Here is a 144,179-nt window from a genome sequence, read left to right on the forward strand (position 1 = left end):
CTTGTACAAAGTTAAAGTACTATCTTAGACCCTTTGATGTTTTGGTATTTTGTCGAAGTAATGTTATTAAGTACATGTGGTGTAAACCTGTGTTACATTCTTGAATTGGCAAATGGGCACTTGCGTTAACTGAATATTCACTAATTTTCGTACCTTTGAAATCCACCAAGGGACAAGTAATTGCGGATTTTCTCGTGGACCATTCGAAAATAACTGAAGAAATCAATTACTTAACAACCAAACCTTGGGAATTATTTTTGATGCCTCGAAACATGAGTTAGGAACGGGGATAGGGTTGTTAATCATTTCCCCTGAAGGAATTTCGACCAAATTATCATTAAAAATAAACAAAGGGTACTCGAATAATGAAACTGAGTATCAAGCGCTCATTACTGGACTCGAGATTCTTAAAGAGTTAGGTGCTAAGAGTGTAGTAGTTCGAGGGCACTTGCAACTCGTCATTAAACAATTAACTCAGGAGTATAAATGCTCAAATGGAAAACTGGTCGAATGCAAGAGTTGAGCCATTAAGTTACTAAACACGTTCGATGAAGTTGAGTTAGAACATATTTCTCGAAATGCAAACACAATTGCGAATGAACTGGCTCAAATCGCATCAGGGTATAAAATGAGTAAAGGATGTCTCGAATCTTTGATTAATATAGAGACTGAACTAATATGTAATCTGAGAGTCTAAGTGTTAGTACATCGAGCCATCAAGACTGGAGGAAAGAATTGATCGAGTATCTTCAAATTCCAAACTTGAAAGTCGAAAGAAAGATCAGATATTCCAAGCCCTTAATTATGTCATGTTAAATAACAAATTATACAAGAGGGGTTTCGATGGGATTCTATTTAAATGCCTCGGGAATCATGAAAGTTATATAGCTATGGTAGAGGTACATGAAGGTATTTGTGGTGCACATCAAGTAGGTGAAAAAATGAAGTGGACCTTGTCGAGGAAAGGGTACTATTGGCCAACCATGATTAAGGATTGTATCGAATTCGCGAGAAGCTGCGAGGATGTCAAAAACATGGACCAATACAAAGGATACCAGCAAGTGAACTACATTCGATTATTAAACCTTGGCCATTTCGAGATTGGGCAATTGACATAATAGGGCAAATTCATCCACCCTCCTCGAAAAATCACAAGTATATATTAGTTGCCATAGATTATTTTACAAAATGGGTTGAGGCAATTCCTTTGAAAGAAGTCGATCAAAAAGACATAATTAATTTTGCTGAAGATCATATCATAACCAGGTTTGGAATTCCCCAAACAATTACTACTGATCAAGGCACAATTTTTACAGGTCAAAAAGTTACTCAATATGCTCAATCAGAGGAGTTAAGTTAGTAACTTCGACACCGTATTATGCACAAGCAAATGGACAAGTCGAGGCCGCAAATAAACTAATTATTAATCTGATTAAGAAACACATTTCGAGCAAGCCTCGCAGTTGGCATGAAACACTTGTCCAAGTTTTGTGGACTTATAGAAATTCGCCAAGAGATGCCACAAGAACTACACCATACAAATTGGTGTATGGGCATGAAGCCATTCTTCCTATAGATATTAATTTACAATCAATTCACATACAAAGACAAAACGATTTGCCTATTGAGGATTATTGGAATCTAATGTATTATATGTTGGTGTCTTTAGAGGAAGAGAGGTTGATAGAGTTGCAAAATCTCGTCCAGCAAAAAGAAAGAATAGAGAAAACATACAATAAAAGGGTTAAAACGCGTAGTTTTCAAGTTGGAGATCTTGTGTTAAAAACAATTCTTCCTATAGATCAAAAATATCGATATTTGGGCAAATGGTCCTATAACTGGGAAGGCCCATTTATAGTCAATCAAGTGTATTCAAAAAACGCGTACGTGATTAAAGAAGTAAAGTCGAATGCAGCAAGTAAAGTGATTAATGGCAAATACTTAAAATACTTCCATGAAAGGTCAGAGTATTGAAACAAATATCCAAAATAACATAAAAGAAATTAAAATTGATGTTCAAAAATTCAATTAATATTATAGAATTTAGACTTCAAATTCCTAAAGGCCTGATAAGCCTCATCCAAACTCTGCCTTCGAGAAGCGCACTGAGCTTCTAGACATTTCTTCTGCTCCAAAGTCTTCGCGAGTCTCGACGATATAACCTTTCTTTCATCCTTGGAACTTTTCTGACGCTGAATAATCTCTTGACTTTGAGCTTTTAAAGCAACCTGTTTCGAGCGAAGGTTGTTCAGCTCATGTTGTAAAGCCTCAATAGACTTCTCGACATCTACTTCCTCTTGTTGTAACTTCTTCAAGGCAGGTATCATCTCTTCAGTAGACTTTCTGATCGAGAGCAATTCTTGCCTCAGATGTTCGAGCTTCGCACGATCACCTTCGGTGCCCACTTCAATATGAGCTACCTCTTGGAAGGTGTTGGCCCATTTGGTTCGAAGATCATAAGCAATAGTGAATGGCTTGATGAATTCCTGAAGCTCGAGATGAATTTCTGGAGGAAGATCTGGATATGCGAGTAGGTCATCCACCAATTGCTCGACCTCGGTCTTGAACTCAGGGACAAGAAACGCTTGGTCGAGGTCCTCAACATAAGCTTTGGATTGAAAAGATTCGAGCAAAGGTTGGAAGTTGGCGACAGACTCAAGAGCTTTCTCAGAAATGGAAGTGCCACTTGTCCAATTCTCTAAGACGTCAAAGATGTTGTCGACCTACACGTCGTCATTGAAGAAGCTAATTAGATCTAAATCAGCAGATGGAAGTGAAGGGGTAGGAGGCTTTGATGATTCGACACCACCTTGTTTGGATAGAGAAGGAGTCACAGTTGGAGAATCAGTCGAATCTACAAAGGAAAAGAAGATAAGAAAGGTACATTTCTTTGCATAACAGTTGATAGAGATGAACAAAAGAAGAAATATACCATGATTTGGACTAATGGGAGGCTTAATCTCGAAAGAGGGAGCTTCATCTTGAGAAGATTGGTGCGGAGTTTCAGTCTTCACAACAGGGTCCGACAAAGGAACATCAACCTCATTAGTTTGGGGATTGGAAAGGATGCCCGTTGGGGCTATCTCGATGATATTCGGTTGAGGGGTAACCAACTGCAAAACGATGAAGTTAAAAATAAGGAAGAGGTACAAAGAAACAAAGATCAATGAAATTCGAACCTGTTGTGGTTTCTCAAAAGAAAGAGGAGTATCCTTAGAAACTTCTCGAGAAGAGGAAAGATGAATTACCTCGACATCCTGTGATTAAAGAAAATCTTAGAGAAGTCAAAAATCTAAGGGAATTGGAAGTCGAGTTAGAAGCAAGATACCTGAGGAATAGATTTCATAGCATCCTTAAGGAGTTTCTCGACAGGTGGTTTCTGGGTCTTCTTAGGAAGAGGAATCTGTTGTTTTCCTTTCCCTTTATCCAGCTTTCTTGTGGTCGAAACCTAAAAAAATAAAGAATAAGAAAAGAGAAAATGTGAGAGGGAAAATATGAATTACTCACAGTCTTGGCACTTGTCGAATCTACCTTCTGTTTCTTCGAGGTTTCAAGACTCTGGAAATAGAAAAAAAAAACTTAGAAAGGGTAGTATTAAGTAAATCCGTTTGAAAGTCTAGATCGAAAAGAGTTGTACCTTAGAACGTAGGGAAACCTTGTCATAAGCGGTATTTCTTTTTCAAGTTTTCAACGAAGACCCCTTATCATCATCATCATCACTTTCCCAATTGGGATTTTCTTCAGCATGTTGAGTAACACGCTGAGGGATAGCAGCTGCACAGTATAAAGTAAGGATGAGATAAGTACAAGATGAAATACACAAATATTTTTGTTAAAGACATTTACCAGGAGGGGGTACGATTATCGACCCAACACAATGGCCACCATCTCCTTCGAGGAAAATCGTACATATCTCGCATAAGTAACTCGATCCTTTACAGGAATTTCTTTGGGCTCAAGGTAAAAAGGATCAAGTATCTTCACCCAAGGAGGGTGAGATAAATGTTTAACTAAACCAAAACGAGCATTTGGAAGAGGAGGAATATTTTTTGGGCAAAATTTTTCAAAATCAGTTTTTCCTCGAGGATTAACAATTTTTTTCGAGCGGATGTTCCTTTGTACCATTTTTGATAAAGAGACACATGCATCAAAGATGGTTCGACCAATATTGTCAGGTTGATAGCAAACTTTAAAAAACTGCTCAAATTGATAAATAATAGTACGCTTCTTGTAAGTACCTGATAATTTCGGGCCCTGCGAAGAAAGAGGAGAATTAATCAGCTTCTTCAAAAAATCATCAAAGTTGAGAATTTTATCAACATAGTATTCACACCACCATCGAAGGAAACACTTCGAGACTAAGAAGGAAGGAGAAAAAGTGCAAGGAGAGAGTCTAAGTTGTTTATCAGGACTAAAAATAAAATCCAAGACTTCTTAATAATTTCCTTTATCGACACAGATATCAGCGTCGATACTTTCTTTTCATCGAACAGGAAGGGGCTTCATCTGGCAAAGACCAAATTGTCGAGAAAAAATCTGAGGTTGGTAAGGGTAAATCCTAACATCTTTTTGTCGCATTCCGAATATTATTACATCCCAAGATAGGAACCAAAACCACATCTCAATAGAATCTAGAGACATATTTCCAACTTGGTTATTTTGTGGAAGCCAAGGTGGGCCTATCAAAGTAGTACGTATGAAAGGGGCCAAGTCTTCACTGAATTCGGTGAAACTGAGAATCGCGTCAATATATTTCGCGAATTTGTTGATTGAACGCTTTCAAGGGGTAAGAGTGGTCAAACGGGTTTCTTCAAGCTCACATACTGGAGTAAAAGATGAAGTAAGTGAAAGCTTTTTCTCTAAAATCACATTGAGCCACAGTTGTATTAACCATAGTGGTCTAGAGAGATTACGAGGACCAGATTCGCAGAAAAGGCTCTACGAGGCTTCATCGAGACAGGTATATAGAGAGGCCAACAAAAGTTTGCTCAAACAGATTTTCTTTTTTAAGTGCAGAGCTTGAGCCAAGATATAATAATATTTAGGGACCTGGAGAGAGGGAGTGCAGAAAACACAAGTAGACAACCAATACATCAAAAAAGCAATATGTTCTGAGGTCGAAATGAGAGTATCTGGTTGTCCCATATGAGGATTGATGAAAGCCAAATAAGTATTTTTATCCCAGGATATAGAAGTTTCTTTAATCGAAATCTCCTCCTTGAAAGCATCTAGGTAGAACCTATCCCCAATAGGCGCCAAGCCAGTGATAGCAACAATATCTAGCAAAGTAAGACACACAAAACCACACGAAAACTCGAAAGCTCGAGTTTCTCTGTTCTAGAAAAAGATTGCAGAAAGAAGCATTTGGGGATCGAAAAGGTGCAAGTCAAACTTAGCAAGTTGAATGAATTCAAAAATACCAGTTTCTACCCACATGGAACGCATAGAACCTTCTACGCGTGTTAACCATTGTAAATGCCTATCTTTCATGGGGGAAATGCCCTAAAGATCTTAGTGGTGTCTCCAAACAAGGACAAGTCTATTTTGGCAGAGTGAATAAAAGGGAAGGTAGAAGAGTCATCAGGAAACAAGGTATTACCAAATTGTTTCTTATTTTGACCCATAAACGGACCTAAGAAAGCGTGAATAGTGCCATCTTCAAGGGAGAAAGGGAGAAGTACCTGTGACTGGAAAATCTTGAGACTTGCCTCTTCCATGCCTGGAATAGGGACGAAGGTCTCATCTCCATCTTTCACGGTGCAAACCGTAGCATTAGTGGTCAGTAGAGGAGCGGCTTGGGTGGATGATGCAGAGGCCATTGTAGGAGAAAGAGCGGAGGCGGTTGTAGAGGTTGATGCAGCGGAGGAAGCCATGGTAATGAAAGACAAGAACTTTTGGATGCAAGAGTAGAAGGAAAGAATGCAAGGCTGGAGAAGAAGACCAAGAAGCAACAAGAAACAAAGAAGCAAAGCAAGGAACCAGACAATGCAAAGAAGGAGCAGGAAGAAACTTGTGCACGAAGGAAGTGGTGAAAGTGATTTTTACCTTAGGGTAAAAGAGTTTTAAACAAGATAAATGGGCCTGGGGTAAAACGGGTCCACATATTAATTCAAATCAAATTCAAATCAGCCGCCAAGACATTTTTCACAGATAGAATTTTGGGGAAACATAAGCATGCGCCATCAAAATTCATAAGAGCAATCAATGTCAAATCAAACAGTAATTACATTCAATTGGTGATCAGAAGTAGGTTTTCGTCGAAGGAATACAAGGCACTAGTTGTTATCAAGCGAGAAAATTCGAGAAAGAAATGAGAAAGATTCTCGATAGGAATTCAGTTCTCCTTCACCCCAGTATGTTCATCGAAACTAAATTCCTAGGGGGCATTTGTTAGGGCTACTCGAGAACTATATCACTCAAAAGCTACATTTTTTTAGCTACTCGAAAGAAATACAAACAAATAGGTACCTACCAAGAAAGTATTAGAAGTCTTAAATGTACGAACTCGAGAATTGGTCGAAAAATGTAAGAGGTGAAGGGTTCTCTGAGTAGTTAAGCAGTTACACTAAGGTAGTTACCAAAAATCTTGTTTGAAGATTGATCGAGAACACAAAGAAGGAGTTATGGGCAGTTTTTGAGCAGTTGTACCAAAGTAGGTATTTGGACAAAGGTTTGAAGATTAGAGTTGAAGAACGTGGGTGAACGGTTGAGAAATTACACGTCATTGAGGGTAGTGGATAGCAGTTACTCATCCACGACGTACTTGCAAAGGATTAACCGTCCTCAATTAAATTCTATAAATACTAGAAATAGGTACCTTCACAAGAGGTCGGAAAATTCATACTTGCACTCTACAAGCACTCACTGCCTGCGCATATGGCTTTCGTGCATGGAATTGCTGGGTATGGCAAATTCTTGACCACATTTCTTTTCTTTTTCTAGGATTAGTGTAATTTCTTCTTTTAATTCCGTAGTTGTAGATTGTTTGACTTTAATCATGTAACCTGATCATTATGCTAATTAGACAATGATTTGTATTGCCAATATATTGATTGTCCATTCTGTTCACGTAAGTATCTACATGCATGCAAATTATTGTTTAATCATCATTCATAAAAATTTGGAAACATACATTTATTAATCAGTTATGTCTCATCTATTTTCGTTCTTAAGAAAGTTTAACCACTTTACTATAAAATACCTAAATTAAAACGATTTCGTGCTAGTTCAAATAAAAAGAATTCACAAATAAATTCCACCACAAATAGTGACATATGGATGAAAATATTTTAACATTCTTGTAAAAGTAGCATAAGAATAATAATAATAATAATAAATGATTTGTCGAAGAGAACAAAAATATTCCTATAAATATTATAATAAGTTAAGAATATGTTAGAATAAAGTTCTCAGTTTCAAAGAGGTAGAAATAATTTTTTCCGTAAAATTTTATTTGTAGAAATAAAACATATATTCTTGATCAGAATAATATGTTATTCTTCACAAAAATCAGTATTAATATACTTTATAATTTGTTTTAGAGTGGAGGAGTTATTTCGATGTTACAATTTTCAATTCGATCAAAATCTAATATATTTATATGAGAAATTTTTAACTAGGAAATCTTGAGTCATTATGTTCAGTTCTAAGTTGTTTATTATTCTTAATTAAGAGGAAAGCCAAAGTATTGGAAATTGGGTGCCATTGATTCACTACAGTTTATGGTATTGGACATTATAAAAATTATAATTGTTTGTTTGATTTAAAAAAAAAAAAGTAATCATGGGATAAGACAAAAAAAAATGATAGAATAAAATACTTTTTATTATTCAAGAAAAACTATGGAACAAATTTTTGTTCCAAATACAAAAAGAAAAAAAAAATTATATTATTGTACTAATATCATTTCAATCTTTATTTATTGTAACACTAATTTTTTTATCATCACTTATTCTTATTGTTGTTACAATTTATTATTATCATTTTTTTCACTCACACTGTATTTTTATTATTATCATTGTTATTGTCAATTATTATTATTATTACTATTATTATTAATTTATAGTTATTACAATTCTCACCATCATATTTTTATTAATATAATAATAATAATAATAATAATTTATTATGATAATTAATAATAAAAAAAGTATTATAATAAATTTGATGTTATTTTTTGTGTTATCCATTATTTATCGAATAATATACATAACAAGAAATTATTCGATAATTTAATGGTATTTATCATATATTAATTGTCCTCTTTATTATCTTAATGAATATTAAATGCATCAATTAACTTAATTACTTTCATAGGTTACATTTTTATGAAAGCGATCTATCTTAAGAATATGTTGAACTATTAAATGTTTTTACATTTGGAGTTGAATGAAGATCAGTCAAACTCAACTTATAGAAAAAAAACAAGGCAAAAATATATTTTTCGTCCCTTATATTATTTATTAGATTCAATTTAGTCTCACTTTAATTAATTGAATTAATCAATTCAGTCCCACATCTTTAAAATGTATCTCAATATTTGATTTTCGTCTCCTCTATTTAAATACTTAGGGCATCTCCAATGGAAGTAACTCATTTGAGTTGGTTCATGTATTGAAAAATGAAACAAGTGATCCCTAGTGTGCCATATCAACATTAAACAACTCAAACACAAATTTACTCCAATAATAAGAAACCTTAAGAAATTCAACTTTTAGAATTTTTTTCTAATCATTTATGACCAAATTTAAATTTTTATTAAAAAAGATAATTGCACTACAATGAAAGAAAATAAATTACGAGAAAAAATACACAATAAGTAGATATTAAAAATAAAATAAATCAATAGTAAATATATAAACATTATACGAAATTAATTTGCATCATTATTATTTCTGAAATGTTCCCAAATATGTTTAATAAAATCTGCTTGAAATCTGGTAAGGAACGGTTGCTTGAGGAAGCAATTCTCTCTCTTCTTCAAGCAACTGATCATGTTGCCACGTCAGAGTCCTCTAATGGCAAGAAACCGGGATTTGAGTTGCTTCATGGGACAAACAACTCCCATTAAAGTTGCTCTTAACAGATATAACATGTGGCATGCCACGTGTCATGCTGTCATGCCACATAGCTAGATATCATGACACGTGGCATGATGACATGCCACATGTCATGATGACATGACACGTGGCATGACAACATGACACATGACATGATAGCATGACACGTGTCATTACACGTGTTAAATCCATTAAGTATTTAAATGGAAAAAACAGAAAATCAAACATTGTGATACATTATAAAGATGTGAGACTAAATTGGTTCAATTAATTAAAGTGAAACTAAATTAATACTAATAAATAATATAAGAGACAAAAAAATATATTTTTGCCAAAAAACAATGATTGAACTAAAAAAACTATATAATCATTAATAAAATTACTTAATTATATAATAATTGTTTTTAATGTGATTTGATCTTTTAAATGTATACAAATAAATTATTAGCAATAATAATGATAACGAAGTAATAATAATAATAATAATAATAATAATAATAATAATAATAATAATAATAATAATAATAAATAATAATAATAATAATAATAATAATAATAAAATAATGATAAAAACAGAAGTAATAATGCCCCCAAAGTGACAATGATAAAGTTAAGATTATAATGGTGTCATTAATTAGTAAAGGGGAATGACAACTTTAGTTTTAAGTTTTGTGTTTTAATTTTAGTCATTTATTCTATTAACTATTTTAACCTAAAGCATGAGATAACTATTTTCATTCTAATAGAGGACCCCCACTTAATTTCATTGTATACTTACCATGTATATATATTTCTGCGCCTAATGTCCATAACAAACCGTCAATATTTGTACCCCCTCCGCTTATTTCCACACGTACAAAGCAAGCAACACAAATCCCATCAACCAGCAGAGACTTTGCGCCTGGTTTGGAAGTTCTGTTCTATGAACATTCAATTAATCATTCCAAATCTTTCACTGAAAGATTCATCAAAAAATCAATATTTGGTATGAGCCAAACTAAAAGTTGTGGCTGTTAGAAAACTTCACTTAAAGCAGAAAACCATGGACATTTTCGGATTTTATAGACAACCATACATTATATAAACAGTAACAATAAGATATAAGGATTAAGGACAACAAATTGTTGGCCCTTCCTAAACCATAAAAGCTGCTTAGCGCGTATGAAATGAATAATTGACCTGTCAAAATCATGCAATGTATCTGTAATGGCTACACTGCCTACAACACATGACACATGCCACATGCTAGTGGCTTCTCACATAGAATCAATATATTTCGTGTTGGTTTCAGCTTGTTCTCGGTATAAATAGTCAAACTTATCAGAGCCCTCACCTCAAGCTCAAAAGTTAGAAGCTTTCAGTTACTCATTAATTCACTATATATCCTATATATACATCAAGAAGAAAAAATTAGCATTCAGAGTCGAAGATGCTTAGGTCTTTTGTTGGGAAAATAGAAAAGGGTGTTTCACTCTTTGCACACAGAAGATCCTCATTGCGGTACTTGAATGAAGCCACAAGTGAGGTGCCAGATGATGTAAGGGAAGGATATTTTGCTGTTCTTGCAACCAAGGGTGGAGAATCCAAAAGGTTCATAGTCGGGTTGCATTACTTGAATGATCCTGCTTTCTTGGGATTGTTGGATCAAGCTCGGGAAGAGTTTGGTTTCAGGCAAAAGGGTGCACTTGCAATCCCTTGTCAGCCCCAAGAATTACAGAAGATTCTAGACGGTCGCAGAATGTAAGCAAACAAGCACCAAAGGTGCAGGGATACTTATATGGAGGGTTCTTATGTGTAGATGATTCATTATATTCTTTCGTTAATTTATTATTTAGTTGTTACCTTACTCTGTAGTGAAGTTCAAATATTAGCTTTAACAATTTCTTTGACTTAATGCATACTTGGGAGCAAATTTTTATTGAAAAATAATTGTTTATTTTTCAAAAGTTGTGCAAACGTTGTAAAATAAACGATATTATTTATCTAAAATAGGTTAAACCAGAGACAATATTCATCCCCATGTAGGTTGAACCAAAGGAATTCAATCCAAGCCCTCTGCAGAACCCTCAAGCAGAAATATTACTCTAGGAGGATCTCAGTATCATAAAAGTGATAAAAGTGGAAAAGGGATGCTATGTTCATCAAAAGCAGAAAAAAAAAAATTAAAGCAAAAGAAATTCAGAAAGATGAACGAATAATTTGTGATAACAGTAGGGAGAAATACTTGATAATATACATGCAGTTGGAAAAATGAGGAGTATGTGTGCCACTGGCAAACTGATTTGTTGCATACACCATTACTTTTTTTGCTTCCCTTTACTACACCGATACAAAGATGTTTGGTTCTTTTCTTTCCAAGCAGCTATCACTATATACAGCTATATCAGTTATTATATAAGCTTTTACTGAGCTTGGTGCTGCCCTAATAATTACTTAGAGTTAGAGACTCAGAGTGCATCTCATGAACCTTGTTTGAGGGAAAAGAAATAAAATCTTCGAAAGAAAAAAATAACGGTCAATAATGTGCATGCACCAAAATGCTTTCACCGCTGAAAAATATTAGAAAATTACTGTCGGTGCTGTTGAATGTCCCATTTTGTATTTTGTCATGATAGTTCTAAAAGATGTTCTATCGAGTATGACGCCAAATCTACGGTGAGGATGATTGCGGTGACAATTTTCATTTCTTATTTTTCAATTAAATTTCTAACTCTCCCCGGCTTCCAAGTATCAAATTATTTTTTCATGTTAAAAGAAAATAGTATGCTTGATCATAATGCTTTCATAGAAATAAATGAACCATTTCCCTTCGCAATTGCAATCATAGAATTAGTGTATAAAAATTTATTTTAATAAAATAACGAGTTCTGTAATGGTTTGTCTGAATTATACTGATCGCCATATTTCTTCAATTTGAATAAGAATAGATGTTTAAAATGATCGAATAAATTTCATAATTCGTCAATGATACATATTTACCGTGATCTACACATTTTAGAATGTACATGGGTTCTTCAACACATTGAGAACGGAATATTTCGGACGTGAAATTCACAATATTTGTTTATTTATGGCTGATCTTATAACATTTCGATTGAAAGTGATATCATAAATCTAATAATAATTAGGCAAAAATCCTATTTTGGTCTCTTATATTAATTATTTGTTTCAATTTAGTCTCACTTTTATTTTTTATTTCAATTTGATCTCAAACTAATTAATTGATTTCAATTTAGTCCCACATTAATTAATTGGTTTCAATGTGGGACTTCCGTCCAAATTATTTAAACGGAGTTAACTTTTGGTCACGTGGATGCCACGTAGATGCATACGTGGATGCCACGTAGATGTATACGTGGATGCCACGTGGATCACAATTTTTTTTTGAAACACTTGGACCTAGAACGGCTCGTTCTGAAACCGGCACGGGCCGTTCTGGTTGCATTTTTTGTGCGTTAATTTTGCAACCGGAATGGCCCGTTTCAGGTACAAAATTAACACACCAAAAGTGCAACCAGAACAGGTCGTTCCGGTTTCAGAACGGGCCGTTCCGGTTTCATCCTTTTTTTATATATAAAATATTAATAATTTTATAAAATATATATTATTAATTATATTTTAATTATGTTGTTATATCTAATAAAATAAATATATTAATATTTTATTTTATTATGTTTATCTTATTAATTTTTATCATTTTATTCCTCTAATTTTAAATAAGTTGCAAAAATTTATAAAGTGATACTTAAATATTTCTTCAAACAGAAAGAGAAAAAGAAAAAATTATTACTCTATTTATAAGACAATTGTATTTTATAAAAATAAGTAATTTTAAAATTTTTACCATAAAAAAATATTTTTCAAAATTATTATATTTTTTAATAAAATTAATAAAGAATATTGGTTTAATTGCATTTTTTATCCCTCAAGTATTACAATTGTGCAGTTTTGATTCCCATAATTGGGTAATTTTAGTCCTTAAAGAATTGCAATTGAGCGATTTTGGTCCTTTAATTTTTAATTGAACAATTTTAGTCACTTGAATATCATAATAGTACGATTTTAGTTTCTCCCATTAAAAATTAATAATTTTAATAATGTTTTAAAATTAAACAATTATTTATCTATTCAAATTAACGTATATTATAATTTTAGATATTATATCAATAATATTATTAATATATTTATAGATAAACTAATAATTTGATAAATATAACTTGTTATATATTAATATACTTTTACAAAAATATAATTAAATTAATTAGAAATATATATCTGATCTTATATATTTATATTTTTGTAAAAGTATATTAATATATATTAAGTTATATTTATCAAATTATTAGTTTATTTATAAATATAACAAAAATATTATTGATATTAATTTATCAATAATATTAAAATACTAATAATATATAAATTTTATTTATTTAGTAATAATAAATATATATCATTTGATATATTAAAAACAATTATAATATACGTTAATTTAAATAAGCAAATAATTATATAGTTTTAAAATATTATATATATATATATATATATTAAAATTTTAAAATTATTAAATTTTTAATGAGAGACTAAAATTGCACAATTATGATATTTGAGAGATTAAAATTGTTCAATTAAAAATTGTGAGACTAAAATTACACAACTGTAATCTTTTAAGGACTGAAATTACTCAATTAAAACCTTAGGGATCAAAATTGCATAATTATAATACTTGAGCGATCAAAAACACAATTAAGTCAAGAATATTATATTCTCAGTTTTGGAACGAGCCGTTCTGAATCCAGAACGGCCCATTCTAGTTTCAGAACAGCCCATTCTGATGCATTGGTGGTGTGTTAATTTTTGCATCTGGAACGACCCGTTTCAGTTGCAAAATTAACACACCAAGAGTGCAACCAGAACGGCCCGTTCTGGTTTCAGAACGGGCCGTTCTGGGTCTAGGTGTTTTCAAAAAAAATGTCATTCACGTGGCATCCACGTATGCATCTACGTGGCATCCACGTGGCCAAAAGTTAACTCCGTTTAAATAATTTGGACGGAAGTCCGACATTGAAACCAATTAATTAATATGGGACTAAATTGAAACCAATTAATTAGTTTCGGACCAAATTAAAACCAAAAATAAAAGTGGGACTAAATTAAAACAAACAATTAATATAAGGGACCAAAATAGGGTTTTAGCCTAATAATTAATAACTATTAGCATATTTTGATACCATATTTTAGAATATAAGTTTGAATCTAAATTTAGCCACACAAAATTGATTTATTAGAAAAAAATTATTTCTCACTTGTATAATATATATATCATACAATTAATTAGTGTGGAATCTCTCACACAATAATTATACAAAATATTAGTTAGTTGAAAATTTGTTAGTTAGTTAAGTTGTGAGGATTACTCCTTAGTAGTTAATCACCTCTCTAAATGGTTCTATAAATAGCTCTCAAACTCTTTCTTTTATATCTTTTATAGATCAATTCATAATGCATTTCTATTGTACTCATCTTCTCTATTTTGAGCTTATGGTGTATGGCCAAATTATGTTGGTACTACTTGTATTTTTTTTCTCAAACTATCTCATCTTAAGATTTTGATGTAGTTTCAAAGCACTCTCATGGAGAGAGTTTAATGATCCCCTTGTGGAAGAACACAAGAAAGAAATGGATTTTGAATTTGTAGTTGCTGAAGATCTGTTGCAAGAAAAACAAATGGATGAACTCATTTGTGACAACGATGTAACAAAGGCATTTGTTGTAACGTAACCAAGAAAGAGGGAAGCAATGAAGGTTCTCATCATAGAACGAAGTAGTTTCTCTACTATAGTTCATTTCATCTTCCAAGCATGAGATTCAATAAATTTTGGGTTTGTGCTTGAAAAGCTTAACTTGACAACGTCTTCCATTGAATGCCATTACCAATGTAACATTGCATGTTTGTGCTTTATGCGTGTTTATGTGTTGTATGTTGATCTGTGTTGCTTTGAGATGTTTGAGTTACTCCATTTTTTTGTTTCTTTTATAGAGAACTATTTAAGAAATTTTTAAGAGTTAAGTTGTTTAGAGATGTTGGAACTAAAGTCAAAGTTGACCAAGAAACAAGGGAAGGTATATAAGGTTTTCAGAGAATATGACTTCATAAGTTTATTTTTCTAAATTCTAAAAAAAAATTTAAAGAGATAAACTTTGAAATCAAGGAAGATTGTTTTTTCTTCTAACTTCACTAGGAGCACCTAGAAATTCTCCTAAAGTTGAGATTGAGTTGCTAAAGTTGAGATATTAAGTTGTAAAAGCTGAGATTCAAGTTGTAGAGTTTGAATTTGTAGGGAGAAGTTGAACTATGAGGGTTTTGAGTTCATTCTTTCTCCTTCTTCTTGCTTTTGAAAAGTAGTTGATGTAAGGGAATTGTTGATTGATTCCTCAAGTTGTAATCTTTTATTGTTTAGCCCATTAGTTACTTAAATATTGAGATATAATGATTGTTGTTCATGTTAAGTGTGACATCCTTACTACCCCCAACACATACATCGTAATAATGTAATTAAATTAAGAAAAATAAATTTTCAAAGTTGGTAAAAGGGTTCACATAAAACTTCATAACTATTCTTTCTTCAATATCCAAAATAACTAGAAATAAAACTTGGAAGGTAAAATTTAAGAGTTTACAAATTGTTTTCAAAAGACAAGGTATAACTCAGAATACATATAAAAATTTATATCCTATAATTTTCTACCCCGATGTCACAATATCAGAGCACACTCACAATTCAACTGTTGGCATCCTAGATGCCACTTGAAGCCGGATCTTCCTCACCTAAAACATCCACAAATTGTACGGTGAGAAAAGAAAACATCTATATATATAAAGTACATAAGGAGAAAACGCAACATATCATCTCATTATAACTCTATACTAATAAAATATTCATAAATATTTCAACATATCATAACTTGATCAATCATGCATCATCATCATGTCATAATTCGCAATCACACCAATCATCACAAATCTTACCCTCACTACAAGAAAATTGCGAATTAGAGAGGGAAAGATCCCTCGCAAATCCCTCGCAAATCCCTTGCTAAACAGAATGGTGAGGGACTAGCGAGGGATTTGCGAGGGATCATTCCCTCGCTAAATTCAAGTCGCTAATTAGCGACGGATGCATATCCCTTGCAATTCCCTCGCTACATTCCTTCGTTTTTCCCTCGCAACCAGCTTCGCTAGTCCGTCGCAAATTTGTGCTGCTAATTCTTCGCTATCGCCTCGCAAATGTAGAACCTAAATTCCTTCGCTAATTGTATTTAATATTTCCTCGCTAAAATGTCGCAAAACCTTCGCAAGATATCCTTCGCTACTTTGTCGCTACTCCATCGCAAAATATTGTTTAATTATTTCCTCGCTAATCGTTCGCCACTCCGTCGCAATTATCCCTCGCGATATTGTCGCTAATTCCTCGCAACGCTATAGCAATATATCAATTGAGGTCCTTCGCAAATCCCTCGCTAACCCCTCGCAAATATGTCCCTCGCAAATCCTTCACTAAACCCTCGCAAATCCCTCGCTAAACCCTCGCAAATATGTCCTTCGTAAATCCCTCGCTAATCCCACGCAAATCCATCAAAGCATATGGATTGAGTTCCCTCGCGAATACCACGCTAATCCCTCGTGAAACCTTCACAACATATATTTTGAGTTTCCTCGCGAATCCCTCGCTAATATCTCGCGAAACCTTCCTAATTTATCTATATATACATTATTCTCTCATGAATCCTTGTACATATGCCACTTAATTTGATATTTTAAATAAATATAAATCAACTACATAATTTTTTTTCAATTCGACATGATTTAAAATAAAAGTTGCATGTAACAATATCTCTTACAAAATCAAATTGTTAAATGTCTTACAAAATCCAACTTGTGCATACTATCTTAAAGAAACCCAAACTAATTAATGTCTTACAAAAAGAAAAGCCAAATAACGAGTCATCCTAAATAGTAATCAACCTAAGCTAGTAAAATCATCATCTCGTCCTTGATCCTCCCTATGTTGGTTGGTTGATGGTGTTGTTGATGGTTGAACTGCTTGAATTATTTGCCTCATCATCTCTGGTAATTGTGTTTGCAAAAAAGAGGCCAATGCATTATTTATAACTGTAGTGACCCGTTCTTCTGTCATAGGCGTAAGATTTGTAGAGGAACCTGCAACCTCTGGAGATGAAGCTTGGGTAGAGCTACTAGTTCCAAGATCCAAGCTATGTCCCATGCCATGCACTCTTTTCTTCTTGTTTTCACCTGTAGCTTTTAACCAAAGATCAGAATCAATTACAGGATGAGATGAAGTTTCTTCTCCATATTTTTGTGTCATTGATTCTTCATATGTTTCCTACAAATAATAAACATAAAAAAAAATAAGTGAAATAGTAAGAGGTTAAAAAAGTATATAATCAATCTTAAAATATAAAATAACATACAATAAATTTCTTTGCCCTAGTTGAGACTGTTGAGCTTAGGAGAGCTTGAAGCTTAAAGGAGTTTTGATGATCACAACATGTGTGTACAACAACAACTTGGAAGCACAAAAACAAAGTCAAAGAAAATGTCAAAGAAAATGCTATGTAATAAGAATTAGTGTATAAATTGTTTAGTTTGATGTGTATGTTGTGTGCATGAGCAAAATCTATATCTAAGCTAAGTAGAGAGTATATGATGATGAGTTAAAAAGGTTAGAAAGTTATTTTGAGGCTTAAAACGAAGTTTTAAAAACTAACTCAAAATAATCGATTATCGTTAAATATAATCGATTATTCCAGCAACAGGAAAAATGGGATGCCTTGCTGCAATAATCGATTATTTGCCAAAATAATCGATTATCCCATAAATGACTCTCTGGAATAATCAATTATCCAGCAAAATAATCGATTATATTGTTCTTGGTTGGTTTCCAGAAAACCTGAAGAACAAAATAATCGATTATTCTTTAAAATAATCAATTATCTGGGTCTGAGACTTTTATAAATAGTTTGAACTTTTAGAAACTTCAGACAAGAGAGTTAGAACTGATAATCAAATTGAGAAAAACGTTTTTGTGGAGTCTTTGTGACTATCTTGGAGAGTTTTCTTTGTGAAATCCAAGAGTAAAAACGTTTGTGAAAAACTTTGTTAGAGGATCATCATCATCATCATCATATTCTTGAAAGGGGAAGATTAAGATTTTCTTCTGAATTCCAGGTGAATTCATTCCTTTATTTTGTGTGAATACTTGTAAAATCTTGAGAAGGGTTTCTCAAGTGGTAAGGTTTCTTGTAGTAGGTTTCTACAAGGGGTGCTTTCTTGGGGTCAAGAAAGTGGTTATCTTTTGTGTTGAAGTATATCCATGTGTGTGCTTGTAAACCTTCTTCCTTGAGATAGTGGAACAAAATCTTGATCAGGTGCTGATTGAGGACTGGATGTAGGTCACATGTGGAGTGGCTGAACCAGTATAAAAGACTTGTGCAATCTTCTTCTACCTTATCTTTTACTTTGAGTAATTTCTTGGTTGAACATTAAAGAAGATAATTCTTGATTAACATGTGTGTGTGAATATTGATGGTTTAATTTGAATTAGAGCATTGCATTTCAACCTCATTGTTTTGTAATCAAGAAAGCATATTGCATTCATACTTCCATAACAAGTCTTTAAAGAAGCTTCATTTGAAAATTCAGTCTTAGAAAAGTTTAAGTGAAATAAAGATCCTAAAAACTCTGATAATTTTTTAAAGGGTCATACCCCCCTCTTGGATTGTGCCATTCTTTTCTAACAGAGACAAATTCACCATCATTTCTTTTGTGAACTTTGTTATACACTTCACGATAAGAAACAAGACGATTCTCTTGTGCCTCCTGTAAAAAGATTACAGTACAAATTGTAAGTAATGAAATTTACCAAAGAAACTCATTAATTTTCAAAATCTTCAACTTTCACAACTTGTTAAAGAATTAAAAAAAAGTAAACATCATTAATAACACAATTTTAATTGTAACAAATTCCAAATATTAGAATAGTAATAAAGTAAACATCACTCATTAATTATTGACAAAATTCAATATGATTTGATTACCATAGCTTTTTTGTGTTGCCCGAAGCTTCTTGACCCTCCTGTGTGCACCATTACTTCAGGCTGGGCAGCCTTGTTTTGTCTTCCAGCAACAGATTTCTTTTGTCATATTTCAGCCAAATGTCGATCAACCCATTCCATATTTCAGCTTTCATCCCTCTAGGCTTGTGAGCCCTTAAATCCTCATAATTTCTTGAGTTTGCTACTTTTATTTCTTTATCCCTGTCTTTACACAATTGATCAGATACCTATCCATGCATGTTTTTTCCCAAACTTCTCTCGCCATCACACGATCATATTCTGATGCAAAACGATATTTTTTCCTGCAATAATACAACTAAAGTAAAAAAAAATAGTTGTTGATATAATGATATCATATATAATACTATTAGATTAATCACACCAATCATCACAAATCTTACCCTTCACACTATGCCAAGGTCACGTTACCCATTTAACAATCCAAGGCCGTGCTCACCCCTGATATAACATTGTGCCAAGGTCACATTTTTCCTGTAGCATATCTAGCTTAGGGTCGTGCCCAATTCTGACATGTTATCCAAGGTCACGATACCCGCGTAACAATCCAAGATCGTGCTCACCCCTGATATAACACTGTGCCAAGGTCACGTTTCCCCTGTAGCATATCTAACCTAGGATCGTGCTCACCCCCGACATGTTATCCAAGGTCACGATACTCACGTAACAATCCAAGGCCATGCTCACCCTTGGTCATAAGTGTGAAGGACCACAATCATATCTCATTCATTCAACATCTCATCTCATAGTTCGATCCCATATCACATACACACAACAAATAAGTTCAACAAAATAATGGATCTCATACACCTCAAGCAATTCACATCTAAATCATCAATTTTTATCAATTAATATAATAATCAATGGAATTATACATTTAATATAATCTTAACATAAATAGTAAAACCCCCAATTGTTCCAAAACCTAACTCACGGGCACTTTTCTACAATTTTGTTCTCTCCCAGATCATCATTCTTACAAATTAAATATATATTTCTAATCCTCAACACATACAGAATTTAATGGGATCATTAATTCTTCAAACAGAAATAATCCAATTTTTCCAAAACCTAACTTACAGACACTTTTCTATAATTTCATTCTCTCTCGCAGAGCATCATTTTTACAAATTAATCATATATTCATAGTCCTAAATACATACAGAATCACATAAGACCAATAATTCTCCAAACAGAAATAACTATAAAAATAGTCATAATCCTAAGGGTTCTTCTTCTACCCAATTCCCTCATGTAATTCTACATATAAATAATCTTCTTTCCCCCCGTACCTGGATAAACAATAGTTGAAACTAAAACAGAGATCTCCTTGGTCTCCTCCTCTGAGTGTCCCTTGATCTTCAAAGAGTGTAGAAGGAAAAGAAGAGAATGTAGAAGAAAGAAGTCAGAACTGAAAAGTGTGATTTTGGGAGTGCTAGAGCTCTCTATTTATAGGCATCAGGCGTCGCCGGAACGGCCCGTTTCAAATCCAGAACGGCCCGTTCTGGACTCTGACGGCATGTGTAAAATTTACATCCAGAATAGCCTGTTCTCAAACCAGAACGGCCCATTCTGGGGTTGCACTTAACCCACAACGGCCATATTTGGAACGGCTCATTCTCAATTAGGGTTATAGGCATTTTTGGTGATTTGGAACGCCCCGTTCCAATTTAGGAACGACCCGTTCTGAGATACTAAATCACCCTCGTTTTAGTAGTTTGGAACGGCCTGTTCCAATTTGAGAACGGCCCGTTCTAGGCTACTAAATCACCCCTATTGGACTTTGGGCCCTCGTACAGTCTGTGAAAATTGGCTGTTACAATTCTCCCCTCCTTTTAGAAATTGCGTCCCCGAAATTCTCCTGAAAATAAAAATCGGTAGGCTCCTCACATCTTGCTTTCTAACTCCCATGCCACCTCACTACCTTACTCATGTACAACTCTAACAATCTCACCAAGGAATGTCTATTATCAACGAGGGTAAGGCAAGTATACTTGGTGAGTCTATCCACTATAACCCAAAAAGAATCAAATTTCGTAATCATCTTAGGCAAGCCTACAACCAAGGTTTATCTACACACCATCTCACTTCCAAAATGGGATGTTTAAAGGCTGCAAAAGTCCTAAAGACTTCTAGCATACTAAACACAAGTACACAAATTCCTCTACTCCTCTCTTCACCTTAAGCCACTACGCTTCCGCTGCGCCACTCTGATACATCTTAGTAACTCCTAAATGAATGTTAAGAGTACTCTTATGTCCTTCTTCTAAGATCATCTTCCTTAATTTGGGGTTACTAGGCACATAGATTTTATCCTTGAACCCCAAAACACCATCAACTTCCACTCGTAAAGGGAAATCTATACCCCTACCAATATTCTCCACTTGGTTCACTAAGAAAGGATCTGACTCTTGTTTTCTCTAATCTCATCCATTAATTCACTAGTCACTTTTAACATAATCAATTCAATGCTCCTAAGGGTAATCTCACACACCAAGCTTAAGTCTCTAAATTCTTCGATCAAATTCCAACCCTTAAATCATCAAAAATGATAGATCAATGATCATCATAATCAAGGTATCTTCCATAATATTAGTTTTACTTCTATGATCCTCTCCAAAGATCAAACACCTAAGCGTATGTTCACTAGGTATACATACCAGATCTCTAATTTCACCACTACATCTACACCCAAGTCAAACTCTTATCCATCACCTTATCCTATAGCCTCATATCTTGTCACCAAAATAAATCAACTAATTATGTTTCTCCAATTTCTTTCAACGATCCATTTGTTACTCAAGTCATACCTAGTTTTACACTACTAGGAGTAATCTCACAAGTCAAACTTAAATCCCAAATTTGAGTCAAAAGATCCATCTCTCTAATCATAAGGGAAGATAAATGTAAAGGTTTCCTATTTAAAACATCCACCACCACATTGGCTTTACTCAGATAACAACTAAGATTGAAATCCTAGTCCTCTAGAAATTCCAGCTATCTCTTTGTCTGATATTTAACTACTTCGGGTCAATCTAATATTTACAGCTCTTATGATCAATAAATACCTCAAGCTTATAATCATATAGGTAGTGTCTCCAAATCTTAGAATAAATATTACAACCGCTAACCCAAGGTCATGGGTAGGGTAATTCCTCTCATAAATTTTCAATTCCTAGAAACATATGCTACTACCTTTCCTTCTTGCATCAACACTCCACCCAAACCCATCTTAGAAGCATCACTATATACCACAAAATACTTACTAAAATCCGGTAGTATTAACACTAGTCAATCTTAATTTCCTTAAGAGTTTGAAAACTACTCTCACATTTGTTATCCCATACAAAGGCAACTCTTTCCTAGTCAATCCAGTCAAAGGTAATATAGTAAGCGACCCAGAGAAGTAAACGAAGAAATACTTTGGGGAGTTGAAAATAAGCATAGGTCTAGGAATTCTCGATATAGATTAACCTTTTGAACTACTGCTGAATCCATGGGTAGGCAAGAGACAACCTGGTGAACTGAAATATCTTAATAACCAGAGGAAAAGAAAGCAAAAGCGATTCCCGTAGTAGCGACGAGAGAAATGAGAGTAGCCTAAACTATGAACCGCTATCTTAAAAATTTACTCAATAAATTTCCTATAAACTATCCCAATAAAACTCCTAACCTCACTAATTGACTTTTCGTATCTCTCACTTAAGCACAACTTCTACCTTAGGTAGATCTACGTTATATCTCCGCAAGAAATTACAAGGCCTAAAACACTCTCCTCATACAATCAAAATTCATACTTAGATAATTTAGCCTAAATCTATCTTGGATATATCTTCACAATTAACTCTAATATGATGATATCACATCCTAAGGTCAATCTCACTAAACACACAAACATTCGCTAATTGATCCATAAGGTCATCTATCCTCATATCAACATACATACACATCAAATCATATTAGAATACTTACTTAAACTTTCATATATATCCTTCCCAAGCATATATATGAATCTATCACTATTTTACACCATATAGCATGTGCATGAACTTAACTTTACCACATAGCATCATACAACCTTGGATAACCTTTCAATCCACATGACAACACCTCATAACATCATAACAAAATCATTTTTATCCTTGCATTGCCTAATAACTCAAAAATATCATGATAGCATACATATCCCATCAATAACTGTCAAGGAAAATAATACCTAGAGAGTTATACTCATCCAAATGATCTCAAACCTATCTCAAAAGAAATCTAAGAGAATAAGCTACAACTCTTATGAAGACATGAGATTCTAAAAAGATCATCTTCTTAGCTAAAAAAATTCAAAAACCACAACAGATATATTCAGCGCTTATAGCTAGACTTCTGATTACCAAAGCAGCTATAACTAAAGTTCTAAACCTTCGTTTTACTTGATTCCAGTGCCATTGAAAAGATAACATCCAAGGCTACAACTATTCTGAAGACCGCAAAATTTAACTCTATCAATACTATACTGATATTGGCACAACAAAACTGCAACAAAAATATCCCCTACACCATATAGCAATAGTCTACTAACATCCCACAAAATACCTCAACCATTCCAAACTCACTTCTTTCCACCTTAAACTCATATCCAAGCTTTTCACTACAATTCTAAACCAAAACAACTCACACATTCAGCACAAAAGACTTATAACTGAAATAAAATCCTCATGCAACCTAACCCCTAACTAGGTTAATATGCAAGTATCAAAACTTAAGGAAATCACGAACACTTTGACCTTTTATCAAGAATGCTCAAAGCTCTAATGCTCAACACATAACCTCTTGGATTCAATCACTACAACTATAGCTTTCAGAAACTCCACCAATTGTAAAATCTTAATACACTTGACAAATCAATGTCTTACCCACATCCAAGGTTCTAATAATTCTAGTTGGTTAGCACAAGACTTCGTCCATTATTACTCACACATATGCTCGCAACACGAGCGATACCACTCAACCACTACTTCTTACATAAGTAAGAAGTATCAAAACAAATAAGCAATCATGAATAGCATCAACTAAGCTATATCATGTCTTTCAGCCAAACTATGAGAAAATAATATAAGTGTAAGCACAACACTAACAACACAAGGGAAACATCAACATCATCATCATTATCCTCATCATAAAGCAAAACATTGTTAGAGTACACACAATTCAATAACACTATGCCAAGGTCACCCCGACTTGTTATCCAAGGTCACGATACCCACGTAACAATCCAAGGTCGTGCTCACCCCTGATATAACACTATGCCAAGGTCACGTTTCTCCTGTAGCATATCTAACCCAGGATCGTGCTCACCCCCGACATGTTATTCAAGGTCACGATACTCACGTAACAATCCAAGGCCAAGCTCACCCTTGGTCATAAGTGTGAAGGACCACAATCACATCTCATTAATTCAACATCTCATCTCATAGTTCGATCCCATATCACATACACACAACAGATAAGTTTAACAAAATAATGGATCTCATAAACCTCAAGCAATTCACATCTAAATCATCAATTTTTATCAATTAATATAATAATCAATGGAATTACACATTTAATATCTTAACATAAATAGTAAAACCCCAATTGTTCCAAAACCTAACTCACAGGCACTTTTCTACAATTTGGTTCTCTCCCAGATCATCATTCTTACAAATTATATATATATTTCTAATCCTCAACAAATACAGAATCTAATGGGATCATTAATTCCTCAAACAGAAATAATCTAATTTTTCCAAAACCTAACTTACAGACACTTTTCTATAATTTCGTTCTCTCCCAGAGCATCATTTTTACAAATTAATCATATATTCATAGTCCTAAATACATATAGAATCACATAAGACCAATAATTCTCCAAACAGAAATAATTATAAAATTACTCATAATCTTAAGGGCTCTTCCTCTACCCAATTCCCTCATGTAACTCTACATATAAATAATCTCCTTTCCCCCCGTACCTGGATAAACAGTAACTGAAACTAAAACAGAGATCTCCTTGGTCTCCTCCTCTGAGTGTCCCTTGATCTTCAGAGAGTGTAGAAGGAAAAGAAGAGAATGTAGAAGAAAGAAGTCAGAACTGAAAGAAGTCAGAATTGAAAAGTGTGATTTTGGGAGTGCCAGAGCTCTCTATTTATAGGCATCAGGCATCGCCGGAACGACCCTTTTTAAATTTGGAACGGACCGTTCTGGACCCTGACGACATGTGTAAAATTCACATCCAGAACGGTCTGTTCTCAAACTAGAACGGCCCATTCTGGGGTTGCACTTAACCCACAACGGCCATATATGGAACGGCCCGTTCTCAATTAGGGTTATAGGTATTTTTGGTGATTTGGAACGCCCTGTTCCAATTTGGGAATGCCCTGTTCCCATCTAAAATTTGTAGACAATTTTTGTATTTTGGAACGACCCATTCCAATTTGGGAACGGCCCGTTCTGGGCTACTAAATCACCCCTATTGGGCTTTGGGCCCTCGTACAGTCTGTGAAAATTGGGCTATTACATTGAGAAGTTTGGACTTTGGGGAGTTCAACCCAAAGATGTTAAATTCCATTTGATTTATGTATGCATGTTGATTTTGAAGATGGATTTGAGTTTTATGAGCATTTTAGAATCTTTTAGTGGTTTGTATGTGTTAGAAGTGTCTTAGATGATGTTTAGAGAGTGCATGCACCAAAGCATTCTTGCTTAGAGAGACTCACCTCACTAAGTACATGCACCAAAGTATTCTTGTTTAAGTTAAAAAAGGTTTATGTTGAATGTTGTTTAAGTTGTGATTATGCATGTATTTCATGTTTTAACTTATAAGTTGCATAAAAACTAAATGAAGGAAAAGTTATTTCAGAAATTAAAATACTTTAATGTGTGAATATAAGTTGTATTGCTCTATATGAGCCTGGTGTTGAAAACTATTCAGTGTGGAAGTTGCTCTTTGAATGGAAAGTTGTCTCCTTTGGATTGTTTAGTTGAAATAGTGTGATGGACAAACCAAGTCATACTTGTTATAAGTGGACAATGAGTAGGCACAAAGTTGGAAAGGGTGCAATACTGAGAGGACAGACGATAGGCTAATTCCCTAATGAGGCTTAATTGATGCATATCAATATCGTGGTAAACTCACACCCAAGTTGTATTGTTCCACACGAGTGCATTGGACCTTCCTAATTTAAGTGGAAAAGTCTAAGAAATCATTAATTAAGTTATTTCTGGTCACCATGTCAGATGTTTTTGGTCACCATGTCAACCGTTGTAGATTCGGCAAGACCAAGCCGCTTACACTACTCAATTAAGTTGTAGGAGATTTTCAAAGTTGATATGTGAGATGACATGTTGCATTCATAATGTGGTTAAAAGACAAATGTACCTTACTATAGTAGTAACAATATAATGGGTAAAGTCCAAATATCGAATCCAAATGATTATGTTTAAGAAACTACCAACATAATCGTGCTTTTTAGCAATTTGAAAGGATAAAAATTTGACTTACACTACACCAAAATTGGCTTATAGAAAATCACAATTAAAGTAGAAAATAACAATCAAAATAGAAAATAGAAAGATTGAGAAGATTAAAAAACTCTAGGGTTGTGACTTATTGTCCCTAATTCCCTCAAGATGAATTTAGAGAATTATAAAACATTGTCGCCAATTTATTTATGAAATTTTTGATAATCCTTTGGTTCTAGGAAGTCAATAATCTTTATTTTAAGAAAATTTCAAATTGACCATAAGTAGTTTATTTTAAAACAAAGCATAAAAATGTAGAAGCGAATTAATAAGTTAATTCAATTTAGGGATTAAGAAAATAGCTTGATCATGCAAATTTCTATAATTTAATTATTTTAGTTTTTTTAATCAAAAAAGTTTGATCATTCACTTTCAATTAACTAGTATAAGAATTGGAAATATTAAAATAATACTACAATTAACTAAATGGAATTCGTTCAATTCATCATTAGGGGTTCACAAATTACATCATAACCTTAGAATGGTAGAATAGGAGAAAGAGAGAAAATATAAAACTATGACTAAAGGATCGAATGATTACAATGTAGTCTAGACATCCCTATTTATATTAGAAAAAATTAGGGAAAACTTTTAAGTATAATCGTGCATCTCATCAAGTATGACTGTTCTCAATAACCTAGGCGTACTTTATTAAAACAGGAAGCATGTGCGAGCTTATAGGCAAGCACGACTTCATATAGCATGATTGTGCTTTATTAGTGGCAGGGATGTGCTTGTATTTGAAGCATGGTCGTGCATAAAACATGCACAGTCGTACATGACTCCAAAGTTCATACTTGCTTCATTTTATTCCTTAAGTGCATAGATTTCATCTCTTTAAATATTTTTCCCTGTTTACCGCATACTTAATGAGAAAAATGAAAATTTCCAAAGACTTAATATTAAAACATGACAAAACAATCATGAATAACATGTTATTATACAACATTTTGAAGGTTTAACACAACACATCAGTTGTTCAATTATTTTAAGTTGTTTAGTTGCTCAATTGATTATTGCTCTATTGAATAAAGTTACTTGGTTGTATCAATTGTCTATGTTGTTTTTTAGTAGTTCAATTATTTAAGATGCTCAATTGTCAAATTGTTAGGTTGATCGATTTTTTCAATTGATAGTTGATTTTATTTTTATTTTTATTTTGCTTTTTACATGTTATGTTGTTTTATTTCACAAGCTTACCCTTAATTTTTCATATGTTGAACTACAATGGTCATACTTAGTATGAGAGCATGTCATGATTAGGTTGGAGATCGAGTTTGGAGCTGGATGATTATGCTTGGAGATGATATTTTGTTGGGTTGTTCTAATATAGCTATGTATAGAGATGTTTGACCGATGCTTAGAGTTTATGTTTTTAGTATGGATATTATGGTTGTATAAATGTATATGTACATGGATTTTCTATGACCTCATAAGGGGATTTGTGTTTTCTAATTGATATTGGAAAAGACTGTTTTATGTTTTATGCATCATACACATTTATATGTTACATGAATATTCATGTACTTTTTGTATGATAATTCTATACTAGTTTATATTTATGTTTTTCGTTACGTAATAATTGTATCATATCATGTGTAATGATCTATCGGGTCATTACAATCACAAGTTTTAGAACATTAACCATAATGATTCAACTTCAATCCTAATTGTGAACATGATTGTCTTCAATACAAGTGGTGAATGGATCACGATACAATATTCCAACGACATTGAGGCCTTTGTTGACTCCACAATTGAATTCCAACAAAAGTTAGTTCAAGTCACTCTAATCATTGATTTCAATCCTCTATCATTGTCATATTTTTCTTTTGCTTTCGCACTTCCTCACTCTCTAGTTTCAAGTTTGAATACTTTGATTTTGTATCACATTGTTCAGATTCATCCTCTCTCAAACTAGAATCGAAACTCAAATTAATAGCTAGTATAGCACCCTAATTTCCTTTTTCATATGTGTTGTCCTCTACCACTACAATGCAACAGTTCTTAGTGATGCTCCACCACATCCATCGATCGAACTTGTTATGATGAGGAATCGATGTTGAATAATTGATCCAATATTCTCTCTAGTTTCTTTAAAGTTGCAATTTCTCGATTTTTCCAACACTGACCTTAGTGTATGATTTGAAAATGCTTATGCAACACTTTTTAGGGTTGGTGTTGCTAATATCATTTTTTGGCTGATATGAGCTAAATTATTTTAGGGTGGTCATTTTTTTAGTCATATCATTATTTGTTAAAAATCTACTTCTCTTTGTATTTTTGTTGTAGATTGTAATTCAAGGTGATTGTGGTGATATCACTTATCACTTTGCGAAAGAGGTGATAAAGAACTTGTTAGTTGAAAACTTGGTAGTTAGTTAAGTTGTTAGAATCACTCATAATAATTAATCACCTTTCTAAAAAGTTCTAGAAATATCTCTCAAACTCTATCTCTATTGTATCTTTAATCCACCAATCCATAATGCATTTTTATGGTACTCATCTTCTTTACTTTGAGCTTTATAGTGTATGACCACACTATGTTGGTGTTAGTATTTTCCCTCAAAATATCTCATCTCAAGATTTTGATAACACACTTATAATAGGCATGTTTTCGATAAAATTAAAATAAGTATAGTTCTAATCGCTACTGATATCATAATTCATAACCTATGAAGCATAGATACATCTACAAAACATTGTGTCAGTGTGCCTAATATGTTTCGAACATGACACTTATCAGATACGTGTCCAAGTACCCCCTCCCCCACCCGTGTCATAATTAAATTATTTTTTTTAGACACCTCTTAAAACAAAACTTGTATACCTTTTCGCCATGACTCCATAGACACTAGCAATAGTATGAATTATGTGTCTCTCTATCTTATATTTTGGACATTAACCATGTTGTGTTTGGTGTCCTGTTGGAATCAGTGTTTCATAGATCACATGGCTCTTAAGGATAATCAAGCAATAATATGGATCACACCTCTTATTTAGGTGAATATACCACAAAAAACCAATGATGGCTAATTAAAACATAATATGAAAAACAACACTTATGTACATCAAAAATCTTATAATCAACGATTTTCTTCATCATTCAATGGATAGCTCATATTCCTATGCTTAATCATATTAAAAAGAAAATTGTCTTAACATTAGCGAAATTCTTACTCTACCAACTACTTATTGAATTAAGAAAAATAACTTTGATTAAGAGTATTTTTTGTCAAAAATAACTATTAATTGTACAAAACATTTAAAATTAATTTTATGAAGAAAAAGACAAAGAATAATTTTAATATTTTTGGTCCATGAATATGATTATACAATATCTCAAAACTTTCAATTAAGGATTAATTTCCAATAGTAAAATATGGTTATTATTAATCAAACATTATTTTACATTAATATAAAAAAAATACAAAATTAAACTTTTAAAATCAATTATGAAAAAACTGAATTTAAAAGAGAAATATTTTTAAAAATAAAGTGGCAACCTTTAAAATGGGTTATTAAAGATGGTTTTGTATAAAGTATATTAAATTGATTAAATAATAACCGATTTACTTCATCGTTCCCACACAACCTCTTCTTCCCACTCTTGCCCAAACCATTATTGTAGCTCCCCCTCTTCGCTTCTCTCTCGCAACCACCCACCCCACCGTTATGTACTTCATTAGCTGCATCCGATTCTTCCGTGACGGTTGTGTTTATGGATTTAGGATTTAGGGTTTATGATTTTAAAAAAAAAATTCATGCAATAAATTTTAAAATAATTTTTATATTTTCTCTGTGTTTTGTTATTTGATTACCTATTATCATAGTTTTAAAAACCGGATCGGTTATCAAACCGGTTAAGGTACTGGGTCAGTGAGTCAAAGGTTGAACCGGTGGGTCACTAGTTGAACCGCATGACTCGATTTTTATTTATTTTTATTAAAAAAATATTCATATTAAATATATTTTATACTTATAAATTTTAATAAATTCATATCTTATTTTAAATTTCAATTTTTCTATCTTATTTAAAAAAAATTTATTTTTATTTTGTAAAAAAATACATAAAAAAATTACATGTTAAACGGTATATTAATACAAATTAAAAATATAAATAATATGTACATATATAATATACTTGCAATTAATATCACAAAATAATATATGTAATATTTACATAAATATTGCATTATTAAATATATAATTTAAAATTAATAATATACTATAAAAGTTATTTAAGTTGTATATATTGCAAACAAATATATTAGAACAAGTAGTCATTGTTATATTTAATAAGACTCCTTGCTTTTTCATTAAGAGATTCAATTTTCATTATTATTTTTGTGATTTATGGTCCCTTAAAAAAATTTAAAAAAAAATAAGAAAAAAAAGTTGTTGAACCGGTTTGACCCACCGGTTCACCGTTGAACCAGAAAATTGACCGGTTCAATCCAATTTGAAACGAGTCGACTGCATAACCGATCCAACTTCAGATTCGGACCGGCTGGACCACCGGTTCCCGGTCCAACCGATCTGACCGGCCGGGTCGGTCCGGGTTTTAAAACACTGCCTATTATCATATATATTTATTTCTTATTTTCTTTTCATCTCTCTTATACGAATGTCACTCACTGTCAAGTCCAAACAAAACAGATTTAAATGATATATTTAGTTATTTACATGAAGCCCCGGCAATCCATTCCCTCCCTATCTATCGCGATTTTGATTTTAAGATTTAAGATTTTGACCAATGACCTGTCAAATAATGGCATCAATAATGAATGCAATTAATGTACCCACTAGAAAGCGTGGTTCCCCACACGGTCAAGAAAATTCGTGTTTCTTTCTTCATGATCTCAATATAAATACCCAACATTTGAGTATACACATCCCAAGCTCAAACTTCCAAGTTCCCTAAATACAAAGAAATTAGCATTCAGTCAAAGATTTCAAGATGCTTAGGTCTTTTGTTGGGAAATTTCAAAAGGGTCTCTCTCAAATTGTGCCTACTAGAAAGCCTTCACTCAGCTACTTCAATGAAAACCAACTTGAAACCGCAAATGTTGTGCCAAATGATGTTAGGAAAGGATATTTTGCTGTTCTTGCAATCAAAGATGGAGAAACTAAAAGGTTTGTGGTTGAGTTAGATTACTTGACTAGTCCTGAATTTTTGGGACTATTGGACCAAGCTCAAGAAGAGTATGGCTTCAAACAGCAGGGAACTCTAGAAGTTCCTTGTAGGCCTCAAGAGTTACAGAAGATTCTAGATGGTTGGAGAACGAGATCAGACAGCATCAAAGGTGTAGGAAGGGATATTTATTTTCCTAAGTTCCTATGATAGACTATACGAAGTTTTAATTTCTAGTTATGTTTTCGTTCAGCTTTTTGCATTTGGTTGAAGACGTGTATGTAGATTTCATTCATTTTATTCTACAGGCAATTTTATTGTCACTTATTGCAAATTAATAAATGTTAAATATTATTGAATCAACCACAAGTGTTATCCTTGCCCCTGCTATTTACTTGATAAAACGCAACTTCTAGTTTACTGAAAATAAGCCTGGTGTGAAGTGTGAACATAAGTGAAAAACACAAGAACGGGGGAATAAATTGTTTTATTATCGTTAACGTTATTTGAGAAAACCGAAGATTTTGATTAAACAGCTATAAAAGATTCTATATATATATATATATATATGAAGTTAGTTCTACGATGCATGGATAAATATCATCTCAAGACACCAACAAGGTGTGATCATAAATAGTTGGGTTCTTAATGAATGCGTAGTTGGGAATTCCATTATTGATTACGTGTATAGAAAAATATTTTATTAAAAGAGATTGACAAAAGCAATTTTTATACCTAAAAAGGAATTAGTGTCTTACTATTTGTTTAATATATCTTTGATAAATAAAAATAAAAAATAAAACCATCTCAAGACTGTGATAATATAGAGAAGAATTTTTTTTCTTTTAGAGAACAATTTACAACATAATCTCTTCTTTAATTATGAAATAATATCATCAGCAAATACTTAGATTAATTGACGCCAGATTGTTCTATTTTAATTAAATTGTCTTCATTGTAGAATACACTTTTAATTTTATAAATTTTAATTAATGGTAACTAGTTTTTTATTATTTTTAAAAAGAGAGTGTTGCTTCCATTTTTTAAAGATGTTTTATACATAAAACATAAAATTATGACTAATATACTATTTTGGCTTCCCATCTTCTTATTTAAATTTTATCTTCTAAGTTAAAAAAAAAATGGCATTTGGTCCTTTTAGGTATTTATGGCACACCAAATTAAGCATTTTGTCATTATTATTTAATACTAACGGTATTTATTTAGATTGACAAGATAAATATTAATATGATATAACATTGTTTACCCTTACAAGTCATCAAATGGATCATGTTAATGCAATAAACAGGCATAAGAACTAATTAACTTGATATTTATGAAGCCATTTTAAAAGTATGTTTGTTAGAGTAAAAATGGTTAAAAAAATTAGGGAGGAGAGAAAATAAATAGATGAGAAATGAAAAAGAATGGTTGTTCAGTTGAATAAAAATAGGTGAAGAAGAAAATAAAAATGTTTGAAACTCGTAATTTTTATTGATCACAAAAAGATGGATTGTTAAGCAACGTAAGTACAAATTCTGACACATGATATTCATTAATCATGTTTCACGATATTTTTTCTGTCTTTTATATAAAATAATTTTAAGCTTTTCTATTTTAGTTTTTTCATTTTTACTCCACAATAAAACATGCTAATTATAAATATGTAAATTAATTAAAATTAGATTAAAAAAGTAAAGATATAAGTAATTGACAAAAAAAATTCTGTTAAGACAAAACTTAATTATAATTCTGTTGATCATGTTTTTCAAATAGATTATATTAAATATAAAATATATTATCAAGGTGAAATCTTTATTAATTCTAATTAGAACTTAACACTAATTAATAGTATCATATATGATACTAAATGGAGATCTGAGATCTAAGGTCAATTAGATATATGACAAAAATTAAGTATATAAATAAAAATTAAAAATTAATTCTCACCTTATATATCAATTAATTTTGTAAATATTAACACCACCTGCAAATTAACCAATCCAGGGTTTTATTATTTGCAGATCTAGTTTTACCATCGAAATTAAGGAAAGGGGACATTAATTCTAAGGATGCATGCTAACAGTAGCTTTTAAACAAGCCTTGACAACAAAAGGAAATGAAATTGTTCCTGTGTTAGGATACACACTCCAATTATCCTTGTTGTAGTAGGTCTGGTCTTGGGTCTCGGTCTTCTCGTTCAATCCGGGCGGTTTGAAGCGAGAGGGGGAGGTGTCTGCAAAGACACTCCAACGCTCAAGTAAGTACTCGGCGTAATAAATGCGGTAGGTCAAAAGTAGTTACGTACCTCTCAGGAGTTCTATTTATAGGTGTTCGTGTTGGGCCGTGATTATGGGTTGGGCCCCGGGAAATTAGGGGACTGATCCGAAGTTTATGCTAATTAATTTATCCGTAATTAAGCCGGTAATGACGTTGACCTTGGCCGACCGTACCGATAAGTTCCGTACATTCATGTGGGGTCGGTGGTGTCGGGTACTCGGCGGGTTCGGGTACGCAAAGCGTTCGGATTGCTCGGCCTGGTCGGCACCATACGGTATACAACCCCCTCAGCGTCGAGGATAGAAAAGATGAAGACGATAAAGAAAGCTTAGCCATTGAACGCCTGGTGTTCGGTCCCGGCCTTATTTCTCGCGGGGCCTGAATTCGGGGGGGGTTTAATCTCCTGAAGTAACGCTGCACCGAGCTCTCAGCGTCGATGAGCCGAACCCTCCTTGGATTACGCGTTGTGAAATCGACGCGTGGACTCCGATGGAGGGTTCCTAGAGTTGACAAAGTGGCCTGGAAATCATGCCGAGATTTCTGATAGAAGTGGCCTGAAAATGCCCGAGTTTGAGGTCGTGCCGTGGCCTTTTTAGATGTTGGGAGCCGATACCGAGACCGCCGAGATGAGTGGGCCTCAAATGTTGGAATTAATTGTTGTGCCGAGACCTCATTGTGTGTTGAAGGTCGTGCCGAGGTTGAAACGAGTGTGACTTGCCACGTTGGCCTTGGCGGTTACAGGCCCAACGGTTATTTAATCTGGACCGTTGGATGTTCTAGATCGAACGGTCCCGGTCTTGCTAAGGCTTTTCACCTTCCCCGTTTACCTCACCTATAAATAGGGGGGGCGTGAGAATTTACTTACTGTAAATTCTCCGAGCTCTCTCGTAATCAGATTCGACCGAGCTAACCGAGTAAGGTAAATTTTGTATTCGTTATTTTTTTAACAATAAATGGATAGGGGATATTCCTCGGCAAGGAGTTGGACGTCCTCGGAGGGTTCGGACACTAATTCCAGTAGAGAGGGGTCGGGGTCAAGTGAGATATCTAGGTTGCCGCCTCTGCAGTGCGAGGTAGTGTTTCCTTCCGACCGCCCTGAGCCAGAAGATAGTGGGGATGAGGTGGTTGAGATCTCGCCACCGCCGAATCTGGGTGTGGCTCTGGCGCGAGCTGTCGAAGTTGACAAGAGGGGGGTGAGTTCGGTCGGGGTAGAGCCTGCTGACGTGGAGATTCAGGGGGGTGTAATGGAAGTGATCGGTGGTGGTCGAGGTAAACGTAAGGTCACTTCGAGACCTAAGCCGAGAGCGAGGATTGAATATGGCTCTCTGGAGATGTCGGGGTATGAATGGGTAGACGGAGAGGTCGGCATATATTTCTCCAAGTGGTCTGACCAAGCCATGCTAGACACCTTTGTTTCTTTGGAGAAGTGTTTTGGCAGCGGAGACGGCGAATTTCCTTTGCTTGCCAAGGCGTGCGAGGACGATGGGCCGAACACTGATTTCGTCTTTCTGGAACCAAGTGACGACGAGGCCGACTACTTCTACGCCTACATGTGCTGGTTCGAAGATCTCGGGGTCCAATTGTCGTTTGATGATTTCCAGATGGGGGTGCTCCGAGTGCTAAATGTTGCGCCGACCCAATTACATCCGAATGCCTGGGCGGCAATGCAGGCATTCCGAAACCTCTGTCTATGCTTAGGACTCACGCCTCGACCATTGGCGTTTCTATATTTTTATACGTGTCGGCCGAGTAAACCGGTGAAGTGGGTATCGTTGTCTCGGGTGCCGAAGCGTAGGTTTCTTCAAGCCTTTACCTCGTCCTACAAAGGGTTTAAGAGTGGGTTTTTTAAGGTTCGTTGGGGGTCGGACATGAGAGATTGTTTCTATGATCGCGAAAACACTCCCCTATTCCCCTTCTACTGGACGAGGCGTCCGACTCGTTACGAGGCTATATCAAAATCAAAACTCCCTGCCGAGGACATAGAGATTGTAGAACTCCTCGACCAATTGCCGAAGGAACTACTCGTCCGAAGCCTCCTGGATATTTTCGAGACGTCTCATTTCGAGATGGTCTTGCTAGGTATGTACCTTAGGCTTCGGTAATGTAGCACCGTTTTTAATTGATGTTAAAATTTGCTTTGTTGTAGGATTGATGGCCGGAGGCAAACTTGACGTGGTCGCGATGCTCGCCAAGAGGGCGAAGGAAGCAAAGGAGAGCGGAAAGGTGCCGCCGGCGAGATCGGCCCTCAAGGCACAACGAGACAAGCCTCCTCACGTCCTGATTCCGATGTCCGATCCCAAAAAGAAAGGGGGGTCGTCTAGGGTTCAGGCTGCCGAACAAAACCTTGAGTCGGAACGACCGAGCACTTCCTCCAAGCGGCCGAAGCAGCTATCACTGGATCAAGCAGGGTGTGGGGCCTTCGCCATTCCTGCTGTTGTTGCGGGGTCCAACTTCCTGGCTTCGGATGTGCAGGTCGAGAACTTGGTCAGTCTCGACGTTACTACCGGGGGAGGACTTCAATACTTGGAGGGGATGTCAACGGAGGCCGAGTACAAGCTTTTCTGTGAGCTTGATGGTCGGACTTCCCTCGTGGCCAAGCATGTGATGATGAGGTCGGCGGTCTCGGCCGAGAGGCTCCAAAGCCGTTTGAAAGATGCTGAGGCGACGGTAAAAGATGCCTTGAGTGCTAATGCCAAGGCCACTGAATCGGCTGAGGAATTGAAGAAGGCCGCCGATGCGTATCGCAGAGAGGCCGATGACCTGAAGCTGACCGTGCAAAAGATGAAGGCCGACACCGCCGCTGCTGCAAACGAGATCGCCCGGCTTAAGGAGTCGGCTGCGAAGTTCGAGGTCGAGGCCACCGAGCAAATTCTCTCCCAACGTGACGCCGGCTTCAATCATGCTGTTCGGCAGGCTTACCACTTTTGCGACGTCCCGGCTGACTTTCAGTTTGATGTTAGTCGGGACTTCTTGGGTGGCAAGTTTATGAGCTACGCCGAGTTTCCCCAAGGGGCCGAGCCAGATGCCGAGGCCCCGCGCCAAAATATGTCCAGTCGGGCCCCGGTGCAATCAACTGGGGAGGATGACCAAATAATTGATGTTGTCAGAGACGGGGACCCGGTGGAGCCGGTGGTTGAATAGGATCGGCTTGTATGGCCTGCTAGGGTTAGGGATTACTTGTAATTTGGCCGGTAGCGCCTTTTGTTAGCTCGGCCTTAGGTGTCGGGGGTGTAGGCTGATTTAATTTTTTGTAAGTAGCCATTTTGATCGGCACTGATTAAATAGACAATTTTTATTTCAAGTTAAGATGAACCGAACGCGCCTCAACCGAGGGTTTTTTCACAACGCGATAGAAACGAAACCTTTGCGAGCGATCGGCTCAATCTGCCATTATTAATAATGAGACTTCATTTGAATGCTAAGTTAAAATGAATCGGCCTTGGCTTAACCGAAGGTTTTCCCTTTCTCATCTCGGTGGAAATGAAACCTTTTCGAGAGGTCGGCTTAATCGGCCATTATTAATAATGAGACTTCATTTGAATGCTAAGTTAAAATGAATCGGCCTCAGGTTAACCGAGGGTTTTCTTTTGTGAGAAGTCGGTTAGATCGGCCATAAGTGATGACGCCGCCATGTATGGTGCGTAGCGGGTTCTTGTTCTACTTACGCGAGTAGGAGGTAGCATGGCCAAAGCGTGTTGGGCCCGACCCATTGGGTGTATGCTACTCGGCCTAGATGCGTTCTTAACCGAGGGGGTACTCGGCAGGGAAACCTGTCGGGCTCGGTAGAACGTCGAAGTGGTCGGCCGAGGGTTGTTTGGTTGGGCTCGGTGGAACGTCGAAGTGGTCGGCCGAGGGTTGCTCGGCGTTGGTCCGTGAGTAACGTTCGACCTAGGTGCATCCTTAGCCGAGGAGGGTACTCGGCAGGGAAACCTGTCGAGCTCGGTAGAACGTCGAAGGGGTCGGCCGAGGGTTGCTCGGCATTGGTGCGTGTCGATCGAGATCGAATTCTGCATCATTGCGGTCTACACATGCATAATATTGGATGAGGAAAGATAATGAAATAAGTTTTTTATTAATTAAGTGCCTCGTTAAAAACCTTGCCGACCCAAAACCCTCCTTAGGGACAAAAGAGTCGGTCAAGGAAAAGAGTGCACTAGTACATCAACTGTAATACATCTTTAGGTGAGTTGAGTTCCAAGTTCTAGGGATAGGCTTTCCGGACAGGTGCTCCAGCTTGAATGCTCCGTTATTCAGGTTGTGTCGGACTCGGAAGGGCCCATCCCAGTTTGGGGCGAGCTTCCCTTGCTTTGGATCTTTCCTCGCTTCGCCCGTCGCTCTCCAAACGAGATCTCCTTCTCGGAATGCTCGAGGCTTCACCTTGCTGTCGAACCTTCTCTTGTATCGTTGTTTGGTGGCCTCGGCCACAACCAGCGCTCGGTCTCGAACCTCTTCTATCGCGTCTAGGTTTGTTCGGAGTTCGGCTTCATTGTTTGCCTCATCAAAGTGGGTTCGGCGGAATGACGGTTCCCCGATTTCCACTGGGATCATCGCATCGGACCCATAAGCCATGCGAAAAGGGGTCTCCTGCGTAGTCGATTGGGGGGTACATCGGTATGCCCAGAGCACCTCGGGTAGTTGCTCGGCCCATGCTCCCTTTGCTTCCCCTAGCCGTTTCTTTAATTCTGCCAGGATGACCTTGTTGGCCGACTCGGCTTGCCCGTTTGTTTGTGGGTGTTCTACCGAGGTAAATTTGTGTTGTACTCCTAGGCCAGCCAGGAACTCGTTGAGTTTTCGATCGGTGAATTGAAGGCCGTTGTCGGTCACTAGTGTGTGAGGGACACCGAAGCGGGTGATGATGTTTTTCCATAGGAATTTTTGAACCTGGAGGGCGGAGATGCATGCCAGGGGTTCGGCCTCAATCCACTTGGTAAACAAATCCACAACTACAATGAGGAACTTGCATTGCCCCTTGGCGATCGGAAATGGTCCTAGTATGTCGGCTCCCCAGGTAGCGAATGGCCATGCGGGGGGGATGCAATGTAGTTGCTCGGCCGGCTGGTGGATTAGGTTCCCATGCTTCTGACACGGTAGACACTTCTTCACAAACGCTGCACAGTCGGTGTTCATGGTCAGCCAGTAGTATCCGGCCCGTAAGAGCTTGGAGACAGTTGTCCTCGCTCCTGAGTGCAGGCCGCAGATTCCCTCGTGCACCTCTCTCGTCACATAATCGGCTTCATGGAGGTCGAGGCATTTTAGCAACGGGGTAGAGAAACCACGTTTGTACAGTTTTCCGGCAATGATAGTATATCTACTGGCTTGAGTTCGCAAACGTTTGGCCTCGGCCGGATCGTCTGGTGTGACCCCGTCAATGATGAAAGCTTTGATTTCGGCTCGCCAGTCTGGGGGATCTTTTCGTGCGGTGTGGTCGGCATCGACATTTGCTATCAATTCCGTGTCAACACTGGGGTGGTCGATCTCCTGTTGGATGATGGTTCTCATGTGACCTGGTTTTTTGGTTGTGGCTAGCCTAGCCAACCGGTCGGCTCGAGTGTTGTTCTCGCGTGGGATGTGCTCGACCGACACCTCCTGGAAGTTTGCCTTCAGCCCTTGATAAGTGTGGTAGTATTTCATCATCATGTGGTCCTTGACCTGGAAATTACCACCTACTTGTTCGGCCACAACCTTAGAATCGGTCAGACATTTGATTCTCGTCGCGCCCATGTCTTCGGCTAATCTGAGCCCGGCTATCAGGGCTTCGTACTCAGCCTGATTGTTGGAGGCTTTGAATCGAAAACGCAGGGATTGCTCCAATGTAATGCCCTTCGGCCCCTCTAAGATTACACCTGCTCCGCTCCCCTGGCTGTTTGAGGAGCCGTCCACGTGGAGGGTCCACCATTCTTCTTCGAAGCGGCCATGGGGGTGTAATTCGTTCACGAAGTCGGCCAGGCATTGCGCTTTGATCGGCCCTCTCGGCCTGTACGCAATGTCAAATTGCGAGAGTTTGACAGCCCATGCCATCATTCTCCCGGCGAGTTCGGGTTTGCCTAGGACCTTGGAAATCGGGCAATCGGTGTGCACGACCATTCGGTGGCTCTGAAAGTAGTGTCTCAAATGTCGGGAGGTATGGACCAATCCGAGAGCGACTTTTTCAATCAGTTGGTATCGGGTCTCGGAATCCTGAAGAAGTCGGCTAACAAAATAGACGGGAACCTGAGAGCCTTCCTTTTCTTGTACCAAAACCGAGCTGATTGCTTCGTCTGATACGGCTAAATATACCAACAGTGGATTCGAACGGTCCGGTCTCGTCAGGGTCGGAGGGGTCGTCAAAGCTGTTTTCAATGCTGCGAAGGCCTCTTCGCATGATTCGTTCCAGGCGAAAGTCGACGCCTTTTTCAAGAGCTACGTCATCGGACTGATTTTGTCGCCTAGCCGAGGGAGGAATCGGGACAGGGCAACCAGTCTTCCAGAGAGGCGCTGCAATTCCTTCAGGCTGCTCGGGCTCCGCATATCTATTACAGCTTGGCATTTGTCTCGGTTAGCTTCTATGCCTCTCGATGATAGCATAAAGCCAAGAAATTTACCTCCCTTAACCCCGAAAGTGCACTTCTCGGGGTTGAGTCGCATGTTATGTTTACGCAATGCTCCGAATGCTTCGGCGAGGTCGGCCGCGTGATCTTCCATGGAGTTAGATTTCACCACCATATCGTCCACATAAATCTCGATGTTGCGGCCGATTTGATCTCGGAATACCTTGTCCATCAACCTCTGATAGGTTGCCCCAGCGTTCTTCAACCCGAACGGCATTACCTTGTAACAAAAATTGGCGCTTTCGGTGATGAACGCCGTTTTTTCCTCGTCGGCCGGGTGCATTTTTATTTGGTTATAACCCGAATACGCATCCAAGAAGCTAAAGATTGCGTGCCCTGACGCGCCGTCTACAAGCCGATCAATACAAGGGAGCGGGTATGCATCCTTCGGGCAGGTTTTATTGAGGTCGGTGTAGTCGGTACACATTCTCCATTTGCCATTTGACTTCTTGACCAGAACTACATTTGCCAGCCACGTGGTGTAGGTAACTTCTCGGATGAACTTTGCTTGCAATAGTTTTTGCACCTCAACATTTGCAGCCCTTCGTTTCTCGTCTCTCATTTTCCTTTTCTTTTGGGCTATCGGTCGGGCGTCTCGGCACACTGCTAATCGGTGACACAAGAAACCAGGGTTTATCCCAGGCATGTCTGACGCCGTCCAAGCAAATGTTGTCTCGGACAGTTTGCTTGACTCGGTTTGCATCAGTTTCGCTCAACTGGGATCCTATTTGGGTGATTTGTTCGGGTGATCGGCCGAGCTGGAAAGGGACGAGGTCTTCGGCGGCCTCAATTCGTTCCACTTCCCCTAAACGAGGATCGAGGTCGATGCTCTCGGCTGTCTCCTGTCTAACCACGTTTACCCCTCTTGCTGTCGCGGGTGGCTCGGCCAGAGGCTGCACCTTCAGACTAGAGAGGTAACACTCCCTTGCAGCTTTTTGGTCGGCATGCACGGTGATCACCTCCTGCTTATCCCTCGATGGAAATTTCATGCACAGGTGGGGGGTCGAAACAATGGCCCCCAACGTGTTGATCGAGGGTCGGCCCAATAGAACGTTGTACGACGTGTTGGCGTGTACCACGATGTATCGGATCTTGATCTCTCAGGAAGTCTTTTGGTCGAACCCGAAACGGGTATACAGGTCGATGCACCCTCTCGTCATCACTCTTTCGCCAGAAAAACCGACCAGGGGTTCGTGATATGGCTCTAAGCTCTCCTCGGGAATCCCTAGCTGCACAAAAGTATTCCAGTACAAGATGTCGGCAGAGCTCCCTTGGTCGACCAGGGTTTTCTTCACGATGCAGTTGTGCATCTCGACTGAAATCACCATAGGGTCGTCTTGGATGGGGTCGACACCACGAAAGTCTCGGTCCGAGAATGTAATTGTCGGCATCCTCGGTGCTTTCTGTTGGTTCACGGTATTTACATCTCGGACTGCCCGGAGGTGCCGCTTTCTAGCCGAAGAGGTGGAGCCTCCTCCGGCGAAACCCCCGGCGATCGTGTTTATTATCTTTCTCGGCCGAGTGTTGTCTTCTCTTGAATTTCGTGAGTGGTCTTTCCTTTCAGCCGAACGGGACCTGTGACGTCGGTCTCTTGGTGGTGACGTTCGCCGACTGTATTCGTCTCTCCCTCTTGGCCGGTGGTCTTGCGGTGAGACAAAGTTCTTCAGGTGACCTTGCTTGATAAGGTCCTCAAGCTTGTCCTTTAGCGCCGAGCATTCTTTCGTCGAGTGCCCCCGGTTTCGGTGGAATCGGCACGCTTTCGCCTTGTCCGCTCTCGGGGGCGTGTTCGCTCTTTTTGGTATTACCAAGATTTCCGACGAGAGGGCTTGCTCCAATACCTTAGCCCTGCTAGCGTTGAGGGGAGTGTACGTTGTGTATCGTGGTCCTCTCGGGGGGCGGGAATTTGAGGGGTCGGCATTGATCTTTTTTGTTGGTTCACGGCTAGATTCCTTCCGGTTGTAATTCTCCCCAGCTCTAGCTTGATTTCTTGTTTCGGCCAACTCCTCCATTTGCATGTATTTTTCAGCTCGGCGTCGAAGATCATTCATGTCCACAGGTGGCTTTTTGCATAAGCTATTGACGAACGGTCCCAGCCTGAGGGCAGTGCTCAACCGGTCCAGCGCCACGGCTGGGTTGAGATCACCGATCTCCATGGCAATCCTGTTGAACCGGTCCATGAAACATCTCAGACTCTCCTTCTTCTCCTGACGCACTCCCGCTAAAGCCAACGAGGTCGTCCTGTACGGCTTGCTCGTCGCAAATTGCAAAGTGAACTGGGATGACAACTCGCCAAACGAGTCGATGGAAGAATTCGGCAACCTAGTGAACCAGTTTAGAGCTCTTCCTTTCAGTGAGGTGGGAAATATTTGGCACAGGGCCGAGTCGTCTTGGGTGGAGAGAGTTGCCTGCGTCAGGAAAACATTCAGGTGTTCATCGGGGTCGGAAGTTCCGTCATATTTCTCAATTGGGAGGTTTTTCCAATGATCCATGAGGGTTGTTTCCATTATTCTCCGTGAAAAGGGGTGTCTTAGGGAATGGACGGTGGTTTCGGCCCTGTTGGCTACCAATGAGGTGCTCGGCGTTCGAGTTACCGGCTCAGTCGGGGCGTGATAGGCAGATTCTTCCACGGCTGTGGGGGTGGACGGCACACAAGTTTGGTTCAGGTTCCGGAGTTCAGCATTCTGCCGCCGTAACTCGGCTAGCTCCCGGGCGTCGGCTTCTCTTTGCCTGCGTATGGCGGCCATTTCTTCCCGCAACGCGCGGAGGTCGTCTTGTAAATTTGGTTGGGTTTGATCAGTATTCGGCTGGACCTGCTGTATCACGGGTTCCGATTGAGTTTGGGGCATTCCGTACGGGTAACGCTCTTGGTTAGTCATGGCGGGATTGTCTTCGGTATTAACGTTGCGAGTCGGTTGGGTCGTTGTTGATTGTCCTTTACGGGTCACTACCATATCTCGGTCTCAGTCGTAGAGTTAATAAAGGGGCTAAAAACGTCTCTTCGGCCACACGGTGGGCGCCAAATGTTCCTGTGTTAGGATACACACTCCAATTATCCTTGTTGTAGTAGGTCTGGTCTTGGGTCTCGGTCTTCTCGTTCAATCCGGGCGGTTCGAAGCGAGAGGGGGGGGTGCCTGCAAAGACACTCCAACGCTCAAGTAAGTACTCGGCGTAATAAATGCGGTAGGTCAAAAGTAGTTACGTACCTCTCAGGAGTTCTATTTATAGGTGTTCGTGTTGGACCGTGATTATGGGTTGGGCCCCGGGAAATTAGGGGACTGATCCAAAGTTTATGCTAATTAATTTATCCGTAATTAAGCTGGTAATGACGTTGACTTTGGCCGACCGTACCGATAAGTTCCATACATTCGTGTGGGGTCGGTGGTGTCGGGTACTCGGCGGGTTCGGGTACGCAAAGCGTTCGGATTGCTCGGCCTGGTCGGCACCATACGGTATAGAAATCATTTGCAAATTAAACTTCAATCAGAACGGTTCATCCGATTCAATGCGCCAACACCGCCTACAAATTAACTCCATCTATTGTCTATGCGAATCCATAGCCAGAAGGATGAAAAAGACCTTCAACATGTTGAATTAAGGATGTTTCTGCACCAACAAGCAAAAGATTTTTTTCCAATTTATGGTGCTTATCAATATAAATGTCCATATTAATATCAATACTACAATTGCGGAACTGCAACATCTAACCAAGCTTTCAAGATCACTAAATCTCACTACACTGATCTCATCAACAAAAAGATATCGATTCGTTGGGATACAATTAATTAATTATTGGGCAAGACACGTGATTGTTTTGGTCTTTGTTCCAAGAAGATCACTAGAGCTCAGCTACTTGAGTAAGATTTGTTGGAAATTAAATGAGTGATAAAGTTGTGATTGGAACTGCATTGCACACCCACCTATTAAGATTTCATATGATGTGCTGCAATGAGCAATTAATGTGTATGAGAATATAATGAATTCTTTTACGCTGCAATTTATTTTCAAAACTGGTGTATCTTTTATTTCATGCAAAGTAAAATTTCAATCATCAATGCAAACTAGTTTTCGCTTGATACGCATGAGAAAAAGTTGGATGTGATAAATGATTAATTTTAAATTTAATTATGTTTTTAGTCTTTTAAATTTGGAGTAATTATTTTTCTCTCAAATTTAAATTTTATATTTATAATCTCTATAATTTTTTTAAAAAAAATATTTTATTTTTATTTTTTATTTTTTCTTTCAAATTTAAAACATATATATATTTTTAATCTTCAAAATATAAATTTAAGTTAACTTTTTGGTCGAGATACTGAGATGGGATCGGAGTAAATACACGGAGACTAAAGATCAATCTTCATTACTATGTCGTAAACCTTTTATTGATAAAAAAAAAAGTAAATGACTATAACAATTAATGTTAATTAATTAACACCATTTTTGCTGAAAGGGAGAAAAAAGCAGAAGAAAAGAGATGAAAAAAGCACTATATATATATAACTACATCTCTTTGTTTTGGATTTCTTTCTCGTGAATTAAATAGGATTAGAGTATTTACCAGTATATATATTTTAAAATATTTAAACAATCGCACCTAATTCGCCATGCCTAAACCGCTGAAAAACCATCTGTTTTGTCCTCTCCAGACATCCTTTACAAAGAAAAAAATACATATCTCACCTAACAAATATTGCAATCAGAGACTGTACTGTACACTTGGTGTGGAAGATTTGTTCCATCAAATCAATCAAAATCTTGAATTGAAAGATAAATGAAATGTTTGGTCGAAAGGGAAAAAAAATTTATTTACTAATGTATTTTTTCATTTAGCCAAAAAAGAAAAGTAAATAAATATATGATTTGTAAAATAAGTTTTTCATTCTACTTACAGTTTAAATTTCAAATTTTTTCTATCACCTCTCACTTTTCATACACCGTTTCAAGTAGGGATGGCAAATGTACCCGTACCCGTACCTGCGGGTAATACCCGAACCCGTCCCGACTTTGACGGAGAATACCCGGTTTGACCGGGTACGGGTATGGGTACGGGTAAAACCCGATATATTAAATCGGGTACGGGTACAGGTACGGGTATGTACTTACCCGCCCCGTACCCGTACCCGTACCCGTCCCCGTTCCCATTTTTAATTTAATACCCAATTTCAATTTAATTATATTAAAGAATTTTAATATTTTTTTATGTGTGATTATTTATTATAGTATGAGATAAAAAAAATAACCTAATTATTATTATAATATAATTAAAAAAAATAATTTAAAAATATTATATTTTTAAAAAAAAATAAAAAATAAAAAAATTTGACGGGTACGGGTATACCCGATACCGACGGAGACGGGGATGGGATTGAAAATCACGTACCCGACGGGTACGGGTACGGGAACGAGGATGAGTTTGGCTCGTGGAGACGGGAACGGATATCATGAAACCCGTACCCGCCCCGCCCCGTTGCCATCCCTAGTCTCAAGCAAATCAAAAGAGAAAATATTGCATATTCATAATCATTTAGAAAAAAGTTGTACTAATTCATTTAACCCTAAAAATCAGGCTCTTAGAACTTAATCAAAAAGCCTTAATTCACTACAGCGGAAAATCAAATTGTTGGATTTTATAGGACAGCGATATAAACTACACAGTAAAACATAGGGACAGAAAAATCTTGGCTCAACGACAAATGCTACTTATATAGCGCGTTTGAGAAGAAAGAAATTAATCACATGCCGATCAATACACTGTATATTGCTGCACCAACAACAACTTGTTTAGTACGTGGCTAGCTTCTCACGTATAAATAATCAAGATTTTTTGTGTTTCTGCACTGAACTCCTCAATATATATATAAATAGCCAAACTCAGCACAGAGACCACAAGCTCAAAATTTAGAACCTTTCAAAAGTTCACTAATACACCATATCCAAACAAGAAAAAAAATTTAGCATATTATTAGTTGAAGATGCTTAGGTCCTTCGTTGGGAAGATAGAAAAGGGTGTTTCACTCTTTGCACACAGAAGACCCCCATTGAGGTACTTGAATGAAGCCACAAGTGAGGTACCAGAAGATGTTAGGAAAGGATATTTTGCTGTTCTTGCAACCAAGGGTGGAGAATCCAAAAGGTTCATGATAGGAAAAGATTAAAAAAATAAAAAATAAATAAAAAGGTGTTAACAAGATATTTGAAAGAGTTAAGTATTTAAAAGTCATTACTTGTTTAATATCATAGATATTATGCTTACAGGATTTCACTATAGAAAAAAATATATTATAATGCAAGACTTTTTATTTTCACAATATTACTTTTTGTTTTTAAAAGTTTATATAAAAAAATAATGAAAATAAAAAACAATAAAAAGTTGTTTTCATTTTTATTTAATTTTTAAAAACATAAAATAAAATAAATAAATATTTTATAATTAAAAATAAAAACAAAAACTATTTTTTTTAAAACCCGACCCCTAAATTTTCAAATTTTGAAAAACAGTATATCAATAAATTATTACAAATCATTACCTAACATAGTGAGGATTCTTTACCAAAAAAAAAACATAGTTAGGGATAACTTGATCAGGCCTTTTTATTAAGTTACTATTGCACACAAGTGTGGAATTAATGTACCTACCTGATTCGAGGCAGACCCAAGCTTCAACTCATTTTTTTATTTGTGAGGAAGTATCAGTGCAGAAAACAAAAAAGGGAGGGAAAAAAGATTAAGAAAAGATCTATTATTCTCACTTTTTGCCTGTGATATGACTCGATTGGTATTATTGGCACTACATCTACTTCTAGAACTATATTTCAAAAGTATCTAACTAGAATCATTAGTGAAGATCTTACATAAGCAAAGCATAAGAGATTTGATCAACATATTATGGGGACATGGAACGGAGCACTATGGATCTGGGGTCTCAAGTGGAGAACAAGATGGCTACGAAGGGATGATACTCAACTACAAGAACTGGAATCATTGCTTCGAGAAGTTTCACTCGATAATATGCATCAAGACTTCTGGGTGTGGGATCCAGGACAGGATGAGAAATACACTGTCAATTCAGCTTACAAGGAAAAACTATCATGGAAATACGGAAGAGATGAGATACCGGTTCTCAAGCAGCTATGGAAGCTGAAAATTCCGCCTAAGGCAGCAACTCTAATATGGAGATTACATCAAAACGGAATGCCAACTGTTAATAATCTCATAAAAAGAAATATTGGGGTTTCTTTTGAGGATCAACTATGCAGGTTCTGCAAGGGGACTCAAGAAACAAGCCATCACTTGTTCTTTGTATGCAACACAATCGACACATTCAGGAAAGCATGTTATGGGTGGGCAAATTTATCTACTGTACTACCTTCAAATACCAAATAATATTTCATGCAGCTGCCGTGCTCGATCCCTTTTGGAAAAGCAGCAAAAGGCTGGAAAATTTTGTAGTGCGCAGTCCTATATAACATTTGGTTGGTCAGAAATAACATCATTTTTAGATAAGAAAGATTGGACATTGAGCATCTTCAACAGAAAATCAAATATACAACATGGTCTTGGCTAAAAATGGACAAGGCTTTCACCTTCAGCTATGCACAATGGGAGGCCGACCCTGGCACGTGCCTAACTTCATTTGGGTGACAAAGGATGTGATCCTAGGGGTAAGACAAGCAACAAATAGGAAACACAATGTGCTGGATGCCGAGGGAGATTCGACATGGGACAAGGGAGAAGGGCTTAAATTAACGTAGTCACATGACCACAAATGCAATTAGTCTTTTGTTTTGTAATGGGTTGTGTGCCGCACAACACTTGTGGGTTTAAATCATCTTTATTCTTCTCTTCTTGGTTATAGTAGTGTAGTCATATGGGCAATATTACTTCTAACCAAGTATCTTGTACATAGGGTTTTGGCACCCTTAAAGCCATATAATTAAAACTTTATTTTCTTGTTTCAAAAAAAAAAATTCAGAAAGAACTAAAGCTGTCCAGATTCCTCCTACTTCCAAGGTGGCAAAGAATTCTGTATAAGGTTGTTGTGGTTTTCCATTGATTAATTCAATTCAGTGAGACCTCAAAATATTCACTTGTTTCACGACTTCACCTTAATTAGCATTGTTTTTAACCAGGTTTTTTTTTCGTATTTTGGTCTTGTCTGTTGTACGTAAACCTGTTTAGACAATAAGACCTATATGTATGATTTTATTTTACGAACCTGATGCCTTATGTTTTGTACTGGTAACATGAATTGATATACTCATCTATGGATGACATATATGTTTCAATAATTAAGATATTATGAACCCTATGGATTGGACTGATCTACGAATGCATGCAATCATGCAATATTGCAGTCACAGACTTGTCCCCAGGCCCCTACTCACCATACACACAATGAACACGTTTTGCTGCAGATTCCATTGACATTGCGTACGTTGCAGATAATAATAACACAAACCAACGTCACACACTCACACTAAACTCCAAGTCATGAAGCATATCATGTGGCAATATCCTTTCTCTATTGTGAATTCGATTGATCTTACCATATGGTTGATCATTTAGACGAATGACCTGTCAATTAATGAATACAATTGGCAAGAGTCATGTACTATAGAGTCAAGAAATTTCTTGTTTGTTTCTGCATGATGAGTAGTATAAAATTATAAATAACCACACACTCTGCATGTAGAAATAGCCCAAAGCTGAAAAATCATAAGCTTTCAAGTTCACGGTTGAAAATGTTTCTAAATTTTTTTTATTTAAATATACATGGAGAATTTAGCTTTTAGAAAATTTTGTTATGCTTAAAATTTTTTAAGATGTTGCTCAAATATATATAAAGATATTGTTCTTATCATTTAAATTTGGAATACTATGAATTTAATTTCAAAATTATAGGATAATATTAATATTTAAGTTTTGTTAAACTTTAGCTCTATACATAGAAACAATGAATAAAAATTTATTAAAATTGTGCTATTAAATATGCAAAACAACATATCAAACATCAAATAAAAGATAATAACTTTACAACAAGGGCAAAAAAAAATATATTTACAACTAATGTAGAAAGTGAAGTGGTCACAATTTTGAAATTATAGTCAACTATTCTATATATATTGATTGTTATTTAACAGATGTAAAATATTTTTTTACATCGATTCCAGCTAGAACCGACGATGTTGAAAGGATTATTCTACACCAATTAAACAACAATACGTTGTTCAATCATATTTTAATATACCCCAAAGATCATTTTTCCTTTCGTATTCTCACTTCTTCATTTTCCCACTATATATCGCGACCCCTCCTTATAAGCTTCTGACCAATGTTCAAGGTCATTTTCTCCTCTCTTTTTTAGTGACTACAAAGTGGATAGAAAGTCAAGGTTACCTACTTCAGATGATTTGTCAGCTACATTGTCATCATCGGCTAGTAGCAAGAGAAATTGTTTGGGTTGACAATGGTAGTTAGGGACATAATTCATTTTCATCACAATTGTAAGAAAGATCTTGAGTGCGTAAGTCTTGTAATTAAGATGAGGAAAGAAGGCGAATGGGTAGGATTTACTATCCCTAGCTTCAAACATTTTTAAAGCAAATTTGTTTGGTTAGTGTTTACGGTGGAAATCGATAATAGGTTCTTTTTATTTAGACTAGCACAGCAAGTGTTTCAATTTAGGCATATGTTCTCGGATTACAATGAAAAGGAATGAAATAGAATGATCAATAATTACTGGTCTCTAAGCATTCATCAATGATTAATAGATAATTATTTCCATGCACGTAAACACGTAGATGAACAGAATGAACAATAATGATATTAGCAATACAAATCATGGTTCAATTTTATATAATGATCAAGTTACAGTACAGGTTGAAGCATATTGTTCAGGTATACAATTCCACTACATGCTTACAAGAAGGACAAGAAACTACACTAAATCTACTCCTAAGATGAAAACAGGAAAATGGCCGAGAAGAAATCATACCCAAAAACAATTCCGTGTACGAAAGCCATGTGCGCAGGCAGAGAGTACTTCAGAGTATAATTTTAGTATGAGTTTTCCGACCTTTGTAAAGGTCCGTAACTCTTGTATTTATAGAGCAATTAAGAGCAGTTAATTTTGTACATGTACGCCACTAAATCATAACCGCTATCCACTATGCTTGTTACGTGGTCTTAAATTGTAACTTCTCATAATCGTTCGCCCCACGTTTTAACTTTCTCTATTTCGACCCTTACTAATCGCCTTAGTACATCTCAACCGGAACCTCCTAGCACTTCCCTTTTTTTTCGAGCCCCATTCATTCAATCTATTTGATTATATCTCAAGTACAATCGGGCAAGCCTTATGATAATGTTCTCAACAGGTGGTGATTGTTATCTTTCTTTCGAGTAGCTCCTTGAACGTGGCCTTCGACTCACCTAGTTTTTCGAGTAGCCCCAACAAATGCCCCCTAGGAATTCAATCTTGATGTGCTAGCTGGGCACAAAGATTTGAATTCCTATCAAATGTGGTTTTTTGATTATTTATTGAAGTATCTAATCAGATTTCATATTTTCTCAATGAAAACCTATTCTGACTCATACCCTGATCTACAATGCAAATGACTGTTTGATGTGACATTAATGACATTGACGACGCGTGCTCACACTGTTATTAAATATCCTGGCGGCCGTTTTTGATTTGAATTTCACCTTGAATTACAGGCTCATTTCATCTCAAGCCCATTAAAACCCCTTTTTTTCTTTTTACCCTAGGGTAAAATCACATTCACTGCTTTTCTTCTTGGCGCTCAAGTCTTTTCGTTTTCTGCTTCTGCGTTTCTTGGCTCTTTCCTTCTCCGGTAACCTTCATTTCTTCATTCTAAGCTTTTTGCCTCCATCAATATTTCTACCGTCATGGCTTCCTCTGCTGCGTCTACCTCTGCTGCCATAGCTTCCACAGTGTCTCCTACCGTCACTTCTTCCTTGTCTCCAACTATGGCTGTTACAACATCTCATGCTGTAATAGCAACTGCAACTTCTAGTCAGTCCATTCCTTTGTTGATGAGTAATGTGCAAGTTTGTAATGTCCCAGATAGCAATGAAGCCTTCATACCCATTCCTGGCATGGAGGAGGCCAGCCTCAAGATTTATAACTCCCAGGTACTCCTTCCCTTCTCCCTTGAGAATGGTAATATTCATGCTTTTCTAGGACCGTTCGTTGGTCAAAATAGGAAGAAATTTGGTAATACTTTGTTACCTGAGGATTCATCTACTCTGCCCTTTATTCATTCACCAGAGATAGATCTTTCTTTGCTTAGAGATACTACCAAGATTTTTAAGGTCTTTCCTCCCGTAAAAAATAGGCATTTGGAATGGTTACTTCGTGTGGAAAATGAAATGAGTTCTTCATGGGTCGAAACTGGTATATTTGAGTTTATTCAGCTTGCAAAATTTGACTTACATCTGTTCGACCCACAAATGCTCTTGTCTGCAATTTTCTTCTGGAATAGGGAGACGCGAGCCTTCAAGTTTCCCTGTGGGTTCGTCTGCCCTACTTTGCTAGATATTGATGCCATAACTGGTTTAACCCCTTTGGGAGATAGATTCTACCCCGATGTTTTCGAGGAAGAAATTTCGATCAAAGAACTTTCCATAACATGGGATAAGAAGACGTATCTAGCTTTCATCAATGCTCATGTAGGACAAACCGGGACCCCTGTTTTGCCGTCTGAACATATTGCCTTTCTAATGTATTGGTTATCTGCTTGCGTGTTTTGTACTCCTTCGCTTCAGGTTCCAAAATATTACTTTACTCTCGCCCAAGCCTTACATTTGAAAAGGAAAGTTTGTTTAAGTAAACTTTTATTGGCTTCCTTGTATACCTGTCTCGATGAAGCTTCTGAAAGCCTTTTTCGAGAGAATGGTCCTCGCAATCTTTCTGGACCCTTATGGTTGCTTCAACTATGGCTGAATTCCATTTTCGAGAAGAAACTATCCCTTACTTCATCCTTTACTCCCACATTCGAACTTGAGGGTGCGCGTTTAACAACTTTGACCCCTCAAAAACGTTTAATTGATAATTTTGCAACATATGTTAACGTCATTCTAAGTTTCACTGAATTTAGTGAAGATTTAGCTCCTTTCATTCGACCCACCTTGACAGGTCCATCCTAGCTTTGACAAAATAACCAGGTTTGGAATATCACTTCAGCTTCTGTCGAGATGTGGGCTAGCTTTTTATCCTGGGACGTAATTATGTCTGGTATTAGACAAAAAGAAGTTAGGATCTATCCCTACCAACCCCAGATGTTTGCTCGCCAATTTGGACTGTGTCAGATGAAGCCTCTTCCTCTTCGAAGAAAAGAAAGTATTGATTCTGACATTTGTGTTGATACAGGAAACTATGAGGAAGTTTTAAACTTTATTCTTCGACCTGAAAAAGAACTCAAATTTACCCCTTGCCGTTTCTCTCCCTCTTTCTTAATGTCAAAGTGTTATCTTCGATGGTGGTGTACATATCATATGGATAAACTTCTCAATTTTGATACATTTTTGAACCATGTCGAGGTTGAAAGCGAAGAAGACCGTGCTAAACTCAAAAAGCTCTGAACTGACCTGCTTACGATCAAAGACTCAACGGCGGAAATGGTGTCTTCTCTGCAAAAATTACAACAAGAAGAGAAGGATATAGAGATCACCATCAAGTCTCTCCAACATGAGTTAGAGAAGGCTCGCTCGAAGAAAAATGCCATTAAGGTTCAAAGTCAAGAGATCAAGCAGCGTCAAACGGGTCTCAAAGAGGAAGGCAAGGTCATATCTTCTCGACTTGCGAAGACCTTAGAGCAAAAGAAGCATTTGGAAGCTCAATGTTCCTCTCGAAGGAAACGTTTGGACGAGGCTTACAAGGCTTACAACGATTTTAAATCAAAATTTTGTAATAATTAGATTTTCTTTTATTTATCCTTGAACAATCAATATTCTATCCTTTTATGAAAGCTTTTTAAGTATTTTCCATTTATTACTTTGCTTGCATTCGAATTTAATTCTCTGATCACATACGCATTACTTGAATATACTTGCTCGACTACAAAGGGACCTTCCCAATTATAAGACCATTTACCTAGATATCGAGATTTTTGATCCATGGGAAGAATTACTTTTAACACCAAGTCCCCAACTCGAAATCGTTGTGTTTTAACCCTCTTGTTGTACGATTTCTCGACTCTTTCCTTTTGTCGAATAATATTTTGCAACGCAATTAACCTTTCCTCCTCTAAAGAAATCAACTCATCATACATTAAACTCCAATAATCATCAGTAGGTAATTCATTCTGTATCTGTATATGAATTAATTGTAAGTTAATATCAATAGGAAGGATAGCCTCATGCCCATACACTAATTTATATGGAGTAGTTTTTGTAGCATCTCTCGGAGAATTTCTATATGCCCATAGAATTTGAACAAGTGTTTCATGCCAACTTCGTGGCCTGCTTGATACATGCTTTTTAATTAACCCGATCACCACTTTGTTAGCAGCCTCGACTTGACCATTTGCTTGTGCATAATATGGTGTTGAAGTTATCAACTTAATCTCTCTCGATTCTGTATATTGAGCGACTTTTCGACCCGTGAAGACTGTGCCTTGATCAGTAGTAATTGTTTGAGGAATCCCAAACCTTGTAATAATGTGATCTTCGACGAAATTAATTATGTCGTTTTGCTCGACATCTTTTAAAGGGATAGCTTTAACCCATTTTGTAAAATAATCTATGGCGACCAATATATATCTGTGATTTTTCGAGAAAGGTGGGTGCATTTGTCCAATTAAATTCATTGCCCAACCTCGAAATGGCCAAGGTTTGATGACCGAATGCAACTCACTTGCTGGTACTTTTTGTATCGGCCCATGTTTTTGACATTTTTCACAACTTTTTGTGAATTCGATACAATCCTTAATCATAGTTGGCCAATACAAACCTTTTCTCGACAAAACCCATTTCATCTTCTTTCCAGCCTGATGTGCTCCACAAATACCTTCATGTATCTCTCGCATAGCTATATAACTCTCATGACTTCCAAGGCACCTGAATAAGATTCCATCGAAACCTCTTTTATATAATTCATTGTCTAGCAATACATAATTGAGGGCTTGGAGTTTGATTTTTCTTTCGATCTTTAGATTAGGATTTTGCAAATATTCGATTAATTCGCTTCTCCAGTCTCGTTGATTCGAGGAACCAATATTCAGACTTTCTCGATGATCTATCAATTCATTTTCTATATGCAATAGGTGCTCCAAACACTCTTTACTTACTTTATACCCTGAGGCTGTTTGGGCTAACTTATTTGCAATGGCATTTGAGCCTCGAGGAATATGTTGTAATTCAACTTCATCGAAAATATTAAGCAATTGTACAACTTGAGTTTTAAATTCAATTAACTTCTCATTTAAACATTTATATTCTTGTGTTAATTGTTTGATGACTAATTGTGAATCTCCCCGAATTAATACATTTCGAGCACCCAATTCTACAAGCATTACGAGTCCCGTTATTAATGCTTGATACTCAGTTTCATTGTTCGAGTACCTCTTGTTCATTTTACAGGATAATTTCGTCGGGAACCCTTCTGGGGATACGATTAAAATCCCTATTCCAGCGCCTAACTCGTGTTTCGAGCCATCGAAATATAATTTCCAAGGCTTGGTGGTTAGGTAATTAACTTCTTCAGTTTTATTCGAATGATCTGCAAGAAAATCTGCAATTATTTGTCCTTTAGTTGCTTTTAGCGGCTCGAAAGTTAACGAGTATTCAGTTAACGCGAGTGCCCATTTGCCGACTCGAGAATGTAACACAGGTTTACACAACATATATTTTATCACATTACTTCGGCAAAGTATTACAACATCACGAGTCCTAATATAGTACTTCAACTTAGTACAAGCAACATAAAGACTTAAACATAATTTCTCTAAAGGGGTATATCTAGTTTCTGCTCCTACTAACATTCAACTTAAATAATAAATTGCTCTTTCGATGCCATTATCATCATCTTGCGCCAGCATGCCCGCAATAGTCGAATCACTAGCTGAAATATACAACTTCAATTGCTTCCCTTTAGAGAGTGGTGCAAGCACTGGAGGATGAGCCAGGTAAAATTTAATTTCCTCGAACGCTTTCTGGTGCTCTTCATTCCATCGAAATTCTTGCTCCTTTTTTAAACGTAACAAAGGAGAGAACACTTTAGTTTTACAAGACAAATCCGAGATAAATCTTCTCAAAAAATTTACTTTACCTAAAAGAGATTGAAGTTCCTTCTTGTTCGATGGAGGTTTAGTCTCCATGATAGCCTTCGTCTTATTTCGATTAACTTCAATTCCTTTCTGGTGTATGACAAACCCTAGAAATTCTCCTACTGTAACACCAAAAGCACATTTTAGAGGATTCATTTTCAAACCATGTTTTCTCATTCTCTCAAAAGATAATTTTAAATGGTTTAGGTGGTCCTCTTTTTGCTTTGACCCAACAATTATATCATCGATATATACTTGCACAAACTTACCAATTAAATCATGGAATATCAAATTCATTGTCCTCTGATAAGTCGCACCTGCGTTTTTTAATCCAAACGGCATCATCACCCATTCATAGACGCCTAGAGCACCTGGGCATCGAAAAGCAGTTTTCGATACATCATTAGCTGCAATATAAATTTAGTTATATCCAGAATAACCATCGAGTAAAGTCATAATTTCATTACCTGCAGCGGCGTCTATCATAGTTTCAGCTATGGGCATAGGATACTCATCTTTGGGAGTTGCCATGTTAAGATCTCGAAAATCAATGCATACTCTAAGTTTCCCGTTTTTCTTCATAACTGGCACTATATTCGAGATCCACTCGGGATATCTTGAAGTTCTGATGAACTTCGCTTTCAATAATCTCTCGATTTCTCCTTTGATTTTTTCAACTACTTTAGGAGCAAATCTTCGAGGACTTTGCTTCACAGGTTTCTTCCCTGGGATCATGGGTAGCCTATGCTCTACCAACTCTCGATCTAATCCTGGCATTTCATCATAATCCCATGCAAAGCAATCTTTGTATTCATGCAAAACTTGAATTATTTCCTCCTTTAACTTCCCTTGCAAGAACTTGCTGACATAAGTTACTTTCCTATTTTCGACAGTTCCTAGATTAATTTCTTCAAGCGGGTCTTGGGACTCTAACTTATGTTCTTCATTGGTGGCCCTTTCGAATCCCAGGGGCGAATCATCGAAAATACAGTCTAATTTGGGTTCCAGCTCTTGCTCTTTGCATTCTTTGGTTTTTTCGACCTTCTGGTCTCTTTCTATTTTTTCTTTTTCTGTTTGTCTCGAGGAAACTTGGTCCTCTCGGTTTTTCTCTGTTTTTTCTTTTCCTTTGTTTTTTCCAACTTCGAGATCTATATTTGTTTTTTGTTTTTCTTCTTTTTTTTCCACCTCGAAGTTTACCTTTGTTTTTTGTTTTTCTTCGACCACAATGGCCGCACTATCCTTGCCATCTCCACAATATTGTTCTTCGGCCATGTTGGCCGTTCGATCGGCCACATAGGCCGATATTCGAGCTAAAAAGCTCGAGTAAGGATCTTCATCCTTCATTCTTCAGGTGGAGCCGAATCCTTTTCGGCTCGAATCACAAATCCCTTTTTCACATCCCAGCAAAAGGTTTTCTTGACTCCTTCTTCTTCATTCATCACCCCAGAATTGTAAGCATCAAACGGTTTGGTCTTGGCAAATGCTGTCAATTGTTGATCAGCAAAGTACATGCCAACTTCATACGTCTTCTGGTCTGCCTCGAGAACCTCCAACCCTTCGTCATCATTCCAGAAGAAAATCTTCTGGTGAACCGTGGAAGGAACAGCACCTACCCCATGGATCCACTCTCGACCCAGCAAAACATTAAAATTCGTCTTCGACGGTGTCACTATGAACATGGTGGTTCTCTTCACACTCCCAATCTGCACATCAAGCATAATCATGCCTTCAGGGTGTGAAGACTGTCCTGCATAGTCAGAGATCATTATGTTGTGAGGCTTCAAATCAGCTAAGGATTTTCCAAACCTCTTCAGCATTGTCTTAGGTAGGATGTTCACAGCTGCACCTCCATCGACCAAGACCTTGTTCACCTCTTGCCCCTTGATCATCAGTGTTAACAATAGGGGCTTAAGGTGTCCTTTCATTTCCTCCGTGGGAGAATCGAAGACAGCAGAATTGAACTTGGGGATGACCCTCGAGATTTGATTGACCCAAATGATTTTGGATTCATAGTTGGGGTCATCAAAGAAGTCTTCTCGCTGCATATCCTCTAGTTCATTCACAGACTCCATAGCCCCAGCATACTCTGAGGGTAAAATGGAGACTACCCCACAAATGTCTTCCAGGGAATCCTCGAAGCCACTCTCGAAACAATCAGTTATCATGTCTTCATCGTCTTCGACGAACTTCCGAGAGGATTCTCCTTTCTGAGGGACCGGAACCGAGAAACGATTTCCCCTGACGCCTTCGAAGGTAGCCTTACGCATCCTTTGTTGTCTCCTCCACTGGGTTTTGGTTAGATTGTTGAAAGGCTGTCGAAAGCCACGCCCATAGCCACCAATCGAGACTCCACCAGGTCCTGAAGTCGAATTTGGAGCTTTCCCAAGAATTCCTTGCATTGGGTGTGCAACATAATTCATTATCTGTTTTCCTCGACCCATTCCACCAATTGCAGGCCTTGGTGGTGCATTCCATTTTCCTATTGGCACATTCGCATTCGGCACAAAAGTATTGCCGAATCTTGACGAGTTGTACATCTCCATCTTCCCTACTGGAGCATTATATTGAGGCATATGAACCTGCCTCATGGTCAACCCAGGATTCGACTGAGCGTTGAGTCTAGTTTTCTCACGCAGCTTTTCAGCCTTATAACTCTTCACCATTTCCGATTCTTCGAACGCTTTAGCCGCAGCTCTATCGAAAACAGCGCTGCATCGAGGGCACAACATAACCTCTTTATCAGCTTCTTTCTTCTTCGACAGGAACTCAACCAGACTATCCCCTTCTTTTGGGTAGATAGGTTCCTGCTCCTTGGCAAAATCCTCCATTAACTCCTCGAGCTTCTCATCAGAAATAGGTTCGATGTTCTCATCATCCTCGACAGTAACATCCACCATATTGATCCCCATTGGAACTGGTTCAATATATCCAGTATGAGCAGCGAATGGGTCTGTGTCAACTTTCATATCCTTTTCTCCGAAAGCAAGGCGACCATCAGTAATCGCCTTTTCGATCAAATCCCTGAAACGTACACAATTGTTAGTCCAATGACCATACATATTATGATATTTACAAAATTTCTTTCCTTTTCTCTGCTCGAATGATGGGATCTTATGATTTTCTAGGAGTACAATTTGTTTATCTTTTAGTAAGATATCAAATATCTTTTCTGCTTTAGTTACATCGAAACTATATTTCTTAGTCGAATTTCCTCCTACACTATCCCCTGGTTTTAACATTTGACACTGATACGTTGGGCCAGGACGTAATTTTGCTATGTTGATCTCAAAATCTTCACTCGAAACCTCACAGTTGGGATCTTCACTGAATTCAGAATTTTCTAAGTAAGCTACCTTTTCCTTTCGAACAAACTTATCAAATTTTCTTAGTCTTTCTTTTTCTATTTTGATTTGTTCAATCCTCCTTACCTTTTCGGCTAACTGGGTCATATCTCTCAATTGTTCATTTACTAATTTCTTGCGTATCGAGAAATCTAACCCTGTCGCTACAATCCTAACTAATTCATGTTCAGGTATATTAGTATAACATCGAGATTTTAATTGCCTGAACCTATTTAAATAGTCATCTAAAGTATCCTGGTTCTGCCTCTTAATGTTCATTAGATCGACTATACTTACTTTCGTTTCTTCTCTGAAGAAATGTTCATGGAAACTACCTTCTAACTGAACCCAAGTGTGTATCGAATTCGGGGGCAAGGTTGTGAACCATGTAAAAGCGTGTTTAGTCAATGAACTTGGAAAATATTTCATTTTTAAATACTCATTATTTGCCAAATCCCCACATTCGACTCCATACCTAGCTATGTGTTCGACCGTTGACTCAGTTAACTCTCCCGCAAATTTTGAAAACTTTGGTACTTTTATTCCTCGAGGTAGTTCTGCTTGAGTTATATAATCTGGGAAGGCTGACACAAAATAAGGTCGTTCATTTCGACCTACATCGAATCCGTGTCTATTCAGTATTCTTTCTACCATTTGATCTAAGTTGTCTTGTGGATTCCTATTAGGTCGAACTACGTTCTGATGAAAATTCTCATTCCCTCCAGGATTTTCCATTTCATTCAGATTCGCACTCATGCCTCTCGAAGGTGATCCATCCCCTAATTTATCTCCTATTTTGTTTATCAATTCGTATAGAGGAGTCATAATATTATGCATTTGAGTCGATAACAAATTAACCATGTCATGATTACTATGGTCCATTTGTTGTCGAAGAGCCATCATGGCTTGGTTACTAATACTCGTAGGTACATAACTGCCTTGTCGAATCAAAGAACCCTCCTGACTTGTTCCTATATGCTGATACGGGTCTTGCATAACAAAACCCATGCCATTCGGCCCAGGATTGTATCCCTGTGGGGATACATGCATTTGTGAATTGGGTCCTATTAACGGTATTGGCATTTCGACATGCACAGGTTGGGTATTTCGCCAATTCTGTGGCATACCCCAGGGATATTCCCTAGTGACATTCGCTAGTTCCTGAGTAACATTTGTTTGCCTAGCTGTGTTTTTGAGTAACACAGGGGATGAAGACGTTGCCCCCCTAGTCACATTAGTCACATTATCAGGATTATAATTTGCTTGTTCTACGTCAACATGATTATTATTGTTAGCACTTGTTTCTCTGTTAGACGTAGACATTGTTCTTCCACTCCTAAGTCTCATGCAACACACATACCCAAAACTAGTCCAATTATGTTTGATTTAAACTGTCCCACTGGGCGTGCCAATTTGTTTACGGTGGAAATCGTTAATAGGTTCTTTTTATTTAGACTAGCACAGCAAGTATTTCAATTTAGGCATATGTTCTCGGATTACAATGAAAAGGAATGAAATAGAATGATCAATAATTACTGGTCTCTAAGCATTCATCAATGATTAATAGATAATTATTTCCATGCACGTAAACACTTAGATGAACAGAATGAACAATAATGATATTAGCAATACAAATCATGGTTCAATTTTATATAATGATCAAGTTACAGTACAGGTTGAAGCATATTGTTCAGGTATACAATTCCACTACATGCTTACAAGAAGGACAAGAAACTACACTAAATCTACTCCTAAGATGAAAACAGGAAAATGGCCGAGAAGAAATCATACCCAAAAACAATTCCGTGTACGAAAGCCATGTGCGCAGGCAGAGAGTACTTCAGAGTATAATTTTAGTATGAGTTTTTCGACCTTTGTAAAGGTCCGTAACTCTTGTATTTATAGAGTAATTAAGAGCAGTTAATTTTGTACATGTACGCCACTAAATCATAACCGTTATCCACTATGCTTGTTACGTGGTCTTAAATTGTAATTTCTCATAACCGTTCGCCCCACGTTTTAACTTTCTCTATTTCGACCCTTACTAATCGCCTTAGTACATCTCAACCGGAACCTCCTAGCACTTCCCTTTTTTTCGAGCCCCATTCATTCAATCTATTTGATTATATCTCAAGTACAATCGGGCAAGCCTTATGATAATGTTCTCAACAGGTGGTGATTGTTATCTTTCTTTCGAGTAGCTCCTTGAACGTGGCCTTCGACTCACCTGGTTTTTCGAGTAGCCCCAACAGTTAGGTTCCTAGAAATTCAAATCCAAGATCTAAACCAAAATAATTATATTTTCAATTTTTAAATCTGAACCAATCTGATTTTTTGGGTTCGGATTGATTGTAGATCCTTCATCCATTTAGGTTTGTAGATCTCTCTTAGGCCTGCTACCGACTGTTTTTGGGCTGGTTTTACTAGCTATCACCTAACCATATGCTATTTTCTCAATTAATTTTCAGTCACAGTTAATTAACTTGATTTCAACAAATTGAAACTTGAAACACGTGCTCAATTTCATTTCCAGACAATCACTTTGACATCTAACATTAATGCGGCAATGCTTTCCCTCCCTGTCGGGATTTTGATCTTATCTGCATGCATATGGTTTCTTAAGTATTGAAAAGAGAACAGAATTTTCAAATCATGTACATGGTATTAACGTGATATATAAACATCCATATTTTAATACGATATCCAACACCATTAACAATTCTGCACTATTGCTTCACATACTTGTTCCAGGCCTAGTTACCCATCATAAAAGCGTTTTGTTTGGAACCAATTCATATTGCATTGTTGTAGATAACGATATAACTAAGAAATTAATAATACCACTTATATCAATGCCACCGTTAAACTACAAACAAATAGATTTTGGCAAACGATGACAATTACAAATGAAGCATCAATATCATACAGTTCTTTCCCTTCCTAGTGAGACTTAACTTGATCTTATCTGCACAGTTCAGGATATTCAACTCTCCACGTATAAATATATTTTGTCATACTGTGATTTTCACTTATAAGAAAAAGCATTCAAGGAAGAACAGATTTTTCTAGTTTTGTAAATTATCACAATATAAAGATCAAACTTAATTAATTAATACTAACAGGAATAAATCTCATTCCTTTCTTGAGATCATTAATAAAGACTATAATTTCAATTTTTTTTTCAGTAAGAGACAATATTTCTATGTATGTTTCTATTTTATACGTACATACTTTCATGTCTCATATGTATAGTTATATCAGTTTTCATAACTTTTTTTATAGACTTTCACAGCAAATAAAAGTACTGATGCTTCATATAATTTTGAGGAATAATGAGTTAAATTAGAAAATTAAAATTTTATGATGCGATAGAATTCTCAATTACACAGAATAAACCAGAATATATATATATATATATATATATATATATAAACTATATCAACAGATGCACCTAATACTTCCTGCCAAACCTGTCTATTTGTCGTCTCCAGTCATCCTTTACGAAGCAAGAAATGAAATCCCACCTAACATTGCAATCAGAAACTGCGCACTTAGTTTAGAAGATTTCTTTCATGAACATTCATATCAATCAAGATCTTGCGGTGAAAAGCAAACAGAAAACTCCTTATTCACAAAGAATCAATTGGAAAAAAAACAATATTCAATTAGGCCAAAACCAAAAAAGGCTTATTTATTACTACTTCAACTGAAAATCAAATTGTTGGATTTTAATTAGAAAACTATATACCATATATTATACAGTAACAGTAAGACATTGGGACAACAAAATCTTGGCTCTCCCTCAACAATAAAAACTGCTTAGCGCGTTGAGAAAGAAGAAATTGACCTATCAACAATGGCAATAAATGCACTTTAGCTACACGTACACTTGCCCCAATAATCAATATTATTTTATGAGTTTGAGCGTGTTCTCAATATATAATTGTATATAAATAGCCTAGATGCCCCAAGCTCAAAAACATAAAATCTTTTAAGTTCATCAGTTTAAAGAAGAAAAAATTAGCATTCAAACTTGAGAAGATGCTTAGGTCCTTTGTTGGGAAGATACAAAAGGGTGTTTCACTCTTTGCACACAGAAGGCCCCCAGTGAGGTACTTCAATGAGGCCACAGGTGAGGTGCCAGAAGATGTTAGGGAAGGATATTTTGCTGTTCTTGCAACCAAGGGTGGAGAATCCAAAAGGTTCATTGTTGGATTGCATTACTTGAATGATCCTGCTTTCCTGGGACTGTTGGATCAAGCTCAGGAAGAGTTTGGTTTCAGGCAAAAGGGTGCTCTTTCGATCCCTTGTCAGCCTCAAGAATTACAGAAGATTCTAGATGGTCGCAGAATGTAGAGCAGAGAAGCATCAAAGTTGCATATGATAGACAACAATCTAGGCCTAGGGAGTTTTAATTTTCTAGTTATAACTACTTAAGCCTTTTGCTATACAGCCTCAAGATGTATATGCAGATAATTCAATATATTCTTTAAGTCAATTAACTGATACCGGTTTTAATACTAGTATCACACCCTTTTAAACAGACTCTTCTTATTAATTGAATTTTATGAAAAGTTACAAAATTTTATGACCCTCACGTCTTATTAATAATTCTTTTTCTTGAGTTTTGTAACCAGCACTCCTCCTTGCGATAATAATAAATAAATAAATAAATAATTAGTTCTATATATCACGTAATAGTTTAATTTCTATGTCGTTGATTTACACTCGATCAAATTCTTAAAAACCCTCCTAGCAGAACTGTTATTCTTGTAAATTTATACTAGCTAGCATCCCATTTCATAATGCTAGAAAAAAGATCCTGTGATATCTGTCTAAATAAAATAAAACAAATGTAGAACGTCCCTTATAAGAATCAATAGCAAGATAATGTGGTTCGGGAGAATTATTGAATGGTCATTGATCAGAATCATGAATACGCGGTAATTTTATACCATAAAATAATTTATCGTGTTGCGGGAATTGTTCTGTCAGCTACCAGCCTGCAAATTAATTTGCAGCATATTCCATTACTTTTATCTTTGCTACATCGATTACTCCAAAAGATGTTTTATTGTTGCTATCAATTATTTCTAAATACTTGCAGAGGATGATAGCATATTAACCAAGTGTATCTGAACCACTAGGTTTAACCTAGTGGTTAAGTGAGGAGGGATTGAGGTAGTTAAAAGCATGAGAACCTAGGTTCAATTTTCATTGCGATTATTTTTATAATCTTTCCTATCTTTACTAAAAAAAAATCAAGTGTATCTCTAGTGAATTATTTTGTAGGAAAAAGTTAAAACTTAAAAGATCATAGATTCACAATATCATATTGCTTACTCAAACATGCTTTCACTGCTGAAAAAGATTTAAATAGTGCTCTCGTTGGCTTTGTCATCCCATTTTGGATGTTTCCATTATTGTTCTAAAAGATTGTAGTGATATATTATTGAGATGGAGAGAATCGAAAGATTCTTTTCATTGATACTGACCCAAATGCATAGCAGATCGACTGACTCCGCGATGCAGTTGTAACTGAACTTCAAAACCATGGGCAGATGTCATGTTATGACTATTTTGATTTTGATATATAATATGTTAAAGTAGGAGTACAGTAATGTTAAAATGTGATAGAAATTTGATATTTTAGTATACATGTTACAAATGTGTTAATTATTATATGATATTATTTGTGTAGTTGTAAAGTAATCTTTGGAAGAAAAAAAAAGTGATTAACAGGCAAATTTGCACACAAGTTATTTGGTCCATTTCAACCTAACCTAAAAATACATCAACTTCAAAGCCGAATGTTCCTAACCAATCTGAATTGCTAGCTCTATGTTTGGATTAAATTTTAATAAATTTATTCCAAACAAGACTAATGTTAAAAATTTATTTTTAAAGGATGTTAATATATTTGTGTTTGGGATTGATATTAAAAATAAAATAAAAAAGCTTAAAAGTTTGACTTTGTACAAATAATATTAAAAAAAAAATACAGAACAAACATCACCCAAATGTTAACTTTGCGTTTGCTCAAGAAAGAATATGAGCAACTCTTGGCGCAGTATTCCCATAATAAAGTTCATTCCATTTAAGGTAGTATTCTTGCGTATACAAAGTAATATCTTAAAATGAAATAGAACTGAAACAATATTTCTACCTCGATCAATTGCTCAATTCATCGTACACGAGTAAAAACTTGATAATCAAAATAGGATGTGTTTCTAATAGTTTTTAGTTACAAAGGAGGTTTAAAGATCCAGTATGAGAAAATTGAGAGATTTGGAGTAACTTGAGTAAGGTTCGTGGAAATTCCAAGTTTATATGTGTATTGGGGTGTAACTGTAAGTGTTGTATAATTAGAAGGGTCTCTAAATGTATATTTGAATAATATAGCCCTGCGTAATTCACTCGGTTCTGACTTCTGAGACAAAACGAGACAAAATGTTTAAAAGTTAAAAACCGCTTAGAGATGAGCATAATTTGCCAAACCGATTTTAAACTTGGTGATGTAAAGTTTCAGAATGAAAGCACTAATTCTTACTTCGTAAAATATTTTGTTAAGGCATGTTGATTCAAGGAATCTCTAGTAAACTGCATGCATCGGACACCTTCCAAAAACTAACTAGGAGCAAATTTCCAGTAACTTCCTCCTGCATAAGCCTCAAAGGCAAAGTGATATAAAAGGACAACTATTTAGCATTTATATTGTTTTAACTTAATTCATACAACGACTCATGGATCCATTATTCTAAAAGGAAACAACTCTTCAAAGATAACTCAACCAATCCAATATGAGATAAATACTGTTATGTTTTGAGTCTGTACACAACAGACTTCAAAAATCAACGTACCATCTGAACTGAGACACCAGAGACTGAATTATTAGCAAATCATGTTCATGTAAAATCTCTTACCTCTCCTATTTTATACAATGAAAATACATTACACGATTCCATATCTATTAACAATGAGCGAAGTACACAAGATACTTAAAAGCATAATATACTTGAAACATGAAATATGTATGACCCTCAATATTTTAGTTAATTTCTATACACCAATCACATGACAAAACAACATTAATCGACGAAACTAATTCACCTCAGAACAGTTATTAGGACCAACTGGTTCTCTCAAGCAACTAGAAATTGCCATAACTGCTGCTTCAATAGATGCATCTTCCCCCTGTTTCATTTGGTGTTAAGTTAACCCATTAACTAAGCTAATAAAAAATAGCTGCATTGAGATTTAGAGTGTACCTTTTCTTTCCAATAGAAAATGTTCCCATACTTCCCTGCCAAGCGATTCCAAAAGCTACGTGGAACGTCCAAATCAACCGAAGCACCAACATTGAAATTCAATATATTGCCTGGTCTCAATAGAACACTTTCATATATTACCTCTACTGGTAGATATACAGCGAAAGAAGCCATAAGAAAATACTAGTAACAAAGAAAATTGTGGCGGATCCTTTACCAAATGTGGGATCAGCAACAAAGACAACTGTTCTGTCATCTACTTGCCAGAAATCTTTAACAGCCAAACCTGCAGAGTACATTAGTTTCAGCTTTCAAGTCTCAATAATAATAATAGCAGCCTGTGAGTTACGTGAGATCCATATTATGCTAAACTATGCAATGACCATAGTAAAAAACCTGGCGTATCAGGATAGTTCTGAGCCAAAACTCTTAACTTGAATCCAGTATCTGCTTCAAGAGCAGCAATCTCTTCGGTTAGTCTTTTCTCCTGCAGGAGAATCATCAATGAACATCATTAATATTCTTTCTTCCCTCAATTCACAAACTCGGCAATTCAGTTTCAAGTGTAAGTTCATTTTGAATAGGAAACTAAAGAATGGTATTGCTTGCTTAAGACCGTTTGTTTTGAGATAACATTTTCTGTTTTCATTTTTTTATTAGAAAAATGTCTGTTTGTTTTTACTTTGTTTCTTGTTTTCAAAAATTTATATAGAAAACAATGAAAACAGTCATAGGTTGTTTTAACCATTTCTTACGTATACTTTTGATTTTGAATACAAGAAATGACGTTCTTGTAAGTGTTTAGAAAAATTTATTTACAGATTATTTGAACTTATCTTATGATATAAGCGTTTGTGTAAGTATTTGAGAGAACTTATAAATAGGTTGTTTTCAGCTTTTCAATAAATTCTCCAAGATAACTAATGAAAACAGCATACATGAAGCATTTTGACCTTATTTACTCTTGACTCTTCAGTCATTAAAAAAACCATGCGTAAGTGCTATATAAGCATTTAGAATCACTTTTTTTACTTGAACAGTTCCCCATGAAAACAGTTGCTTCTTTTTTAAAAGAAGGTTAGTTTTATAATAGTAAACAAACATAAATTAGTTTAGGCTTTTTTTTAATTTCTAAAAAAGAATCACTGGATTATTTTACCATAGAATCACTTTCTTTTAATATGTAACCAACTGACCTTTATTCAATAAGTGTATAATTAAGCTAATTATCCTTAAAGCAAAAATATGAATATGATGCCAAACATCGATTTTATTACATTGCAACCGGATTGATTTCAATTCCTGAGTTCCAAAACACATTGTTACATCAAACACTAAGGATTTATTTAGACAAACTTCTTCATAATCAATTTTTAAAAAAAGAAAACAAGAAGAAAAACAAAATGGGTCTAATGGTAATACACCAAAAGTGTAAAGTGTAAAACAGTTTTACAGGATCATCCAATCACATAGCATTATAAATTATAAGAAGTGTGTTAACTTTTATAATAATTATCTAAAAAATGATACAAATCATGTATTTTTATTGGTTGACCGGATAAAACTTTTTACAGATTCTCTCTCCATTTTTTATTCATAATCGTTTTAACATTATTTATTATTTTCTTTTTTCATAGTCACTTTTCTAAAATTAATAATTTATTAATTTTTTTTTTATTTTTATCCTTGATAATTAATATATGTTTACTGAATAATGTGTTTATTCATTTTTAATATACCTATTATTTCTCTAATTACCTAAAGGGTATAACATGAAAATAAGTAACAAATACTTTAAAAAACTAAAATATTAATCATTTTCTTAATTCTTGCACATAAACCTTAAACATTAAACAAAAATAAACGGAAGGAGTATTAGGCATTACCATAAACTCAAACAAATCTCCATAAACTAAAACTACCTAAAAGTTAAAAACCATATTTTGGAAAAGCTGATATGAGAGAAGTTTTCCAAATTAGCTAATTTAAAATTTTGAAGAAGATTATTTATTTTTCTTTTCAGAAGTATTAAGATAAGTTTATGAAAACAAGTGTTATATAAGGGTAAAGCGTTTGAAAACCTGTCCATCAGAGAGGAAGCCGGCAACATCAATGACAGTGGTAAAGTCCTTGGGGAGCAATTCGGGCTTGTTCACACCAACCTTTGCAGCCTCGGCCACTCCAATTCCTACAAAATTTGACTTTCAATTTTCGCAGAAAAAAGGGGAAAAAAGAGGGGTAGCGGTAAATGCAATTACCTCCGAATAATAAGCCAAGCGAGAGGGCTCCATTGAGAGCGAAATGAAGAGGTTTCGAGTGCCACGGGGTGGAGTTGGAAGTGCTGTTGTGTGATGATGATGATGATGATGCTGGATACGAAGAGAGACGACACGACAACGTCTTAGGTGGTAATGTCCGAACAGGAACCGAATGAGTTGCGCAAGTTAGAGATGATAACGATGGGGTGTGAAGAAGATATTGAGAATGCGCCATTATCTTACTTCTCGGGAAACTCCTTTGTTACGGTTCTACTTTTTGGCCCATAAAATTTGCGTTTATTTTCGCCCGATAAAATTACTTACGTGAACTTACTGTACTTATTTCTTTTTCAATTTAAGTTTGTTGTTGTAAGAGTAAACAAAGTTTGCAACTGATCTTGCCTCTTTAAAAATTAAAAGATATTTAAGTATAAAAAAAAGTTATTGTAATCATGTAATGTAACCACTTTTTGTTAATTATAATTATTATAATAAAAAAAATCCTGCTTCGATAAACTCTTTTATAAATATTTATAGAAAAAAATGAAATAATATTTTTTCATAGACTAAAATAACTTGTGAATAAGTTGAAGTTAAAAAACAATTTGGAAAAGTTAAATGATTTCTAACTTCTCTAGAAAAATTAATTTTAAATTATACATAAGTTATTTTTAATTTCTTAAAGTTTATTTTATTTTATTTTATTTTATATAAGTGTTCAAAAATCTTATCTAAACGAAACCAATGAATTGATCCGGTGACTATCTAATAAGCAGTGAATTTAACCAATTTGGGAAGCCAATCTTCCACAACCAAGAATATTCTAAAATAGGTTTCTTTCGATCAATGGTATTTGAGGACAAGAAGGAATTTACTTGTGTTGAAATATGCCTAAATATTTTTAATTAAAAAAATAGTTTAGTTCTTTTATAAATTTGTTATTTATATTATAAATCTTTAGGATGTTCAGATAAAAGTAAGGAACTTATTCTTATCATTTAATTTTAAAGATATTATCAATTTGTATTCAAAATTATGATCATGTTAGTATTTGAATTTTTACATTATATTTTAGCTCTATATGTAGTCTCAAAAAAAATTAATAAGCCCCTTTGAAAAATACATCCCTTCTTTTAAAATTATCTTTTCCATAAAAAAAATAAAATAAAAATAAAAATAAATCCAACATCAGACTAGTGTCGGAAGATGATTTCGGAGTTCATCATTTCTCTCACTTCTCGTCCACAACTATGGCATTATAGAGTGGAGTATAAGTAGAGTACGTCACTACTATCCTTTGAGATGAAAAAGATTACGGATGACAAACCAATTCAAACATTGCTTACAAGGAAAATTACTCGCTAAATGGGTACATACATATAATTATATACGGAAATTTTAATTTATTCATTGATGAAAACATATTAGAAAATTAGTTTTCATTATTCCCTCCGACTAGTAACTAATTTTATTTCCCCTTCTTTCTACTGGGTCGTCCTCTTACTCGTCTTTGCCATGGTTCATGTGGCTCCTATCTCCTACCTTTGTCTTGAGTCTTGAATATTGATTTCTTTATGCACCACTGGTCCTTTTTATCTTATCAGTAGTCAGAACCAGGAACTTTGTGTTTTTATTCTAGTTGAAAGAACTGAGGCTTCGAAACTGGGTAGCAAACCATGGAGTGCATACTCACCATGTTTAACTATTGTGTATTTGCACACCAATCCCCGTGTTACACAACAAGAAAACGTTGTTTATAATTCTTGGATAAAACCATGGAGTGCATACTCACCATGTTTAACTATTGTGTATTTGCACACCAATCCCCGTGTTACACAACAAGAAAACGTTGTTTATAATTCTTGGATAAAAGTACCGCGGATGGTTGTGCATGAGATAATGAGAAAGAGAAGCACTTAGGTGTTAATAGCATCTCAACCTTCATCTTTTTACACGAGTAAATCATGCTGACCTCGCCAGACAGTTTGCAAAACTTAGGGGAACAGACTCCATACACTATACTGACTTTAATCGAGTTTCATGATGCTTAAATTACACCCATGATTAAACACTTTTACCCCTGAAACACAAATAAAGTAGTGTTTCTGTAGCTTCTATAAACCCTATATAGGTCAACAAAACCTACTATCATTCCATCACGATAATTAAATATAATTAATCACTCAATTGATTTTTATCTTAACGAGTAATGATTAAAAGTGAATGTAAGAAAGCATCCCTGTATTAAATAAAACATGGGCAGGCGTCAAGTTTATCAAGGTTTGCGACTTAAAAAAAAGATATATCAGTATCAGCAAGAAATGAAAAACAGAAGGTACTTATGGAAAGTAAATAGGCCAATTGTAGAAGGTACTTATGGAAAGTAAATAGGCCAATTGTAGTAGTAATGAGTCCGATGGTTCCTGTCCCAGGTCTTGTTCCACTGCAACAACACAATTTTGAAGATAATTAATTCCTCATATCAACTAAAGCACAAAGTAAACAAAGGTATCAGCTCTGTTCAGTTAAAGCTCACAAGAGAAGTTAGATATAGTAAAATAGCATACCATGAACTCATATGGCTGATTCTTCTTCTTTGCCTGTTTCCAGTGATATTGCTCAAATAACATTGCTTTATCATGCCAACTGCACATTAAAGAATCTTAAAATATGTAATATAAAAATGAGCCGATGCAGGGAAAGCTTCAAAAACCCAATCATAAGAAGAGACAAATGAGTTAAGCAGATTGTCAAATCAACTCAAATATCATAAGAAGGATATAGAGAAAAAAACAAGACGAAAGCACAAATTGACCTTAAAGCAACCAACAACTATGCATATACTTCTACCATCCACAAAAGACACTCGTGCACAAAAAGAGAAGGGTTTCTTTATTCTTGTTGTTTTGCAGTCAAAATTCGAGTAGCATACATTACATTCAGGTTGTCCATTTCCACCTTTAACTCACGGTTATTTGTAATAGATATGAATAAGAAATTCTTGCATTAGCTTTATTCAAACCAGAAATGATGAATTTCCTCCATACCTCTCTCTTGGAATTATAAGATTTAGATTAGGAAGGAGTAAAAGAGAGAAAAGTGAAGCATATTGGACCGGGGCCATTTCCCTCCCCCGTAGTGTATGTTTGAATTTTTTACATTGAAGAAAACATGCGACATGAAAGTGGGATACTGGCATTAGAGTAAACAAAAGTTTCACTTTGATGCATTAATGTGAGAATCATAAAGCATGAAACAAATACCTCAGAGAACAAGTGTAGGAACCAACCACATCATAAAAATGTATACATACACAAGTACACATATAGGGAGAGGGGGGAGGGGCTAAGACAGGCAAGAGAACTGTAATCAAACTAAAGACAACAAGAGTGCAAGACTGAAGACCTAAATTTTGTGCATTAGTAAAATATGACACACAAATATATACATTTTAAGTTTCAAATATAATGCTATCACACACAGAGAGAGATTAAGGTCCTATTTTTTAAAAAATAAATAAATAAATAAGAAAGAATACAAAGATAGTTACAATGAAGATTGAACCTAGGTCTTCATGTTTCTAATTACCCCAATCCCTCCCCACCCAACTACTAAGCTAAATCCAGTAGTTATGATTAAAGTCCTGTTTAGATAAATTTTGCCACATGCACTTAAAAAATAAATAAATAAGTTTCTCCAAAATTTTAAAATTAGTTTATATATTGATTAATAAGAAAATATATTTTTTAATATTTTCTTCTCTTAAAATTACTTTCCGAAAAGTTTGTCTAAAATACCCTATATTCATGCTACAAAGCACAAATTAATCACTACCAAATATATGCATGTGATTGAATCCCTTAAAAACTTATTTCTCATATCAGCATGTTATATTAGTGTAGAGTGAAGAGTAAACCCTAGGTAAAATATCAATTTGCAAAGTAGTGATAAAATATAAGATGAATTAAAAGGGTGCGTTGAAAGATTGAATCAATTGAAAAGAGGGAAAGAGAGAGAGTGGTACTTGAACTGATTAGAGAGCTGCCACATATAGGGATTGAAATAAGTGAGAACAGCGAAGGTAGCGGATCCGACCCAAATGTTGACGAATCGATCCGGGTCCGAATGAGGCACGCCCGGGTCACCGCGATAAGCGTTTCCGAAATACTTCTCCATTCCTATCCCTATTCCCTGCTTCCTTTCTTCCTCAGTTTCCACAGCCACTTTTCTTATCCACTCCTCTTCATATAAACCACGCCTACTCCTTCAGGACGTAGTTTTTCCATTATTCGTCAAATTACCCACTCAATTCTCTTTTTTTTTTTGTTTTTTGTTGGGCTTGCAAAATACAACTTAAAATGAATTTCTCGTGTGATGTTATTATTTTATTGTAAAAAGTTTAATTATATAAATTATTTTTTTGACAAAGATTGAATTATAAATATGTTTTCGAAAACTAAAACAATGTTTCCTTTTTAAATGTAAAGCGTATCTATAAAAGAATGTTATTAGATGAATTATTGTTTAAGATATTGATATGTTTGATCAAATATAAACCTTGAAGTGAGAATGGGGGTGTATCATATTCTCCCCTAGTTTTAGTTTTATAACTTTACTGGTTGTTGCCAATAATGCAATGTTTTTTTAGATAATTTTAAGGTTATTGCGTACCTTATTACATTAAAAAAATTTATAATTAAAGTTGAGAGAAACTGTTTAAGGTAACTATTAATTTTAACCTAACATCATGTTTATATTTTTTAAAAAATGGGATTGTTAAAAGAAAAAAAATAAGATTAGTTTAGTGATTGAGATAGAGGTTAAAATAGATGTATGAAGATTTAATTTTTATTTTCATTGTCATTTGTAACCGTTCTTAGGAATCAAAATTAATATATCATTAATATATCATTACTTTAATAGAAGAAATTCTAAGGAACTTCAAGAAACTCATTATTTTTTATTTTATTTTGACTTGATTATGAATGGTCCAAAGTATTGTTTTTTAATAGTTATGAAATTTGTTTGCTAAAGGAGCTAAAAAAAATTAAGCAACTTGCATTGCTACATCAAATTATTCTAATGGGAGAGTTGTTTCAAGCAACTGGAGTTTCATTGACGCACCTTAACAAGCATCTCCTGTTGGAGATTGATTTAGGAACTGTTTGATTTAAAGGAGGAGAGGGGGAGATGGGAAGAGTTAAAAATTTTGTTTAATTGAGACTCTTAAGAGAGGAGGGGTAACTTTTCTTGTTTGGCTCACAAAGGGAGGAGAGAGATTTTAAAATCCAATTTACTTTTATATTCTTATAATTTTAAATTTAATAATAAAAATAAGAAAATTTTGGATATTACAATAAAAATATTTTAAAATCTCTTTCCTCCCCTCCAAATCTGCTTAATATTATATATATGAGGTAAAATTGGGTTATGAACAGTGACAGATCCAGAAATTTTAGATAGTGGGAGCAATAATTATTTATATATTTATAATATTAAAAAATTTACATATAATTTTTAAAAGTATAAATATATATCATAATTATTTTTTTACAAATTTTTATATTTATGCTTACAATTAAAGATAAAAATAAGTTATGTTAGACTATGTTATATTATAATTTAGTAGTTTAAATCTAACTATTTTTTAAAATACATGTTCTAAATATGACTTATTTATATATTATAAAAAAATTTAAATGTTTAGTTAGAACTACAATTCTAAAAATATACTTTATAATAATTTTACTAATAAAAATATAAAAATAAATATATTAAATTATATAAAAACCAAGTTTAATTTATTTATAATGTAAACATGTTTTTAATATCTAATATAATATTTTAGATGATAATTTATTTCAAAATATATTCTATAATAAAATTTTTAAATAGAATACAAATCTTCCAATCTTTCCCATTTTGATTTTTTTAATTAATTGACGTATACAATCTTATAATCTTTACTATTTTAATTTTTTTAATCTACGTATACATAAATAAAAAACACAAAAGATAAATATATGGTACAAATTTTATTTTATCAAAAGTTAAAATTTTTAAAAAGATTAATTCGTTATTAAGGCATTTTTTTTATTACATATGAGAATTAATCTCCTTCGAAAATATGATAAATATCAAATAAATGAATAATTTTTTAAAATTTATAGTTTATAATATGATAATTTAAATATATATGTTTATTTTATTAAAATATAACTTTTTTTTAGGGGAATTAAAATATAACTTTTATTTTTAAAAATATATTATTTTTTTACTAAAAAAATATGTGTGTAAAATAGTAGTGGGGGCATGTGCCCCCACTCTCTTCTACATAAATACGTCCCTCATTATGAAGGATTTTGCTCCCCTTCCTTCCTAAAAATTGAACCAAATAATTTTATATTGACAAAACTCACATCTTTTATCAAGTGTGTAACATACAAGTGACATGAACAGAACTAAAAAAAAAATTGAACCAAATAAGAAAAGATTTTAAATATTTCTTTGCTCCTCTAACATCTAACCAAATAGAAGGGTTTAAAAATGCATTTGTTTAGAAGGGAAGGAGTGGATTAGAAAATGTTTAAAAATGCATTTGTTCTTTATAAAAGGGAATTGAAAAGAATTGTGTGAAATGGAAGGTGGGTCCAATAATTGCATAATTACCTCTAATATGGGAGGATTTAAGGAAAATTGGAGAATGGATCATCTAGCTACAAACATAACATTTATCGTATGTCTTTTTTTAAAACATATCAGTACACTATAAGGACTAATAAGAATTGACAAAAATAAGTACAAAGATTAAAAAAGTTTATCTTAAAATATAATAAATAAAAGATAAAATAAGTGAAATTATATAATTAAAAAAAACATTTTAACCTTATTATTATATGTAAAGTGTCCACATAATATTTGATATACCTAGGGCTAAGCAAAATCGATCCACCTCGACTGCAACCTACCCAAACTAGACAAAATACATGTAATTTGGGTGGGTGGGTTTGAGCCTCAAGCTAAAAAAAAAAAAAAAAAACTAGAATTTTGATTTAATATGGATAAAATTAGAGTTTATGTGAGTTAAAATAACAATTCCTATGGATACCGGCAGATGACCAAACAAGAAGAGAAATTGGAATGCTGAACGATAAACTTTGATACAAATACAATTGTCTCATTTTTACGATTTTTCTTGCAAAACTTACATTAATAAACCTAATAATTACAAAAGATTAAAATTGATGCTTTAGGTAGTAGGCACATGTCATACTCATATCACTTTCCTTTCTCATGTACAAAAGGGGTAAGAATTGTTTTTTGCCAAAAAGAAAAATAATGTCCATTGTTTTCTACTACTACATGATAGCTAAAAACAAAATATATATTTTATGGAGAGAAAAAAAGAAACGCTGAGGCATTTTTTTTTCACCATGGTTGAACATACCCAACCTGCTCTTTGTTGTCACCACTCACTACTTTAGCCTTTTAGGTGGTAGTCAATGTTGTTCTTTGACATGGTCACCTGCAACTTTGTTCATGTGATCCAATAATTGTTTTTCATCACCTCTCATTAAACGACTTTTCTTACCATAATATCATTGTTCGCAGTATAGCATTCTTTTCAAGCAACGATGTATCCATGTGTAAGTGTCACTAACTCATTTTTATCCACTCGTATAATCCATAATTTGTTGAATTTAAGACCCACAAAAAATAAAAGTTCTTGTAGTTAGATTATGTGAAAACATTATTACAATTGGGTTACTTCAAATGATTCTTTTTTAGCCTGACCGACGCATAACAATTTATTCTTTATAATTGTAAAAACTAGAAACTTTTTAACAAAACATCTCTTTTTTCTTCGCTCTTCCAGAACTGCTACAGAAATGAGTATTTTTTTTTGGTTGTTTACCTTAGTTATTAGGGGTTTTGGGGAAGACCTATGTGAAGCACCTTTTGGGTGTGGGATGCTCATTTAATCTCTATATTCATCTCGTTTCTGATTTACCTAGGTGCACTATCGCGAGAGTAGAAACTAGAAACTCTGTCGCAAGAGTAGAAACTAGAGATCCTAGTGCTAGTCATTCATCTTCGTTTATCATTGGATAATCGTTTGCTCCTTTCTATCTACTACCACGAATACGATTTGTTTGTTTCCTTCTAACATCGCGAAGAACAAGTTTGTTCGTCTTCTTCTTCTCTTGTATCATTGCTCTTGCCAAGACAAGACTCGATTTTGTGTGTTTTTATATTTGATTCTGCCATAGACCCAATTAAACCGATCCTATTAATCTGAGACCCGACCAACCCAAACCCAATAAACCTAAAACAAAGTTACAGTCGAAAATGGGTCGGTTATTTTTTTTTTTGTCAGTTTGAATTGAACTAAATATTTTCAACCCACACTCGTCCCAACCCGTCCCATGCCAAGGCCAGTGATAAATCACGTCCAAAAGTTGTACCAAATATACACATAATACATAGATCAAGCATATATATAACCTAGAAACAGTGACGCTGAACATGAATAGTGTGAAGAAAATTTCAAACTCTGATTGATTAACATCACTTTGCAACATTGAACGAATAAAGCATGAGAACAATCTAACCTCAAAATTGATACGAGATTATTTTATGTGATTTTAAATTCAAATATTAAATATATATGATTAATAATACCAAAGTCGAACTCATAATCCATAAAAACAGGTACTCATAGACTAGTACTATTTCTAAGCCCCCTCATCGACCAAATTAACTTACTACTCTCTATAAATAAGCCTCCCTTGAGTGAGTGCTCCCCCTACATTTCATTTGATTTTCCCCCTCCTTCTTCTTCTTCTTCATCTTCTTCCAAGATCCAATTCGAATTCCTTCAACAAATCTCACTACACAAAAGCACCTCTTCAATTTTGAATCCCAATTACCCCACCATTCCTAAACTACCCTTCATTTTCATTACTCCAAAACTCTCCCTCCCTGCAAATTCCCCACTTCCACCACTCACCTTGGTTTGCATTCCTTTCATTTTTCTCTTTCCCTCATTTGTTTCTTTATTTATATTCCAACGACCCCTTCTCCGATTGCACCGACCGGAAACATTCAAACCCCATGGCCCCCAAACAATGCGGCGCGCCCAAACCCTAATCGCGCCACCGCACGACCATGACCAATGGCGGAGGGCGAGCCGCGCCCGACGACTTCGGCCGCGCCGCCGCGCGCCTCGCTGCGGCGCAGCTCTGCCAGGCCGCGGGGTTCCACGGCGCCACCGCCTCCGCGCTCGACGCCTTCGCCGACGTCGCCATCCGCTACCTCCTCGACCTAGGCAGGACCGCCGAGTCCTACGCCAACCTCGCCGGCCGATCGCAATGCAGCGTCTTCGACGCGATTCGCGCCTTCGAGGACCTTGAAGCGCCGCGAGCCTTCTCCGGCGCCGGCGCCGGCGTCAGAGAGATCGCGAACTTTGTGGAATCCGCCGACGAGGTTCCCTTCGCTCAGCCGATTCCTCAATTTCCGGTGATTCGCGAGGGGACGAACACGAAGACGAACATGAACATGAACATGAACATCCCGAGTTTTGATCAGATGGGTGAAACTCCACCGTCGAAGCATATACCCGCGTGGTTACCGGCTTTACCCGATCCTCACACGTATATTCACACACCCGTGTGGGACGAGAGGGTTTCCGATCCTCGCGAGGATAAGATAGAACAAGCGAGGCAGCGTAGGAAGGCTGAGAGGTCGTTGTTGAGTTTGCAGAAACGTTTGTTGTTGCGTAATGGGTCGGTGGAAGCAAAAGCAACTACTTCCGCTTCATCAGATAGTGCTGCTGGTTTGGATCCTCAAGTGGTTGGTGGAGATGACAAGGATGTTTCTCCGGTTGTTAAGGTTTCGGATGAGGGTGGTGGTGGTGGTGGTGGTGGTGGTGATGGGAAGCGTGTTTCGGTGTTGGAGGCGTTTGGTCCTGCAATTGAGATGCTTGGGGGTGGGGGGTTGTGTGATGAGGATGAGGATGGGATGGGGGGGAGAGAGAGAACTGAGCTTCCTGCTGAGAGGCCTACTGTGCATTTCAAGTTCAGGACTGGGAAGAAGTTCATTGGGGAGTCCTTGGATACGAAGCTTCGGAAGAAGGACGTGTCGCGGACGGCGGCATTGGCTGGGAGGGAAGATGAGAGGGATGATAAGAAGAGGAGGGCTGAGTATATTCTCAAGCAGTCTATGGAGAATCCGCAGGAACTCACTCTGTTGTAGATTGATTAGTTCATTTGTTGACAATTGAGTTGAAGGGGTGCTCGGAAATTAAGGGCTTGCTCATCTTCTGGTGAGGACTTTGTGACTTACCTTACCTGGCTGTAGAATCACTTCTAACATGTTTTTAGAGCAGTTGATTTTGTTTCTTTTCTTGCTAGTGTAGCTCTGATTTGCATATGGATTTTTGAACATAAAGCTCTTCTTTCCGTGGCTCATATTGTAATCTACACACCAATTCAATTGAATCAATATACTGAATTTTCTGTGCCTATGTTATGCTTGTTTTATTTGGCATCGTTAGGTTTTTATAATCATTGTCTTTGTCTTGCTAGACCCGAAGAATAGGGTGTTCCTCATTATGGTTTCTTTGACTTGTTTGGTTGTTATAGCCATTGTTGTTGTCCTTCTAGACCCGAAGAATAGGGTGTTCGTCATTGTGGTTTCTTTGACGTGTTGCCATTATTTCGTTGGTAGTGCATCATTTGCAAATTTTAAATTGATAGATAGAAAAAATAAGGGATTTTATGGAAATTTTGTTATGGTATAAGTATTTCCAGAATAGCAATATTAGTATTGCAGTAGATATGTCTCTGGGAAAGGTATACCGTCTACATTACTGGGATGCTGATATTCTCCCCAAAAAAACAAACAAAACTGGAGTGTCTGGTTAACGAAAGTTCAACCGTTGGATTATACTAATGGCTATGATCTTGCCATGTGTCCCACTTCTTTTTTTATTTTCTATTTTTAAACAGTAATTCTCCCGTAAGCATTTTTCACTCTTGATTCCTTTTTTTTTTTCATCTTTTTTGTGTGATATTTCTCCGTGATAGTAAACACCATGTTTTGCACATATTTCTACATGTGAGTAAAGATGTTGTGACTGTGAAGTTTGGGAAAGGATGAGTCACTGTGAAGGTTTTTATATTGGCGGGCACATAAAATATAGCATTGACATTAAGGTTAAGGTCAGGATTGGCATTGAATCGGAGCCAAAGATGCTCTACTGGTCAAGTGGGATTCGCCAGATGTGAAAGTCCAGTGTGGCTGGCAAGGGTCGCTGGAATTAGATGGAAAACAAAAAGGAAAAGGAAAAAAAATAGATTAAGAGTTGAGCAAGTTTAATGAAACTTGAGATTTTTGGATATCATCTCAATCGTTAACTTTAATTTGCGGTCCAGATTTATTAAACTGGACACTCCAGTTTTATTTTTTATTAGGGAGAGGATCTGCATCAACAGTATCGTGCCTGATATTTTCCGGTTAATTGTTTCTTTTTTTTGGTCTGGATCAATGCTTTTCTTGTTTGTTTCCCAAGAAAACTAACATTAAAAATGTGAAATAAACACGGTAAGTGTTCCCCTGCATCCATAGTACTGAGTTGTTTGCTTCCATGCCTGTTAAAGTAAATTACAGGCAAGAGCCCCTATAGCTATATCATGTTATTCTTATACGATGTTTGCTTCGGTTTTTGTTTTATCACCTCCTGCAAGCAAGGTACTTTTTTAATAAGTCTCCACTCCACTTTCTCTCATAATTTCTACTGGAGTTATGGGTGCAGAACAGTATTTTAATAAATTATATTATTATAATTTATAATATAATATATGATGCTACAGAACAGTATTTTAATGCAATTCTTTCACACGATTCATAGTACTGAGTTGTTTCTAACTGATGTTTGTTTTACTTTCTTGATTTTAAACCATGTTGCTTATTGATTGAGGCACTCATCTTTTCTTGAAATGCATTTACCGTAGGTCTTCTGCAGCACAATGATTGCTTTTAGTAGTATCTTATGAGAATTTAATATGAGAAAACTTATATAAACTAACATATGTATAAGCTAATTTTAGTTTATGGAGAAGTTAAACTTATTTTTCCTTACTTTTTTCTCATATAAGTAAGTACTTTTGGAAATATTTATTCAATCAAGGGTGGATAAATACCTAATACAGTAAGTAGTATAAGTAAGCAAAGGCGGGGGGATGTTAGAAATGTGACTAATAATAACGGATTTTACAGGGGTGGATAAACTACCTAATACAGTAAGTAGTATAAATAAAATAAGAGGAGAGTAGGAGACTGGGAGATTTAGATTTAGACTTGGCTTGAGGAGTGTGCAAGGTACTCTCGAAGATACCTTAGTAGTGCAATTATCTTGCTCTAGTTGCATTAGATAGGGTATAGCATTACAGTTTTTCTTCAATTATTTTATAATATACCTTAGTAGTGCAATTTCTTGCTCTAGTCGCATTACCTAGTATATACCAATACAGATTTTCTTCAATACTTTTATGAATTCTTGCCATAATCCCAGTTGGACCTTAAAACTAGTGTCAGTTAAACTTCAGTGTGGTGCCTGCCTGTTTGAATAATGCAGACCAGAACTGGCTTAGGAACAGTCTCTCCGTCAGTGAATTATGGATGCAGGAAATCCATGCAATACCACTATCTCTGCTATGAAAACCTCTGCAACCTCTTTAATGGTAAAAGGGTGAGACAAAACTATGAAATGCACACACTTGATTACTAATCCACAACCACTAGTATGTTATTCCTGCAGTCCTGTCTTTAGCTCTGGGAAGGCCTGAGATAAAGTCCATAGATATGTTACTCCATATTTGGTAGGAGTAGGGGTTGGGACTTGCGAGAGACTGCAAAAGGCCAGCTGATGGCAGGGTCTGGAATTTATTTCTTTGGTAGACATGATATTCTGTTATAAATCTTTTCTAACATAAAATAATTTGTAAAAGAATTCTCATATTTACTTTTTTAGAAGTTGACTTGCATAGAGAAGTTGATTTTAATGATATAAATTTTATTTTATTTTTCACTCTTAGCAGGGCTTATGGAGAAGTTTATCTAAATAGATTCAATTGTGATAAACTTTCTTTTTTGGTTAAGAACTCGAGAGCCTGTACATGACTAGTGCATAGTAAATTAGTAACAGTTCCTTTGGAGGTTCTGACATTTATAAGTATGATGTACAATTGGATGATTAGCGATTGTAAAATTGAAGAGATCATTTTGGGTGCTGCGTATAATGTGCATAGTCACTATACACCATTCTTCTAATTGTGCCTCATTATTCGCCCTCGTCATTGGTTTTATTCAGCTTCATGTCTATAGTCTATTGCCTATACAGCCTAAAAAAATTAATCATTTTCCTGTTCAGTCCTTTATTTGTCTAGCAATCCTATTTTGTCGTGTAGAGTTGATTAGGTAAATGTTTTCTAGCAAGAAAATTCCCCGAGTGATGGGGACACAAGAAAAAGGGTATGTTATAGAATCACAGTAAACTTGATATATTTTTTTCTTTTTTAAAAACTTACAGACCAAAGGTAAGAATTAAAAAGTATTGATTTTGGGGGAAAAATCACGAGTCATTTATTTATTTTTTAATCAAGAGTAATTTGTACATTTTTGTTGAGTTATGGCTTTTGGTTGATTTATAGCTGATTTTTTTTTTTTGCAATGTCAAATTAAATTTATTTTATACCAGTTTAAGTTATAAAATATATGCCAAGTAATGTTACATATTTATGATTTAGAGAGATTGTATTGGATTGATTTTTTTTTTTAAATATTGACATAAAAAATCCTGTGAATTTTGTTAAACAAAATGGTGGGAATGAAATGATTTTTTTATATATAAAAAAGAATTTTATAAACAAGATTTTTTATTTGAATTTTAATAAATTTATATCATTATTTATAAGAATTTTATGAAATTTCAAAAGATAATATGAATTATTAAAAAATTATATAATTAATGAAAAAATATAATATAAAGATGAGTGTTCAAATGACACTGATATAATTTTTATTAAGTATTACACTGTTTAATAATTTTATATTAAATGTAAATTTTGTAAATCTAACTAATGAATTATAACTTTATATCATTTTATATGTTTATATCAAATTTTATTAAAATTAAATAATTTAAAAATAATTAAAATGTTTATATTTTATTATATTTTAAAATATATATTATATCAATTTTATTTTATTTTATAAGAATGAAATATTAAATCATCTTGGATTAATATAAAATTTTGTATATATAATTTACGAATAAAGAACTTTCAATCTAACGGTTAAATTTATAAAATTCACATTTAATAATATAATATCTAATAAAAGTTAAATCAATATCGTTTGAATCATTCTCTAATATAAATATAGATTCAACTAAAGAAAAGTAAAATTGTTATAATTTATTTTTAATATTTAATAAATAATTAATTCTAGTTTCATGTCTTATTTATTAAGTAATATTTTTTTTTACATATAATCTTTGATACATTGACATCTTCTCAATCTTCGCATTCATATTCTTGAATTTAAATAAAAAGTTCAAAATATATTTATTAACGGTAACATCTATTGAAAACTCATCAGCATTCAATTAGAAATCCATGCATTGGCATTCTTTTAATTTATGCGATTTGAACAATAAGTTTAAATGTAGGAAATTTTTTAATACTAGGAAGACTTTTTAACTGAAAAAAATTAGTTAAATATTACAATATTTTAACATACTTTTTTTAATAAAAAAATTATCTCGATTAAAAACTACAAGACTTTTTTAATATAAAAAAAATCTTTTAAAATCCTAATTCAAAATTGACTTTTTTCTAGATACATATTATGACTAAAAAGATAATACGTTTTGCCACATGAATACAAGTATTGAACACATTATTTGCAACCTGAACAAGCTCGAGCAATTTTAAATAGACATCATTTGTCTTCATTTTAGACATTACGATTCTATAGTCCTGTAGTTAAGGATGGTCAAATTAAAGGCTACCTCGTCCTAAATATTAAGTGCGTCTAGGAATAAAATCCTGTAAAAATACGTGCCCAGTACAGAAATGTAAGGTACGAAGCTACAAGAGAAATCTGCAAAAACTCGTACATCAACCAACACTAATATCAAAATCAAATGCATAAATTATTCAATTTTCAAGGAAAGGATTTTCTTCCTCGTATAAGAAATGTAGTTACTTGGTCCAATTATATGAAAGTCCTCAATGCTTAAGCTTCACATCCAGTTCTACAGGAAAAACTTTGTATCGATGGTTGAAGATCATGAAGTCCAGGTTGGCAGGTAAAGAAACAATCCTGCATCCAAGGTAACAAACCAGGTGATTGTGGTCCAACTAATTCTATACAAGCATATAGCCAGTAAAATCAGACTTGCGAAGTTTCTATACCTCAAGTATGAACCAAATGCAACCAAGGATAGCAATTACTAAGTTTTGGAAAGAGAAATTTCCTTTGACAAGGGGCAAATATTTATTAGTATTTTAACGCTTTTTAACACCCTCTCTAATGCAATGTTTTAGCACCATACGCCATTTTCGACACTCATTTTATTTATCTCATATCAATAGAAACAACTAACAATAAATGATCCGTTAAAAACAAAATAGATGTAAAATGGGATCTAAAGTATTACTTGGTATATTTTAGGCAGCATGCTTTTACACAAAAACACCAATATATCAGGCATCATATCGTGTTTTAATGGAGGGTGCAACTACTACGTATATGACTGATTGAGCAGAAAACTTGTTCCAGTTCAGTAAATTGTTATCTAAATGAAATAAATCATATAAGTAGTGGACAAGGAGATCAGTGGTTGAACAGCCGAGCTTGAGCTTTCTGGTAATATTTATGTCATGCTGGGGAACAGCCAAACTTTCCATTTCATTTTTCTTTCTGATAGATAATGCCAATTTGAGCATATTTGTCAAATTCGGTTACTTAGCATCTAATCTACAGGACTGTGATTTGTGAATGAAGAATATAACATATGTAGTGGTCACATGGCAAATTAATGAACGTAGATGATAATTTGCTCTGTCTTTGGCACTGGAAGTTATTTAGAGGAGAGGAAAGGAAAGGGAGAAGGGATGGAAGGGGAGTTAATTACCCTTGTTTTGGTGTTTATGTTCGCAGAGGAGGGAAACTATGATAAGAAACCAAAAACAAAGGAAACTTTCATTGAAGGAAAAATTCGTTCTCCATTGCTGAAATAAAAAAGATATCAGTTGTGGGTAGGGGATTGATCAAGAAGAAAGAAGAAAACAAACAGAAAGGGAAATATACAGGCATTGCAAGTGAGGAACACTTCCCACTCCCTTTCCCTCAATAAAAATCTTCCAAACAAGCATATCTTCCTTCTCCTTTTCTTCCACCTCCTTAACTCCCATTCATACATATTATCAGTCAGTCCAGTTCATCCATTGCTACTTGAATCTCCAATCTAAATCATGAATCTGATAGGCTTATTACACAGCTTTATAAAAGAAAGGGAAAGAAAAGGGGCATAGGAGTAGAAACAACTGGCCTAATGGACCAAGGCCTGAAAGTGTATGAAAGAAAGAAGAAAAAGGTGGCCCCAGAAGGGTTAGGGAGAGAAGAGAGAGGGAGGGACTAACTGAATGGACATGTAGATAAGGAGGATAGGGAGAAAAGATGTGGGAATCATGTGCTGTGACAGGAAGAGAAAGAAGGTTTTTGAGTGGAGGGAGGCAAAGGAAAGAGGTAGGAATTCTGTTATTGGAAAAGTGGGGAGGCCAGTCTGATACAGGAGGGGTCCTATTCTTAGGAAGAGTTTTATTTCCTTTCTAGTTTATTTCTGTTGATCTGTTCATCTCGCAAGGGGCCTTGCTCCACTCCATAGTTATTTTTTTTCGTTTGTCTATATTTCCTGAGGTACGTTTGATTGACTATTGAGGATTCATCCTCTCTGAATAATTTTTCTTAATCCAGATGCCAATTAGGCAATTATCTCCTAGTTTCTTTAGTCCATGCTTGGGTCTTATGACAATTCTGTATGAAACCGTGACTTTTCTTGGTATAAATAATCCAGGTAGCATGACAATACAAATTGCTGATTCAAGAAATAAGCACACTGAATTCTGAATAAATGATAGAAAATTAGAGATAATAAAGTTTCCAGGCAAAATTTGAGTACAAGCAAGGTTTCTCCCTAATTAGGAGTTTCCTCCTTCAAAAAAATCAAAACACAAGAAATAACAATTTGACACCTTAATTGGCTTGTAAAATCTAAAACACAACCTATATATGACTATAACTATCATGCCATGACCTGTATCTGCTTAATCTGAAATTATTATGAAAATGATTGCCTACTAACCATAGTAGTCAATAGCGGCCGGAGCGGCCGCTATCGCGGCGCTCCGTAGCGGAGCGGCCTCACCCCGCAATGTGGCTGTTGTCGCGTGGCGGTTTTCTGTAGCGGCTGGAGCGGCCGCATCGGAGGCGGAGCGGAGCGGCCCTAAACGCGGAATCGCGGCGCGATTTCAGACTTACCCTTCATTAAGGGTAAGTCCGTCTTTTCAATGGGCTTGTTTTGCCCTAATCATCCCTTTCTCTCTCGCGATTTCAGACTTACCCCTCCTCTCGTCTCTCCCTCTCATTGTTTCTTCTTCTCTGGCGAACGCGTGCAGCTCCGACGAACTCCGGCTCCGAAGCACCTCCATCGCCGACGCGCCTCCAGCTCCGACGCACCTCCGACTCCGACGCGCCTCCAGGTCCGACGCAGGTCCGACGTGGCTGCAAGCTCCGACGCGCGTTTGTCTTCTATTCTCGTTCCTCCGACCTGCTTTTGTCTTCTATTCTCGTATTCTCCTATTCTCCCTGATTCTGTCTTTTATGCATGCAACATTTTTTTTTAATTATTTATTAAATTATTTCAATTGATTATTTTTTTATTTCTGGTTAAATTTAATTAAACAAATTGTATTTTTAAATTCTGATTAAATTTAATTCAACAAATTTTATTTTTAAATTCTGATTAAATTTAATTCAGTAAATTTAATTTTTGATTTCTAATTAAATTTAATTCAGAAAAATTTATTTATGATTTCTGATTAAATTTAATTCAACAAATTTTATTTTTAATTTCTGATTAAATTTAATTCAGCAAATTTTATTTTTAATTTCTGATTAAATTTAATTCAGAAAATTTTATTTTTAATTTCAGAAAATTCTATTTCTATTTCAGCAGCATATTTTTTTTAATTTCTGATTCTATTATATTTTTATTAGGCTGTCTTTGTCTTTGATAATCAGTTTAATCATGAGCCAACCAATCTCTGCTGGAACTGAAACTAATCCCAATTCTGGTCCCACTCCTAGAACAGAAATGTTTAAGCCCACTGGTGACAATATTGATGTCTTTTGGAAGTGGAACAGCTTAAAAGACAAAAATAATAGGAAGAGTGTCACGTGTGATTTTTGTCTGAAAACATCTACTGGTGGAATTACTAGAGCAAAAAGACATCAACTTGGAATAAAAGGCGATGTAGGTGCTTGTAGAAAAATTCCTGAGGATCTAAAATTGGAAATGAAGGCTGCCTATGAGAGTAAAAAAATTGCCTCAGAAGTATATATGGAGTGCGTAGATGAAAATGAAGAGGAGGATGACATCCAAGCCATTGCTAGAATTAAGAGACCTTCATCTACATCAAGTGAAGCCACTTCTGTTTCCAAGAAGAGGGGTATAAATGTCAAAGGTCCCCTTGATTTGCACTTTACTAGAAAGGCAGAAGAAAGTATCAAATTGAATAAGGGGTTGTGGCAAACAAGTTTAAATGATGCTTGTAACAAGGAAGCAAGAGCAAGGGTAATTCAATACATTGCTCGCTTTTTTTATCGGAATGGAATTGCATTTAATGTTGCTAGATCAAAGAGCTTCAAATTGATGGTTGAAGCTATTGGCACCTATGGTCCCCATTTAAAGCCACCAAGCTACCATGAATTAAGAGTGCCACTCCTTAAAAAAGAGTTGGAATACACCAAGGGCTTATTGAAGGGCCATGAAGAAGAGAGAGTAAAATATGGGTGCTCAATTATGTCTGATGGTTGGACAGATAGGAAAAGTAGAACTTTGATTAACTTTTTGGTTAATAGTTCAATGGGAACAATGTTTGTGAAGAGTGTGGATGCTTCTGAATATACCAAGACCGGTGAGAAGGTGTTTGAACTTTTAAATAGTTTTGTTGAGGAAATTGGAGAGAAAAATGTTGTTCAAGTAGTAACAGATAATGGAAGCAATTATGTTATGGCGGGTAAGAATCAATTATATTCTAATTTTATACTCATACGATTATAAGATATAAATTCTAATTTTAATTATTTTGTTATTGTGTTTTTAGGCAAAATTTTACAAACTGTGAGACCACATTTATTTTGGACTCCATGTGCTGCTCATTGTCTTGATTTGATGCTAGAAGATATTGGAAAGATCCCTAAAGTCAAAAGGGTAATACAAAGAGGCATCAAGCTCGTGGGTTACATTTATAATCATACCTTGACCCTAAACACCATGAGGAAGTATACAAATAAGGTTGAATTGGTGAGGCATGGAGTTACAAGATTTGCTACCACCTTCCTTACTTTGCAACGATTGCATAAGTTAAAGGCAAATCTTAGAAGGATGTTTACTTCCGACGAATGGTTGCAATCAAAAGGAGCCAAAGAACCTAAGGGGAAGAAAGCAACGGAGATTGTTCTTATGCCTACATTTTGGAGTGATGTTGTTTATGCTTTAAAGGCTATGGGGCCTATTGTACGTGTGTTGAGGTTGGTAGATAATGAAAAAAAACCGGCAATGGGTTACATTTATGAAGCAATGGAGAGGGCTAAGGAGGCAATTCAAAATTCTTTTAATCATAATGAAGAAAAATATAAGGATATATTTGCAATTGTTGATAGAAGATGGGATTGTCAACTCCATCATCCGTTGCATGCAGCAGGATATTATCTAAATCCTGAGTTTTATTACAAAAATTCAACAAGAATGGATGCTGATGATGAAGTGGTGGATGGCCTTTTCAAATGTATTGATAGGCTTTGTGAAAATAATGACATTGTAGACAATGTTCACAATCAATTGGCAATATATAAAAGGGCAGGAGGAAGATTTGGCATTCCTGCAGCAGTTAGAGCAAGGGTTAAAATGGCTCCTAGTAAGTGAGACTTTTCTTAAGCTTCAACTTCACTTACAAATTTTATAGTTATTTGATAATTTATTTATATAATAATATTTGCATTTATAGCTGAGTGGTGGAAGATGTATGGAGGACATACACCACATTTGCAAATTGTTGCCATTAAGGTACTAAGCTTGACGTGTAGCTCATCTGGTTGTGAGCGTAATTGGAGTACCTTTGAGCATGTAAGTTAATGAATTAGTGGATTTAAATTTGAGTTTACTATTGAAAATGGAAAATTAACTAACATCATGTTGTTAAATTATTATAGATTCACTCAAAGAAGAGAAGTAAGCTTGAGCACCAAAAGCTTCAAGACTTGGTTTTTATTAAATATAATCAAGCTCTTCAAGAACGCTTTGAGTGTCAAGATCCAATTGATCCAATTGCTTTGAATGAAGTTGATGATAACAATGAATGGATGTTGGGAGAAGAAAATGATGAGGATGAATTTGAAGATGACTTGGTGTTTGATGATGATGTTTTGACTTGGAGAGATGTTGCCCAAGCAAGTGGTGCCGGTGAACCTTTGAAATACACTAGGAGACAAACACAAGTGAACAAGACATCAACAATTGCATCTACATCCAAGAAAGATAAAGGAAAAAAAGTGATGGAAGTACTAGAAGACGAGGATGATGATGTAGAGGAAGAAGAAGAATATAATTCTAATGCTAGTGGGAGTGATGAATTTGAGGGAGAGGAAGACTTTAATCTTGATGAGGAAGAAGATTAAACTATAATGTTTAATTTTTTACTTACTTAGAGCTTTAACACTTTGTTTTGGAGACATTTTATATTATGTATTGTTTGAGTACTATGAACTTTTAATTATTAAAAATGTTTAATGCATGAATTTAGAGTTATTTTTTTGTTTTTTTTAGCTTTTATATATATATTATTAATTATTTAATATATATAAATTAATATTTAAATAGCGGTTATCCCGCTCCGCGTCATCCCGCTATCCCAGTTTTGGGGTCGGCCGCTCCGCGCCGCTATCCGGGATTGACTACTATGCTACTAACTAGGCCTTTCAAAATTGAATTAATTAATAATCTTCACATCAATAAATTATTTGTCTACCACGAGAGGGAAGAGGCAAAATTAAATAAGTACAGAAATGAAATACAGGAAGAAAAACAATGAAGTAATTCCAATTACTAATCTACTCTTGCATAAAAGTATTTGTCTATCTGTTACCAAACTCCAAACAAGCAAGGTGGTTAAAGATGATTTTGAATATTTTCTGCTTTTACCCTCAGGAGGAAGCAAATATTTTGCCAATCTTATTAACTTCCACACCTACCGTATTTCCACTTAAATGTAGCCCCTATTCTATCAAGTATGTGATACATACCTCAGTGGGGTTTGAATCAGTTAGTAACAGAAATAGCAGGTAGTAACTGTCATGATTAGACAGCTGTAGTTAGTTTGTCTGACAGCTGGACTGTCAGTTAGTGGTATATTGTTATTTGTAAGGGGACAAATGTATAACTACGAGAAGGAGGGTAGGTCTTTGGTTTCGGAGTGAAATTGGGCGGAAAAGCTTGGGTTACTCTTGGAGGAGTCTGTATCGACATTTCCTCATTTCTGTCCATTATCTCTCCATTACAGACGTTTCTGTCAATAAAATTCCCATTTCTTTCTTATATTCTGATCCAGTAGAATCAGTATGCTATGACTAAATGAAGGACCTATAAATATAATAGAACTGGTTCAAGGTAGACCAAGCTTTAGACGACAAGACAAGGACATAGTGAGATCAACTTATATAAGGTGGTACCATAATATACATTTTGGGCAAAACTGCAAAAGTATTTCTTCCAAATCCCACAATGAATCTTTCACTTTAGGCTCACAATTTGCAACTCATCCAAATTATAAATCCATCAACTCAAACATAAAACTCTTCCAAGATTAATTTCTAAAATTAAATATCCCAAAGTCATTCTCCACCCAATATCAATCAAAACAAAGCTAACAAGAACATCTAATTTACAGCCAAGTATATACAAAAAGACCAAGTAACCAATGCAGTGAGGCAACTAAACCATAACCTTTCTCAAAACAAGAACCCATTTGAGAATTAGTTTGCTGAACTCATATTAACCCTCCTTTCCAACAATCTTAATTTCTTAACCTTCTCTATTTCCATTCTTCTACTATTTCATCCCTCTCTGCCAACCAACAAAACTCAATCAAGGTATACCAAACACAAAAAGGGCAAAATTATCACTTAGCGTAAACAACTTATGTCAGGTATAATATAAGATTGCACACAAATCACTATGAACATGTTTAGATAAACTTCTCCAAAAACAATTCTAGAACAAGAACTAAAAAGGAAAACTGAAATAAATTTCTCCATAAACTAAAATCAGCTTATGCATAAATTAAAAATAAGATTTTAGAGAAGTTAATATGACAAAACTTCTACAAATTAACTTATGAATAAAATTTTTAGCTTATTCCATTTTTTTTTCCTGATTTTCTCTCATAGAAGTGTTTCGAGACAAGTTTACCAAATGTCTCATTCCAAAGTCAAAGGAAGCACGTCAGGTTCCATTGGATCAAGTTGCAAGCCCTCAAAAATTTTAGAATGACCACATGCTAAAATCAAATCAAACACAAACTTAAATCCACACCAGAAGGAACTTTTCAAAAAGCAAAACAAGGAGTGGTTACCTGTTCTCTTCAGAGTCAGGGTGGATGGACAAAAACTTCCCAGGCACAGTCAGCGCAGCCCACATGCAAAGCACTAACCCTAGAGTCACCTCAATCACCACCTGCAATTCCCAAAAACCTAAGATTCACAAGTTCCAATAACACAAACTAAACTCACCTACCCAAAATCAACACTCACATTCAAAGGAGGCCCTGAAAACTCTTCCTCCGTGATCTTCAACAAGCCCCTGTCTGCAACCAAAACCAAACCCTAATTTCAGATCAGCGTGCACCAAACCCTTCCAAATGCATGAAAAAAGAAAAGAAATAATGGGAACCCTAGAGAGGGATGCATACACTGGATGGTGGAATAAGCGGCGTGAAATAGAATGAGAAGACCGATGAATCCGACGACAAAACCTAAACCCATTGTTGACTGTTGTTGAGTTTGCGATCTACGTTAGTGATGATTGACGGAGACGAGACAACTACAGAAAGCTCGGAGATTTCGAGGTTGAGTGAATCATCGACCAACACCAATGCCACACCACTAATTACCAATTGCAAAATCATTTACCTTTGTAATCTTAAAATCGTTTTTTTTTTTTTTTTTCAATTCATAGATATAATTTTAAGCAATTTTTCAAGTCCTACAACCAATGACTTATAACTTCAAGATAAATAATTATTTTTATATATAAATAAAAATTGGTTAATGTAATTCAATATAATCAAGAGATAAAAATTTTGCACGAATGTGAAATACGATAAGTGCATAAAAAAAAGGATGATTTTTAAAATTGTTTAATCTAAAGAAAAGGATAATATTATCTCCATGAGGTGTTTTGATTTGATTTGATTTTTTACATTTTTTTATCATATTATAAATATTCAGTGTATATTAGTTGTATTAATTATTAATATTTGTACAAAAATGATTAATTAAATATTTTTAATAAAATTTCCTATTCTAATTGCTTTTTATTTGTTGCAAAAAATACATTTTTTATTTACTGTACTATTAAAATGTAAAATTATTTTAAGAGATCCAAGCGAAATTATAGTAAAATTTAAAATTATTTTTAAGAGATTTGAGCTCAATTATATTGAAATCAATTACATATTGGTTGAGAGGCATTCCACGAGTTATATATTATAAGTGAAATGTTATTGGAAATGTTCTGATAAGGTTTAGTGAGAATAATTTATGGTTCTCTATTTTTCATTTAATAAATAATTGTATGGTAAATAATAAAATAAAAATGATAAAAGTATATATTAAAAAAAAAGAAAATAAACTTTAACCGATTGTTATTTTGACACTAATTTCTCAAACTAGTAGAAATTTAGAAATAAATATGCTAATGACATAACATTTGCTAGAGGCAAATATTTGGCGATGATCTCTTCTCTTATTCCTTATGTCTATTTTTTTTCTTTTTTTCTTTTTTTCATATCCCTTCTTTATTTTTTCCTTTCTTTTTTCTCCTTATTTCATTTTTCATAGAAATCTATCATATCACAACTTAAACATCTTATTTATTGTTTCATGTTTGACAAACATGCATATTCCTTATGCTAATATGTGATCTATAAAATGAATTAAATAGCAACTTTCATGTATTTAAGTGTTTCATGTGATAAGATTAAAATAATGTAATAAATTATTACTATTTCAAGGAGTTTTCACACAAATTGCTATTCACATGTTACTTTGTATTGTCCAATAAGAGCATATTTGAATTTCACAACCTCAATACTCTTTAATTTAAGATTCATGAGGATTAATTAATGTAATAGGATTTAAAAGAGACAGAACCCACACAAAAAACAAAAAAAGATGAAAATATTGATAAGGACAAAAAAAGATAACAAAATAAAATAGAGAAAGAAAAAAAAAGATAAGATAGAGATGTTGACAATAATTAAAAAAAATAGTCATATAAAGACTAAATCATAAAAATTATGCCAATATAGAAATCAAAATGTAAAAATAATATAAGTATAAAGATTAAAATGTAAAATACAAGCACTTCAATGGTACATCAACATCATGTCAACACAACATAATTGCACCATTAACATTGAATGATATATGGTGACAATGACTAAAATGTAAAGATTTTATTCATGATTAAAATAAGTGGTAGTTATGTGTATGAACTATAACATAAACTTTGCACAAATATAAAGATCATGTGAGTAATTAAACCTTATGATTATAATTTCACAAAAATAAAGAAAAACATACTTCAGTTTACAACTAAAAGATGTTTTACAACAATATTTATTAGCATAGGACATATATATAATTAGTGTTATTTTCCTATTAGAATTTGAGTTTTACCTCTATGATAGGCATTAATAGAGATGTCAATCAGGTTATGTAAGATCAACTCGTATTACTCATGACAACTATTTTTTAGGCTAATCTTAACACTATATTAGGTCACTAAACCAAATAGATATAAATTAAAAAATACCCAAACAACTCAATTGTCTCCTCCCCAAATTCATTGACTTACGGATAACAAATTTTATTTTTGAGATATTTTTTAGACTTATATTTATGTGATTTTTTTTTCATGTTTATGAAACTTTTTTTATTTGTTTTAATTCTAATTACATTCAATTATTTTTTTTTTTATATAAGTAAATTTAATAAAATACGTTTCAAATACTAAATTAGTTAAAAAAAAGTATTAAAAAATATATTTCAAGATTGAAAATAATTATTATTTAAAAAATATTAAATCAATTCAAATTTATAAAACAAATGTCTAAAATGAATATTTTATGTAACGACCCGTCGTGGTCCCTACACTTAGTGAAATCATACTAAAAACTAGTAGACTAAGAAAAGATATTAAAACTAGATAACTCATACATACAGGTATATATAAAATAATAATAACTATGTTTCTATGTATAAAATATAACACTATATATGTACAGTCATCCCAAAATTAATATCGTCCTAGTGCCGGTCAAACACAGACAAACCAGTTACCCAAATGGTAACTCTAATACGAGGACAAAACTTCATGTCTCGCAACGGTCACAGCAACCAACTCCAACCTAACCCTGATCTGCTCTCATACTCAGTATGATCAGAGTCCATCCACATGAAAACATAAGGGTAAGCTAGAGTTCAAAAATCAACCATGTAAGCATACAAAGAAATGTCTATGCTACACCATTATCAAGTTACCAATCATATTTATAGAGCCACACCATACACTCTATCCAATACTACTCATGCATAAAAATGCAACTCAACAATCATGAAGTCAAACACCATACACTTTATTATAACAGAATTCATGCAATAATGGCAACATCATGACAGATATCAATCATCTAATGCGTCGTCACGCATTCACCTAAGAGATCTGTCAAACAATAGAGTAGTATAAGTGACATCCCAATCCTACCGAAACCACCCCAACTGTTTTCACGCCCAATGTGCCCGCTCGGTCACACCTAATCAAGATATAAATCCTCACTTGGGTTTACTCGGATGATGTCACTTACACACTTGGAAGTTAGGTTTCACCGTTAGGTATATCACAACTGAATATAGGCTTATTACAACCTTGACATACATTACCAAGTCACTTATGGAGTTTGTCCACCGACTATCCGCAAGGAACCACGCACCTTCCTCAATACTTGGTTAAGGGAATAACCCTCGACCTCATACCCCGTTCCAACACTAGCTAAGGACTTAGAGGAGACTCACCTAAACTAGTGGCCTAACCAAGCACCACTCTCACCCAAAACCAGTGACCTATCTAAGCACCACTCTCATTTATATTAGTGGCCTATCTGAGCACCACTCTCAAGAGACTCTATGTGAGCTCTTCCAATTTGAAAACATTTTTCCTCTCCTCAAGTCCTAGGCTAGACACTTGCCATAAGGCATGACATGCAATAATGCATCATACATCATACATGGTCAATCCACCATCATGATCAATATCATCCTCATATGAACATGTACACATGTCATATCATATTTAAACATTCATATATATTATTACCAAGCATACATATGAATCATACATCACCATACATCATATATCATACATACATGTTCCAACTTCAACCTTAAACATGCAAAAAAATCATAATTAATCAAAATCACCCATCACACTTACGCCCGACGCAGTCAGTTTGCGCCCGACCTAAAATCCAATCCGAGAGCTTTAAAGCTCATCCACGCCTGGCGCATTAAGATCGTGCTCGACGTCATTCAAACAGAGACTCACAGGAGTCTCCACGCCCGGTGCGTCAACCCTGCGCCCGACACCATCTAGACAAAGACCTCTAGAGGTCTCCACACCCGGCGCACCTACCTACGCCCGAAGCCATCTCAGAAAATGCCATACAGAACCACCATCTGATATCGTGCCCGACGTGGCTCTCCTCACGCCCGGCGTGACTCATCCAGAGGCGCCCATTTCCAATCGTGCCCGGCGCGACTAACCTCACGCCCGACATGATTAGGGAATGGCTACTTCTGATGAATGCACGCTCGACGCCAAGAACATGCACCCGGTGCAAATTCAAACAGCAGCCTCCAAAACTTTGAAAATTTTCATCAAAACCTGAAAATTAGCAAATCCAGCCACATGCAATCCATGAAACATAACACATAGGCTTCACACAACTCAAAAACAAACTCAGATTCAACACGCACCTATCCGATGCATCAAATCACTAAAAACCCCATTTTTTCCAAAACTCCGAAAAATGAGAAGTTCCCCCCATTCAACCATTGGTTCTCAAGATTCATGCACCAATTGAGTTCCTAATTTCACATGCAACCAATTAACCTACATTTTAGCTTCCCTCACTTGAAGATTGGCTCAGAACAACCAATAAGATGAAGAAGAAGAAGAATCTCCCTCAAAGCTCGTCCCGCGAACTTCAATCCTCCAAAAACAAGCTTCCTATCTTGAATTCCATGAAAAGACAGAAGGGATTAGTGATCTAGAGAAGAAGAAGAATCAAACAGAGAAATTTGGGAGAGAAATGAGCTCACAGACCCAGAGTCCTTATCTTTAAAACTTCTCTCTAGATTTTCTTTGAGAATGAGTTTATGAGACTCCCTTCCCTTAAATACTCTTCTCTCTAGCATCCACTAAACTTTGAAAACCACTTACTACGTTACATTTTAAAATACAAAAGATTAAAATAAATATTAAAAATAAAATAAAAGATTAAAAAAATAATTTAACTTTAGAGATATAAATTATAAATTAAGATTAAAATTAAAGCAAAGATAAATCAAGATGATGGTTAAAAAAAGAAGAAAATAATTATATTTTTAGCTTCTTTTTAAAAGAAATATCATATTTACAGCATTAAAGATGAATTTATGTTTAAATTTTCATAGTCATTTATATTTTAAACTTTCCCCCCTTATCATCCGATAAATCACACTATTTACACTATAAAATAAAGTCAGAGGCGAGTCGTATCTCATTATCTGAGAAGCATCTAAAATATTCTAGAACATACGAAATTCTGAAAATAATTAGAAAATATATAAACCCATAAAAAGAAAAACTTAATTTAAAAGCAAATAATAAAAAAAATAAAAAGATGCAGGTGTACAACTCGAAGAAGAAAAGGAGCTTACCCAATTACAAGTCTATAAATATCGAGTGACCTACCCTTCCAAACTTCAGATCCCGTTTTCCCATTCTCTTTCAACTCTCTTCAATTCCATGGCTAACCAACCACAATCCTCCGATGCGTAACCTTCTTCTTCCTTCTCAGATCTCCATTCCATTCTTTTTTTCTTTTTTCTTTCTCTTTTCTCACTCATTCCATTCTCAATCTTTCAGCAAAGGAACAAAGAGGGATTTCAGCACCGCGATCTTGGAGCGGAAGAAGGCGCCCAACCGACTCGTCGTCGACGAGGCCGTAAACGACGACAACTCCGTCGTCGCGCTTCACCCCGACACCATGGAGAAGCTCCAGCTCTTCCGCGGCGACACCATTCTGCTCAAGGTAAACCACTGGGCGCGCTCGATTTTGATTCTAACGGAACGGAGTTTCAGCTGCGGCGCTTCATCGTCGATTGTGGTTTTTTTTTTATTTATTTTTTTTGGTGTTTTATTTTAGGGGAAGAAAAGGAAGGACACGGTTTGTATTGCGCTTGCTGATGAGACGTGCGAGGAGCCGAAGATACGGATGAACAAGGTCGTCAGGAACAACCTTAGGGTTAGGCTCGGGGACGTTGTTTCCGTTCACCAATGTGCTGATGTTAAGTACGGGAAGCGTGTGCATATTCTTCCCGTGGATGATACCATTGAGGGTGTCACTGGGAACCTCTTTGATGCCTACTTAAAACGTGAGTCGGTTACTGTTTTTTCAAGGTTTTGTTTGTTGTGTAGGAGAATTGGGATTGGGTTGTCTTTGGATAAACTTTTTTTATAAGTATTTATGGGGGGATTGAATAATTTGAGTGCATAGGATGGTTTTAATGTAGGAGAGAGAGATGTTTGAGTCATTTTAGAAGGAGATTGTTGGGAGTGAACAGGTTTTAAAAAAATAATTGATGGCTTTAATAAGGTAAGATGGTTGTTTTCTTTTCCTATACAAGGCTTTAATTAATAATTGATGGTTCTCTATGCTTACTTCTTAGGTGAAGAAACTAGTTTTTTATTTTAGTTAAATCAGCTGGATATATATATTTGTCTTGCATTTTATTTTTGCTATGAAAATTAAGCCTGGAAACTGGTGAGTGGTATACCAAATATGCTTCGGCTGATCTATAAACACTAAGCATGTGTTTAGTAAGGAATTGTATGAGGGAGTAGTATTTTCTATTTTAAAGAGCTTTATGAGTGGAAACTGCCTAAACAAGTAATTATTTATTTAATATTAAGTGAATTTAATTACATATTAAGTTTTGTTTCTTTTATCAGCAAAAAGTTCTTTTATAAGTTTAAAATCAGATTACATCCAGGTATATGGCATACCGTTTAGAAGGTTACTGAGCAACAAGTAACTGGTAAAACAGTATCCTATGAGTCTACCTTGCTGTTACTTTATATTTACCTCAAGTTAATGAAAATATTATTTAACCACATTTACTCAAGATTTGTTTTACTTCAAATTACTTTATATTAAGTTTTGTTTTACTTTTGCAGCTTATTTCCTCGAGGCATATCGGCCAGTGAGGAAGGGGGATATGTTTCTTGTGAGAGGGGGGATGAGAAGTGTGGAGTTCAAGGTTATTGAAACTGATCCTGCTGAGTACTGTGTTGTTGCTCCAGACACTGAGATTTTCTGTGAGGGAGAGCCTGTTAAAAGGGAAGATGAGAATCGGTTAGATGAGGTTGGTTATGATGATGTTGGTGGAGTTAGGAAGCAGATGGCACAGATTCGGGAATTGGTAGAACTGCCGTTGAGGCATCCACAATTGTTCAAATCTATTGGTGTTAAGCCACCGAAAGGAATTCTGCTGTATGGACCCCCTGGTTCTGGTAAGACTTTAATTGCTCGGGCTGTAGCAAATGAAACTGGGGCTTTCTTTTTCTGCATTAACGGCCCTGAGATCATGTCAAAATTGGCCGGTGAGAGTGAGAGCAATCTGAGGAAGGCATTTGAGGAAGCTGAGAAGAATGCACCCTCTATTATCTTCATTGATGAGATAGATTCAATAGCTCCAAAGCGAGAGAAGACTAATGGAGAAGTTGAGAGGAGAATTGTTTCCCAGCTCTTGACCCTCATGGATGGCCTTAAGTCACGTGCACATGTAATTGTTATTGGAGCCACAAATCGTCCCAATAGCATTGATCCCGCACTTAGGAGGTTTGGAAGGTTTGACAGGGAGATAGATATTGGTGTTCCAGATGAAGTTGGGCGTCTTGAGGTTCTTCGTATTCATACAAAAAATATGAAGCTTTCTGAAGACGTAAGATTGAATACTTTCTTGTTAAGTTGTGGTTTGATATGAACGTTCTGAAATCTGAGAAGTTTGTCCATTGTGCAACTTGCAGGTTGATTTAGAAAGGATTGCTAAGGATACCCATGGATATGTTGGTGCTGATCTGGCTGCTTTGTGCACTGAAGCTGCACTTCAGTGCATTAGAGAAAAAATGGATGTCATTGACTTGGAAGATGAGTCCATTGATGCTGAGATACTGAACTCAATGGCAGTGTCAAATGAGCATTTCCAGACTGCTCTTGGAACAAGCAATCCTTCTGCTCTCCGAGAAACTGTAAGTATTTTAGCAGTTTCTTCCATCTTTCTGTCCTCTTGTTCCTCCTTCTCTTTGTTTGACACTCTTGTGTTTACAGTTTTCAAACTTTGATGTGTATGTAACTTTGATTTTACTAATGAAATAGGTTGTTGAAGTGCCCAATGTCAGCTGGGAAGATATTGGTGGTCTTGAAAATGTAAAGAGAGAACTCCAAGAGGTAAATTGAGCCCTTCTCATTGAATTTTATTTTTAGTTTTTTTCCCTATTGGCGTCTGAGTTTTGATTAATGTTTTATTTTCCCAGACGGTTCAATATCCAGTGGAACACCCTGAAAAGTTTGAGAAGTTTGGAATGTCTCCTTCAAAGGGGGTTCTTTTCTATGGTCCTCCTGGTTGTGGTAAAACCCTATTGGCAAAAGCTATTGCCAATGAATGTCAAGCGAATTTCATCAGTGTCAAAGGTCCCGAGCTACTGACAATGTGGTTTGGAGAAAGTGAGGCTAATGTGAGGGAAATTTTTGACAAAGCTCGTGGTTCTGCTCCATGCGTCCTATTCTTTGACGAACTTGATTCTATTGCTACTCAGGTTGGTTTGAACGGTACTGAATATGATTTGGACATCAGATAGAAGTGTTATTGGTTTCTAAGACATCTTTGAATTCGCTTAGATGAATTCGTTTAGATATATTACAATATAGCTAGCCAGAGTCCTTAAAACTATTATAATTGTCTTTTCATGTTTGCCGTTTTTAAAACTTGTGTGTGCTTTAACTCGCAGAGAGGCAGCAGTGTTGGAGATGCTGGTGGTGCTGCTGACAGAGTTTTGAATCAATTGCTTACTGAGATGGATGGGATGTCAGCAAAGAAAACTGTGTTCATCATTGGGGCCACTAATCGACCAGACATTATAGATCCTGCTCTTTTGCGACCAGGTCGTCTAGACCAGCTGATTTATATTCCCCTTCCCGATGAGGATTCACGTCATCAGATATTCAAAGCTTGCTTGAGAAAGTCCCCAGTCTCAAAAGATGTTGATCTTAGAGCTCTTGCCAAGTATACTCAAGGCTTCAGTGGTGCTGATATCACTGAAATCTGTCAGCGATCGTGCAAGTATGCTATAAGAGAGAACATTGAGAAGGTAAATTCAAGGGCTCCTTTTTTGTGTTATTCACTAGTCTGCCTTAACAACTAAGTTTTTAACTGGAAGTTAATCTATTTTCCCTAACATGGCAGGACATTGAGAGAGAAAGGAGGAGAAGAGATAACCCCGAGGCCATGGAAGAAGACGTTGAAGAGGATGATGTAGCTGAAATCAAAGCAGCTCATTTTGAAGAGTCAATGAAATATGCACGAAGGAGTGTTAGTGATGCTGACATTCGCAAGTACCAGGCATTTGCCCAAACGTTGCAGCAGTCAAGAGGGTTTGGATCTGAGTTTAGGTTTGCAGATACTAGCTCTGGTGCTGCTGGTGCTGCTGCTGCATCTGACCCTTTTGCAAGTGCAGCTGGAGCCGATGAAGATGATCTTTACAGTTAGGTCAACCAGTGCTTTTGCTTTCTTTTATATAAATTATAAACTCCATTACTCCTAGTTTATGTACTTCTCAATTTCTTTTGTATGAAGTCAGGCTTCCATTAGATTTATTATTGTTATTGCCATGTAAAAGGCATTTATTCACGTGGAAAGAATTATTTGGAGAGATTTAAAGGATGTGTCAAAGATCTTTAGATTTATTTAAATTTAAATTTATATTAATATTAATTTATGACTTTTAATTTATTGGAGTGACTTTTATGCCGTCAATAATTGAAGTGCATGTTTGAATCTGTGTCTATGATTCACGTTTTTCATTAAATTTATGTCTACAACATCAAATTCAAATTGATAATAGCTTTGAGTTAATTTACGTCTTATTGGATATGGCGCGGAAAGAAACATGTTTTATTGGAACATAATGCGGAAAGAAACATGGCCGAAGATGAAAATATATTTAAAATTAGGTCAGTTTAAGGAGTCTTATATCAATTATTCACACATTGCATGACACGTGTGAGGCAAATTTTGTAAACCAAATTTATAGAAATGGCAAGGCACAAGGTAACCAAGGCAAATTTGGGTGAATGTGTGATGGATGATGGATGATGGATGATGGTTGTGAGATGGTTTGTGGGATTATAATGGAGCATGGGAAGCTAAGAAAATTTAAAGATTCCTTTCATCCCAGGCCATGAAAGCTTACCTTGTTCTAAATGAATGGAGCCCAAAAAGAAAATTCACTTTCAAATCAGCCTACAATATGCTGCTTCATATAATAATAATATCTTCCACTGCCCACTTTGGATCAGTTTAGGCCTTTTTCGTTGGGCCGTCGGGTTCAAAATTGTTGATTCCGTCCTTCTGCTTCTGCATAATTCGTGATTAAACGGGTTATAAAAATTTAATTCCAGTTTACATCGAGTCCTGATAATTTCTTGAATTATTATTCTCAAATTAACAATAAGTAATCAATTTAAAATTATTTTGTCATTTTTCTATTAACTAACTGTGCGTTTAAAAGTCAAATAATATGCTCAAAACTTGCGATTACAATTTAAGGTGAATTACGCGTATGCAGTGGCGGACCTGACACCCCGAGTTATGGAGTAATTTATTTAAAAAATAGTCATTACTACTATATTTGTTTTTTGATAGTAATACAAAATAAAATCGGGTTCAAAAGTATAACATTTGTCATTAGGGGTGCAAAATATAAAAAATAAATATAATATTTACAAATGTACCAAGTTCAGGTGTTGCAAATGCCTATCCAGATTTGGCTGTAGGTTTGCCACTGCATGTACGGATGACAATTTTATCACAATATACTATGAGTATTTTCTCAATGAATATTACATATATTTACTTGCAAATTTCAGTGAGATAAATATACTATGGGTACTATAGTACGTAACTCACCATATATACATAGAACTGTACGTATCAATTATATATAATATACTGAAATGATAAGTTCTAGCGATTATTATAATATTGAAAATTAATTTATTTAAAAATAAAGATTACAAAATTTGAACAAATGAGAATTTAATTTATATATATTGTTAGTGTAAAATATTTATAGTCTATAGAAACTCAGTATCTTATAATATTAATAAATAAAATGACGTGATAAAATAAATAAATTTATTGACGTATGTGTAAAAAAAATTATATTAATATTGTATATAAATCAAATCTAAAAATAATTTATACTCTATTAAAATATAAAATTTTATAAAAAAAAATATTTTTTTTGACATACTAAGTTTATATCTTTTTAAATACATGCATTACTTTTAAAAATATAATTGACTATACAGGTAAATATTGTTGTTGTTTATTGCTTAATGTAGTTTTTTTAAGATTAAAAATATTTAAATTTTATTTGATATTAACTATATGTCAAAGAATAAACTAAGTGATTTTTTTTTTATACTTGATATTGAAATATATAAATACTTAATTATAATAGTTTAATCAATAATTTTATAGTTGATAAAAAATATAAATGAGATTTGATAAATATATTAAACTAAAATTGAATATAATGTTTGCCTAAAATCTTTTTTTTTTCCATGACATTGCATTTAGGAATTGTGCGGGTATAGGATGTAGTGGGAGTGGGATCATATTGTTACTCTAACAAATATGAAGATGGAGATTAGGGTTCCATTTGATAGTTAAGATATTTATTGTAATTCATTATCATTTATTGTACCAACAAGATATATATGATAATGTTATATAATCTTGTTAGTATATATAGTATATTTCTTATCACAATATTGTAAAATATATTACTTATTTGTGTAGCTATCATCAGTAAATAATATTTGTTATCTAACAAGTATATTTCTTATGACAATATTGTAAAATATATTGCTTATTTGTGTAGCTATCATCAGTAAATAATATTTGTTATGGACTTAAAATTAAAACTCAACTTATAATCACAAATATAAAGTGAGCAAAAATTCGTACACCCTAGATGTGTGGATTAATTCACATGGTATTATTTTAGCTTAGTTAGTGATTGAGTTTAATTACATAGCTGTGTTAAATATATAAAGAAAAAAATTGTTTAACTCAAATAAAATCATCTCTAATATATATATTGGATCCTCCTGGATTCAAAGTTGAGCCATTAAGCGTTGATCGATGGAATACTAATTCACTTGTAACTGAATTACTAATTTGAGTGTAAATCTGAAAGATATAGTTAACGAGAATGTGATTCACCTGGTGATACAAACGATCTTAAGGGATCAACTAGTTAAGAGATAAAAATTGATCTGAATTAATAAGAATAAAAGATAATATCAAATTATTATATATAAAGATGAAGTTTTGAAGAGGACAATTAGGTTTTTATTAATTAATAGTCTCACTTTTATACTTTGGATAAAATTATCATAAGTTTTATATATTGGAACTCGTGTGCTCACACATATATAGAAACTAAATCAAATTATTTCAAGAGTAATTCTGGATAAAATTACTCTACTCAATAATTCATGATGTATGTTAAATTTTAATAATTTAATAGTTAAATTAAAAGTTTTTAATATATATAGGCCAAGTCTAATTTTGTTGTTTAAATTTTGAAAATTCAAATCAATATATAAAATATTTTTATGATTATTCATTAATTTGAATTAATAAAATAAAGTATCAAATAGTTTTCAAAATTTTTAAAAAATTATAGACTTTTTTTTTTGTTCGTCCTTGGAGTATCCAAGCGATAGCAGTGACTAATCTCCTCGATACGAGGGAGGCACCTTGAAGGATGAGATAGCTGGTCTCAAGATTTAACGCGACTGCATACACAAGGCAGGATTCGAACCCCTGACCTTGCTTAAGCGTGGATCAACCCCTACTGCTGAACCACACGCTTGGGGTTTAAAAAGTTATAGACTTTATCTTTGAATTAAGAACTTTTGATTTATTGAAATTCAACTAACATATACTCTGGATTATTGAGTAGAGTAAGTATAGTGTAAATTGATCCCTCCTCTCTCTCTTATATATATATATATATATATATATATATATATAACACTTAGTAAAAGTTATACCAGTGTCGTTTGAACCCTCCTCATATATATATATATATATATATATATTGTCTGTCAAATGGTTTTCAAATTTTTTTTTAAAAATTTACAGACTTAATCTATGTATTAAGAACTTTAAACTTAACAATTGGATCACTAAAATTTGATGTAAAACATGAGTTATTGAATAAAGTAAATTTATATAGACTTACTACTATAATAAACAGGTTCCACACCATATAATAATAATAATAATAATAATAATAATAATAATATAATAATAATAATAATAATAATAAGAGATTCACTTATTCTAAAAGTAAGTCTTGATAAACTTATTCCACTAAATAAATTATGTTTTATATCAAATTTTAACAATTCAACAGTTAAATTTAAAGTTTCTAATGCTTAGATTAAGTTTGCAAAATTTTTAAAAATTTAAAATGTATTTGATATTTCATTTCATTAATTCAAATTGATAGATAATCATAAAATATTTTATATATCAATTTGAAAATGATATCAATGTAACTTTTACCAATTATTACATCATTCAGTAACTTTATATTAAAAGTGAATTTTATTGATCTGTTAAATTATAGTTTCATATTACTTTATATGTTTATGTCAAATTTTGTTAAATTGAACAATAATTAGAAGGAATCAAATTGTTTACATTTTAATATATTTTGAAATGTATATATTTCATCAATTTTGATTTATATGGATGATGTATCAAATCTTTTTAGATTAATATAAAATTTTGTATATATAATCTAAGATTATGAAACCTTCAATCTAACGGTGAGTTTTGAAAAATAACCATTTAATTAAAAGTTATTGAGTGGTGTAATAATTGGTAAAAGTTAAACTAATAGCATTTGATCTTTTCCCATATGGATAGTTAAAGTACATCAATTTTTACAATTGAAAATGTTTTGTAAAATTAATTGATAAATTAGCTAAAAAATCTAAAATAACATAAAAAAATATTTATACGACTTTTTTTTTAATTATATAAATTCTATTTTAAGACAAAAATAGCTATTTATAGGTAAGCATAATTTAAGTTTTTCACAAATTTTAATTTTTGTTATCAATTTTTATAAACAAATATTTTATTAAAATAAAAATTAATATTGTAAAAAATAAAATAAATAATCTAAAAATATTTAAAAATAGAATAAGAATTACATAATTTATCCATGTTCCTTTACCTGTATTGACAGTTTTGAATTGCAACAATCAATGTTTTGACATTGTTTTTGTTTTTTGTTTGTTAATAAGTTTTACATTATATTTATCTTTTTTCTGTTGAGCAATAGTTCATGTTCATAAAATTAGATCTTAGGCTTTGGATATTTCAAAAAAGTAATTATTAAAATTCATATATTTGAAAACCAACCCCTTCTAAAATAAATTAAAGATCGTTAAAAAGTCACCATTGACCTTATCAAAGACTAAAGTCACCATTGAACGACCCCACTTTATCTCTTTAGGAAGAGAATCAGAAAAAGTTACACTCTCTAATTAAAAAAAAAAAAAAAAAAAAACACAATACAGTAAGTTATCTAAACTTATAAAGTTCAACTCGAATAATTTGACCTATGCTTTTTTGGCACTATTGTCAATTGCTAGACACTTGAGTGAAACGGCCAAGGGTCGTCAACCCCGTTATGAGTTCAAAACGTCTCTCTCTATCTTTTCTGTCTCTCAACAAATTCTAATTGAAGTTTTTGATGACTCAAAATCTAGCAACATTAATTTTTCTTTGAAATTTATTAAACTTCAACTTCTTTCATCTTTAATTCAAAACTATCTGTCCTTGAATATGAGACAGCCACAATTTTTTGTTACATGCACAGAGCAAAAGTTAATCAATGGAGCCATATATTGTTTAACAAACAAGCCCCACATATCAAATCTCGATGCATATGCGAAGCATGCATGCCCCCTCTCGAGTGGCAAGTTGAGAAGAGATCAAACTCTAATTAATGGTTGCATGCAAGCTTGCATTTGAAAATATCAAATCACAAGAGAACAAGTACCTTCTCAATTATCAATGTAAACCAAAGACAGTTTCGTTAAGGAGGACGAGTTTGGTTGGCAATCAATCATCTGAAGCATTAGTGGCACAATAATTGGTAAAAAAACACATCATATCATGTCATGAAATGCCGTATAATAATAATGGAGAGCAACATGATAAGAATTATGCCGTTGAGGACAGACCAATATGCATTCTCTCCATTTTTCTCCTCTTCTTCTTTCTTCCAAAATTTTCCTCCTTATTTATATATATATATATATATATATTATTTTGTATATTTTATTCATTACTAATTAGTAATTACAAATTATAAAAGTGTAAAGCAAATGAAAATAGGTTGGAAGTCAACTTTAACTTTAATGAAGTTAAGGAGTTCTTGAACTTGATTGAGACAAGGGTAGTCATTATAAGACTAGAATCTAGATGATGATTTTGTTGCTGGCTCACAAGCAAATTTTGTTGAATACAACAACGGTTCTCCTAAAAGATCCTGTAATGCATCTCAACTTTATCCCAGTTGTTCTTGACTCAAAAGAAAAATCACAAAAATGGAGGGTCATATGGCATGTGCTATTGCTTGGAATATTTGGAATCAGAGAAATGCATGTGTATTCAGGTATAATCAATTTGTTCAGCAAAAATTAATGAAGGAAATCATCCTCACAGCTTAGAAGTGGCTAAGTGTAAAAAAAATAAATTTTCATATCCCTTTCTACTTATGGTCAATCAATCCTGGCCTGTACATTTAAAAAAGTATTTGACTAGTGCAGATGGGTCACCCTTAGAAAGATTATGTACTTCGTAGTGCTGGATTATTTTATATACCTAAACTGTTATTTGTTTTTTGGAGTCCCGGGTTAAAATATAATTTGATACCACAAACTCAAATTAGTTTTAACCAAGGGTATTATAACATTCTATTTATCTTATGTATATGGATTTTAGTACCCCTTATACTTCTATATATAAATACAAATATTTGTTGGCTGATAAAAAAAAAAAACAAGCAAATTTTGTTACCGAGTTAACGATGATGAAGATGAGGATGACGTAGAAAAGGAGAGTGAAAATAATAGGGGGAGATCTCCATAATATAGTCGTTCTTAATCTTTTTAACATCTTAGGAATTTTTTAAGTCTTATTTTAAATTCCCTACTATCGTACTATGCTCTTCAATGATTTAATGAAACTATGTTACTGCTACTCTAATTTTTTTTCTTCTCTTGAGTACCTCCTTTTTTTTTTTTTTTTTTTTTTTTTTTTTTTTTTCCTTTTTGATATGATAAAAACGGGAGTAATATGAGTTGTTAAATTAAGAGTAAAATTGAAATCAAATGCTTCAATTTAGGAGGAGTTTTTAAACATGATGTGTTGCATTTCATCACATATTTTGCATGCATTTCATATTGTATATTTACATTAATTTATTGTTAAATATATAATTAGAGTCATGCATATTTCTTAGTTTTTTTGTTTATAGGACTTTGTTACACTTTTGTGCATTTTTGTGGCTAAATAATTTTTCTACAGGTGATTTTGATTAAGAGATGGAGAATTTGAAGACTTAGAAATCTTAGGAGAACATGAAAACCTTGATGATAAATTCCCTAATAGTGTGTTTGGATGAGAAATTTTACAAATTCAAGGAATTTTAAATTTTTGGTATTTGAATTACTTTGATTTCAATTTCTATCATTCTTAAAATATTTTGTTTGGATAAGTCAATTCAAATTTCTTAAAATTTAAATTGTTAAGTTGGATATAATAATTTGATTCTATCATGGTAAAATTGATTTTTAAAATATATTTATATGTTGAGATTTTTGAATTAAATTGTATAAAAATAAATATTACCTAATTTTTAAATATTTAATAAATTTAAATTTTAATATTAGATAATATTTAATAATTTTAAAAATATTGTTGAATATTTAATAATTAAAAACATGAAGAGGTAAGAGATAAGATAAAATATATAAATGAAATAAAAAAAATATGAGGAATTTCAAATTCTTACTTTTTTGGGAGAATTTCAAATTCTACTATTTCAAGGAATTTCACAAATATTTGAATTTCAAATTATTTATAAATTCTTCATCCAAACAAGACATTTCACCTCAAAGAATTTGAAATTCTTCAAATAAATGAATTACTCCATTTAAATTCTTCATCCAAACACACTATAAAGGATACATCATATGACAGAATCGACCACTATTTGGCGATAGTCACCACACAATAGAGGTGAACTCTTTAGAGCATATTTTTTTGGACAGCCTTGACCATCACCTGTTTGTAGTCACCATAATGTGGTGGTGAACTCCTTGGAACATATTTTTTTGGAAAGCCTTCACCACCATTTGGTGGAAATGACAACACCCGGTGGTGCCAACTGAATTTTATTTATTCCTTTGCTGAGCTTGGACCTAAATGAAATTTTAGGTTTTAAATAACTACTCTCAGTAGTTTTGACCTACTTTTGATTTGATTAAAAAACTACAATTTTGCTTCTTTGAGTTTGACATTTATTTTTTTTCTAGTTTTTATCTTATTTTCAAGTCTACCTATGAGTAGTTCTCTCTATTTTTAGGATTGAGAATTAGTCTGTTAATTTTGAATGAATTGATTTATGTAATCCTTATGTGATTCTTGTTCCTTTTTTTATTCTTTCTATTGACTTGTTTGTGTTGAATGAATTGATCGACACTTAATTGTATTTTAGAGATTTGGAGATGAATTTAGAGGTGAACTTGTAATTTCAAAACCATAGAAAGGAACTTATGCTTTAATTTACTATAGTATAATTAATTCTAAAAGGAAAAACGAATTAATATAAAGTGTAAATGATATAATGAACGTAACCACCACAAAAATAGAGAGTTAATTTAATTAGATGCTTCTTTGTATCTAAAGATAGAAAAGAGAGTATCTTAAGTTAATTCACCTTCAATTAAAATCCTTAAGAATATAAGGATAATTTAATTAATTTGTTTATTGTCATAGCATGAAGCCCCAATCCTAGAAGTCTTTATAGATTGAATTTTCAACTATTTCAATTAATTTCTTTTTTTCGATGTAAATTTTAAAATTTGAATTGATCCCTTCAATTTTCATTTTAATTCTAAATTCTTTTGTTTTAATTTTGTTTAATTAATAATAATTACCTTGCCAAACGCAGGGTTCCTTAGAAAAGAATGATTTATTACTTGATGACTTCGTACACTTGTGAAATTTTTTAATCAAAAAATCTAAAATCTGTCTACCTTGGTTGATCATATTAACAATGATACTTGTTAAATTTGAATCTTGCTTTAATTGCTATGTTTGATATACACCTAAAATATTTGTTTTGTATTATTTGGAGATCACTAACCATTTCAGGAGAGTAATTTACCCCAAGTGTTAAGCAAGATGCTTCATAATTTTAACTTGAAAGTCAAATAAAGAAAAAGTGTTTTAATATGATCAAAACCAAAAAATGGGGAGATTGTTAATTAATATTGATGATTGAAAGATGAAGAAAAGATTATGAGAAATTACTTTTAGCCTATGATCATGTATTTTTTTCTTTCTATGTTTCAAATGTAATAAAGGTTCGTCTCTTTAGGCTTAGGTAGAATGAATAGTTAGTGTGGTGCTTGAAGCAAATGATTACTTATCTACCCGAGTAAAACCTAAATAATCAAAGTGAAGTTAATTAAATGGAAATTTTACAAAGAGGTTTATTTTATTTTATTTTAAATAAACGTGTGTTTAATGTAACCAATTAAAAATAGTATTAATCGATTACAATATTTTAAAGTTATTTTTCTAAAAAATCATGTTTCCTTGCTCTAATTGATTACAACATAGATAAATCGATTACAAGAAAACATGTTCTATTTTGTAAAAAGATAAACTTTTTGTTTTAATCGATTACAAAGATTTTTATTGATTACAATAAACTTGTTATAATTTTATTAAACTATAGGTGTTTTTGTATTAATTGATTACTGATTTATTTTAATCGATTAAAAAGTAATATGAGAGTCATGAATTAAGTTTTGTGAAAACTAATTAATCGATTACGATTTTCTTTTGATCGATAAATCTAACTCTATGTTGTATACACCTTTCTATTTTAATCAAATAGAAGATACTTTTAATCTATTAAAGTTGTTTTGAAAACAAGTATGGAGCTAAATGATGGTCAAATTAATTGATTATAAATAGTATTAATATATCAAAGTTATTACAAAACTTATTATGTTCTAAATATCATTTGACATTCTCTTTTGAAAAAAAAGTTAAAGAAACATTTCAATAGTTTTTTAAGATCAAAGAGAGAGATTGCATGATTTCACTGTAGATCATCACCTACCTTAAAGCTTTTCAAGGTTTTTCAAAAAGTCAAGGTGTGGAAGGGCTAGTGGAAAGGCTACTCTCCAAGGTGCCTTCTTTTCTTACCCTTCGGTTGATGGCAATGTTATGATCTTTGGAGCAGGGTTCTCTAAAGATTCTTACAAGAATCGAATAAAGCTTCTAATTGGGAAAGGTAGAAGACAAGCTCATAAGGTTTGAGTGAAGTCTTTTAATTAATCAATTGGTTCTGATTGCGGAACCTGTTGTAAAGAATTTGTGAATCGTCTAATGGAGAAAATCTCAATGGGTTGAAAAGGAATATGTAGTTATTTCTGGTTAAGAGTGGACTAGTATAAAAATTTTGGATCTTTTTTTTTCTCTTTTCCTTACCCTCTTCAAGATTCTTGCAATATTTCTTGTCATAACATTTTGCATAAAAAGAATTTTAAAAAATGGATCTTTAATCATTGTTTCTTGTATGAAGATCTATTATTTCATGATAGGTGAAAAAATACTTTAAAAAAACCTTTGGGTAATTTTTTTTTATTTCTATTCAATTCACCCCCTCTTGAATAGGTCATCTACTATAGCACACATTACATGACAAAAAGGAACTATGCTCCTAAATTTACAACCACATGAAGAAATAATATCCTTTGCAGGCAATGATAAAAGAAAAATCAAAGATATATGGAAGATAGGCAAGGATTCAATACCTACTATTAAAAATGTATTGTTTGTTGATGGTTAAGGTATAATCTATTTAACATAAATCAATTTTGTGATAGTAGCTAGATATAATGTATCTTTCAATAAAAAATCATATATAGTTAGATGAAGTGACTGAGTTTGTACTTTTTAGTACCTATAGAAATATAATTTGTATGAGATCACTCTAAATGATCTTAACAAACAAAGTGTAATTTGTTTAGTCTCTAGAGAGGATAAAAAATAAATTTGACATAAAAACTTGGACATGTTAATTTGAGACATATTTAAAAAATGTGCAATAAAAGTTTAGTAAAGGGATTAAAGGTTTTTTTTTATAGAAAACTCATAATCCCAATCAAATCAAAACAAATGTTTGTTCCCACTTCTAAACTACTAAAAATATTACACATGAATTTATTTGGACCAACTAGAACTTTAAGTTTAGGTGATAAAAAATATGGATTCGTCATTGTTGATAGATTATTATAGATATACATGGTTTTATTCCTATCTCACAAACATGAGTTTTTTTTTTCATGTTTTTGAAATATTTTGCAAAAAAAATCAAAATGAAAAAGATTTTTGTATTTCTGTTTTTAAAAGAGAACATAGAACAAAATTTGAAAATATTAAGTTTAAAGTCGCATGTGAAAAGAATGAAGTTTTATACAACTTTTCTTAATTGAGAACATCTCAATAAAATGAGATAGTTGAAAGAAAAAATAAAATCCTTCAATAAATGGCTAGAACTCTTTTTTTTTTTTGTAAAATACAACCTATTTCATTAAAAATAGAATTTTGATATGATATCAGTTAAAAAAACTCTTTATAAGTTATGGAATGAAAGAAGATTCAACATTTTATACTTTTATTATTTTGGATATAAATGTTACATCCTTAATACTAAGGATGAACTTGAAAATTTTGATTCTAAAGTGGATAAATATATTTTTCTGGAATGCTCCAATACTTAAATTAGACTAAAGAGTTTTGAACTCTAAACACTTTTGAAATGAAAGAATCTATTGATGTCAAATTCATTGACACACTAACACATGATATAAGATTATTAAAACTTCAGAAAGATTTTACATATCTATAAATTAAATCAACAAACCAACCTTCAATAAACCAAGTCAGTCAAACAAAAGGCTAAAACATCATCAAAGTGAGCATTAGCAACACTGATCATACTTTAAAAATATTGAATGTTTGTAACGTATCGCCCTCGTGACAAAACCCTTGGAGACAAAGTTGAAGTAGGCAAGATAAGTTTTGCCTTCAAAATTAATGACTCATATGCTCTAGTTTTAAAGATAACAATAGGATTCTAGCCATAGAAAAGAGACTGCATCGGTTTGAAAGAAATCAATTTTTGACACTTTTGCCAAAGCCAACAATGGTTAAAAAATGGCTATGGAAGGGGTTGAAGGAATTTGAAGAAGGTGATGACAAATGATATAAAATAGTTCTACTTGCAAAGGAGAAAAATATGGGGCTTTCCCAACAAGAAATTGACTGGCCCAAAGGACACCAAGGAAATTTAACCAAATTTCTTATACCGGTTAAACTCCCTTTTGCAAGGTTGAGGTTCCCTTGGAGCTATTAATTATACCTCACTATGAAAAATTCTTCAAGTAACTATGCACCAATAAAGACTTGTAGAAATGTAATGAAAAATAAGCATATATGAAAAACATTTTTCATTGTTATCCAAAAGAAATTATTTCTTAAGGGGATGTTTGGTAAGTAAAATATTTCTAGTTTCTTGAAAATCTTAAATCAATAATTTTGATTTTTCATGTTTGGTAACTATTTAAAAAAATTCTCATGAATATAATTTTTCGTGTACTATTTTTATCTCAATTTCTCACAAAAACATTCCCATGAGGATGAGTGAGAATCTAATTTTCTCAAGTTAAGAGGAAAGTTTCATGCATATTAAAAAATCACAATATCTCTTTTTAAAACAAAAATATCTCCCTCTCTCTCTTTTTTTCTCTTTTTTCTTTCTATTTCTCTTGCTTTCTCACTCTCACTCCCCCTCTCTCACTCTCTCTCTCCCCTTCTATTTCTCTCTTTTCTCTCTCTCTCTCTCTCACTCTCACTTTCTCCCTCTCCCTCTCTCTCTCCTTTTATTTATATTTCTCTTTCTTCATCTCTCTCTATCTTTCTCTCTTTTACTCCCCTCTTTTTTCATCTCATATCTCTATTTCTCTCTCTCTCTCTCTCTCTTTATTTATTTATTTTAAATGAAATAAAATAATATATTCTTATTCTTCTTAACGAATAATATATTATTATAATCAAACATTAAAATCTTTAATCCTCGATAATTCTATATAAATATTCCCAGAAATATTTACGAGTAACGAAATACATTTTAATTATTCTTAAAAATTATGATTTTCAGGATTTATAACTCTCAAAAAGTCATGATTTTTGAGTAAGAAAAAATTCCTTTCTTGCCAAACTTCATGTGGAGCTAAGTATGTTTTATGTCCCATGAATATTTATTAAAGTTGGAATAGATAATATATGTTTTGTGTCACTTGGGAGCATCTATAAATGTTTGCCTTTATTTGTTTTTGAGTCCCTGGGGGTTGATCTTATGAAATAAATTAGGTAGGATATAGTTCTTAACATGTTAACCGATGAAAATATAGTATACCACGCAGAAGTACTAAATGAGTGATGTACCAGTTGGCACCCACCTTTGACCCGGTCAAAGGTCGAACACACCAAAACCGAAAGAGACCCCTTCGGCCCTAGACCAAACCGAATACCCACTTCGGTCCTAGACCTAGCCGAATACCCATTTCGGTCCTAGACCTAGCCGAATACCCTCTCGGTTCCTGACCAAGCCGAATACCCACTTCGATCCTAGACCTAGCCGAATACCCTCTCGATTCCTGACCAAGCCGAATACCCACTTCGACCCTAGACCTAGCCGAGTACCCTCTCGGTCCTAGACCTAGTCGGATACCTTCTCGGTCCTAGACCTAGCCGGATACTCCCTCGGTTCCAGGCCAGACCGAACATCCCCTCGGCTCCAGATCAGGCCGAATACCCCTTCGGGCCTAGACCAGGCCGAATACCTCGTCGGCCTTAGGCTTGACCAAAGACTTAAGGCAAGGAGAACCCACATAAAACACGTGGCAAATTACATACCCATTATACAATAATTACCATGCCTGATTAAGAGAAGATTAAGGTTAATTAAAATGTTACCCATCTCCCAAAATAAAAGGCCCACCAGGCCCACTCATGTCACTATAAATACACAGGTGGTGAGACATAAATGAGGTACGTTATTATCCAATATAAAGCCTTTATTGTTCTGAACCGAATACTTACTTGATCGTCGAAGTGCCTTTGCAGGTACCCTCCCCCACCCCTCGGAGACAGTATTCGGTCGGCACTTAAGACTTAGAAGACCAAGAAGGAAGAACAATAAGAGGAGTGTTTCTACGCATGAACATGTGATTGTTAAACATATTAGTTAGTCCTTGGGAATCATATATATAGCCAACAAGAGATTAATTTTCCTGAAATGTGTTGTCTTTGTTTGAGGCACGTACACTGGAAATGACACGTGAAGTATGGTGGATGAGAGGCATTGTGTTAGGAAAGAATGACCCAAAAATGTTTGGAATCAAAGTGGTGGAGCCAAGGGAAGGGAAAAAGGGTGATTGTGATTGTGATGGTGATAGCCACTGAAAGAGAAGATGGCCGCACGAGGGGAGCAACTGAGCATAGCGGCAGCTGCAGCGGGTCGTACCCACAACTCACCTTTTTCTCCCTACGATTCTTGCTGTCGGCTAACTCTCTTTCATTGACCCATTACACACTCACTCGCAACCAAACAAATTACTATACTCTATATCACTAACCACCTCCAAATATTTCATGTTTTTTTTTATTAAAAATAAATTAAATAATAAAACTATGTTGATTTAAATGCTATTATATAATTTATTTTTAAATTTTAAGATTTTTAATATTTTTTTTAGTAAAGATGAAAAATATTAGAAAGATAATTGTAATGAGAATTGAACTTAGATACTTACATTTTTAACTATCATAATCTTTCTTGATTCAACTAGTTGACTAATCTCAGTAATTATAAGATTTTGAATATTTGATAATATATATATATATATATATTTTTTTTAAATTTTTATTAATAAATAAGATGTATGATTCATCAATTTTTATATATTTTAATAAATTTTAATTTGTATATATTTTAATAATTTTAACTAATTAAAATGAGTGTTTCTATTATATTTGCAACAAAACAAAGAGAAGGTGCACTTAATTAGTGAATAATAAAGCTCCAACTGTGCATGGTTATAAACTTTGGATATATAGTAGGGACGTACGTACAAACACACGAGATTCGTGGCATTCAATTTCTCATTAAAATGTGTTCATACGATGGAGGCGTGCTACAATAAAAACATAATGAGAACCAAAATATCCATCGTCATTATATATGGTAATAAAAAATTAAAAATCGACCAAGGGTGTGTGGGAAAACGTTACTGTTATAGGTACATGCATTAAAGGATAATTATTATTAACTGGCATTTACACCACGTGTAATCAAATATTAATCATTTGTATATTTTTTTTTATATAAATTTAAGAGATTCATAGTTATTGATAGAGTTATGCTTTAAAAATTTTAAACTATCTAATAAATTTTCGAATGAAAGGAAAGAGATAGAGAAGAAAAATAAAGGATGAAAGATATGTAAGATTTGATATGATAAAAAAAAAAAAAAGATATAAGGAGAGAGATGAGATGGAAAAAAATAGAGAAAAATGGGTAAAAAATGAGTGTATTTAAAAGATATTTGATAAGTTTTCGCACATATTTTCACAAGAATTTATAATATAAGATAAGTCTCAATAAATTGTTTATAATTTTATTTTAAAACAAGACTTAATACTCGTTTGAAAGAGTATAAGAAATTGAAGAAAATATATGAAAACATAGATGAAAAATGATGTAATAGAAAATAGGTAAGAAATAAAGTAAAATTTATAATTGACTAAAATTATGTAAGAAATAGAAGAAAATAATATTTAGAATTATAATTTATATAATTAAATATTTAGATAAAAATAAATTATTTAAACAGTTATATTTTTACCTTTACTAACTCTTTTCAAATATAAGTTTCTTTTCATTTTTATTATACAAATCAATAACATAATTGATTATGTTACTTTTTTTTTTGAAGCAATTGATTATGTTAGTTGAGATAATAAAAACACTTAAAAAAATTGTCATTTATAATATATGTAATATATGATAACTTAATATAAAGTTATTTAAATTTAGATGAATATATAATATTGTTATTTAACATTATATTTTTAATATTTATTTATTTATTTTATTATAATAATTATTTTTATTTTTATTTTAAATTATTTATTTAAAAATAAATAAATATAAATAATATATAATCGAATATATATTTATAGAACTGATTACATTATATAATTAATTATGTGAGACCTTCCTTTTTTCTTTTCCTTCCCCGACTCACTCTCTACTCTCCCTCTCTTTTCTCAACTCTCATTCTCACTCTCTTTTGCTGATTTCTTCTCTTGGTGGTGCTCTCTTTGGATTGAAGGTGCTGAGTAAGTGTGGAATTGCTTGTTGAGCTGTGTGGAGCTTCTTTTCTTCCTCTTCTTCCCCATTTCTTCTCCGTTGAGCATTTTCTTCTTCCTGGAAGCTTGAATTTTCGTACAGAGGTAAGGGAAGCTAGTTTTTGCAGATTGTTGGCTGAAAATGAGTCTAGAAGCTCATTGTTGTTTGATGATGGATGATTTTGGATGAGATTGGCGAAAAATGGATTTTTCCGGGATTTCGAGGTTTAGGTGAAAATTTGGGGTTTTCATTGATTTGAGGTTGCATGTTGGAAATGAGGTTCTTTTATTGAGGTTTGATGGAAATGTAAACTTTTGGATGGTTTGCATGTTGGTTTTCTGGTGTTTTGCACAGGTTTTGAAGAAAATTTTGAAAGTTTGAGGGTTGCTGTTGGATATCACGCCGGGCGCGGTGGGACTGCGCTGGGTGCGATATCAGGAAGTAACTTGGCATTTTGGTTTTTGGTGTGGCGCTGGGCGTGACCACGTCTCGCCGGGCGTGGAGACTCCTTGGGAGTCTCTGCTAGAGGTGGCACCGGGCGCAATTTATATTGTGCCGGGCGTGAGACTCTGGGAGGTCTCTGCTTTCTTGCGCCGAGCGCGGGATGAGTACGTCGGGCTTATGAGATCTTCTGAGGTCTCTGCCTCCTATCACGCCGGGCGCAATAGGAATTGCGCCGGGCGCGTTGGTCCCTGGTGCTCTCTAGTTGTGCCACGCCGGGCGCGACCACGAGTGCGCCGGGCGCATATGTGATGTGTACTTATAGGCTGTTGTGTGTTAAACTTTTTGCTGAAATTGCTGATGGATGTAGTTATAGGTTGAGCTGAGCTGTAAATGGTGAATATTGTTGTGCTGTTAGATGATAATTGCTGAATTATGGTGTTAAGACGTAGTTGATGTAAATTGTTGTGCTGTGCTGTGAGCTGTGTTAGCTGAGCTGTGAATTGTTTGGCTGTGCTGTATAATGCTGAGCTGTATGCTGTTATTGCTGCTATGCAGTGCTGTGCTCCATGCTGATAGGAGAAAATGTAGGCCGTAAGGCTGAGCTATTGATCACTAAGATTAAAGGAGATATTTTTGAAATTCCTCATCCCATTGTGTGGATTGAGCGGCTGTGGTGCTCTTAGAGCCTAATTTGTTGAAAACCCTCCCTAGGAAGCTGACCCTTGGAGTGGTAACTTGCTGTTCTCCTCTAAGTTCTTAGTGGTCCCGTGTGTGGGCAAGGTCGAGGCACACGTGTACAAAGCGACCACGGTATAGGGGCCAGGTCGAGCTATACCGATTACAAGCGACCAATACTAACTGATATGCGTGACGACGCATTGTGTGTATACTGCTGTTATTGCTGAATTGTTGTGTTATGTTATAAGCTGATGCTGTTAAGCTGGTTGATGTGCTGATAGCTGTAGCTGTTTACCATTCATGTATTTATATATATGTATGTTGATTCTTTTCACTAGCTTACCCTTTGTTGTTTCCATGTGGTTTGTGTTGAGCTTAGGGGAGCTGAAGACCTTAAGAGTTTTGATGATCACAACAACTTGGAGACAACAAGTGTACAACAACAACATTGAACACAAAAACAAAGTCAAGGATGAGTCAAGAAAAATACCTTGAAGTATAGCTATGTAATAGAGTTTAGGAAGCAAATTGTTATAAATGAATTGTTATATTTGTGTCTGTGTGTGCTTTGTGCATTGAGCAAATCTCGTCTAGAATCAAGTAGGGAGTAGATGATGATGAGTTAAACATTGGAAAATTATTTTGAGACTTAAAATGAAGTTTTAAGAACTGACTCAAAATAATCGATTATTGTTAAATATAATCGATTATTTCAGCAAGTGGGCTGAGTGGAATGCCTTGCTGTAATAATCGATTATTTGCCAAAATAATCGATTATTTCAGGAACAACTCTCTGGAATAATCGATTATCCAGCTAAATAATCGATTAAATTATTCTTGATTGATTTCCAGAAATCTGAAGAACAAAATAATCGATTATTCTTTAAAATAATTGATTATCTGGGTTTGAATTTTTATAAATAGTTTGAACTCTTTTGAAACTTCATAACATTGAGTAAAAACTGATAATCAACTGGAAAAAACGTTTTAGAGAGTCTGTGTGACATCTTGGAGAGTTTTCTTTGTGAAATCCAAGAGAAAAACGTTTGTGAAAAGCTTGTGAGGAAATCATCATCATCATCATACTCTTGAAAGAGGAAGACAAAGATTTGTTCAAGAATTCCAGGTGAATTCGTTTCATTTTATTCTTTGTGAATCTTTGTGAAAAATCTTGAGAAGGGTTTCTCAAGTGGTGAAGTTTCTTGTAGTGGGTTCTACAAGGGTTACTTTCTTGGGGTCAAGAAAGTGGTTATCTTTTTGTAGTGAAGTATATGCATGTGTGTGTGCTTGTAAACCTTCTTGCTAAAAGATAGTGGATCAAATCTTAATCAGGTGGTGATTAAGGACTGGATGTAGGTCACATGTGGAGTGGCTGAACCAGTATAAAAGACTTGTGCAATCTTCTTCAACCTTATCTCTTATTTTGTAACTTCTTGGTTGTGTTTTAAAGAAGATAAAACTTGACTAACATGTGTATGTGAATTTTGATGGTTTAAATCTATAATTGGATATTATATTTGAACTTCATTGTCTTGTAATCAAGTTGCACATTGCATTCATATCATAGTAACAAGTCTTTAAGAGTGCTTCATTTGAAAATTCTGTCATAGAAAAGTTTTGATTGAATTTAAGATCCAAAAACTCTGATAAATTTTTAAAGGGTCATTGAATCCAATTCACCCCCCCTCTTGGATTGGGCCATTCTTTTCTAACAGTTTGGACTGCGATGATCATACTATGTATGGGAGCATAACAGGGTTAGGTTGGTATGCTGAGGAGGGTCTACAGCTGGCAGATGGAGTTTTATTCTTTTGTTGTTTGTAGCTACTTAGTGTAGCATTGCTGGATGTATTTTTGTATAATCTGACACCTTATCCAGATTTGGACCTTATATATATATATATATATATATATATATATATATATATATATATTCTAGACATTATATGTATATACTTGATCTTTTCTGCGTGGTGTGTTGAGCTGTGTGTGTGGTGATCAGTCGGGTCGTTACAAATTATATATATAAAAATAAAATAATATATTATATGTAATTTACACTAATTAGTTAATTATATATAAAAAATTATATAATTAATTTTATATAATTAAAATTAAAATTAAATTAAATTATATTTTAATTTTATGTTATATGTATAAAATTTAAATTATACGAATGTGTCACTCAAACGATTGTGGATTCTTTTAATTTGAAACTTTAATCAATCAAGCATAATTAACTAAGGTTCCAAATAAAATAAACCCATAATCAATTACAAGTGCCAATGACTTATTTGAAATTTTTTTATTCAAATTCGATTATATGAAAGTAAAACTAAATTTTTTTGGACCCCACATTAAAATTTTCTCAAATTCACTTAAATCATTTTTTTTAACACTCATTTTTTTTTTCAAGATAATTTTTTTAGTTATTCTCAATTCTCTACTAATTCAATTCTCCCGATCACAAGTTAATTTTGACACCCTCTACCTTGCATACATAATATAATAATTATAAAAAAAATATCATACTTAAATGATTTCAAATAAAGGTAAAGAGTATCACGTTCAAAATTCTAATAAAACTAAACCAATGTCTAACTATTACAACTTTAAGTATGTTGTAAGGAAGTAAATTAAAATTCCTAAAACAAAAAACATGAAATGTAATTTAATATCCTCGGTATCATAGGCATCAAAGCTCTCTCTTCAATCAACTAGACTCCTCAAAAAAGAAAGGCTCCTACAACCACAAGGAAAATAGGGGAGTGAAAGCATATTTCACTTTGACTATTGATGTAGAATAAGGACGAATAGTCATACACACAAACAATATATATAAAAATCAATGATTAAGCTCAGTTACATCTCATTCCATTACAATATCAATCACAATATAGTTCAAACACAAGTAAGATATCATGATCGTACATAGACTAGACTCTACTAATCTATATGCATGTGGCACCAGTAAAACCACTTTTCCTTGCCAGAAGACTAAGTAGTTTAAGAGCATATGTTTTGTCAAGCCGTTACAACACTCTCACTAGAAAGATATTCTACTAAGATCTCGTTAGGATAGTTGAGCCACACAAGCTACGCCCCATGCACACAATAGGTGAGACAGGGGCTTTCCAAGCCAAACTATTCCCATGGACTAATCTCCAAGCTTTTGCACTAGGGGGCCTTCCTTAGTGTTAGTGGTGTATTTCGCATCATACTCATCATAAAACACAAATGTGCATGATGTATGACATTCGAAACTCAATGCATTACCACACAAATTCACTTATTTTACATGACACATCACACTTTATCACTTATCAATTTCATGTATCACAATTACTTATATATATACACAAACTACTTGCTCATACACATACACAAGAAGTAGGTTCAGACATAGAATCGTGCTCGACGAGACACACCTTGTGCCTGTGCGAGGCCATGAGCCTTTGGAAGGAATCACGCTTGGCATGATCCTCCCTTCGCCTGATGAGATGCATCTAAAGGTCCTTTGGAGCCCTCGTGTTTGATGTGACTACACTCACTCTTGGTGTTAATGATGCCACAAGTATTTTAGACTTCCATGCCCAACGAGGTCGAGCCCACGCCTAGCATGGTTGAGGTTGCAAGCATTTATGGTTCTCACATCCAATGAGTCCAAGTTTTCGTTTGACACAATATCAATAAACAAGTTTTTTTTTTTTTTTTTGCATAATTTGCAATTTTTCAAGTGTATGGTTTCGATTTCTATGATTTTAATTCATTTAAAGGGGGGGGGGTTTATAGTCTAATTAATCTATGTTTTAGTCATGCAATTTATGATTATTTCGAATTAGTTCCTACTCAAGGGTTTATAAACATCCTTAAGGTTTTCTGAAAACCCACAGACACTCATAGATTCATGACCACATACAATCCTTATAAACAATACACCAATACATGCATATATCACATAAAAAACATTCAGTTACGTACAAGTTCACTAGAGGATTAGGTTTAAACCCTCTCCACATACATACACAAATAACCTATGGATTGGGAGTCATTCCTACTATCCAACAATTATCCTATACCCTGGATAGAGGTTCTCACTCCCCCTTTACCTTGATCGACGCTAATTTCAAGATCTTGTTCTTCAAAATTCTCTTTGACTACCTCCGGTTTGCTTCCTTCTTTATATCACACTATATGGTTAGATCGCATATGAGATAGACCTAATACTACTAATGTATTTAAACAAAACCCTAACTCTCATTACACACTTAACCCATTAGTAAAAAACTCAACTAATTAACCTCACTTATTTGAATTTAAAAGAATAATAAATAAATATTATTAATTCAAATCACACAGAATATTATATTTCTCAAATAATTAATAAAAAAATCTTATTTAATTTATTTGAACAAATTGGGCTGTGATACTAATATTTTTTTAAGCCTTCTCAAGTTCAATTTTTTTCTTAAAAGCACGTTAATTTATACACAAAGCTTTGAAAACAAAGATATATATAGAAAATGTATATGAACTCAAATTAACTATCGTCTAGGATAACATTCAAAATTGCTTCATTAACTATATATATGTTGATAGTATTGAAGCTTTATTCAGAAATTTATGACAGCTAGGCCATCAATAACATTTGTACTTATATTTGGTAATTGACATTGACTACTTAATGGTTAATTTTACTATAATATTACCAATATCACCCTTTGTTTAATTTGAATGAAAACTAGTAAAATCTAGAAAGGAGGGCGGAAGAAACAAAACACGTTTATTAAAAAAAAATTCCTTTGTTGGTGTACAAGAAAGTTAGAAAGATTTGAGAAAGAAAAAATAATGTGAGTCTCACATTAAAAAAAATATTTTTATTTTGAAAAGAAAATAACAATAAAGAGAGAACGTGATACAAATACAATTGTTCCCTTTTTTGTTTACAGTAAATAAAAATAAAAAATCATTTTATTTTAAATAATGAAATAAATAGGTTAAAATTTTAGGTTTAAATATCTTTTTGTCCTTTAAATATACATGTTTTTTCTTTTAGTTCTTAATTTTTTTTGTTTAACTTTTGATCTTTGTTAAGGTCACTCGAAACCATGTGACTCGAAAAGGGTGTGAAAACTACTCGAAACAAAAGATAAAGGTCAACACCTACCAAGATTAAATTGAGAGCTTTATTTGTTCACACATGAATGTGTTCGAATAGAATTAATTAAATTGAACAAAGGAGTGCTCGAAAATTTATCTGTTGTTCATTGAGGGGTTAAGCTAGAACGCGGTCTCGATAGTAACTCGAAAATGTAATAGTAACTCGAAATTGTAAAGAGTTGTTATTGAAGGGATGTTAACAGTTAAGGCGCACTAAGGTGGTTATTAAGGGTCGAATCGAGTAAAGTTGAAGCGTGAGGCGAACGGTTATGGGAAGTTACAATTTAGAGTCACGTAACAAGCATAGTGGATAGCGGTTATCTCCTAGTGGCGTACATGCATGAAATTAACCGTTCTTAATTGGCTCTATAAATACAGATGCTACGTACCTTCACGGAGGTCAGAAATTTCATACTCACTTCTGTAAGCACTCTCTGCCTGCGCATATGACTTCCGTGCACGCATCTGCTGGGTACCAATTTCTTGACCACATTTCTTTTCTCTTTTTTGATTAGGATTAGTTTAGTCTCTTTTCTTCTTTTATTCACGTAGTTTAAATTACTTAACAGTAGTTGTAACTTACGTAAACTCTGATGATGTTGTAATATTGGAACGTTAAAGAACCATGATCTGTATTGCAAATATATCTATTGTTCATTCTATTCGTTTAATTATTTATGTGCATGAACGTTGCTTATTGTAATCATTGATGAACATATGGAAACTAGTAATTGTTAAAATCTTCTACTCTATCTTTAGTGCTCCTTAAGATCATAAACGCATTAAAATACCTAAATTGAAACACTTTCCGTGCTAGTTCGAATAACAAGGATCCATAAACAAATTTCACCGTAAACAAATTGGCACGCCCGGTGGGACATGTTTAAGTCACAAACATAATTGGGCTAGTTTTAGGTATGCATGTTGCATGAGACTTAGGAGTGGAAGAACCATGTCTACATCTAATAATCAGAGAGAAACAAACTCGAACAATAATAATCACGTAGATGTAGAACAAGCAAACCCTAACCCCGATAATGTGACTAATGTGACCAGGGGGCAACATCTTCCCCTGTGTTACTCGAAAACACAGCTAGGCAAACAAATGTTACTCAGGAACTAGCAAACGTCACTAGGGAATATCCCTGGGGTATGCCACAGAATTGGCAAAATACCCAACCAGTACATGTCGAAATGCCAATACCTTTCTTAGGACCTAATCCACAAATGCACGTATCCCCACAAGGATATAATCCTGGACCTAATGGTTTGGGTTTTGTTATGCAAGACCCATATCAACACGTAGGAACAAGTCAGGAAGGTTCCCTGATTCGACAAGGTAGTTACGTCCCTATTGGTATTAGTAATCAAGCCATGATGGCTCTTCGACAACAGATGGACCATAGTAATCATGACATGGTCAATTTGTTGTCAACCCAAATGCATAATATTATGACTCCTCTGTATGAATTGATAAACAAAATAGGAGATAAATTAGGTGAGGGACCACCCTCGAGAGCCATGAGTGCAAATCTGAACGAAATGGATAATCCAGATGGGAATGAGATTTTTTGACAAAACGTAGGTCGACCTAATAGGAATCCTAATGACAATATAGATCAAATAGTAGAAAGGACCTGCCTGGGTAGAAGTTGCAGTGGCCATGGTTGTTACAGGAGCCATGGCAGAGGACGTTGCAGTAGCCAGAACCGGAGACGATGCAGAAGCATTAGTGGGAGAGACGGTGGATGCGACGGCGGCAGAAGTAGACGCAACAGAGGAGGCCATGTCAAATATGAAGGTAAAACTTGTGGAAGGAGGAATACAAGATTACCGGAGAAGAAAGTCAAGAACCAGAGCAAAGAAGCAACAAGTGAACAAGAAAACTTGGGCGCCAAGAAGGAAAGTGGTGAAAGTGATTTTCACCTTAGGGTAAAAAAGAGTTTTAATGGGCTTGAGATGAAACGGGCTTGTGAATTAATTTAAAATTCAAAACAAATTATAAAAACGGCCGCCAAAACATCTTGGATGAATGACGTTGAAAAAACGAAAGCATGCGCCGTCAAAGCTATCAATGTCGTATCATCAAAACGGTCATTTGCATTAAATACGGACCAGAGTAGGTTTTCATCGAAGGGAAATGAATGCTTCACTAGTCGAGAAGACCAAGAAACATCGAAAATAATGCTCGATAGGAATTCAAATCTTTCATCGCAATGGGCTCATCAAGACTGAATTCCTAGGGGTGCATTTGTTAAGGTCACTCGAAAAAATGTGACTCGAAAAGGGTGTGAAAACTACTCGAAACAAAAGATAAAGGTCAACACCTACCAAGATTAAATTGAGAGCCTTATTTATTCACACGCGAATGTGTTCGAATAGAATTAATTAAATTGAACAAAGGAGTGCTCGAAAATTTATCTGTTGTTCATTGAGGGTTTAAGCTAGAACGCGGTCTCGATAGTAACTCGAAAATGTAATAGAAATTGTAAAGAGTTGTTATTGAAGGGATCTTAACAGTTAAGGCGCACTAAGGTGGTTATTAAGGGTCGAATCGAGTAAAGTTGAAGCGTGAGGCGAACGGTTATGGGAAGTTACAATTTAGAGTCACGTAACAAGTATAGTGGATAGCGGTTATCCCTTAGTGGCGTACATGCATGAAATTAATCGTTCTTAATTGGCTCTATAAATACAGAAGCTACGTACCTTCACGGAGGTCGAAAATTTCATACTCACTTCTGTAAGCACTCTCTGCCTGTGCATATGGCTTCCGTGCACGCATCTGCTGGGTACCAATTTCTTGACCACATTTCTTTTCTCTTTTTTGATTAGGATTAGTTTAGTCTCTTTTCTTATTTTATTCACGTAGTTTAAATTACTTAACAGTAGTTGTAACTTACGTAAACTCTGATGATGTTGTAATATTGGAACGTTAAAGAACTATGATCTGTATTGCAAATATATCTATTGTTCATTCTGTTCGTTTAATTATTTATTGCATGAACGTTACTTATTAGTAATCATTGATGAACATCTGGAAACTAGTAACTGTTAAAATCTTCTACTCTATCTTTAGTGCTTCTTAAGATCATAAACGCATTAAAATACCTAAATTGAAACACTTTCCGTGCTAGTTTGAATAACAAGGATCCATAAACAAATTCCACCGAAAACAATCTTATAATTTTTTTAGTCTTTATCATAGCTTTTTAAACTATTTTGGAAATAAGTAATAAAAACTAAATATAAAATAAGTTAGTCACAGAAATGGATCCACATTAGTTTCACTGGGACAAATGCCCTGACTAACTTTGTGATGTTCAATTTTTTCATATTATAATAATAATAATAATAATAATAATAAATTGTTTCAACTTATTATTCTAAAAAATACAAGAGTCCCAAAAATAAGTGTGTTAGTGTTTTTCTTTTGTATAAGAAAAGTTAAAGTCAATATATTAATTTTTGAAATATTTTTTAATAGTATTTATATAATCAATAAAAGAGATATTTTTCTTTTAATCATTGTTTTAAAACCCGGACCGACCCGGCCGGTCGGACCGGTTGGACCGGGAACCGGTGGTCTAGCCGGTCCGAATCTGAAGTTGGATCGGTTATGCAGTCGACCTGTTTCAAACCGGATTGAACCGGTCAATTTTTCGGTTCAACCGGTGAATCAGTGGGTCAAACCGATTCAACCACTTTTTTTTTTATAAATTTTTTTAAGGGACCATAAATCACAAAAATAATAATGAAAATTGAATCTCTGAATGAAAAAGCAAGGAGTCTTATTAAGTATAACAATGACTACTTGTTCTAATATATTTGTTTGCAATATATACAACTTAAATAACTTTTATAGTATATTATTAATTTTAAATTATATATTTAATAATTCAATATCTATGTAAATATTACATATATTATTTTGTGATATTAATTGCAAACATATTATATATGTACATATTATTTATATTTTTAATTTGTATTAATATACCGTTTAACATGTAATTTTTTTATGTATTTTTTTACAAAATAATTTTTTTTTAAAAATAAGATGGAAAAATTTAAATTTAAAATAAGATATGAATTTATTAAAATTTATAAGTATAAATATATTTAATATGAATTTTTTAATAAAAATAAATAAAAATCGAGTCATGCGGTTCAACCAGTGACCCACCGGTTCAACCTTTGACCCACTGACCCAATACCTTAACCGGTTCGATGACCGGTCCGATTTTTAAAACTATGCTTTTAATGTACATAAATTTTGAACTAATTTATTCTTATAATTACTTTTAAATCATTTTTTCTTTGATTATTTTTATTTATTTATTTGTGCTTTTTTTCTTACATCAATGATATTCAATTATCAAATTTCTTACCCTTTAAGTAACCACTAATTATTTTTTTTAATTTTTAATTAAATAAGAGGCACTCCCTTTTTTTTTATTTTAATTTTTTTATCCTATTATATATAATATTAATTATAGTTAAGTCAAGTTAAAGGGAATGATAGTTAACCAAACTTATATTATACTAGTTTTAAAAGAAAAAATGGTCAATTTTTTTATAGGCAAAGTGAATAGTTAAATCATTATTTAATTATTTATATATAGAGGGTTATTTTTTAAAGTTTAAAAATGAAAAAATCATTCAATATTTTTAAATATGAAATCTCATAAAAAAAACCGATTGTAATGTATATTTATATTTTTTAAAAATGTAAAGTTATATATTTAATGTTACAAGTTTGTATTATGTATAAGTATTGTCTCCATTATTTAAAATTTTTGAATTCGTCATCAGTTATAGATAACATAACAAATCATAGTACATGAACATCATGAAATAATCAAAAAATCAGACAAAGCATGAACAAAACTATATTAACATCATTTCTACATCACACTAATATCTCATATAAACTAAATTAAGCAATGCTCCTATTTATTATTTCATGCTTGTGTTCTATCATTCAATTTTGACATCTTTGTCATTTTATATGTTTTGTTTTTACTACTTTTTATTTGTTATATTTTCTTCATAATTTTAGATGATTGCAACTTTATAATTTATTGAACTTCTATGAAATTTTACATTTTAGGTTTAACTTTTTTTATGGTTACTAAAAATTAAGATTTTTACTCTATATATGTGCAAATTAAAGTTCAAAATTTATAAACTTAACTTAAATAAAATTTTAGTCTCTTTAAAATAAGATTATTTGAATTTTAATAATCTTAATTCTAGTTATTTTTGTTTTAATTCTCAAATTTAGCCTTTTTCATTTTGGTCATCTACATTTATAGTTTTTTTTTGTCATTTTTTATTTTACTTACTATAATTTTCTATTGTGGTCTTCATAATTTTTTTCCTATCAAATTTAATAGTTAATCAAATGGTAAGGATGAAAATGAAAAAAAAAAGTTATAAAAATACTCTATTTTATATATGGACTAAAAAATTATTTAAGCTTTTTTTTATTAATTTGTAATTTAAGAACATGATATATTATATTTGTGTGACAACCTTCAAAATCTATTTTTAAAAGATATTTGTAAAATGATTTATAATTAGGCATAAATATGTTTTTATTTCTTGTTAGATGAATGAGTTTTAATTTTAGTTTTTAAAATAAAAATTTCTTTTGTTTTTATATTAAAAATCTAAATATAATTATTTATTTTACTACAACTATTATGAAAAACAATCATTAAATACTTATATGATTACTGTTTAATGAAATGTCAAATGATCATTTTAGACATTAATATTTATGTTATATTATATTTTTGGTTTTTTATTTCTATACTCATTTTGATTATTTACCTTTTGAAATGTTTATTTTGGTCATTTATCTTCTAAATTTGTGTCAATTTAATTCTTTTGAATCAATAATTATTTTCAATTTTGAGATATGATTTGAATCATTTTTTGATTGATTCAAAAATTGAAACTTATCTCATTAAATTCATTTATATAAAAACTATTGAACATAATGAAAGTCTAAAAATCCCATAAAATAAGTTAAAAAAGTAACCAATTGAATATATTTTCGGCACAATAAGATCATTATGAACAAGATAAGTTCATATTATTTTCTAATTGTTTATGGGATATATTTTCTTGCATAATTTTCATTATGTCAATTGAATTTCATAATTTTTCACACAGGTAAATCTAATCTTACATGTTTTACATATTGAATCAATAAAAAAAAACTAATTCAAAATAGTGGTACAAAATTAAAAATGATCAAATTGATCCATATATAAAATATAAAGAACCAAAATAAATATTTTAACAAGTAAAAAATAAAAATAAATTTTAAAAAATAAAATAAAGGATAAAAATATAATTTAACCTAATATCTATTAGTATTTGTGATATTATGTCATCACATGATATCTCTTAAAAAAAATTAGATCCATAAAATAGATTTGTTTTATCCACCTTAAAATAAATGTCAAGACCAAAAATAGTAATTTCTAATTTTGAGAGGATAAAAATTAAAGGAAAATTTTCATAAAAATTACAATCAGAATTTAGTCATTTTATGATAAAAAAAAATAACGATGTCAAATTTAGAGAAATGAAATACAATTAAGACTTTAAAAATATTTAAAAAAACAATACACATTATGTTTAAAAAATAAGATGATGTGGACCCTAAAATATTTTACCTGTTTTGTTTTATAGAGAATAAAAGAGAAAATAAACTTTCGCTATCAAACGTGAGGATGAATAGTGTAGTTATCTCTTGTTCTGGTGGAAAAGCTAATGAGTTTAGTAGAAAGCACCCAAAAATAAATATTGGTGTCGTAGTGGCTCAGAAAATTGGGTAAGGCCAACCATGTGACAATGGATTATTCAGTTTCGACCACATAAAATGGAATCAAACCTATCGTCTTCACCTAACAGTGTTCTTCATTGTTCAAGTCTATTGCCCTTTGTGACAAAAATTTGCTACTTTCTTCTTACAAAATGGTAATGTATAATATTCAAAATTAGATATATAATCAAACCAAAGATTTCATAACATTTAAGTTCTAACAATGCACAATAATGGATATATCCATTGGCAACTAAAGTTAAAAGTTAAATAAATACAATTCATACAACTATTAATCATTATAGTACTAGGTTTAAATTATATCAATCATCGTAATATTAATTTTTTTTAATTAAAAATATAAATCTAGTTCAATCTAGTTATACTCCGGTTCGTGTGATCGACTCATGATTATAATTGATTATATATATAATTGGTTATTACAAACAATTGTTTAATTTCTTTTGCAATCCTCTCCAACACATTTGAAGTTTTTTTTTTTTTAAATTGAAAATTTATTTAAAAAATTATTAATACTCGATTTAAAGGTAGAGATAAAAAGGCATTAAAAGAAATAAGTAATTAAACAAATTAAGTGTACAAATAAAAAAAAAAATCTTAGATGATTGAGTGATAATTCTTTTAGCTAGTTAAGAAAACAATGTGTGAAGTGCATATTAAAAAAGGAGAAAAAATGTTAAAAAAAAATGCCATTGAGAAGGTAGAAAAATGAGAGTTTTACTCCCGAAGTTATAATTTACAATATAAAAGTAAATTTTGAAAAGCTTCATAAGATACAATATTTAGGTTCAAAGAAGAAAATTGTATATTTTCAGTAAGTTTTAATGTTTTGAGTCGATGACTTTTAAGTAAAAGTATTTTAAAAATAATTTAATTTAAAAGATTTGGGTAAAAAAATATTTAATTTAAAAACAAGACAGACTTATTTGATTAAAATAAAACTAAAAAACTAAAATTACATATAGTTCACATTAAATTAATAAAGTGTAATTAATCCAAAATTTAATTATGAAAAATTATAGCCTTGGAGTATTAGTATAGTTAAGGAAATAAGAAACAAATATGTTTATTAAAATATGAATATATATTTTTAATATATTTTTTATAATTATAAATATTTAACAAAAAAAACATCAATTTTTTCATAATTACTACTGACTCCTTATCTTAATAAGTATCATGTTTGAAGAAATAATAAGTTTTAAAATAAATTTCATGATAATTTTTTAATATATTATCGATAATTTTTTTATTTATATTTTTTTTATAATATTCTTTAGAAAATGATTATCATATTTATATTATTTATAAAATAATTATTTTATAAAATTACTAATTTTTATCATCTAATTATTAATTATTTTTATTTTTAAAAAACAATTCACGACCACACTTATTATCTATATTATCTATAATAGAGAGTTATTATATTGTAATATGTCAGCCGACCCTATAATTAATTTGAGCATGAAGATAACGTTTTATTTGTTTCTTGGAACGAAACATTAATCAAGAGTTGGAGGGATCCAAGGACACAAAATTTATTGAAAAAACAAGTGTAAAGTTATCGAAGGATGGAGCCAAGAAAATAAATTTACTAGAGGCTTGTTCTTGTCTGATGTTTCCTTAGCACAAGGACCATAGTGATTAGATCGTCTGAAAAGTAACTAATCATATATGTTTCCTTTTGAAGGTTGCATTAAAAAACTCATACGTAATACCAGTTATTTGGATTATTTTTTTTAAAAAAAGTATATATATAAAAGATGAACTTCAAAGGAAAAAGAAGAATGATACAACAATTTATAAAAATATTATGTTTTTATATATTAATTTTCACTTCATTACATTTCAAACTTCTCACATTTTTCTATTTCTATCTCTTAGTTGAAAATTTATGTTCAAGTTTTTTTTAGTGTTGTTACGTATTTATCCCAACTCACTAGGTCACATATTTCGCTTGCTTTGTTATGAGCGTTGCTGATTTGAAATATTTTCTCACAGTGAAGAACAAATATAGATTCTATACTCAATAAATTCACCTTATAATATTCATCATATTATTTATTATTTAATTTATATATTTATAATTTCAAAAAGGTAAAATGAAAGAATTTACAAAACAAAGAAGATTTTGAACAAATACAATCTTATTTTCGACTGTATAAATTTATTTTTTCGATAAACATTTGAATTTTATTATAAAACGTAGAGACAAACTCATTTAACTAAATTAAACCTCTCTTAATTACTTTCATATTTCATTGTACTTTTCTTATATATATCGATAAGAAAAGACACACTTCGTGAAGTTTCTTAATCTTTTTTTAAAATAATTTAATGAATGGTTTTGGATGATTATTTATAAAATATGATAGTTTTTTTTCCTTAACAATGAAAGAGTATAATTGTTTACTAGAAAGTGAAAATAAAAAAACTGTTACACACTTTATATTTCTTTTATAATATATATCTGTATGGATGTAATTAAAAGATAATTTAATGAATGATTATGGGTGATTATACAGAAAGCATGAGAAGATCTGTTTATTTTATTTCTTCGTAACAATTGTAGGTGGATATTCACAAAAGTTTTTTATCCAAAGCTTCTTATTTTAAATGCTAGATTAAAACCAGCTCTCTGCAACTTGTCATTGCACATTAGCAAGCAACAATTTGTTCTATGTTTTAATTTTCATATCATTTGGAAGGTTGGCATTTGGCAAGGCCAGGATGCAAGGAGAAGAAGGGTAGCTATCATCTCTTCCTCCTTTTCTCTTCAATTGAAGTTTATATATACAACAAAACTGCAACAAGTTTTGGGTTATGTGTTATATCATCTGTGAGAACTACAGATAAGAAAAAAATCAGATACAGGGCCCAGAAGATAGTGTCTAGCAAATTATTCTGTTTTTCTTTTTAAACTGTAGAATGGGATCCCTGGAATAAGTTTTCTTTTGGACTTTAAAGATAAAGCCATGAATAGAGGCACTGCAAGAACACCAATAGTAAAGATACCCACTTCCTAAGAAAAAAGTTTTAGTATAAAGGCAAAGTTACTTTGTGCATCATAATTCAACCAGGTATAGAGAAAATGAGTCTCTACACCTTTAAAATTACATTATTATAAACCAGAATCTCAGCTTTTACTTTCCAATTAAATGTTACTAGGAAATGTAAAAAAAAATATTAAATTAAAGCTCTCAAGAGTTAAAGCAGAGAGATGCTGATGCACATAAATTTCAGAACCATGATGAACTGAACCTCAAAATGTGAGTATTTCGCAGACCCTTGACATCTGAAAAAGAAGATCTGTTCAATAATTACGCAAGTTGTTGCAACTGATGTTAAACATAACAACACATAATGTCACAATAGTGGCACTCTTGAGCTACAATCTTACAACGAAAATAATATAGAGAAGTTAACTAAGATGACAGTGCCATTTTTTGTGTGACTGAAGTGGGTTTCCTTGGCTTGGCTCAGTGTTCATGCCAACACAGAAGCATGGCCACACAACGGCGAAGAATGTAGAATTTGGCTCGCTGCTTCTTCACCAGATGACTGCACTTCTTGCCAAAAGACTTGCAGGGATCACAAACTTGTTGTTGCTGTTGCTGATGATTGCTGCTTTGGCTTGTGTTGCTTTCCTCCACTGCCATGAATGATTTTCTGGCAATCCGTGAAATGTACTATTCCTGATATGTCACCATACAGCAATAATATTAAAGTGGTAGGAACATTGGAGCTTCTGCTTCCACTATGTATTTATATTTATATACATGTAGCAGAGTAGATAACAATTTGGGTAGTAATTTTTTGGATATTATTCTAGATCAAGTATGGACTGTTACTATTGCAACCCATCAGCTGTCAGAAGCATGTGGAAAATAGAATGGGCCAAGGTTTAGTTTCGTGTGTATTTTACCCTCCTAGGCACTATAATTCAGCCACCACAAAAATGGAGTCACTTCATCTTGGATTTTCTTACAGATTTCTTGCAAAACAATTATGGGTTCAACAAAATTTAAATAATGCTTTTGGTGTTAATTATTTCCTGGCCAAGATATTTATTCCTTATTTCTCTGTCAAAAACTTCTATATAATTGATACAATAAGTCAATAATATAATGAGTTTAGGGTTTTCTTTTCATTAGTTTTTGCGAAGGGGAAGAGGCTTGTTAAAATTGAAATTCTTACTTATTCTTAAGTAGCAAGTATATGTGGACATAATCTCTTATTATCTATTGATCATAGCAAGACAAGTACATGGTGTTAGATTTGACAACGTTGTCATACGTTGTCTTGCAAGTAGTGGCCCAGCTTATGCATATGCCTCATGTATGCAAAAAAAAATTTGGTGTATGATGGACTTGGCCTGCTGAAACAACGTATTTATGGAGCCTATTCAAACCCCTAAAAATTGGTTCTAGTTCTTAGAATCTAGTAGAAACAAGAATAATGAAACTTTTTCTTTTCCTCTTGATGCCATATTCATCAAAAGGAGAAGATATTGTTTGGACAAACATGAAGTGAAATTTCCTTGATGTAGTGTTGGTATGCAATGTCATGCTCATGGGTCATGCTTGCAACATAGTATCTTATACATCAATATTGATCGACATAAGTAGTGATAATTTGTATTATTTAATCAAGTTGTTTAGAATTTTAATCTTAATCTTAAGTGTAAGTGTGTGACATAAATTATATTAAGAGAAAAATATTTATATTATATGTATTTACAATTATTGGCAAAAACTTAGTCGTCATTATTGTACGATAAGAAAAAAGTTAATTATCAAGAATAATACAACGAATTCAAAATTTATAGTTAAGAAAAATTTGCCTATGAATTTTTTCGACAAATTTTTATCTGCAAAACATATTAACATTTTCAAAAGATATTATCAAGGTATATGCAACAAAGAATTTTGTTTTAAAATTTCTGGTGAATATTACCCACATATTTTTTCATAAAAAAAATAATTTTTCCAACAAATATTTTTCATAGATTATTTGTTAGAAACGCAAAAAAATCGTGAGTAACATAAAAAAAATATAATGACAACAAATTAAATAAAAAAGTAACTAATAAAATTCTCAAATGCTCAAATAATTTTACATGCTAATTATTGTTATATATATATATATATATATATATATATATATTACTATGTTATTATTTTCATGAATTATAAAATATATTTTTTAAAATATGTTTTAAATGTACATTAATATTAATATATAAATTCAATTATATAAATTGATGTATATGTATAATAAATTATTTTAATTTTGACTCTTAAATATCCTTTTAATTAATAATTAAGTTACTCTAAACTATTTTATATTTAATTAAACATGTGTATATATATTATTAATATTGAAAAATTAATTAATAAAACAAAACTATATGTATATATATACACATATTTTTATTTATTAACATGTATAATATACCTCCAATTAATTTTTAAACCTCCATTTGATTTATGCATTTTTTGGTTAGCTCATAATTATTAATGTTATTCTATGATTAATTCATCCAATGACCCGAATTTACATAAATCCGATTATATATGTTAATTTTTATTTACTTTGCTTTTTTTTATTATTATATATATATTTATTCTATCTTCAAATATTAGTACTCAATTTCTCTCTTCTATTTTCTTTGTCTCTACCAAATAAAAAAGGCTAATACTTAATTTAACTTGAATAAGTGTAACATCTCACTTTTTATTTATTAATAATAAACTAATATAAGATTTTATTAATTAATTGTGAATAATTTGAAAATGAGAGTAGTTAATAAAAAGGATATATTTTTTTTGATCAAATTGTTTTTGATAATAGAGTTATTTATCTTTTTAAAGTAATGAAGAATAATTAGTTGGGGTTGTTTTGGTATTAATAGTTATTGATAAAAAAGAATATTTTTTAGTTGATTATTATGGATATAATTGTTTGAATTTCAAGTATAACTAACGGTAGATTAACAACCTTTTACCAAAGAATTACTCATACACATTAAAAGTGTTTTTGAGACAACACTAAATTTACTAAACTTAAAAACTAAACCCTAGCTAGTGGTGATTTAAAGAGGAGGAAGAACCCAAGATAGTTAGAGAAAACTTTAAAGATCCAAACCAAGAGTTTAACATCAATCAAAGTAAGAGGGGAGTGAGAACCCTCGCTTCGAGTGTGAGTTATTTGTTAAGTTTAGGGTTATTGATAAAAAAGAATATTTTTTAGTTGATTATTATGGATATAATTGTTTGAATTTCAAGTATAACTAATGGTAGATTAACAACCTTTTACCAAAGACTTACTCATACACATTAAAAGTGTTTTTGAGACAACACTAAATTTACTAAACTTAAAAACTAAACCCTAGCGGTGATTTAAAGAGGAGGAAGAACCCAAGATAGTTAGAGAAAACTTTAAAGATCCAAACCAAGAGTTTAACATCCATCAAGGTAAGAGGGGAGTGAGAACCCTCGCTTCGAGTGTGAGTTATTTGTTGGGTAAAAGGATTGAACTTCAATCCCTTTATATGTGTTTGATTGCATGAGGGATTAAACTCGAAATCTTGTGATTTTAATGTGTTTCTATTATTCTCTTATTTTCCACTTGTCATATTGTATTGTAGTTGTATTTCTAATATATGAACTTATATTTGAATATAAATCTATGATTCTTTATGGTAGCTATATAAAATTGTATGGAGTTACACATAAAGAGGGTATTGCTTTTAATTAATTGCGTGAGCACTTATATATATATATATATATATATATATATATATAGGAAACATATCAAGTGAAAGAGAATTTATTATGAGAGATGAGAGGGTTAAAATATAACCCTTAGATTAATTTCCTCTCTTTTGATTAAACCCTAAATTTTCTCTCACTGATTAATCCAAGGGTTATATTTTAACCCTCTCATCTCTCATAATAAATTCCCTCTCACTTGATATGCTCCCTATATATATATATATATATATATGAGGAGGGATCCTTTTACTCCAGAAGTAAGTTTACCTAGACTTACTTCGTTCAATAACTCATGTTCTATATTGAATTTCAACGATCCAACCGTTCAATTTAAAGTTCTTAATCCATAGATCCAATCTATAAATTTTTAGAAAATTTGAAAATCATTTGATACTTCATTCCATTAAATCAAATTGACGTATAATCATAAAATCATTTTATACATTTATTCAAATTAATGAAATGAAGTATCAAATGATTTTTAAATTTTCTAAAAATTTGCATATTTGATCTATGCATTAAGAACTTTAAATTGAATGGTTGGATCGTTGAAATTTGATGTAGGACATAAGTTATTGAATGGAGTAAGTCTAGGTAGACTTACTCTTAGAGTAAAAGGATCCCTTCTCTCTCTCTCTCTCTCTCTCTCTCTCTATATATATATATATATATATATATATATATATATATATAAGTCATGGTGCCTGCTATAAATAATAAGTGAAATAAGTGAGCAAGTCTAAGTACTATGATTTAGTGGTAAAGTGAAATGTAAAATATGGTGTAATGTGAATATGATTTGTTGGTTGCGCATAAGAGTCTATATGTGACATACATTATTTGAATAAAAGTCTTTTTTGTGTAATGGGTACGAAGTGAAATATGCTGTCAATGTAACACCCTGAATTTTCTTGTTGATTATTATTTATTAATTAAAGGTGTTTTATAGAGGTTTGTATTAATTTAAAATTATTTATGAAATTTTTATAAATTATATTTTTTTAGGCTGGAACGGGCTGTTCCAAAAGTGGAATGGACCGTTCCAGATAATGAAAATAAGTTGTTTTTGAGGGACCAGAACGGGCCGTTCCAAAAGTGGAACGGGCCGTTCCAAAGAAGAAAATTACTCATTTTTCTATTTCCAGAACGGGCCGTTCCCAAAGGGAAACGAGCCGTTCCAAGGTTATGAAATTGCCTAAAGACCTTAGTTGGAAACGGGCCGTTCCAACTATGGTCAATCAGTGTTAACGTGAACTTCAGAACGGGCCGTTCTGCTTTTTGAAACGGGCCGTTCTGCTTTTTGAAACGGGCCGTTCCGATTTTGGAACGGGCCGTTCCAGTTGCTAAATTTGCCTATGTTCGAAGGATCCGGAATGAGCCGTTTCGAATTCAATACGGGCCATTCCGGGTACACTAGTTTGTCTATAAATAGGAGGTTGAGGGGTGAAAAATTTTATACTGAGTGAGAAGGTGAAATCTTAGAGAGAGAAAGAGGAGAGAGAGAGAGAGAGAGAGAAAGAAAGAAAGAAAGAAAGAGAGGGAAGAAGAGAGAATCCAGAGGAGGAGGCCCTGCCCAAGTTCCAGCTCCTGCTTATCCAGGTAAGGGGGGAGTGAGAAACCTCGCTCAGGGGTGTGGGGATAATTGTTGGATAGTTTGTTTGTCGGATTGGCCCCCAATCCCTTGCCGTTGTGCTGTCTTATTTTCTGTTTGCTCTACTTTATTCCTTGTTGGAAATAATAAATGATTATGTAATCTCAATCCCTTGCCGTTGTTCTGTTTGATTTTCTATTTACTCTACTTTGTTATTTGTTGAAGGTGTCGTTGTTCTGTTTGATTTTCTATTTACTCTACCTTGTTCTTTGTTGAAGTAATAAATGAATATGGAATTAATGTTAATAATAAATGAGTTTTAATATGAAAAAGAATGATCTCTGTGAATACCTATGCGGAGCTTATGAGGAGTATTTATGACATGACCATGGAAATATGGACAATGACATGAGACCTAAGAATGGACTATGAGACCTAAGAATGGACTATTGAGACAAGCTGTGATAATAAGAATATGAAAAATAATGACATGATATACTTGATGAAATCTTGTAATAAGTTAAATGTTGAGTTCATGAAATAATGAATGTATGACATGCATCATATGCATATATTACTCCAGGTGTGCCGTTGAGGCCGCATACCAACGATGCTAACAAGGTGTACCTTATTGTTTACATTTATTGTGTATTAACGTTGGGGTAGAGGGTGTCACAGTCAAGAAAGGTCTCTTTCGTGTAGAAGCTTGAGGATTCCATGCTCTTATGAATAGATAGGTTTTGAAGTGCTAGTCTTGTCATGTTGAGTGGGTATAAGGTGAAACTTGGTTGACATAGCTATCCTGATGCGCTTTGATGTATTTTCTTCTGATGAGAGTGTTGTGATGGCTTGACTTAGCATGTACTTCTAGATTACTCGGCCTTCGAGTGGTGAGAAATTATTTTATTGACGTCACATGTGTGTAATTAGGAGAGTATTATATATTGCATGAGCATAGCATACTTATTGTTGTGAATGACGAAGTTGAATGATATTGTGATGTGTTTTAAAGTATGAGACCTTGTATTTCTTAATTGTTGCAAATTATATGATGCAATTAATCATGATAATTCTGTTGCTTTAACTATATATTATTGGTGTGTATTTATATGTGTGTGACTATCCAACTTTTTTCTAAATCGATATTTGGAGTAAGATATATTTTCACCTCTATTTTCTTTATTGTTTTGTTTTGAGTTTATGTATCCAATTGATTTTGAATTTGGAGGAGTTTAATTGATGGGATAACTTTGATAAGATGTAACATATAAGAGTTCTTACTATAGGGATTATTAATGTTTTATTTGAATTATAAATTTTAGTTTACTTTATTTCATTTATAAACATTTTTGTAAAGTTTTTGAACTAATAACAATAATTTATTTGGTTTTAATTTTTGAATTTTGAATTTGAACGTGGTACCTTTTATCCATTATTTTGATTAATAAATAAAATATATTTAAGATATATTATTTTATATTATTAAATGCATGCATATCGAGTAATTAAAGGTGTTACAATAAATATTAATATATTGTATTATTTTGTAATAAGATAAATATGTGCATTCCAATGTATTGCTCATTCTACTTATGTTATATCCTTATTTTAGGATTAAATATATGGTAATCATAAAATTATTTCCATCAATAATATTAAATTTAAAATTATAATTTATTTTAAGAAAAAATAATTACATTGGCAATCTTTGAACATTTTTTAAATTACACATAATATTGCATTTTTTTTATAGTTACACTAATCCCTCAATATTTCAAAACATTAATTACACTATGTTACCCTAACTAATTATGCACACACTTAATGTTCAAAATAAAATTACACTATTATTCTTATATATATATATATATATATATATATATATATAATATAATATAAAACATTAAGATCCTCGTAAGAGATATATATTAATATTAATATTTAATTAATAATATAACATTCAAAAAATTAAAATAATATATTATAAGCTTAATTAATGTTTTAGTCATTTAATTTTTTTTTTAAGTTTAACTTGATCCTCTTTTTAAAAGGTTCAATAATTGATTTCTTTATTAAGTTCAATTTAATACATCTATTTTAAAAAGGTTCAATTAAGTTTTTATTTTTTTTAAATGAGATTAATTTATTTCAATTTTTTCCTCTTAACTTCAAATATTCTATATAAAAAAATAAGGGTAAATTTAATTTAAAAATAAATCAAATAAACACATTTTAACAAATAAAAACTTAATTAATACTTTTTAAAATACAAAATAACAATTACCTTTTAACAATTAATAAATACAACTTATTTAAAAAAAAGTATTTATTTTTGTCATCAAGGTACAATGTGTCTTTTTCATGCTAATATTTAGATTTATATAACATTTATTCTAAGCTCATAGTAAAAAGAAAAAGAAAATAGAAAAAGAATATCTTGTTAGAAATTTTTATTTCTTATATTTAATATGAGCTATATATATATATATATATATATTATTTGTAACATTTATATTAGAGGGGGTTATAATTATCTCGGTGTAACTTTTATCAAGTGTTACACCATTCAATAACTTTATATTAAATGTGAATTTTGTAAATCCAACCGTTAGATTGAAAGTTCATATCACTTTATAGGTATATATCAAATTTTGTTAAAATTGAACAACAATTTGAAGGTGATTTAAAGTGTTCATATTTTAGTGTATTTTAAAATGAATATATTATGTCAATTTTGTTTTATAAAAATGAAGTATTAAATCATCTTGGATTAATATAAAATTTTGTATATATGATCTAAGAGATATGAACTTTCAATCTAACAGTTGGATTTACAAAATTCACAATTAATATAAAGTTATTGAGCGGTGTAATACTTGATAAAAGTTACACCGGTGTAATTATAACCCCCCTCTTTATATTAACTATTTACATTTATTTGAACTCAATAAAAGTCATCTAATTTTAGTGATCTTTTAGACTACCAATAGGAAAAATTGATATGGCCCAATAAGTGGAAATCAGATTTGGCCCATTAGAGGCTAATGTGAATCCTAATAGATTTAAAATCGTAAAGATGATCATGATCCCCACGACAAATCAGAAGAACTTTTCTCTCCCCATCACAAGAGAAAAATCTAGTTCCATTTATGGAATCCGATGATTTGATTGAGGTTGCACTAAAAGATTATTCTATTGCAACATTTAGTCATCATGAATGGACTCAAGTATAATTTAAACTCAAGAACCTTGATAATCTAACACGATGTATATTACTTATTATTTGGTAATTGTTAAAATACAACAATTGGTATTAGAGTTGTCATTGTTGTCAAATTATTGAGAATTAAAGTTTTTTTTTTGTGAATTTTGTGATAGCATTAGTTAATCTATTATGTTGCTAAAATGACCTCTATTATAAAAATTGATTTAATTTAAATTACATAGATGTTTGTACGATGCTTTTTATACGAATTGTGTTCGATCCAAAGAAAAACACAATTTGGCCAAATAATAATATGTATGTGATGATAGATATATGACAATTGTAAAGTTTTTTTTTTCATGTGCGTAATAGTCAAACTTCAAAGAAAGACTATTATTTGACATAACTAATTGTCAAGCTTTGATCATTGCGATAAGAGTACCAATTACAAATTAATTTCTTTGTCTAAAGACTAAAAATTAATGTTGTGTTGGGTATCTTGTGATGAGTCTATTATGTAAAATAATTCATTATTTTGTTATATATAATTTATGTGACGTGCTTAGTAATTTGCAAACATGTTATTAACATTATATTTGTTCTCTATTTAGTTAATATTTCTATTACTACAAATGTTACTACTCAAATGAATTCAATCTGCATGCTTAATGAAACAAATTTTAATGTCTAGAAGGAAGTAATTGAGATAGTTCTTGGCTACATGGATCTTGATCTAGATATAGCACTTTGGGATGAGAAACCCATCCAACTTTAGAGAACCTACAGGAGGATAAGGTTGAAAAATGGGAACGTTATAGGTTTTTTTTTAATTTTCTTATTTTGTTGAATAGTATTTCACTGGTAATGAGAAGGTTGATGCAAACAATTTTCTTGCAAAGCTTATCTTTATACGATATAAAGGCAAGTAAAATATATGATGGATCAGATGACAACATCTAGGGCTTTTCACATTTTTCCTACAAGAATGTGGTATCGTTCCTCAATATACTATACTTGGAAAAACCAAGCATGAATAATGTTGCAGAACGTAGAAACAAGACTCTTAAAGATATGGTAAGAAGTATAATTAGTCATTCTTTCTTGCCAGAGTCATTATGGGGAGAAGCACTCAAGGTTGTAGTTTACATCCTAAACAAGGTACCAAGTAAAGTAGTTAACAAAACTTCTTATGAGCTATGGACCAGTAAAAGGCCAAACATAAAGCATTTACATATTTGGGGTTGTCTAGTTGAGGCACGTCCTTATAAGCTATATGAAAGCAAGTTGGAATCAATGATTGTCACTACTACATGATGCATATTTTACATCGGTTCTGTGATGTCATCTACATCGGTTCTAAAACCGATGTAGAATAAAGCGACTTAAAAAGTGTATAAACTTCTACATTAATTTAAAAACCAATGTAAATTTATAGATAAATCTACATCGATTCCTAGGAAAACCGATGTAGATTGCATTTTTTTTAAAAAAAATATTT

The 144,179-nt window shown here is 33.5% G+C and overlaps 9 protein-coding genes across 10 annotated transcripts; 5 read left to right on the forward strand and 4 right to left on the reverse strand.

The window, feature by feature from the left end:
• Positions 1 to 31,728: 31,728 nt before the first annotated feature.
• On the forward strand, positions 31,729 to 32,112 carry LOC109813579 (auxin-induced protein 6B). Its single transcript, XM_020377784.1, has one exon. The coding sequence runs from the start codon at positions 31,729 to 31,731 to the stop codon at positions 32,110 to 32,112; it is 384 nt and encodes a 127-aa protein (XP_020233373.1).
• A 23,275-nt stretch (positions 32,113 to 55,387) lies between these two features.
• On the reverse strand, positions 55,388 to 66,106 carry LOC145949744 (uncharacterized). Its single transcript, XM_083060600.1, has 2 exons — positions 65,948 to 66,106; positions 55,388 to 62,921 (listed from the first exon to the last, which is right to left on the reverse strand). The coding sequence occupies exon 2, from the start codon at positions 60,742 to 60,744 to the stop codon at positions 57,397 to 57,399; it is 3,348 nt and encodes a 1,115-aa protein (XP_082916726.1). The 5' UTR covers positions 60,745 to 62,921; positions 65,948 to 66,106; the 3' UTR covers positions 55,388 to 57,396.
• LOC109813565 (auxin-induced protein X15) lies at positions 63,439 to 63,753 on the forward strand. The gene has a single exon (XM_020377768.3). It carries the CDS (start codon positions 63,439 to 63,441, stop codon positions 63,751 to 63,753), a length of 315 nt encoding a protein of 104 aa, XP_020233357.1.
• A 155-nt stretch (positions 66,107 to 66,261) lies between the features above and the next one.
• LOC109813576 (thylakoid lumen 15.0 kDa protein) lies at positions 66,262 to 69,346 on the reverse strand. Its single transcript, XM_020377781.3, has 6 exons — positions 68,924 to 69,346; positions 68,747 to 68,853; positions 67,062 to 67,152; positions 66,883 to 66,951; positions 66,666 to 66,775; positions 66,262 to 66,591 (listed from the first exon to the last, which is right to left on the reverse strand). Exons 1-6 carry the CDS (start codon positions 69,156 to 69,158, stop codon positions 66,499 to 66,501), a joined length of 705 nt encoding a protein of 234 aa, XP_020233370.1. The 5' UTR covers positions 69,159 to 69,346; the 3' UTR covers positions 66,262 to 66,498.
• A 1,790-nt stretch (positions 69,347 to 71,136) lies between these two features.
• On the reverse strand, positions 71,137 to 73,206 carry LOC109813570 (actin T1-like protein). Its single transcript, XM_083060601.1, has 3 exons — positions 72,948 to 73,206; positions 71,491 to 71,569; positions 71,137 to 71,366 (listed from the first exon to the last, which is right to left on the reverse strand). The coding sequence occupies exons 1-3, from the start codon at positions 73,097 to 73,099 to the stop codon at positions 71,298 to 71,300; spliced, it is 300 nt and encodes a 99-aa protein (XP_082916727.1). The 5' UTR covers positions 73,100 to 73,206; the 3' UTR covers positions 71,137 to 71,297.
• A 4,425-nt stretch (positions 73,207 to 77,631) lies between these two features.
• TAF8 (TBP-associated factor 8) lies at positions 77,632 to 79,448 on the forward strand. The gene has a single exon (XM_083060602.1). The coding sequence runs from the start codon at positions 78,092 to 78,094 to the stop codon at positions 79,175 to 79,177; it is 1,086 nt and encodes a 361-aa protein (XP_082916728.1). The 5' UTR covers positions 77,632 to 78,091; the 3' UTR covers positions 79,178 to 79,448.
• A 4,555-nt stretch (positions 79,449 to 84,003) lies between these two features.
• LOC109813587 (membrane magnesium transporter-like protein) lies at positions 84,004 to 92,454 on the reverse strand. Its single transcript, XM_020377791.3, has 4 exons — positions 92,239 to 92,454; positions 92,081 to 92,133; positions 91,903 to 92,003; positions 84,004 to 84,310 (listed from the first exon to the last, which is right to left on the reverse strand). The coding sequence occupies exons 1-4, from the start codon at positions 92,309 to 92,311 to the stop codon at positions 84,217 to 84,219; spliced, it is 321 nt and encodes a 106-aa protein (XP_020233380.1). The 5' UTR covers positions 92,312 to 92,454; the 3' UTR covers positions 84,004 to 84,216.
• LOC145949745 (uncharacterized) lies at positions 86,992 to 90,066 on the forward strand. Of its 2 annotated transcripts, XR_014428169.1 has the most exons (3): positions 86,992 to 88,290; positions 88,378 to 89,399; positions 89,486 to 90,066. XR_014428169.1 is itself a non-coding variant. In XM_083060603.1 (2 exons), the coding sequence occupies exons 1-2, from the start codon at positions 87,300 to 87,302 to the stop codon at positions 89,196 to 89,198; spliced, it is 1,812 nt and encodes a 603-aa protein (XP_082916729.1). In that variant the 5' UTR covers positions 86,992 to 87,299; the 3' UTR covers positions 89,199 to 90,066. The 2 variants fall into 2 exon arrangements, 1 of the variants encoding a protein (XP_082916729.1); XM_083060603.1 differs by having other exon boundaries at positions 88,378 to 90,066.
• Positions 92,455 to 97,487: 5,033 nt separating the features above from the next.
• Positions 97,488 to 101,881, forward strand: LOC109813568 (cell division cycle protein 48 homolog). The gene is made up of 9 exons (XM_020377772.3): positions 97,488 to 97,645; positions 97,737 to 97,902; positions 98,017 to 98,245; positions 99,048 to 99,814; positions 99,900 to 100,121; positions 100,249 to 100,320; positions 100,407 to 100,688; positions 100,881 to 101,240; positions 101,336 to 101,881. Exons 1-9 carry the CDS (start codon positions 97,617 to 97,619, stop codon positions 101,636 to 101,638), a joined length of 2,430 nt encoding a protein of 809 aa, XP_020233361.1. The 5' UTR covers positions 97,488 to 97,616; the 3' UTR covers positions 101,639 to 101,881.
• Positions 101,882 to 144,179: the final 42,298 nt, after the last annotated feature.

This window comes from Cajanus cajan, chromosome 7, assembly GCF_000230855.2.
Source record: "Cajanus cajan strain Asha chromosome 7, NIPB_CcT2T_4, whole genome shotgun sequence".
NCBI lineage: Eukaryota > Viridiplantae > Streptophyta > Magnoliopsida > Fabales > Fabaceae > Cajanus > Cajanus cajan.

Excerpts from the sequence above, each read along its gene's own strand:
- LOC109813579 (XM_020377784.1), top strand. The coding sequence starts at position 31,729 with ATGCTTAGGTCTTTTGTTGGGAAATTTCAAAAGGGTCTCTCTCAAATT.
- LOC145949744 (XM_083060600.1), bottom strand. The coding sequence starts at position 60,744 with ATGAGACTTAGGAGTGGAAGAACAATGTCTACGTCTAACAGAGAAACA.
- LOC109813565 (XM_020377768.3), top strand. The coding sequence starts at position 63,439 with ATGCTTAGGTCCTTTGTTGGGAAGATACAAAAGGGTGTTTCACTCTTT.
- LOC109813576 (XM_020377781.3), bottom strand. The coding sequence starts at position 69,158 with ATGGCGCATTCTCAATATCTTCTTCACACCCCATCGTTATCATCTCTA. Across the intron at positions 68,854-68,923 it reads GCTTGGCTTATTATTCGGAG|GAATTGGAGTGGCCGAGGCT; the intron begins GTAATTGCATTT and ends CAAATTTTGTAG. Across the intron at positions 66,776-66,882 it reads TGTTGCTGATCCCACATTTG|GCAATATATTGAATTTCAAT; the intron begins GTAAAGGATCCG and ends TATTGAGACCAG.
- LOC109813570 (XM_083060601.1), bottom strand. The coding sequence starts at position 73,099 with ATGGAGAAGTATTTCGGAAACGCTTATCGCGGTGACCCGGGCGTGCCT. Across the intron at positions 71,570-72,947 it reads CAGCTCTCTAATCAGTTCAA|TTGGCATGATAAAGCAATGT; the intron begins GTACCACTCTCT and ends TTTAATGTGCAG. Across the intron at positions 71,367-71,490 it reads ATCAGCCATATGAGTTCATG|TGGAACAAGACCTGGGACAG; the intron begins GTATGCTATTTT and ends GTGTTGTTGCAG.
- TAF8 (XM_083060602.1), top strand. The coding sequence starts at position 78,092 with ATGACCAATGGCGGAGGGCGAGCCGCGCCCGACGACTTCGGCCGCGCC.
- LOC145949745 (XM_083060603.1), top strand. The coding sequence starts at position 87,300 with ATGAGCCAACCAATCTCTGCTGGAACTGAAACTAATCCCAATTCTGGT. Across the intron at positions 88,291-88,377 it reads AAGCAATTATGTTATGGCGG|GCAAAATTTTACAAACTGTG; the intron begins GTAAGAATCAAT and ends TTGTGTTTTTAG.
- LOC109813587 (XM_020377791.3), bottom strand. The coding sequence starts at position 92,311 with ATGGGTTTAGGTTTTGTCGTCGGATTCATCGGTCTTCTCATTCTATTT. Across the intron at positions 92,134-92,238 it reads CGCTTATTCCACCATCCAGT|ACAGGGGCTTGTTGAAGATC; the intron begins GTATGCATCCCT and ends TTTTGGTTGCAG. Across the intron at positions 84,311-91,902 it reads CCTGACTCTGAAGAGAACAG|GATTGTTTCTTTACCTGCCA; the intron begins GTAACCACTCCT and ends CCTTGGATGCAG.
- LOC109813568 (XM_020377772.3), top strand. The coding sequence starts at position 97,617 with ATGGCTAACCAACCACAATCCTCCGATGC. Across the intron at positions 98,246-99,047 it reads CTTTGATGCCTACTTAAAAC|CTTATTTCCTCGAGGCATAT; the intron begins GTGAGTCGGTTA and ends TTACTTTTGCAG. Across the intron at positions 100,321-100,406 it reads TAAAGAGAGAACTCCAAGAG|ACGGTTCAATATCCAGTGGA; the intron begins GTAAATTGAGCC and ends TTATTTTCCCAG.